Here is a 144,179-nt window from a genome sequence, read left to right on the forward strand (position 1 = left end):
TGCAGGTGTTAAGTAAAAAGTTCAACAAGCTTTACTGAGGTATTCTTGGCATGTAACACTTGTGAGGATAAGGTTAGTCTCTTCCAGTCTCTCTAGACAACTTCCCAGTCGACCACAAATTCACAATATGTACAAAAAATTCCTGCAGTGGGTGTAGATCCTCAAACAGGTAGATAATCCACTGTAGTAGTGTGGTGGGTGCTGGAGGCAGTTAACTCTTTCCACAAGCAGCAAAGTCCATAGCCATAAACGAGCATTACCTTTCCTATTACGCAAAGTCCCTTATGGTCCTCAACAGACTGTGAATATCTGTTCTTTCTCTCAGAAATTTGTCACTTGTCCTCAGCATGTAGGGATGGAGAATTCTTGTAGTAGGCCTCACATTGCACAAGCTACTCCTTCGCTACTCCTTCAGAGTGGGCAGGTCCAGCCTTCCTTCTGCTGAGTAGGGCACAATAACAAAGCAATTGTACCCATATTCAGCTCTTGGAATCACACTCAAAGCATGGAAAGTACATTAAAGAGGCTCTGTCACCAGGATCAACCGTATAAAAACAGACATATATCCTGGTAGGGTCATTCTAGCTGAGTAAAACGATACCTGTACTGTCTTTGTAGGTGCCGGCGATGTGAAGAAATTGTATTTGTATGCGAATCAGCAATTGGAGCACCAAGAGGCGGACTTATGTGGGTTGAGCACTGCTCCAGCGATGCCCCTGGTGCTCCAAACATGCCCACAGTGCTAGACTTCACATCTAGCACTGAGTTCTTGGTCCTGCGAACTTGTTTGCAAACACAGTGAAGATGATTAGTGTGCATGCCATTCACGTCATTCTATGGGGAAGTGGAGGTGACAGCAGATGTAGCCAATGGCGCATCCACTTCTGGGTGGAATGACATCAAAGGCGCATGCGCACTAATTATCTTTGCTGCTAGGCAAGAAGCAGAAGATTGGGTGCATAAGGAGCAAGAACTGAGCACTAGATGTGAAGTCTATCGCTGTCTAAGGGTAAGGGGGCGTGTTTGGAGCACCAGGGGCATCGCTGGAGCAGTGCTCAAATCACATAAGCCCGCCTCTTGGTGCTCGAACTGCTCGTTTGTATATGAATAAAAGACTTAATTTCTCCACAACGCCGACACCTAGAATGGCAGTACAGGTATCGTTTTACTCAGCTAGGGTTGATCTTGGAGACAGAGTGTCTTTAACGCATAATAGCAAATGTTAACCCTTTCCAGTGGTCCTCTGGGACACCGCAGTGCAGAAAACAGAGCCATGCTGGAGCACTGGAGCAGTGGCATGAGATCTGTTAGCTAAGTATTCGTCTATTTATTACGGGTTGATCACCTGAATTGTCCGGATTCCTCTTCAAACTGGACAACCCCTTTAAGCTTAATGTCGTGAGAGAAGCGCCTCCATTCAAGAGTCAAATGACTGACAATTATGAAATTGAAGACTGCAAATAACCAATTTATATACTAAACCTAATTTGCAATTAACATTAAAGGGGTTGTGCACATTTTGGGAGGTGGGGGGGGGCTGGCAGAGAGGTACAACTTCCCTCGTGGCCAGACCTGCAAAGGGAAGCATACTGACCTTCTTCCCGATGCTGGCTCCTGCACTCTCCGGCCTTCGCTGCTCTGCTTGGGTCCCTGGATGTAAACTTCTGGCTTGACGCTGCAGCAGCCAATCACTGGCCGCAGCAACCTGCACCCCTTGCATCATGTGACCATTTGTCATGATGTGAGCAGGTCACTATACAAGTGAAGGAGCTGAGAGTCACGGTCGGGAAGCAGGTAAGTATACTTCCCTTTGTAGGTCTGCCCAGGAGGGGGGTTTGCCAAATACACCTTTAAATTGCTTTATACTATATATTTGTATTGGCACTTCTTACGTCTTCTCGAAAAAAATTCTCTCTCTCTCTACTATATATATTGTATACATATATACTATAAAAAAATTCTACCTGATTGTCAACCACTCAGCAGACAACAATGACCTCTAGTGTACAAATCAATAATTAGTTAACAACCGACCAGATTTATGGCAGTAGGTAAATGTACCACAGGTCTGCTGTGATTATAAAATCATTTAAGCTTTGTTTTACTTATTGCATTTCTTAAATTATTGATTTAATTGCTGAAAATGTCAAATAAAACCAGATGCAAAAACAGCACAATAGCTCTTACCAGTGATGAGCGGCATAGGCAATATTAGTTTTTGCAATATATTATACAAATTTTCCGCATAATATTCGCAATAAATTAGCAAATTCTAGAATTCGTGATCTCCAGTCAATATTTTTGCGATTGCGCAAATCGGCACTAATGATGCGCATATTTTTTCCGCTATACATGCAACTTCACATTTTATCAGGTCTGAGTAGATATTACTGATTAGTGCACTAAGTATTGCTGTGACATCACAGCACTGTGTCTGTAGCATGTATGTATGGACAGCAGAGAAACAGTAATTCCTATCACACTACCTAACACCCTGCACTGGAACCTATCAGCTACACTATATCACTATCTAACCTACACTGACTATCTTCCATTAACTATCTGTATGATATATATATAAGATAACTATCTATCTAATGTAAATGGATACGGAATAGGATCCAGATGAAAGCACAGAGCACAGCAATGTCACTGCTCTCTCTCTCAGAACTGCAAAAATACAGCTGAAAATGGCTGCTGGGGAGGTTCTTATATAGTAAAGGGGTAGGCAACTTTCCTGTTGGTTGCTACTAGGGATTTCTCATGAACAACCCCTATTTAAGTGCATAACTATAAAGCTTTGTACTACTTTATTATTTTTATATTGTATAATTCATATTACTTTACATTATATATCTCTATTACTGATTCAAGCATCTAAAATCCAGTGATACTATTGCAGTATATTAGTTACATCAAATACACAGTATATATTGATATATACCCAGCAGTATCCATGGGTTGTGTCTATATTTTCCATACTGTATATCATTTAGATCTAGATCGACCAGATTGTTTTAGAAACCTCACTCTTGCAAAATCGGCATGTCCAACAACCCCTTTCCTTTTAATTTCCCTTGCTTTATTACTTTATATTCTCCATCCTTTATAATCTGGCTTTTGCCTCTGATAGAATACTTCCTCTTTCAATAACTTCATTAAAATATATAAAACATACAAAGATACAATTATGAAATTTGACCTGATTTACTTTCCTCAAGGTAAAGCCAGATAAATTATCTCATACCCTCCCTCACCTCAGTTTTACCCTAGTCTTACCCTACACCTGTAAGCATATACTAATAAGAATTACACCACAAATAAATGTATTAAAGGAAAATCTTTATTGTAGAAAAACTAGAAATTGTACAATCTTTTATTGTTAACAAACAATATTAATTCTTATTTATACATTTTCAAAATTTAAATCAAAATTTACAGTAAAAAAACATGCTGTTCTAGAATTATTCATTGATCTGTCTCCTAAATGTAAAAAGAGAGAATGAAAGCTCAAAAAAAGCTTCAAAAACCACATAGCTAGGTGAAGAGACAAAGATGTCCATCAAGTTGATGCTTTCTTAGAATTAGTTGACACCATTCACATCTTGTTAGTGTAATACCCCAGAGTGGTGTTACCACTCCTGCACCCTGCTACTGTCTTTATTGGGCTAACACCAATGCCATCTATGTATTTTTTCCAGGTCCTCTACAATGTGCATTCCTAATCTGTTTGCCACTGTTATGTTCATGTAATGTGCCTGGTTTACCAGCAGGTGGCAGCAAACACGGCAGAGCTGTACTTAGGTAGAATGGAGCTTTCCATTCCATTCTAACCCCACCCCCTCTGGAGCGAAGTGGACTAGTCCTACTTCCTGCAGGAAGGGTGGGGACCAGTTTCAGTTAGCTTTTAGGTCTTCCCTGGACAGGGAAGGGTGTGCAGAGGCACGTCTCTGCTGGACCTGCCCACACCAGCCAGAGCACCTTAAGCTCTGCTTGCTATGGAGGCCAAAGCTTGAAGCCTCAGGAGCCAGAAGGAAAGTTCCCTGGCATCACCTAGAGTCAGACTACAGGGAGAAAGTGCAGCATAAAGAGGAAGCCAAGTTACCTATTCAGCTTATCAGTACAGCAAAGAGAGAGAAAGCAAGCAGAGTCATTGAAGAAGCCTGACTGTTTAATGCTAAAGCCTGCTGGAACCAAGACAGAGCTTGAAGATTGTTTTGATGAATGCTTATTCAAAGTAAAGCTGCTGTTCAACAACATACAATGTCTGGACTCAATCTTTCTTTCAAATTCCTCAATTATTCCCCCTATTTATTACTTCAGAGTCAAAGCCTGGGGTCCAGCGGTATCCAGGTAGGAGCACCGTGACACACATAAAGAGACATTTTAGGCCGCACTATACCACTCAGGTCACGCGTTATATAGGCCCCTAGAGGGAGGCACCCCTTGCATTAGGAGACAGATATAATGCAAAGAAATGGATGTCACTATACACCAAACCGCAGGCCGAGATCAACACAGGTGAAGGCGCCTGAGAAAAAACATCTGATGCCGGCTTCTCTCTTTATTTTTCCCTCTTAGTCACTCAGGGGCCACTATATGGCCCATGGACACAAGGAGGCCCAGTGCTGACCATTTTCTGATAATAGCCGGTATCCCTTACCACTCCTCATTAGGGATCGACCGATTATCGGATTTACCGATATTATCGGCCGATATTCAGGATTTTGAACGCTATCGGTATCGGCATTTATTTTGCCGATATTCCGATAGCGTATGGGGAACACAGATCGCGCTGCTGACAGCTCTCTCCGTGTTCCCCTTAGCAGCACAGGGGAGAAGGAGCAGTGTCTCCTCCCCCTGTGCTGCTGCCGCCAATGAGAGGACAGGGGACAAGAGGAGGGGAGGAGCTATGGCCACTGCGCCACCAATGAAGCTTAAACTCTCATTTATTCATATACAGGAGGCGGGAGCTGCAGAATCACATAGCCGGCTCCCGACCTCTATGAGCTGTAGCTGCGATCCACGGCAGTTAACTCCTCAGGTGCCGCGGATCGCAGCTACTGCTCATAGAGGTCGGGAGCCGGCTATGTGATTCTGCAGCTCCCGCCTCCTGTATATGAATAAATTAGAGATTAAACGCAGTGCGCCCCCCCAGTATTAACTATTGGTGGCGCAGTGCGCCCCCCCTCCCCCCCAGTATTAAGCATTGGTGGCGCATAGGGCCCCCCCACCCCAGTCGCAGTGCGCCCCCCCTCCCCCCCAGTATTAAGCAGTGGTGGCGCATAGGGCCCCCCCACCCCAGTCGCAGTGCGCCCCCCCCAAAGGATCCCCTCTCCTCTGCTCCTCCGATCGGAGCCCCAGCAGTGTTATGCTGGGGCTCCGATCGGTTACCATGGCAGCCAGGACGCTATTGAAGCCCTGGCTGCCATGATAAGCTCCATGCTGCTGTGTGCACAGAGCACACAGCAGCAGGGACAGTGTGAGCTCCTATTCACCCTGATAGAGATCTATCAGGGTGAATAGGACAAGGGTTCTAGTCCCTAAGGGGGCTAAAAGATAGTTAAAAAAAAAAAGTTACAAAAATAAAAAACACCAAAATATTAAATATAAATGAAAAAGAAAGATTTACAAAAAAAAAATACACATTAACAATAAACATTAATTTTCAGCAGATTTGTGGGAATTTATTTATTTATTTTCAAAAATGAAAATTCCCAGAATATCGGTATAAATTATCGGCTATCGGCCTGAAAGTTCACAAATTATCGGTATCGGCCCTAAAAAACTCAATATCGGTCGATCCCTACTCCTCATTCCCTTTTGGTCTTCCCTTCCAGAAACTGTTGCTCACAGCATGCACAGAACTTACTAACATTGGCCGGCATTAAAGGGGTTCTCCAAGACTTTTCTACTGATGACTTATCCTCTGGCTAAGTCATCAGTATCTGATCGGTGGGGGTCTGACATCCGGGACCCCCACCAATCAGCTTCTCCTAGACCATGTGACATCACGTTCATCACATGGCCTTTGCGCAGCTCAGTCCCATAGAAGTGAATGAGGCTGAGCTGTGATACCAAGCACAGCTGCTATATAATGTAGGGTGCTGTGCGGGAGCACTGGAGCACCGGAGCCTTCTCAAGCAGCTGATTGGCCGGGATCCCAGGTGTCAGACCCCCACCAATCAGATACTGATGACCTATCCAAAAGAAAATCCTTTTAAACTCCCTGTGTGCAGTAGTATCCAAAATGTAAGAGGAAAAAGGAGTGAAGCGTGGTATGGTAAATGGAGGGGCATGGTCTGGGGTCTAAATTAATTTAGGGATCTGGGGACTAAAGTAATTTATTAGTTTGATCTGAATTTTGAGGTCTTGTATCTAAATTAGTTATGGGGTCTGGTCTGGGGTCTGAAATTATTTTGAGGTTTGGTCTTGGATCTGGATTAATTCTGAGGTCTTGCCTGCACAGTGTGTAGGGGAACATAGTCTATTTCTATGGTAGCACAGAATACCTTTCAGACACAGTAGTCTGATGATGACCCATTGTTGACTCTGATGTGGTTTGTTCTGCAGAATTTGTGACATTTATAATACTGATGTCTTCTTATGTGGCAAAGGGGCTCTTGGTTACCCCTGCAGCCAGGGCCTAGGTGAGACTGCACCCCTGATAGCTACTCTCCTACATCTGACTATTCCTGACATTGGGCATGCATTGTTTTTCCTTCTTGAAATAAATGAGAATTATGTAAAAAGTGCAGTCATGTTTAGGCCAGGACTTCATTTCTGGTCTATAACCTAAATGTTTTGCCTGATCAAGGCAGTCTTTCGTCAAAGTCAATAATGTTATTATGTACTGACAATTGCCATCCACGTTTCTATATTAGTTGCAATGGCAGCAATTATGTTATTGCCCAACGTCCTGATAAAAAAGACATGACTATAAAAGAACATAATAAAGTATGTGACAATCTGAAAAATAAAAAGGACAAGCCCCAGGAGAAACGCTTTGCAAATTTCTTCAATAAAGAGTCACTTAAAAGTATGAACCACTAGATGGCGACAGTGTATTACAAAAGCCACTGAGGTCCAGCTTCACCATGCCACTCCAAAAAAGTTATGACTCTGTAAAATGTAAATACAGTGCTGCCCATAATTATTCATACCCCTGGCAAATTTTGAATTAAAGTTACTTATATTCAACCAGCAAGTCATTTTCTGACGGGAAATGACATAGGTGTCTCCAAAAAGATAATAAAACGATGTACAAGAGGCATTATTGTGGAAAAAAACATTTCTCAGCTTTTATTTACATTTGAGCAAAAAGTGTCCAGTCCAAAATTATTCATGTCCTTCTCAATAATCAATAGAAAAGCCTTTATTGGCTATAACAGCAATCAAACGCTTCCTATAATTGCAGACCAGCTGTTTGCAGGTCTCCATAGGTATTTTTGCCCATTCATCTATAGCAATGAGCTCCAAATCTTTCAGGTTAGAGGGTCTTCTTGCCATCACCCTGATCTTTAGCTCCCTCCACAGATTCTCCATTAGATTTCAGTCTGGACTCTGGCTGGGCCACTCCAAAACGTTAATGTTGTTGTCTGCTAACCATTTCTTCACCACTTTTGCTGTGTGTTTTGGGTCATTGACATGCTGAAATGTCCACTGGTGACCAAGGCCAAGTTTCTCTGCAGACTGCCTGATGTTGTTGTTGAGAATCCTCATGTATTGCTCTTTTTTCATGGTGCCGTTTACTGTGATTAGGTTCCCTGGTCCATTGGCTGAAAAACACCCCCAAAGCAGTAGGTTCCCACCACCATGTTTGATAGTGGGGATGGTGTTCTTTGGGTTGAAGGCTTCTCCTTTTTTACGCCAAATGAAGGAAACATCATTGTGACCAAACAATTAAATTTTTGTTTCATCTGACCATAACACAGAAGACCAGAAGTCTTCTTCTTTATCCATATAAGCTTTTGCAAAGGCCAAGCGAGCTTTTGTGTGCCTGGTCTGCATCCGTGGAACCCAGCAGTGTGCAGTGTCCGTTGGATTGTTGAGACATTGCCACCAGCAGAGCCCAGATTCACCAGGATGGCCTTGGTGGTGATCCTTAGATTCTTTTTCACCTCTCTAACTATCCTCCTGGCCAGCACAGGTGTCACTTTTGGCTTCCGACCACGTCCTCTGAGATTTTCCACAGTGCGGAACATCTTGAATTTTTTGCTCAAATGTAAATAAAAGCTGAGAAATGTTTTTTTTTCCACAATAATGCCTATTGTACATCTTTTTATCTTTTGGGAGACACCTATGTCATTTCCCGTCAAAAAATGACTTGCTGGTTGAATAAAAGTAACTTTAAGTCAAAATTTGCCAGGGGTATGAATAATTATGGGCAGCACTGTACATGTAAAACTGAAGGCAAGGCTTTGCAAATCTCATAGACCAGGTTTTATTCACAAAAGATCATAGAACACATAGAAAATGAACTAATTTAGAACTTGATAGCAGCAAAGCATCTCAAAAAAAGTTGGGGCAGTGGCAACAAAAGGCTGAAAATGTAGGTGGTACTAATAAAAAACATCTGGACCAGCAATTTGCTACTAAGTCAAACGACTAGTATAAAAAGAGCATGTTATAGACTCAGGAACACTCCCAGAAATCATTGTCAGTTCGCAGTGAGATCCACAAATGTACGTTAAAGTTGTATCATGCAAAGAAGAAGTCATACGACAACACAATCCAGAAACGTAGTTGTCTCCTCTGGGCCAAAACTCTGATAAAATTGACTGAGGCAAAATTGAAAACTGTTCTGTAGTCAGATGAATCAAAATCGGAAATTCCTATTGGAAACCACGGACGCTGTATGCTGCGGACTTGAGAGGAGAGGGACCATCCAGCTTATTATCAGCGCACAGTTCTAAAGCCTGCATTAGTGCCTATGGCACTATCACTACCATGTCACTGGGTGACACATCTCCACCATGGAAGTCATTGGCTGCAGCTGTCAAAATGGATGTCGCTGCAGGGAGACCAGGTACCTGCAGAGCCAGCGGTGCACTGATGAGCCAGAACCCAGCAGTGGGGATCAGGTAAGTATGATTTCCAAATTGGGTCCGGCCATGCCGGGGAGTCTGTAGAAAAGGTTCCCAGGGGTGAACGACCCCTATAGGGGTTAACCAACTTTGATTACTTTTTTTAAAATTGCACCCACACCCCATCCGGATCTGTGAAGGGAAGTATACTTACCTGATGCCTGGAGGTGACAAGTCCCCAAGCGGCACATGACCCAGCAGTGACATACTGCTTGAGGATTGGGGATACATCACCGCTGAGGCAAGTCATTGGCTACAGTGGCACATGTGACCTTGTCCATGCAAGAAGTTTACATGCAGAGACAAGAAGTATACTTCTCTTAACAGGTTCAGCGGGTTGGGGTTGCAATTGAACAACAAAAGGCCAACACTGAACAACCCCTTTAAAGGTGTGGGTCCAAACAATGTGGTAGGAGCCAATACTGGAGAAACTCCTGTCGAGTCCTGACAGACTGAAGCATGCTGGGGGTTGTAGTCTTGTAACAACTGGAGAGTCACTGCAATACAAGTCATCAGGAAAGAGACGTACCAGTAATAGAGCCTCACAGCCACAGCAATAGATCAGCCACGAATCATTTGTATTCAGTCATGGTTCAAGTATAGATGAAATCGGCGGTAATCTATAGGACACGTGACTGCTGTATTTCTTTACTGGCTGTGAATAAACCATGGCAAAATTAGATTTAAAATTCAGCAGGTTAACAGCAGAGGCTCCTATGGGTGGATACAGGATATATGCTATAGGCAAATCCATTGTGCATTTATCAGAGAATGCATGGGAGAAATCCAAGGCTGAACCTCGCATTTCTCTTGAGGATATGCTTGAAGATTCACATGGAATTAGCTCCATTGTAATTTAGAGGGGTGATCCAAAGGGAGAACATTCTTCATAAAGTGCTAAAAAAATAAAAGTAGGGATTCTTCCGCTCCCAGTCTGACACTGACCTGGTCTCTGCTTCCTGGCGATACCTGTTCTTCCAGTCAGTAATTATGGCGCCGCCAAATATGTATAGGTTTTTCAATGTTTGATGACTTTTGCACAAGAAAATATATGAAAATTGTTTTTGTGTCTTGTAAGAAGGTACAAAGAATCATCGTGGATGATAGGTACATGTCACCGGGGTTCCTGGCCTTGGTGGAGTAATAGCCGTTTTTTATGCGTCAGCAGGAGTTGGTGTTTGACACCTTAATACTTAGTATGACTGTATAGCTGATCCGGGACGGTTCTTACTGTGAGTAGTCAAAGTGCCGGGTGGGTGACTACTCCCCATGTTCCAGGCCTAAAAGCCAGCCAGCACTGCCAGATGAGGGGGATTACCTCAGTCTGACAGTGGAGCTCAGGAGCTGTGTGTGCTGGGATCTGAAGCTTGTGCCGTGCTGGAAGGCTCAGACCCGTCTGTAAGGGAAACGGGCAGCCTAAAAGACTGCTGGAGGCAGAACTGCCAACAAGGTGATTTTTTGCTATGTGGACTTTCCATTGTGTGTGAACTAACACCAAGACTGCAAAGTGATGTTTTGTTTTTGCTTTATGTGTGAAAAAACACAGAAGTTTGATTTAAGAACTGGTAATTTGCCTCTGTACTGCGTCCGCACACCCCATCTACCAGAGGGAATCCCCACAGTCTTCATGACTTTTTATTTTGCTGTTAATGGAGCTGGGTGGTGGGGTGGGGTACGATTTTTTTGTGGGATAATATAATACTGCTTCTCCTATTGGTTATTGGATTGTGCCACTAAAATAAATATCACGCCCAACAAATATTACTTTCCCCAAATACCACCATTTATCAAAACTGCCTTATTCTAAAGATACTAGCCTGTCATTGTGCCCTGTGGCAAATCTGTATTGATATTCATTTGCTGTAGGTTACGTCCTGCATTGGAGCCTTGTAATGTAGGACGTAGGAAGCTTCATTGGTAAGAACAAGGGGCGCGGTTAGTGTCACATGATCTGCTGATTTCAGGACACATCTCACTGCCCTAAGGCATGATGGGACAGAAGTCACATGACAAACCAGGAAGTAGGATTCAAGCATAGGGGATAAGAGAAAACTGAAATAAGGTGAAAAAAAAAAATCCAACGAGGAATGAGAGCTAGAGTGATTAATGAAAATTCTTTGGTGTGAAAAGTTGTCTATGGCACAACCTACCGCACTATTGATGATTCTCACCTGGTCCCCACAGCTGGATTCTGTCTGTGTGGCTCCCGCACTGGCACTTCCGCTCCCCTTTGTGTCAAGATCAAGATCTGTCAACAGGGAGTCACAGGGATGCCACAGCCAATCACAGGCCACGGTGGTGTCATGGAGCATATAATATATCATCAATACATTTTTTTACACTTTTTGTATTGCTAATTGTACTGAGGATATGCATGTTGCATTGTTACATTATTTGATTACACCATCATTTGCATGTAAGAAATGCTACATACTTCCTCAAGGGTGGGTCTGGGTGATTGACTTTTAATCACAGTATATTTATGTGTTGTTTTTAACCTGCATATGTAATAATGATTTTCTACTTTTCAGTATTTTTTTTTAGCTTTTTTTGCATACTTTTTTGCTCTACAGGGGATGTTGCATGAGAACCCAGGGCTAACCATGGACATAACAAATAACCCTGGGGCCTCATAGCAAAACTTGGCATGGGTCTCCGCTATCATGACCTCTTTCATCAGCAACTTCAGAAATGTTCAGCATTGGTCTTACTAAAGCACAAAGATAAATGCACACAGTGATGTCACAGTACAGGAATAATGTACAAAATGATGTCACCATACAGGAATAAGGCACACAGTGATGTCACAGTATAGAGATATTCTACTCAGTGATGATACAGTGCTGGCATTATACACACAGTGATGTCACAGTACAGACACAGTACACACAGTAATGTAATAATGACAGGATAATGTGCACAGTAATGTGACAATAACAATACAGGAAGGGTGCACACAGTGATGTCACAGTACAGAGATATTCTACTCAGTGATGATACAGTGCAGGCATTATACAACCAGTGATGTCACAGTACACACATAAAGCACACCACACTGCATAGCACATGAATAACAGAAAACATGTCACCATGTAAATGTTTCCTCACAGCACGGTCAAAATACATATAATGATGTCACAACACAAGAAAGATGCAAAAAGTGATGTCGTAGACGGTAGAGAAGAGATAATGCAGGCAGCAGGGGGTAAGAATGGGGCTCTAGCCTAAACTTAAAGAGGACCTGTCACCCCTCCTGACACGCCTGTTTTAATAGCTTCCTGCATTCTCCGTGTAATAACAATTCTGGAGCATCTAGTCTTATGTCTCTATGTTGTGCCATTCCTTTATTATTTCAACTAGATGTTATGAATGAATTACTAGCAGTCTGCAGTAAGGGTACAGAGGAGTGGTAACCAGCTGGGGGGGGGGGGGGGGGTGTACCTGCACAGACTCACTCTATCCAATCAGGGCTGCCATTTTCAGACCGTGCAAGTACACCCCCCCCCCCCAGCTGGTTACCTCTCCAGGCTCCTCCCTCCTCCCATTGCAAGCATAGCTCATACTGGAGGTAACTGGGAGTTTGCTGTGAGTCGGACCTTACGCTCCTGTAATTCGCCCACTGGCTCCTGGTATTGCCCATACAGCACAGGTAGGTTAGCGTTAGGTCCCGAGCTACTTGAGATACCTTGGCGCGGTGTTCGGGCTCAGATATGTCCTTCATATAAGGATATATTGACTAAATTCTTAATTTTAACACCAGTTTGAGGGTTTAGTCAGATTTGGTGGTTTGCATCCACAGTAGTGCACCTTCCTTATTAATGTTTATGGCAGGCAAGATATCAGACAATAGCACTCTAGTTCTTCTCTTCCTCCTGATTTTCCTTTGTTAACAGCAATAAGCTGGCACTTGTGGCTATAGGTGTCCAGTTGTGAAATGCAGGTTTTTGAGTATGCCTGCCCTGAGCTGTGGTGAAGGGTGTCTTAACTTGCTATCCCCTAACCTGCAGATGAGTCTGTATTGCTGCAGTGCCGATCACCCTGCTGTCTTTATACGTTGTAGCTTGCAGATCTTCTAGTACCCTGGGACCCTGCAGTCTCCCTGGAGCAGTGGTCCTCACAGATAAGCTGTAACATTAGTCCCAAGGCCCATGGAGTGGGAGCAGATGAACTTGCTCCCTTACTCCAGGCTTGCCCAGCTAAATCTCCCTGGAACTCTCTAGAACTTCCCCTCCTGGCAGGAAGTAGGACCAGCCCACTTCCACCAAGAGGGAAAGAATAGAAAGTTCCATTCCTATGCCAACTGTACCTTATCATTCCTGAATCATGCAGCAGATACATAAAACATAATATGACATTACAATATATAATAAACAATTGCAGATAGCCTATCAGGGGTTTTGCAGAGGCACAGGACACAGCCAAGTATTGCTTCACTCAATAACTGCATAGCATCACTGCTTACATCTGCACTGCTGCAACCTGAAGGGGAGGCACAGGACAGAGAGGAAGGGAGTGGTGGTTTTGGTCATGAGAAGGAAAGTAGTACTCAAGTTCACTGTGATAGTCCTCCATCTGGTACTCCCTAGGGCTGTGCAATGACTGGAGGGTGTACTTTTTCTTCCCTCGGGGCACACCCTGGTATTGGGGCTCTTGCCTGGTGGTAGTTGGGATGCCCTTGATGGTGGATAATTGGCAGAGCACAAGGCAGGAGGTCAGATGCAGAGACCAGTGGACGGCGAAGACAATAATCAGGCCTGTTGGTTGCAATAAATGAAGTATTTCTTTACTAAATCGATGATGGGAGTAGTCGTACGTGGTACAGCAAAAGGAACAATTCCAAAGTATATCAAAGTGTAGTCTTCTCCCAATAGTTGTGTACGGGCAGCAAAAATGATGGTAGTTGTAGTATTCCCTGAGCTCTCTCTGAACCCTTTGCTATCTTTCCAAGATAACCATAGGCATGCCATTCTGTCCTAATTAACTCCTTGTGCCGTTCCTGAACTGAGGGGTGCAGATCTTTAGGTACAAATGGCCAATTTGTCTCAAAATGTGGTAGGTGCTGATGGCAGTACACCCTTTCCACAGCAGTGAAGTCTTTTGCCATAAACCAGCAAATACCTTGCTGACACTATCTTGCATGGCCTTATTGGTTCAATACTTTCTAAGATGTTTGGTGACTTTCTCTCAGGGTTTCTTTGAGGATAAAGTCATTTCTCTGTCTGCCTTAGCCTCAGAAATAAAGATTCTCTGGACGGCTGTAGAGCTAAGGAGCTTGCACATGTAGGTTCTTTCTGTAGCTCTACTAGACACACACTGCTAACTCACAAGGGGCAGACCAAGTTTATCACCTTGGTATCTAAGCTATATTACCAATACATTGCTATTAGGTGTCCAGTGAGCATAAAGAAATAAGAGCTTTGGGGGGGGGGGGGAGCCTAGACGCTGAAGAAGATGGCTGATTGATTCTTAGCTCTCCCACCCTGGGATGCTCCACAGCGGCTCACAGCGCACCACACCTGGCCTAAAGCACCTATGAGGCGACCTCCTGAGGTTGAGTACCACAGCCCTTCTTCCTGCAGTGGAGTTTACCTTCTCTGTGCGGGGATCCGGCACACCTGGCTATACCTTGCTCCCTAGAGTGCCGCCTCATCGCGCGCCATTCCTCCTGTGCACCGGCCTCCTGCACGCTGCCGCCCAGTATGCGGCTCTCTGAGGCGTCCTCGCTCCATCAGGACGGAAGGAAAAAACAGTAAGCCTGCAAAAGTGATGGGGCAGTGTGGGGGGAAAAATAAAAATAACCCCCCCCCCCCCGCTCACCAGCAGCCATCTTGGGCACATGTGCAGCTAGGGATACAGTCCCACAGATAAAACCGCTCAACCAGCGCTGAATACAGAGTGGAAAGCAACAATTCAGGGGGCCACACTATATTCCCCCCCCCCCCCAACGTTTTTTTCTCTAAAGAGATAATAATACCCCATACAGGGACTCATGATACATACCTGAACATAAAACCATCTCTCTCTTGCTTTACCTCACAAGAGGTGGTAGCTGCGACAATCAGTGACCTTATCATGATAAAAAAAAGAGGCAAAATGGCTGCCCCAAGGAGAGTAACAGACTATTTTGAAACGGCCACACCATCTGGGCTTACCAGGTCAGAATCCACTCCTCCATCCCCGCGCCCTTTAGGCCCCTCATCACAATCTAGGGGCTCATTGGATGAGATAGAACAACCTCCACCCACACATAGGGCCACTGATAGCACTTTTGAATATGCAGAATCAGGAAAAAGACGGGCAACTATCTTATCGTCTTTATCACCAAATAACAAAGGTCCAGTTCATAAAAAGAGTAATACGCTGGACAAGAATGGCGAAAATACTGCAGCACTACTTGAGTGTGATGTCTCTCAGTTCCCAGCATCATCAGAGCCTGTTACAGTAGACACTCTAAAGGGCATGCTTATTGTCCTACAAACTGGGATCAACAAAAACGTATCATCCTTAATCCACAAGCTCCAGTCCAATGTATCAGCTATTGAAGAAAGAACAGATCACCTGGAACGCAAAAAGACAGAGTTCTCAAGTGCACACAATGAATTGGTAGATGCACATAACACTCTGGAGGAGGATGTCAAGTGGCTCAAAGCAAAAGCCACGGACACCAAGGACAGATCTCGCAGAAACAATATTAAAGTACGAGGCATACCGGAAGAGGTGACTGCCTTTGAACTTATGGACTATCTCAAAAGACTCTTCCACACGCTAGTGCCTTCCTTAACAGCGATGGACCTCACTTTAGATCGCGCACATAGAATCCCTAAGCCTAAAGCAGCAGCGCCAAGCAAAGCACCAAGAGATGCACTAGTGAGGATACACTTTTATCACATCAAAGATCTCATAATGTATGAGGCCCGCAAGTTTGGCTCATTCCCACCGCCTTACACTGATATATCTTTATTCCCAGATCTCTCTGCGGCTGCGCTTCAAGCTAGAAGGGACTTCCTACCAATAACCAAGATGCTGAGAGACAAAGACATCAAATATTGTTGGGGATTCCCCGTTAAGCTCCTAAAATCCAGGAATGGATCACTCACAACCATCTCATCGGTGAGGGAGGGCATGGCCGTGCTGAAGAAGGGGAACATCACGCCCTTCGAATCCTCTTCTCCTCGTACCTCTCGCAGAGCTCCACCGACAGTTACCGCCGACTGGACAACAGTTACTACTTGAGTATAACATAGGTTGCCACTAATGGTATAACTTACAGGTGTGAATATTTCAATATTTGTTCACATGTTCTGAGCATCTGAAAGTTCTTCTAATGTCTTCCCCCTATGTACTACAGTAGACTACATTTTTATATCAAAGGAACACCAGTTTTGCAAACTCGTACTTAAGTGCAGTTCACGCTGTTTGCTTTCTTGTGTTTTTTCTGTTTATTCTTGTTACAGGCGACTTGGGCATCGAATACCTCATTAGCTTGTCAATCACGAAACATGTGGTCACTCCCCTGTGGAGCGAGGGCACGGCAGACAACAAAAAAATATCATGGTAATATCTATAGCATCTCTTAATGTCAAGAGCCTCAACAGCCCTAAACGTAGCATGGTCTAGAGAGAAGCCAAATTTCTCAGCTGCGATATTCTTTTTTTTACAAGAGACTAATTTTCACAAATTTAAGTCTCCTAAATTTACTATTAAATCATTCCCCCATATTTTTCTATCAGGGGGGTGGCCATAGCAATTAAGAACTCAGTTGCTTTCACTTTACATAATACCATCACAGATCCTCATGGACGCCACTTAGGGCTAATATTTGATGTTCACAATGTAACTTACACATTCATTAACGTGTAGTTCCCCAACAGACACCATATGCGGTTTTGGGCAACTCTCTTGCCCAAGATAAGGTCGGTGAGCAAGGGGGTTATGATACTGGGAGGAGACTTCAACACAATTCTGGATGCCCAGTTTGACACCACTGCCCCCGGAAGACGTATACCACCGCTAGCTTCCTCTCTGGCCGAGGAGGGGTTCTATGATGTATGGCATTGTCAACATGAAGGTGAGAGAGATTATACGTTTCTCTTCCCTCCGCGCCAATCATACTCGAGAATCGATTTTTTTTGTAGTCAACAAAACCTCGTTACTCCAGGCAAGTTTCACAAGCATTGAAACAATCACATGGTCGGATCACGCTCCGATCACACTCACAATGTCAGAACATTTTTCATCTCCTCTCCCTTCACAATGGCGCTTAAATGATTCCATAATACACCACCCTGATCACGCAATAAAACTGAAGACTGAACTGTCATCATATTTTGAATTAAATGATACCCAAAACATAGACCCGCAATTTTATAGAATGCACACAAGGCGGTTATGAGGGGCATCTTTATTCAATGTTGCGCCCAAGCAAAAAGGAAACGTAATAAAAGAGGTCACAGACCTAATCTCTTCTATTCAGCGTCTGGAATCCGTAAACAAATCCGCTGTCTCCCCCTCACACTCTGCAGCTCTGGGAGATCTCAGACGCAGCTTACAAACATTACTTGTGACTCAACACGTTTAAAAAAGAAATAAGAGCTTTAATAAATAAATAAAAAAGATCCTTGTGCGGTGCCTCGGAGGACTACTGCAAATGGTTAATTAATGATAAAAAGGTTAACTTAATGTTACTGAGTTAAATGCTGTGATTTACTCTTAACCACCTCAGCCCCCCTAGCTTAAACCCCCTTAATGACCAGACCACTTTTTACAATTCTGCACTACACTACTTTCAGGGTTTATTGCTCGTCATACAACTTACCACCCAAATGAATTTTACCTCCTTTTGTTCTCACTAGTAGAGCTTTCATTTGGTGGTATTTCATTGCTGCTGACAGTTTTACTTTTTTTATATTAATCGAAATTTACCGAAATTTTTGCAAAAAAAACGTCATTTTTCATTTTCGGTTGTACAATTTTTCAATTAAAACTACATTTCTATATAAATTTTTCTCAAAATTTATTGTTCTACATGTCTTTGATAAAAAAAAAAAAGCAATAAGTGTATATTTATTCGTTTGGGTAAAAGTTATAGCGTTTACAACTATGGTGCAAAAATGTGAATTCCCGCATTTTGAAGCAGCTCTGACTTTCTGAGCACCTGTCATGTTTCCTGGGGTTCTACAATGCCCAGACAGTAGAAACACCCCACAAATGACCCCATTTTGGAAAGTAGACACCCTAAGGTATTCGCTGATGGGCATAGTGAGTTCATAGAACTTTTTATTTTTTGTCACAAGTTAGCGGAAAATGATTATTATTATTATTATTTTTTTACAAAGTCTCATATTCCACTAACTTGTGACAAAAAATAAAATTTTACATGAACTAACCATACCCCTCACGGAATACCTTGGGGTGTCTTCTTTCCAAAATGGGGTCACATGTGGGGTATTTATACTGCCCTGGCATTTTAGGGGCCCTAAAGCGTGAGAAGTAGTTTGGAATCCAAATTCGTAAAAATGCCCTGTGAAATCCTGAAAGTACTCATTGGAAATTGGGCCCCTTTGCGCATCTTGGCTGCAAAAAAGTGTCACACATGTGTACTCAGAAGAAGTAGGGCAATGTGTTTTGGGGTGTCTTTTTACATATACCCATGCTGGGTGAGAGAAATATCTCTAAAAGACAACTTTTCTCTTTTTTTTTTTACAAAGTTGTCATTTGACAGAGATATTTCTCACACAAAGTTTGGGTATATGTAAAAATACACCCTAAAACACATTGCCCTACTTCTCCTGAGTACGGCGATACCACATGTGTGACACTTTTTTGCAGCCTAGGTGCGCAAAGGGGCCCAAATTCCAAAGAGTATCTTTTATGAGGGCATTTTTAGGCATTTGGATTCTCACACTTTAGGGCCCCTAAAATGCCAGGGCAGTATAAATACCCCACAAGTGACCCCATTTTGGAAAGAAGACACCCCATTGTATTCCGTAAGGGGAATGGCGAGTTCCTAGAATTTTTTTTTTTTTTTTTTTTAGCACAAGTTAGCGGAAAAAGTTTTGTTTTTTTTTCCTTACAAAGTCTCATATTCCACTAACTTGTGACCAAAAATAGATTTTTTCATGAACTCACCATACCCCTCACGGAATACCTTGGGGTGTCTTCTTTCCAAAATGGGGTCACATGTGGGGTATTTATACAGCCCTGGCATTTTAGGGGCCCTAAAGCGTGAGAAGAAGTCTGGAATATAAATGTCTAAAAAATTTTACGCATTTGGATTCCGTGAGGGGTATGGTGAGTTCATTTTATTTTTTGTCACAAGTTAGTGGAATATGAGATTTGTATGAAAAAACAAAAAAACCAAAAAAATAACAATTTCCGCTAACTTGTGCCCAAAAAAACAATTCTTCTATGAACTCGCCATGCCCCTCAAAAGTGATCTTTTTATAGTGCCGCAGAGATTTTCCGATGTTTTTGCAGTGATTAGAAAAAAAAAATTCTGTCACTGCGGTGGGGCGGACTGAACACAAGTGTGCGCACAAGATCAGGCCTGATCGGGCGAACACTGCGTTTTTTGTAGAGCCTATAGAACATGTCCTATTCTTGTTCGCAATTGCGGACAAGAAAAGGCATTTTCTATATAGTTCTGGCAATGTGCGGATTTGCAAAATGCGGAAAGCACATTGCCGGTGTCCGTGTTTTGCAGATCCGCAGTGTCCGTGTTTTGCGGATCCGCGGATCCGCAAAACACATACGGACGTCTGAATGGAGCCTTACAGGGGGGTGATCAATGACGGGGGGTGATCAGGGAGTCTATATGGGGTGATCACCCCCCTGTCATTGATCACCCCCCTGTAAGGCTCCATTCAGACGTCCGTATGTGTTTTGCGGATCCGTGGATCAGGGGTTAATAAGGGGTTAATGAGTGACGGCTGGGTGTAGTGTAGTAGTGTTTGGTGCTACTTTACAGAGCTGCCTGTGTCCTCTGGTGGTCGATCCAAGCAAAAGGGAACACCAGAGGACCAGGTAGCAGGTATATCAGACGCTGTTAACAAAACAGCGTCTGATATACCTTTCAAGGGTTAAAAAAAAATCGCATCTACAGCCTGCCAGCGAATGATGCACTCGTAGATGCTGTAGATGCACTCGTTTACCTGCCGTTCCTGTGAACGCGCGCGCCTGTGTGCGCGCGTTCACAGGAAATTTCGCCTCTCGCAGGATGACGCACTGGCGCGTGAAGAAGCCTACAGCGGCCGCCTTCGGACCGCAATCCTGCGTTAGGCGGTCCGGAGGCGGCTAAGCATTCACTTTGTTCAGTCTACCAGTAGCAAAGATAAACAAAAAAAAAATACCTGCACGTCTGGGCGGTAACTTAACAGAGGTTACCTAACCTAGCATTTCAGCATAAACAGGAGATCAGGCTTATCACACCAAGCATGTTTTGCAGCTTTCAGCGCTGACCCTAAATGAACCTTTCAGCCATCTTTATTCCCCCAGTAATGAATCCAGCAAAAGCACTTGGACTGCTCTGGGCTATGGGAATGTGGAGTACTGGTGTGGGGAGGGAATGGCAAGTCTCACTAGCAAACCTACCTACCATTCCATAAAAAATCCATCTCTTTTAAGCCAAATTTACAAACAGGCTCTAGCAAACTAAACTTAGCTGAGGCAACTTAGCTTTCCTGGAATCTTTTATCTCACCCATCTAAGCATGCCTGGGCGAGATATGCCCCCCAGTACCTTTCCACACAGTGTTGCCTGCTGGCTTTACAGTAGCATACGTCAGAGTTACTGCATATGTTAGAAGTATATGTCAGGCATTATCCGTGGAGTGAAAACAGCTTAAAATGCATCAGCCTTGAGTCCTCAGTGGATTGCCTAGACCAGGGGTACTCAGCTATTTTTTGTAAAGGTCCACTTGCCTGGGTCTGTGGTCAGTCAAAGGTCTAAACCGAACATCAACAGTGAAGATGTCATCTTGTTAATACTGTATATCACAAACTTTGTACAACTAGTTACATCAAAATATATTATTTGTTAGTGGAAAAATTCAGACCAATCCACATAATTATTTACAACCCTGGACCTCTGAACTCATTTAGACCCCAGACCAGACACCTGAACTTATTCAGATCTTGGATCAGACCCCAAATTGCAGTAATAGCCGCATCATTACTACCTGTATGAAAGCTGCAATACAATGTTAATGGGAGTCACTGGACTGTACATTAATCTGATAAAGAGATCACATTTACACTGTGTGACCACCACACAAAGCAGTCTATGAGATCAGCAGAAAACCGCTTTCCAAGGTCACACACTGACAGCACAAAGCAAATGCTAGCTCAGGAGGTGCCAACATAACAGATCCATAGTATTACTGAATGTTACATGAAAAGCAAACCCTACGTTCTATCCCAGCAGAGCATACAAGGGTATTGGTGAGAATGTAAAGCCGGATTTCAGAAAAATCTATGTATCTACAGAGGCTTTGTGTTTCTCCTCTCCATCAGGCTGGTGCTGGCGCCTAGAGATGGCCTTGCAGTTCGCCTGGCGGTTGTTTCGCGGCAAACTTTGCTCGTTCGCGATTCGCCGAACATGCGAACATATAGCAATATTCGCATGAGCCATATATTTTTTCATAGCGCCGAACTTTGACCCATGACACATCCATCAGGTGGGACAGGACAGCCAATTGAGACGTTTCAGCACATGGACACACCTCCACCCTATAACAGAACCCGATCTGGCAGCCATTTTACATCATGTGTTTTGCCAGTGTAGAGAGAGGGTGCATTTTGGAGCAGGGACATTTACGGACACCAAACGCTAGCTAATCGGGCCACAAAAGTCCTTTTAAAGACTGGTATAGGTGTGCTATCGATAGGTGTGATATAGAGGGGTGTGATATACCTACAATATACTTTTTAACATAGAAATTATATTATATTGCATTTGTATTGTGCAGCAGTTGTGTGCAACCACTGTGATACAGACTAGATAGAGGGACAAATGCTATTGGAACAACTAATTGCAATGGGTGTGATATACCTGTTGCCCCCAAAACAGCTTGAGTGCTGCGATATACCTTCTTCCACAAAATACTGATTGAGGGTTGCTATTGCTTTATACCTTCTTCCACCAAATACTGATTGAGGGCTGTGATACAGCTGCTTCCACAAAATAATGATTGAGGGGTGCCATATACCGGTTTCCGCCAAATACTGATAGAGAGGTGCTAAATACCAGTTTCTGCCAAATACTGATTGATGGCTGCGATACACCTGCTTCCACAAAATACTGATTGAGGGCTGCGATACACCTGCTTCCACAAAATACTGATTGAGGGGTGCGATATACCTGTTTCCGCCAAATACTGATTGAGGGGTGCGATATACCTGTTTCCGCCAAATACTGATTGAGGGGTGCAATATACCTGTTTCCGCCAAATACTGATAGAGGGATGCTATATACCTTCTTCCACAAAATACTGATTGAGGGTTGCTATTGCCATATACCTTCTTTCACCAAATACTGATTGAGGGCTGCGATATACCTGCTTCCACAAAATACTGAATGAGGGGTGCCATATCACAAGAACCTGTTACATACAAAAATTAACCAAGGTAACCAAAAAATCCCGGATAATCACTTTACAGGTAATAGTAATTTAATATGTATTTTCACAAATGCCAGAAGTCTAGCTAGCAAAATGGGGGAGAGGGAGGCTATGGTGCTAGAAGAACACATAGATGTAGTTGGTGTGGCTGAGACATGGTTGGACTCTTCACATGACTGGGCTGTAAATATTGAGGGTTTTACACTATTTAGGAAAGACCGGGTCAATAGAAAAGGTGGTGGTGTGTGCCTGTATGTGAGGAGTGATCTGAAGACAAGTGTGAAAGAGGCCATTGTGGGTGCGGATGGTGAGGATGTGGAAACCTTATGGGTGGAAGTTCAAAGGTATATAAACACTGAAAAAATAATACTTGGTGTAATCTATAGACCCCCTAACATCACAGAAGAGATAGAAACGCAACTGTATAACCAAATAGAGCGGGCGGCACAGGCTGGTACAGTGGTCATAATGGGAGATTTTAACTTCCCAGACATTGACTGGGGTCATGGTTCTGCCTTAGCTGCAAAGGGGAGAAAATTCCTCAACTTGCTGTAGGACCACTTTATGGGTCAGTTTGTAGAAGATCCCACTAGGGGCGATGCTCTGTTGGATCTGGTAATTTCTAATGATACAGAGCTTGTTGGTAATGTTACTGTTCGAGAAACACTAGGTAATAGTGACCACAATATCATTATATTCCCCCTACACTATAAGAAGCAAACTCTGTCAGGCAGAGCAAAGACACTGAATTTCAAAAAGGCTAATTTTACTGGGTTGAGGGCAGCATTTCAGGACATAGACTGGGGGCAGCTACTGTTACATAATAAGGCCTCATGCACACGACAGTATTTTTTCACGGTCCTCAAAACGGGGTTCCGTTGGTCCGTGATCAGTGACCGTTTTTTCGTCCGTGGGTCTTCCTTGATTTTTGAAGGATCCACGGACATGACGTTTTGGTGTCCGCCTGGCCGTGCGGAGCCAAACGGATCCGTCCTGAATTACAATGCAAGTCAATGGGGACGGATCCGTTTGACGTTGACACAATATGGTGCAATTGCAAACGGATCCGTCCCCATTGACTTTGAAAGTCAATGGGTCAGTGAAAAAAAACGGAAAACGGCACAACGGCCACGGATGCACACAACGGTCGTGTGCATGAGGCGTAATACTGAGGATAAATGGGAGAGCTTCAAATCCACATTGAGTAATTGCACTAAAAAATGTATCCCTTTAGGTAACAAGTATAAACGGCTAAAATTAAAACCCCCATGGCTTACAGCTACTGTAAAAAAACAATAAGAGACAAAAAGAGGGCATTTAAAAAAAAAAAATCTGAGGGGTCAGCTGTAGCGTTTGAAGATTACAAAGGGCTTTATAAAATCTGCAAAAAGGAGAAAAAAGTAGCAAAGGTACAAAGCGAACAGCAGGTAGCAAAAGAAAGCAAAACAAATCCCAAAAAGTGTTTTCTAAATATATAAATGCTAAAAAACCTAGGTCTGAGCAGGTAGGCCCCCTAAATAAAGGTAAAGGGGGGTTAGTCACTGAAGATAAGGAAAAGGCAGAGTTCCTAAATAGTTTTTTTTAGCTCTGTATATACAAAAGAAGAGAAAGGAGCTGTGGCACCGGGGTTGTTAGTACATCCAGTGATATACTCAAACTATAGATATGGTCCAAGAGAAGTTAAATAGGGTAAATGTGAACAAAACTCTGGGTCCAGATGGATTACACCCAAGAGCTCTGTTCAGTCATTGCTGTGCCCCTGTTTATAATTTTTAAGGATTCTCTAGGGACTGGTACAGTGCCAAGTGATTGGCGCAAGGCAAACGTGGTGCCCATATTCAAAAAAGGATCAAGGTCCTCCACAGGTTATTATAGACCAGTTAGTTTAACTTATGTTGTGGAAAAAATGTTTGAAGGAATCTTAAGGGACTATATACAGGAGTATGTGACAGTAAATAATATTATAAGTGATAACCAGCAAGGGTTTACCAAGGACAGAAGTTGTCAGACTAAGGGCTCTTTCACACTTGCGTTGTTCTTTTCCGCTATAGAGTTCCGTCGTCGGGGCTCTATGCCGGAAGAATCCTGATCAGGATTATCCCCATGCATTCTGAATGGAGAGAAATCCGTTCAGGATGCATCAGGATGTCTTCAGTTCAGGACTGGAAAGTTTTTTGGCCGGAGAAAAAAACGCAGCATGCTGCGCATTTTGCTCCAGCAAAAAATCCTGAACACTTGCCGCATTACCGGATCCGACGTTTAGCTTTTTCTGAATGGTTACCATGGCTGCCGGGACGCTAAAGTCCTGTTTGCCATGGTAAAGTGTAGTGGGGAGCGGGGGAGCAGTATACTTACCGTCCGTGCGGCTCCCGGGGCGCTTCAGAGTGACGTCAGGGTGCCCCAAGCGCATGAATGACGTGATCGCATGGATTACGTCATCCATGCGCATGGGGCGCTCTGACGTCATTCTGGAGCGCCGCGGGAGCCGCACGGGCGGTAAGTATACTGCTCCCCCGCTCCCCGCTACTACTATGGCAACCAGGACTTTAATAGCATCCTGGCTGCCATAGTAACACTGAACGCATTTTGAAGACGGATCAGTCTTCAAATGCTTTCAGTTCACTTGCGGTGTTACGGATCCGGCGGGCACTTCCGGCAAATGGAGTACATGACGGATCCGGACAACGCAAGTGTGAAAGAGGCCTAACCTGATTTGTTTTTATGAGGAGGTGAGTAGTTGCCTGGATAGAGGGGCGGCTGTGGACGTAGTGTTTCTGGATTTTGCAAAGGCTTTTGATACTGTCCCTCATAGACGCTTAATTGGTAAAGTAAGGTCTATTGGCTTGGAGAGTATAGTTTGTATTTGGATTGAAAACTGGCTGAAGGACGGTGTTCAGAGAGTTGTGGTCAATGATTCCTACTTAGAATGGTCTGAGGTTATAAGTGGTGTACCCCAAGGTTCAGGGCTGGGCCCTTTATTATTTAATTTATTTATTAATGATATTGAGGACGGGAATAATGGGACCATTTCTATTTTTGCAGATGACACTAAGCTATGTAGTACTGTGCAGTCTATGGAAGATGTCTATAAAATACAAGCCGACTTGAACACTCTGAGTGATTGGGCATCATCTTGGCAAATGAGGTTCAATGTGGACAAATGTAAAGTTATACATCTTGGTAGTAATAATGTCTGTGCTTCATATGTCCTAGAGGATGTAACACTGGGAGAGTCACTTATAGAGAAGGATTTGGGTGTCCTTGTGGATGGTAGATTAAATTACAGCATACAATGTCAATCAGCTGCTTCTAAGGCCACCAGGATATTGTTTTGCATTAAACGAGGCCTGGACTCGCGGGGCAGGGATATAATACTACTACTTTACAAAGTGCTGTTGCGGCCTCATCTGGAATATGCAATCCAGTTCTGGGCACCAGTACATAGAAAGGACGCACTGCAGCTGGAAAGAGTACAGAGGAGAGCGACTAAAATGATAAGAGGCATTGAGGGTCTTAGTTATGAAGAAAGATTAAAATAATTTAATTTATTTAGTCTTGAGAAGAGACGTCTAAGGGGGGACATGATTAACCTGTATAAGAATATAAATGGGCCATACAAATAATATGGCAAAAAGCAGTTCAATGTAAAATGTGCTTAAAAGAGGGGTGCTATATACCTTCTTCCACAAAATACTGATTGATGGCTGCTATTGCTATATACCTTTTTCCACCAAATACTGATTGAGTGCTGCGATATACCTTCTTCCACAAATACTGCTCTTCTCTACGGACTTAGGCAGAGGGTAATTTTGAAAATAACAGGCAGAGAAAGAGGCAGACCGTTCCGCAGGAATGGTAGGGGTCAAGCAGGTGCACCAGGCCGGAGCCTAAGTGGGAAGTTGGAGAAGGCGTGTGCAATAACTTCAAAAGGCGCACCAGAGTTGGTTGAGTGGCTCACTCAGCCTTCCGCTTCTACATCCTCCTCATCCTCTGTATCTGCACCCTCCTCACTCTCTGCACCCCCAAAGACACCACCACCACCATAGCCCCTTCACACCTCGCTGTTGCTGCCTACTCCGAGATCTCTAATGTCAGTGGTGGTGAAGGTGACGAATCCGATGGTGAAGGTGACGAATTCCGATGATGGACGTCACGTGGGTGAGAGGAGAGGAAGGGAGTTCAGAGGGAGAGACGGAGCAGCAGATAGGGAGGAGAAGCAGGCAGAACTTACAGTGCACAGGAGGCAAAAAGCAGACTGCAAATGTATCTGGAGTGAGCCATCCACCAGGCACGGTCACATCTTGTGCTCCCAGGACGCCGGCACATGGCTCCGCAGTGTGGGCTTTTTTTAACGTGTCCGCTGCTAATAATAGTGTTGCCATCTGCAGCCTGTGCTGTCAACGCTTAAGTCGCAGTAAGCCCAACACTCACCTAAGGATTGTCGGGTATATAAAGCAAATGCTTTATATAAATATTTAAAAAAATTATCGGGTCAAAAGAAAAATTATGCTAACTATATTGACCCGTGAGATGGACATAAACATCTCAAAAAGAGTTCAATCGAGAACCTGATTATTTTGTGCAATCAGTAAAACAGGGTACAAGCGTCTATGCAAAAATATAAATGGTTTATTATACAATAGTTTAAAATTCAATCAAAAATGAATCAACATAAATTTCAATAATATACAATGATATGCAGTACCCAGAATTCACCACTATATGATACCAACAAAACACTACTCAACCAACACAAAAATATTATGCAATACAGCTTTAAATTTGTGAGAGATATACAATCAATGGATTATGCGGAAAACTCAAACAAGAAGATGACAGATACGAGCCCTTGCTCCACCCAAAAATGATGACCAATCTTTCAGATAATGGTAGTATTGCAACAAAACTTATAAATTATTGGCTTGATATCAAACTAGGGAATAAAAAGATTCCCAACAAAGAGTTTCTCCAATATTATCCTCTTTTTTCAGTTATATGCATCGTAACTGAAATCAGAGAAAATACTGATGTAGCTACTAATGTTACACATCCGCAAATGAGCGGGTATCTGGCTAAGTATCAAGCCAATTAATTTAGATCAATACTATATAAAACAAAATATACATTACCCAAGGGTCAAGTGATGTGCAGAGTCTTGGGGCAGCCAGCTCTCAAGAGTTTTTCCCGATAATCCAAATGATTCTCCAGAGATCTATAATCCAAATTTTTTTTTTCTCTTTCTCTTTTTTTCTCCCTTTCCTTTTTTGTAACGGGTTTCTTAACCCAAAACTTATCAGATGAAATTGCCCTCCGAGTTTGGAACTTTCCAATCATTGTTGGATGGGTGTGTGCATTGATAAGGAGCATGACGTCATAATACTACCCAGAAGGCACTTTTGCTACTGATGTAGTATTAACTGCTCATATCTAGGTGGCACTGTTGTATAAGCAATAAGCATCATACCATTAAGGGTTAACTCATACATGCCTGATATTTTCAATACTTCACACCTCTGACATCTGGAGGCCTTGTCTCAGGGCCGAGGGACAAACTTTGATACATGAATATATACTTTGAGGAACATCTAGACAATTCTCATACTGTGGAATTCATGTTCAGATAGGAAAAACAATGAAGCCTCAGAATCTGCAGGTGCGGTGTATCTTCTAACTTTCTAAATGTATAATATAGTGTTACAATAACACTAGCTTTTGAACAGCAAGTAATCTTCTCATGGACTTACTTTGGACTACATGAAAATCCATACAAAACAGTGAATATAAATCAACATTGCTCTTAAAGGCAATGAATACCCATTTTCACTAGAATAAGTAGATATAACTGTTTAAACTTATGAAAAAGCACAACAGGATGACCGCCTTAAGAAGGCACCTGGCCTCCCATCACCGAGCCCAATGGGAGCAACGCTGTCAGAACCCAGAAAGCCACACTCCCGGCGCTCCACGTCCTGCCTCTTCTCCTTCTCCTCCCATTTGTCCTCCACTCCACCTTCCCCCGTGCTGTCGTCGCGTTCATCTGGCAAAAGGCAGGCTTCCGACACCCAAATGTTCGAGCGCTAAAAAAATATGATGACGCTGGAGAATCCTCTTGCCCAACAGCTGACCACTAGCTTGTCGGAACTGCTAGCCCGCCAACTACTGCCATATAAATTGGTGGACTTGGAGGCCTTTAGAAAATTTGTGGCCATTTGCACACCGGAATGGAAGGTCCCCGGAAGGAAATATTTCTCCCAGAAGGGCCTCCCTGAACTATATAGCCACGTTTAGCGGCAAGTGAATGTATCTCTGGCACACAGTGTCGGTGTCAAGATACATCTGACCACAGACACTTAGTCTAGCAAACACGGGCAGGGAAGGTACATAACTTTTACTGCCCACTGGGTGAACCTTCTGACGTCTGTCAAGCATGTAACCCATGGCTCCCGTGTGGATTTGGTGTTACCGCCACGGATTGCATGCAGGCCTGCCTCTCCTCCTCCTACTCCATCCTCCGTCTGCTCCTCGGCTGACTCCTCCTTTTCCACTGCTACCGCCTCTTCTGCTGCACCCCACAAGCTCCCCAGAACCTATTCGACATGCCAGGTGAGACGTTGCCATGCTGTGCTGTGGCTGTTGTGCCTGGAAGCCAAGAGCCACACCAGTCCTGCACTCCTTTCAGCTTTGCGGTCACAGGATGATCAGTGGCTAACCCCGCTCAATTTGACAGTTGGTAAAGTGGTGTGCGACAACGGTGCCAATCTGCTGAGCGTGCTGAAACAGGGCAAAATGACACACGTGCCGCGCATGGCACACATCCTGAATTTAGTCGTGCAGCGATTCGTTGCCAAATACCCCGGGGTCCAGGACGTCTTGCGGCAGGCCAGGAAGATCTCTGGCCATTATAGAAGATCTTACACGTCCATGGCTTGCCTTGCTGACGTTCAGCGGCGACACCACTTGCCCCTCAGACATCTGATTTGTGACTGCCTGACGCAATGGAACTCCACCATGTACAGGTCCTTCTAAAAAAATTTGCATATTGTGATAAAGTTAATTATTTTCTGTAATGTACTGATAAACATTAGACTTTCTATTTTCTATTTTAGATTCATTACACACAACTGAAGTAGTTCAAGCCTTTTATTGTTTTAATATTGATGATTTTGGCATACAGCTCATGCTGCCTGTATTTATAGTGGGGAGTGAGGGTCATGTGACGTGGCCAGCGTCACATGACAGACAGACCGACCAGTCGAGCACCGAGTGATCAGCTCGGCGCTCAAGGCAGACCTAGGAGCAGGGAGCCTCCCAGCTAGCAAAGGGAATGAGGTGAAACACAGATCCTCGCTCCCGAAGCTAAGCAGCAGGTCTCAGGCTGATGGGAGGCCGAGTGCGCCTTCGGCACCCTGTTACAGAAAGATGATGAATTCTGTTTTATCCATGCTAAGTTTTAGAAGAAGGATGATATAGAAGATAGACATTGTGGGATTCTTGATAGTAAGGTGGTGATGTCTGGACCAGAGAGGTAGATTTGTGTGTCGTCAGCATAAGAGTGATACTGAAAGCCATGGGACTCTATAAGTTGTCCCTAAAAATATAAGTCTAAAAATGTAGATAGAGAAGAGCAGGGGTCCTAGGACAGAGCCTTGCGGGACACCAACAGAGAGGGAATGAGACGAGGAGTGGGAGACACAAAATGTACGTTCTGTGAGGTATGATGTGATCCAGGAGAGGGCCAGGTCAGTGATGCCAAGAAATGAGAGAGTTTGCAACAGAAGGAAGTGGTCAACAGTGTCGAAGGCAGAGGACAGGTCAACGAGAAGGAGGACAGAGTATTGTTTCTTGGTTTTGGCTGTTAGTAGCTCATTGGTGACTTTGGTAAGGGCAGTCTCAGTCGAGTGGTGGGGTCGGAAGCCAGATTGTAGGCGGTCAAAGAGGGAGCAAGAGGAGAGGTTAGAGGACAGTTCTGAATGGACATGTTCAAGTAGCTTTGAGGCATACAGAAGAAGTGATATGGGGCGATAACTGGACAAAGCAGATGGGTCAAGTGAAGGCTTTTTGAGGATGGGTGTAATGGTAGCATGTTTAAAAGCAGAGGGGAAGACACCAGAGGTTAGTGATAGATTGAAGAGATGAGTTAGGGCTGGGATAAACACTGTGGTGAGGTTAGGGATGAGGTGGGATGGGATTGGGTCAAGTGCACAGGTGGTGAGATGTGATCTGGAGAGTAGAGTGGAGAGTTTTTCTTCTGTAATGGCGGAGAAGTGGGTTTTGGGAGAAGAAGACCGAGCAGTTGTGTAGAGGGTCCGTGGGGACTGTGTACTGAAGCTTTCTCTGATGTTGGCTATCTTTTGTTTGAAGTATTTGGCAAAGTCCTCAGCTGAGATGAGAGCAGAGGGTTGGGGCGCTGGGGGACAGAGAAGGGAGTTAAAAGTGTTAAAAAGTTGTTTAGGGCTGTGTGACAGGGTAGATATGAGAGATGAGAACTAGGCCTGTTTTGCATCAGCGAGTGAGGATTTGAATATGAGGAGGGATTGCTTGTATGCGGTGAAATGATCTTTAGAATGGGATTTCTTCCATCACCGCTCAGCAGCCCTGGAAGCTTGTCTGAGTTTTTTGGTCAGGTTGGTGTGCCAGGGTTGTCTGTAAATTTTTCGGGGTTTTTTGTGTGTGAGGGGGGCAACAGTGTCCAGAGCTGTACTTATTGTGGTGTTATATAGGGTGGTGGCAGCATCTGGGTCTTGGAGGGAACAAGTGGTATAGAGTGGGAGTCAGAAAGCAAGCCAAAGTCCAGATGTTTAAGGTTCCTGCGGGGGTGTGCTAGTGTGTGGACCTGGGGAGCAGCAGAAGAGACCAATGAAGAGAAGGTGAGTAGGTTGTGGTCGGATAGGGGGAGAGGCGAATTAGAAAGGTTAGATAGGGAGCAGAGGCAGGTAAAGATAAGATCCAGAGTGTGACCATCTCTGTGGGTGGGAGCTGAAGACCACTGTGATAGGCCAAAGGAGGAAGAGAGTGACAGGAGTTTAGAGGTGGCCCGAGTGGCAGATGTCAAGGGATGTTGACGTCACCCATTATGATAGTGGGGATGTCGGCAGAAAGAAAGAGTAGTAGCCAGGTGTTAAAGGTGTAGCCATAAACTGTTGAGGAACACCTAAAGGGTTGATAACGTTTGTAAAATCAGTTTTGAATACCTTGATGGGTGTAGTTTCTTAGATGGGGTCATTTTTATGGAGTTTCTACTCTAGGGGTGCATCAGGGGTTCTTCAAATGGGACATGGTGTCAAAAAAACGCAATCAAAATCCGCCTTCCAGAAACCATACAGCGTTCCTTTCCTTCTTCCCCCTGCCGTTTGGTCATACAGCAGTTTACGACCACATATGGGGTGTTTCTGTAAACTGCAGAATCAGGGTAATAAATATTGAGTTTTCTTTGGCTGTTAACCCTTGCTTTGTTAGTGGAAAAAACTGTTTAAAATGGAAGATTTGCCAAAAAATAGCTGTTTTGGCACTGTTTTTATTTTTTGACAGTGTTATCTGAAGGGTTAGGTCATGGGGTATTTTTATAGAGCAGATTCTTACGGACGCAGCGATACCTAATATGTCTACTTTTTTAACATTTATTTAGGTTTTACACTATATTATCCTTTTATAAACAAAAAAAACATTTTAGTATCTCCATAGTCTAAGAGTCAGATTTTTTTTAGTTTTTAGCCGATTATCTTAGGAAGGGGCTCATTTTTTGCGGGAGGAAAGGACGGTTTTATTGGCACTATTTAGGGGGGCATATGACTTTTTGATCGCTTGCTATTACACTTTTTGTGATGTAAGGTGACAAAAAAATACCTTTTTTGCACCGTTTTTTTTAACCGTGTTCATCTGAGGGGTTAGGTCATGGGGTATTTTTACAGAGCAGATCTTAATATGTATGTACACTGAATGGTGGTGTCCTTCCGTATCCCTCTCCTGTTACACACTCTGCACTTTTTTTGGGTCCGTCCCTTCTTTCCAGTATGGGGGACAACACCTGGAAAGTGTTGGCCAGGGTCGATCCGGGCGCCTCCAGTTCCTGGGGTACTCCGGCCTGCTCTTTCCCGGTCAGAAAAGATCAGGGCCTTGAGGACTGCCTCATAGAACTGGAGGAATGTCCCTGTGTTGCCAGCGCTCCGGGACAGCACAAAAGAGTTGTACAAGGCAACCTGCACCAAGTAGACCGCAACTTTTTTGTACCATGCCCGGGTTTTGCGCATGGCGTTATATGGCGTGAGGACTTGATCAGAGAGATCAACTCCTCCCATATACCGATTGTAGTCGATGATACAATGGGGCTTGAGGACTGTTGCCGTGGTACCTCGCACAGGGACAGGGGTGATGCCGTTACCATGAATTGTGGACAGTGCAAGGACATCCCTCTTGTCCTTATATCTGACCAGCAACAGGTTTTCACTGGTAAGGGCATGAGTCTCACCCCTGGGGATAGGTACCTGGAGGAGGTGGGTAGGGAGGCCGCGTTGATTTTTCTGCACGGTCCCACAAGCGGACATGGATCTGGCGGCGAGGGACTGGAACAAGGGGATACTAGTATAAAAGTTATCCACATAAAGGTGGTAACCCTTATCTAGCAGTGGGTGCATAAGGTCCCACACGAGTTTTCCGCTAACACCCAGAGTGGGGGGACATTCTGGGGGTTGAATACGGGAATCTCGCCCCTCGTACACACGAAACTTGTAAGTGTACCCTGAGGTACTCTCACAAAGTTTGTACAGCTTCACGCCATACCTCGCCCGCTTTGAGGGAACATACTGGCGGAAAATGAGTCTCCCCTTGAATGCAATGAGAGACTCATCAACCGCGACCTCCCTTCCAGGTACATAGGCCTGTACAAATTTGGCCCCAAAGTGATCGATAACCGGCCTGATTTTGTACAGGCGGTCATAGGCAGGATCACCTCGGGGGGTGGGAACATGCTGCATTATCTGAATAATGCAGACATTTCCGGATGGCCTCAAACCGGGTACGTGTCATGGCCATACTGTAAAGTGGGGTCTGGTAGAGGACGTCCCCACTCCAGTAATGCCTGACACTAGGTTTCTTGACTAGGCCCATATGCAGCACGAGGCCCCAAAATGTCCTCATCTCGGCTGCACTGACCTGTGTCCAGCCACCGGGCCTGGCCAAAAAGGAGCCCGGGTGTTGAGCAACGAACTGTTGGGCGTACAGGTTTGTTTGCTCCACCATTAGATTTACCAGTTGGTCACTGAAAAAATGACTAAAAAAGTCATATTCAGTGAAGCCCACTGTGGAAATCTGGATTCCTGGTTGGCCTACAAAATCAGGAATCACGGGCTCAAATCGTTCTGGGGTACACCAGACAAGTTCACCGGCAGGAGGCTCCGGTTTAACTGGTGAGCCGGAAAACTAGTACGAGCCCCAGAGCAGCTCGTACTAGTGTGTGCCACAGGGTCCCTGGCATAACGGTCCCTTTGCTCCGCCGCCTTGGGGGCTCATCATCATCGCTAGATGATAAGGATGCGGATGACAAGAGGAAAATGGGGTCATCCTCGTCCTCACTGGGGCTCTCGGATTCGGAGGCAAGCTGGGCGTATGCCTCCTCAGCCGAGAACGTCCGGCTGGCCATAGGGGAGTGTGTACATGCGTGGAAAACTTTATTCAGTGTGCGTGTGTGTGGGGGCACGGGTGTTCACGTACTTACCCTAAACCTAACAGACAAATTAATAAATAAAAAATAAAAGATTCAAAACACACTGATCAGCGGTACGAAGCTGATCAGTGATGGGGTGGGCGATGCGCTAACAGTGGCCGGACGCTAAGAGGGCCGGCCACAGTCAGCGCATGCAAAAAAAAAACAAAAAAAAACTTGCGCCCCCCAAAAATGTGTGTGTGGGGGTGGGGGGTTAAGGCAAGCTGCAGCACCCCTGGGGGGTCTAGGGTCACACAGTGCTGTGGAGCCCAGACACCCGATCCGGTGCTACAACACAACACAATCTCAGGACGGTGATTGGTGGTGTATTATCACACCACCGATCACTGTCCTATTCCGGGTTATCGGTGACCTGATAACCCGGAAACGCAGCAAACCGCAGGTCTGAATTGACCTGCGGTTTTCTGTGATCGCCTACAGGGGGGGGGGGGGGGGTTACAGGACCCCCCTGGGCATTGTACCAAGGTGCCTGCTCAATGATTTGAGCAGGCGCCTTGTTCCGATCACCGCCCGCCGCGCGGTGATGATCGTAAATACGCAGGGTTTACAGGTACGCCCTGTGTCCGTAAGAGCTTAAAGGGGGTTTCCAGTTACAAAAAAAAAAAAAAAACATGACACCTACATTGAACCTTGCTTTATTATACATATCAGATGATGACATTCTGGGTGCATTTTGACTCTTTCGGCATAATTGCTATCTGTGACCCGCACCCTGTGTTTACATCCCAGCGCAAGACTCACAGGGAGTGCCTGTTGCATCACTTTCCTCTCCTTCCCTTCCCAGCTTGAACATCACAGATCCAAGCAGCCTCATTAGTATTCACTTCAGTGGATATGGATTGAGGGAAGCGCCCTCTTCCAGCACAAAGACATATACTAAAGAAATTATGTAGCAGGTCTTGATCATGATTTGAACCCCAAACCTTCTGTATGGCAGGCTGAAGAGTTACCATTACACTAAAGCCCTGCTCTGTTGGAAGGGCTGAATTTTCTGTTCTTAAAAAGCTATTTTCTTCACAAGCAAAATAACTATAACAAAAAAGTAGTATATTACTGTAGTGAAAGAAACAAAATCGCACCATTTACCAATCACCATAAATATGTGTTAACGATATTGTACAGCGTATTATGATTACAGTGATACCAAATACTGGGGCACATTTATTAAGACCAGCGTTTTAGACTCCGGTCTTAATAAAGCCCCATAGCTGGCGGAGGATCCGTCGAAGTTATGAAGAGGCGCCGACCTCTCCATTTCTTCAGCACACCCAGGGCCAGTCTAAATGTAAGACAGCTTCCGAGCTGTCTTACATGTAGACCATTTTCTATGCCTAAAACAGGTGTAGAAAATGGTAAATCGGAGCTGGCATGAGCGGGGAACTGGCATGGCCATCTACGCCTGAAAAACGCCTAATTTAGGCATATTTCTGATTATTAAATTACCCCCACTGTTTTGTGATATTTAATACTACGCGCCCCCTCCTATCCCTTGGTAGAACTTGATGTACATGTCTTTTTTAACCGTATTAACTATATGTAACTATATACAAGTATATATTTTGAAAACTGTAATGGTTTTTGCTTCGTTATTTTTATAGTACCAATAACTTTGCAGAAATTTGTAACTTGTACCATAAAAAAAAGCCAGAAAGTAACAATTCTATTTTTTTCACCATAACGTAACCCGTCCACAAACCGGGTAACCCGTAAACAGCTGCCTTACCCACTCCTCTATAGAAAAGCTCTGCTGTAAAGATCAGATCATCATAATTATAATAACTAGGGATGAGCAAATAGATTTTGGATGAAACATCCGAAGTCGATTCGCATAAAACTTTGTTTCCATACTGTACGGAGCGAGCGCTCTCTGTACAGTATTAGAATGTATTGGCTCTGATGAGCCGAAGTTATTACTTTGCGATGTCTAGCAAGACTTTGCATAATAACTTCAGAAATTGATTTATACTGTAAAAAACATTTCCCGAACTCGAGTTCGGTTCCAAGGTACCACTTGAAACCAAACCCGGGTTCAGGAAATGTTTTTTTTTTAACAGTATAAATCAATTTCTGAAGTTATTATGCGAAGTCTCGCCGAACTGCGCGAAGTAATAACTACGGCTCATCAGAGCCAATACATTCTAATACTTCACGGAGCGCTCGTCCTGTACAGTATTGAAACAAAGTTTTATGCAATTCGCTCATCCCTAATAAAAACCCGTACAATAATAATAACCTGTCCAATGTAGTGAACATATTATTTATGGTGATTGGTAATCAGAGTAAATAATAATGTCGTGTGTGAGTGAGGGGGGGGCAGTTTGCCTTTATGGAGCCATGAAATTCCAGATGGCAGCCCTGGATCCAAACCTGTTTAAAGCCTTGCTGGAAAACCACTCGCCCTAAGACATCATTGCGGACATCACGTCTACAGATTAGGGTCCAGGAGAATGAGCAGGACACCGCCTTGAGAGGCAAAGTCATTGATGATGTTGTGTCAACATGGAAGAGTCTTACAAGTCTTGCCATGCCTCAGATGTCGATGTGATGTCACCAGGACAGAGAACCAGGGCAGCGGAAAATGTCACGTGACTGTGACGGAGTGCAGGAAAACGGGGCATTACAGTTAAAAAATGACTATTAGGGCTCATTCAGACGGCCGTATGCTATCCGCAAAAATGCGGATCCGTTTTTTTGCGGATTAGATGCTGACCTATTCACTTCTATGGGGCCCTTTTCTATTCCAAGATTCCGCAAAATAAATGAAACATCTCCTATACTTGTCCGTGAAAATCAGGACATGGCCCTATTGAAGTCTATGGGTCAGCAAAAATACTGAATGCTATCCGTTTTTTTGCGGATCCGCAAAAAAACGGATAGCATTCAGTATTTTTGCGGACAGCATACGGCCGTCTGAATGAGCCCTTAGTAAGTGTTGTTTCCTGTCAATTGCTGAATTGCAAAACTAGAATACCCCTTTAACAACTGTGGGGTTTCGCTCTGGTAGACAGGATTAGCGGACGCAGTATGGAGGCAACAACAAGTTCTTTGGATCCAACAGTTCAGTGTTTTATTCACACTTTAGGCAAGTGACAAAACAAGCAGTGATAATCAAACAAAAAGTCACCCTGCGGTGTTGGTGGTAATTCACACCATGCGGCAATTCTGCCTCAAAGAGTCCTTGCTGATAGCAGCACCAATCTGTTTTCACGCCACACAGGTAGCAAGCCTTCATCCAGACACCAGGCTCCCAGATCCCAACACAGAGACCTCTGAGCCCAGCTGCCTATTCAAGGACAGCCAGGTGCTGCCAAAACCCGGGCCGGCACTTAAAATCTGGTCCGGTATTTGACCTCACCTGGCTGTAAATCAGCTCAGCAGCACATGCTGGGAGGAAAATACCTGTTTTCCCAGACCAAACCTCTCACTATGTCACACAACATATATTTTTTAGGAATCAATAGAGAAAGTGACTTCTGGTCCACACAAAAAAGCTGTATGATTAAGGGTACTTTCACACTTGCGGCAGGACGGATCCGACAGGCTGTTCACCGTGTTGGATCCGTCCTGTGGCTATTTCGCCGTGCCCGCGGACCGCCGATCCGTCCCCATTGACTATAAATGGGAAAGGGGGCGGAGCTCCGGCGCAGCATGGCGGTGCACGTCAGGCTTTTTAGTCCGGCGGCTTTCTCCGTGCACCGCCATGCTGTGCCGGAGCTCCGCCCCCATCCCCATTACAGTCAATGGGGACGGAGCGGCGGTCCGTGGGCACGGCGAAATTGCCGCATGACGGATCCGACATGGTGAACAGCCTGTCGGATCCGTCCTGCCGCAAGTGTTAAAGTAGCCTAAGCGAGTCAGGGTGCCACGTGGTATAGCAACCAGAACGGTTACAAATAACTGAGAAATAAAGGCATCAGTAATAAAAGTAACTACATTCCTAAACTGCCAGGTAATAAGAGAATCTTAACCATTACAGCTTGTCTTAGCAGTATCTCCATTACCCTAAGTTCACACCTGAGCGTTTTACAGCGCGTTCAAACGCGCTGTAAAACGCTCAACACATGAAAACCAATGCTTCCCTATGGGAATGGTTCTCACCTGGGCGTTTTACAGCGCGTACGATCGCGATGTAAAACGCCCGACGCATAATCAAGTACTTGAGCTTCTTTGGGGCGTTTTGACGCGCGTTTGTGGCCATAGGACACTGCAGTCAATCACACAAACGCGCGTCAAACGCGCGTTTACTATTACAAAAAACGCGCATAAAAACGAGCGTAAAACGCGCGTTTGAGAAACGCTCAGGTGTGAAAGCAGGGTAAGACCTGTATATGAGGCTCTTCATAGGCGGCCTTCTCCTCTCAGCTCCAGCAGCACCAACAGCTTCACAGGCAGGTCCCCGTAGCTCCCCCCCCAGCATTGGCATGACCATGTCACTTCTTGATTCTGTCTCACTATTGAGGGGCTACAGATTCACAAACCATGCCTACCTGCCCATCTGCAGTACCCAAGAATAGGATACTTGCAAAGTTATTTTTATTATTTAATCCTCTGATGTATTGCAACCTGCATAGGTTTGTATGGATAGGTCAGGGTTAACAACCCTGACTCAGGCCTTAGGGGAGGCTAGGAGTTGGGCTTAGGTCCGCCCCTTGTTTAGTGTGAGTCTAGTGTTAGCTGAGGAAACGACAGGAGCTACACCTCTCAGAAGACTAGGCTTGAGTCCCACAGAATTCCTGTATCTGATATATGGGCATCAAGAAAAAGCCATCTCTACTTCACAGTACTCCATAGAGCAGTGTTTCCCAACCAGTGTGCCTCCAGCTGTTGCAAAACTACAACTCCCAGCATGCCCGGACAGCCTTTGGCTGTCCGGGCATGCTGGGAGTTGTAGTTTTGCAACAGCTGGAGGCACACTGGTTGGGAAACACAGCCATAGAGAATGAAAGAACTAGATGGTCCAGATTCTGTAAAGCACAGCACTGGAGTCAGTCAGTAAGGTATTCACTGTTTAAGGCCTCATGCACACGACCGTTGTTTTATTCTGTGTCCGTTGCGCCGTTTTTCGTGATTTTCTATGGACCCATTGATTTTCAATGGGTCTGTTGAAAACTCTGCTAATGCACCGTTTGCCATCCGCGTCGGTGATCCGTGGTTCAAGTCCGTCAAAAAAATATAACCTGTCCTATTATTTTCGCGGAAAACGGTTAGCGGACCAATTTAAGTCAATGGGACCGCTAAAAAACGTGGAGGCACACAAGATTGTCATCTGTGTCAGTTTTTTTCCTATCATTTGCATGGCAAACCTGTCTTAGACTTTTTTTTACATTTCTTTATGGCTACATGCACACGACCGTATGTGTTTTGTGGTCCGCAAATTGCGGATCCGCAAAAAAAAAAAGTATGGCATCCGTTTTTTTTTGCGGATCCGTTGTAATAATGCCTATCCTTGTCCGCAAACTAGAAAAAAATAGGACATGCACTATTTCTTTTGCGGAGCAACGGAACGGACATACTGATGCGGAAAGCACACGGTGTGCTGTCCGCGTTTTTTGCGGACCTATTGAAATGAATGGGTCTGCATCCTATCCGCAAAAAAAAAACGTATCGGGCACGGAAACAAAATACGGTTGTGTGCATGAGGCCTATGTCTGGTGGTCCTCCAAAAATAAGGGAAGACACATGGAAACCAAAACGGATCACGGAACCCCATTTTGCGGAACGGAACACAACAACGGTCGTGTGCATGAGGCCTTAGGCTGATAAAGACCACTTAAGGAACTTTCTAAATAGTCTTCCTTACAAATGTCCTATCGTTTTGCTGCTGCAGATGCACAGAACACCACACTTCTCTGGGCTGTATTATCTCTCTCCTCTCTCCTCTCTAAGGCTACTTTCACACTGGCGTTTTGGTTTCCGTTTGTGAGATCCATCACGGGCTCTCACAAGCGGTCCAAAACGGATCAGTTTTGCCCTTAATGCATTCTGAATGGAAAAGTATCCGCTCAGAATGCATCAGTTTGCCTCCGTTCCGTCTCTATTCCGCTTTGGTGTCCGTCTGACGAAACTGAGCCAAACGGTTCCATTCTGACACACAATGTAAGTCAATGGGGACGGATCCGTTTTCTATGACACAATAAAAAACTGATCTGTCATCCATTGACTTTCAATGGAGTTTAAGACGGATCCATCTTTGCTATGTTAAAGATAATACAAACTGATCCGTTCTGAAAGGATGCAGACGGTTGTATTGTCTGAATGGATCCGCACCAAACGTGAGTGTTAAAGTAGCCTAAGGAGAGAGGAAATCCCACTCTCCTTAGCAACACTATCCACAGGGCCGTCTTTAATATTGATTGGACCCTGGGCAAAAATTTACTTGGGCCCCCTGGATCCCGCCTTCCCACACCTTAGCAGCAATCACGCCCTCCACCACAACACACACACAAAAAATCCACACACCTGGTAGAGTACAGTGAATGACTGTAAATACTTCCAGTTCTAAAGACTCCAGCGGCTCAGGATCAGTGCTCTGGGCTGGAAGTGGGCACCGCTCTGCAGGAAGGAGACCAGGGCTCGGCTCACCCTAGTGTTACAGTGCACCCCAGCACCCCACAGTATGCAGTATAGCACCCTAACGTATACAGCACCACACAGTATGCAGTATAGCACCCCACACTATACAGTACCCCACAGTGTATAGTAGAGCAGTATAGCAGCCCACAGTATACAGCACCCCACAGTACACAACACCTCCCAATATAGCACCTCACCGTATACAGCACCCCAAACTATACACGATACAGCCCCCACACTATACAGTACAGCAGTATAGCACTCCACACTATACAGCACCCACAGTATACAGACCGCCACAGTATACAGTACAGCAGTATAGCACTCCACAATATACAGCCCCCCACACTTTACAGGCCCCGCACAGTATACAGGTCCCCCCACACTATATAGCCCCCCCCCCCACACTATACAGGTCCCCCACACTATACAGGCCCCCACACAGTATACAGCCCCCCACACAGTATACAGCCCCCCACACAGTATATACAGCCCCCCCCCCACCGTATACAGGCCACCACAGTATACAGGGCCCCACAGTATACAGGCCCCCACACAGTATACAGGCCCCACACTAAACAGCTGACAGCCTGACACCCGGGGCAGTGGCTAGCAGGGCTCAAGAGGCAGCTGCCTTGGGCCCCCCATGAGCAACTGGGCCCGGGGCAGCTGCCCCTTTTGCCCCTTGGTGAGACTCTTGAAGTCGCTTGAGACTTTGGTGAATAACTTTGGTAGTTGATTTTTTTAAAAGTGGAAAACCACTTCAAAACTTGGAATGGAACTCGGCTTTGGTTCCGAGGTAACAGATCCGAAGCCGGGGATTTGGGTACGACGCGGTTAATCGCATACCTCCCAACTTTTTGCACGGTCATAGAGGGGCACTTCTGGTTCACCGCGTGAAAGATCCTCTTTTCTTGCTTATTTATATGACTCGATAGTCTTCTTTTACACATTAGCACAACAATTAACAGAATAGAGAAATTTCTAAAATCCAAATGGCATCAAATAATGAAATAACATACAAGGCGGCTCTAATACACAGAGAGGAACCAGACAGGCACTTTCTGGAACAATATTGTACGTGTAATAAAGCAAAAATACAACTCAGATCAAAAAGAAGGACTTGGGTCAAATGACGGCCACTTCGGAGGGCTGTAAATCACTCATTTTCCGGTTTTGTCTGTGAGGTTTAATAAAGTTGTCAAGACTTTAGAATAAAAAAAATTACACGTCATTGCCGAGGCGCGTATGGTACGCATGCGTCTTGACGTCACGCTTCTAGGCGGTGCTGCGCTTGCTCCTTGGGAAGCTGGGTAAGGCGGGGCAGCGCATGCGCGTTCCTGCAGCCTAGACGGGAACGGTGGAGTGCGCGTCCCCGAGTGTCTGCGCAGCCGCTGCCGCCGCCGCTGTGCCGTCTGTGTCTGTGTGTGCAGGGGGGGAAGATGGGTGACGGGCCCACGCCCCATTAACGTTCACAGTGTTACCAGTAAACCCTCATAAGCCCGAGCGTGTGTGTACAGTCTTGTAGACTGGGGCCTTCCCCCGATCACCGTGCCCCGGTACCGCGCCCGCCGGTGGACGGGTTACTGTTGTCAGCGGCCCTCTCGCGTCCACACCCCACTCACACACGGCATTGATGGTAATGTATGCAAGGAAACAAGCGAGACTCAGTGATGGGTAATGAGCATTCCTCGTTCTTCCTCTTCCCCGTCTCCTCCTCTTCTCGCCGCCATTTTCCCTGCCCCCCCTCCTCCCAGTGACGGCGGCGGCGAGAGCTCCCCCCGCACCCGCTCCTCCGCACCCGCTAACCCGCTTCTCTCTTCTGTCTTTCAGCTGTCACGACCGAAGGGACTCCCAACCCTACCAGGTATATACGGAGCGCAGCGGCTACTCCAGGCAGGCTTCGGCCTGCGCATTAGGCCTTAGCTTCAGTTTGGGGGTTGCTCCCGCAGCCTGTGGCCCCTTACTGCAGGCGGTGGCCCCTGCTACATGAGCAGGGCCCTCCATTGGTGTATCTAGAGTGATTTTAATTTTTTTAAATTTTATATGGGGAAGGGGAGGCTGTGGTATTTGCGGGGGGCTGAGCGGTCACTTTTCTGGTGGCACTATAGAGCAGTACAATATTTGCTCCTCTGTAGACTTTAGTGGACGGTGCGGTATAGGACTCCATGCATCGTGCCGGGCAGCCCGTATGCCGGAGACACGTATTTTGGCCTTTCTCCCCCCCCCCCCCCCCCCCTCTATTGACATCAATGAACATACAGCCTGCCACGCTGTATAGAAAGTCTACCGGCGCCAGGGGGGGTCTCTAAAAGTGATTAGCCCCCCCCCCCCCCCTGGATTATTGGTGGTCTGTGACAGCTCCCACAGGCAGAACCTGTCGCTTCATGAAGAAGCAGGGATGATCAGGGGTCACCTGACCGCACTAGTCAGATGGGAGTAATTGTTCTCATCAGAGATGTTGGGGGAGTAGTACAGTTTCTGCATGTTATAATGCTGCAGAGGAAGTCTGGTGAAGCATGGGTGATCTGTACATGTAGGGGTCACCTGACCGCACTAGTCAGATGGGAGTAATTGTTCTCATCAGAGATGTTGGGGGAGTAGTACAGTTTCTGCATGTTATAATGCTGCAGGTATTACATGGCAAATGAATGATCGACCGTGGATGGACCGGAATCGCTTTCTACAAAATCTGTGTGAAGGAGGGGCAGTCTTCCCCCTGTAAAGGGAACCCGTCAGCATAGTAGTAGGGAGAAAGCTGTCAGCGAGGAGGACTGCTGCCTCGCAGCGCTGGGATGGCACCACTACAAATAACCTGTAAGTTCTAGAGGACCAGTATGTGTTCACCGCGCAGGAGTCGCAGAGGGCCGCATGAGTTGGATGTCTGGCGCATGTCTTAGTGGTGGTTGCGGAGGAGTCCCCTGAGTAGCTTGGATGGTAGGATATGCTGAGACTTGCAGCTAGACCAGGGATCAGCAACCTCCGGCACTCCAGCTGCTGTGAAACTACAACTCCCAACATGCACTTTTACTCTGCTGTTCTTGTAACCTCCATAGAATTGAAAGGAGGACTCTGGGAGCTGTCGTTTGTGAACAGCTGGAGGTTGCTGTTCCCTGAGCTAGACGGTGCTTGATTCCACCCAGTTTTTCCACTAGGCCAAAATTGCAGACTGAACCTGGTACTTTTTTGGGGTACCACATCCAAGGAGATTCCAAGTGAGTGAAGGTTGTACCACTGAATGGAACCTGTCACCACAACAAGCAGCAGGTTATCGAGCAGGAGGAGCTGAGCAGATTGATGGATTTTTTGGTGGGGAAAGTTTTAGGGAACTTTCAGGCCCCCTGCACACGATCAGGATTGCGTGCGGATTTTCCGCGCGGATTTGCGTGCGGAAAATCCGCACCGTAGGTCATGTACATTGTATTCTATGAGAATTTGAAATTCTCAATGCACACGATGCGGATTTTTTGCGCGCGGATTTTGACCTGCGGTGCGGATTTTAAAATCCGCGACATGTCAATTAATTTTTTTTTTCCTGACCGGATTTTCTTAATTCACTTAGTGAAATCCGCATGCAGAAAATCCGCACCAAATCCGCACGCAAATCCGCACCAATTAATGCGGATTGACCGCACGGATTTGCCTGTGAACACCTGCGGATTTCAGTGCGGATTCTCCGCACATGAATCCTGAACGTGTGCATGTAGCCTTACACTTGCGGCAGAGGATTCCGGCAGGCAGTTCCGTCGCTGGAACTGCCTGCCGGATCTGCCAATTCGGACGCAAACAAATATATTGCAATACTGGATCTGTCTTTCCGGTTGTCATCCGGAAAAACGGATCCAGTATTTTTTCTTCTAAACAGATTTAAAGGCCTGCGCATGGCGGACCGGAAGAACGGATCCGTCAATGTGGAAATTTTTTGTTCCGGCACTAATACATTTCAATGGAAATTAATGCCGGATACGGCATTCCGGCAAGCGTTCAGGATTTTGGGCTGTAGAGAAAACTGCAGCATTCTGCGGTATTTTCTCCGTCCAAAAAATTTAAGTGACTGAACGCATTGCTCTCCATTCAGAATGCATTAGGATAAAACTGATCAGTTCTTTTCCGATATAGAGCCCCTGTGATGGAACTCAGTGCCGGAAAAGAATAACGCTAGTGTGAAAGTACCCTTATGCATTCGCATCTCAGCGGTTTCTGAGCTCAAGATGGCACATTCAGCTGTTATCGGTCATTGGCTTTCTCTGTATGTGTATACAGATAGTTAGGACACCCCCGTGTACAACCAAGCATAGAAAGAGCAGAGATATAAATTATAAGTTTTACGGAGTCTCTTCCCACAAAACTAGATTAATCTGCTCCGCTCCTCCTGCTCTAACATGCTGCCTGTGAGTTATACCATTTATGGTGACAGGTTCCCTTTAAGGTCAGGTGACCACACTGCAGACTAGTGATTGGTCAGAGAGCAGTCACTGCACTGATACCAGCCACTTTGAGCGGGTGCATATCCACACTGTGAAAATAACTACCCGGTGAAAAACCAGAGTGGTGTGGAGCTGTATCATGCAGTGGAAAAGTGGCTTCTGGTTCACCCCATGTGAAGACCATACACATTAAGGCCTCATGCACACGACCGTTGTTGAGTTCCGTTCCGCAAAATGGGGTTCCGGGATCCGTTTCCGTTTTTGTTTCCGTGTGTCTTCCTTTATTTCTGGAGGACCACCAGACATAAAGGAAAGTAAAAAAAAAAATATTCTGTCAGGTTTGCCATGCAAATGATAAGAAAAAAACGGACGCGGTTGATAATCTTGTGTGCCTCCGCGTTTTTTTGCTGTCCCATTGACTTGAATGGGGCCGCAAACCGTGTTCCGCGAAAATAATAGGACAGGTTATATTTTCTGTGACGGACTGGAATCACGGACGCGGTTGGCAAACGGTGCATTAGCTGAGTTTTCCACGGACCCATTGAAAATCAATGAGTTCGCAGAAAATCACGAAAAGCGGAGCAACGGACACGGAATAAAACGGTCGTGTGCATGAGGCTTAAGATCTCTTGACAACCTCCATCCATTAGTAGGAGAGCAGATACACGTTGTGCTCTTCAGTAAAAGGTGAGTGCTCACTTACCTTTCATCCTCGTGTGTATTTGTTAAACATTATTCTGATTACAGTAGAAGATGTCTGAGCTATTTTATAGTGTAATAGGCTCATGTCCAAAGTTCGTTGTCTTGAGAATTTTCCTCTTAATGTGTATGGTCCCATGATGTAGCCGTTGAGCGATTTGTGACAGTACTGGCTGGTGGAGTTCTGGCGGCTCTGCTGTCACCGGGGGACCTCAGGCTCTCTAAAGCTGGAAATAGACATCCGAGTCAACCCTGCTAGAACTCCTTGGTAAGATGTTTTCAATCCAAAGTTCTGCTGGAGATAGGTCTTCCAGGTCTTGTAGTTTGGGCAGTGGTCAATTCAGTCCTGTAGCAGCAGACTAAAGACCTGTAAGGCTGCCTGTACACATTGCACGGAACGCATAGAAATCCGCATGAAACGCCAGACAGATTTTCTGTTTTTAAACCTGCACTCAAGTGCAAGTAGCCTTAAACAGACTGGATTACATCTTGGCGTCAAGCCGCAATTTCCTCCCCAAAACTTTTTCTTTGAATAATAATGGTTATTAATGTCAGATCAAGCCCCTAACATCTGCACTAGGGAGGAGCGAATCGACTTCAGATTAAACATCCGGAGTTGATTTGCTTAAAGCTTTGTTCCAATACTGTACGGAGCGAGCTCTCCGTACAGTATTAGAATGTATTGGCTCTAATGAGCCAAAGTTATTGCTTTGTAAAGTCTCGTGAGACTTTACGTTATAACTTTATAAAGTGTACTGTAAATTACCACTTCCCGAACTTGGGTTAGTTTCTGAGGTACCATTTCGGGAAATGGTTTCATTACAGTACACATTAATTTGAGGGTATTACGCAAAGTCTCACGAGACTTTGTAAAATAATAACTTTGGCTCATCAGAGCCAATACATTCTAATACTGTACTGAGCTCCTGCTCCGTACAGTATTAGATCGAAGTTTTATGCGAATAGACTTCGGATGTTTAATCCAAAGTTGATTTGCTCATCCCTAATCTGCACTGTCGTTCCTCAAGGTGCAACTATTAATGGGGTGTGCCGGTTATATCATAATATATCCACAGGCTAGGGCAGTGATGACGAACCTATGGCACGGGTGCCAGAGGCGGCACTTAGAGCTCTCTTTGTGGGCACCCACGCCCTGGAAAAAGTCTATGGTGTACCAATATACTCTGGACTTTACCAGCCATTCATCAGCGCTGGGCACACTATGAACAGCACATTGAATGTAGGCAGGTCATTATACTTAAATGATAAAGTACATGGAAAATATACTATACTGGACTGTAGTATTCAGGATAAATTGCCGTGTTGGCACTTTGCGATAAATAAGTGGGTTTTGGGCTGCAGTTTGGGCACCCGGTCTCTAACAGGTTCACCATCACTGGGCTAGGGGATAACTATCAGATCATTGGAGACCCCTGATGGAGTTGCTAGTTGGGAAAGCACGCCACCGCTCCATTTCGAGCCCCGGAGCGACCCAAGCTCTCTACTCTGCCATATCCAATGCTCCCATATAAATGAATGGAGCTGCAGAGTGCATTTCTGACCAGCTGCTCTGTCTGTTTCAGGGCGCTTCACAGGGCAAGAGGCCCCCTTTTCATGATCGTGGGGATCCCAGCAGTAGGACCCCCACCGGATCTGATAGTTATCCCCTAGCCTGTGGGTAGGGGGTGTATTGTTATAACCGGAATACCACTTGAAGCATTCTTGCAGTGGTCTCCAGCCTGTGGTTCTCTACCTGATATATCAGCATTCCCTACTTTAGTGCAAGGATCCCGTGGTGTCTTACATTTCGTCCGTTGTCGCATAATCCATATTTTTCTGGTTTTGGTTGCAAATCTGGAGGGATGCAAAATACGAACCATGTGAATTTAAAAAAAATCTGGAATAGGGATATCCAGCACTTCCTTTCCGATTAATGATTCGTGTAAAGGGATATTCACATGAAAATCTGTTTATCTGAATGTGGTTGTTTTGACCACATCAGATCTACCATTACCATCAGATCAGTGACCCTCCTATAATCAGCTAGCCATAGAAGCGCATAGAAAAACTGAGCACCCGTTCTTCACCATACCGCTGTGGCCTTCTATGTTTTAAGATGTTTATAATAATCCTGAAATATGCTTATTCTTTTATTTCAGACTCTTAAATATTCAAAGGGTCACCCAAGTAGCGGTGATCACCGTCATGACAAGATGCGAGATTCTACAGACCCGTCTCCCCCAAATAAAATGCGTAGATCAGATAGCCCTGAAAAATATGCTGACAGTGTTGGACACGGCAAAGCCAAAAGTGTGCACGTTCACAGGGTGCGGGAGAGGGATGGAGGTAAGTCACAGCCTGCAAGTTTCTCTTCCCTTTTGGATGTGGGGTCTCTGTCCGGATGATGTGATTGTTGAAAAATCTTCTTAGAGGTTGCAGATGTAATTGTGATCTGTACATTCGGTTGAGGCAGGTGAATTTAGCAATATCCGTGAGGCCACACATGCAGGTTTTTTATGCAGTTTTTGAAAACTTAGGCTACTTTCACACTTGCGCTTGATCGGATCCGTTCTGAACGGATCCGATCATATTAATGCAGACGGAGGCTCCGTTCAGTACGGATCCGTCTGCATTAATAACTTTAAAAAAATTCGCAAGTGCGCAAGTAGCCTGCGCGGATCCGTTCAGACTTTCAATGTAAAGTCAATGGGGGACGGATCCGCTTGAAGATTGAGCCATATGGTGACATCTTCAAGCGGATCCGTTCCCATTGACTTACATTGTAAGTCTGAACGGATCCGCACGGCCAGGCGGACACCCGAACGCTGCAAGCAGCGTTCAGCTGTCCGTGCGGAGGCGAGCGGAGCGGAGGCTGAACGCCGCCAGACTGATGCAGTCTGAGCGGATCCGCATCCATTCAGACTGCATCAGGGCTGGACGGAGGCGTTCGGGTCCGCTCGTGAGCTCCTTCAAACGGAGCTCACGAGCGGACCGACGAACGCTAGTGTGAAAGTAGCCTAAAAAAGGTGTGAGCAGATTTAACAGAGGTAGTATCTGTCCTTGATGCTTTCTCCCCTTATATGAGCCCCATTTGATTTTGACCGGTAACGTTCGGTTCACACTAGCGTTCTCAGATCCTGCAGCCTGGCGTTAATATTCCAGCATTAATGTCAGGTTTTGGGCGGAATTTGTCGAAAAGCAGCCGGATCCCGTTATATTCAATGGGGATGCAGCGGTGAATGGCAGTATTAAGCTATGCCAGATACGGTGAACTCTGCCAGAACAGCTTACTAGATTTTAACGCAGATGTGAGTGTACACTAAGACTGCAACAAAAAAATCCTAAACGTGTGGCCGCACCCTCAGAGGCCATTTGTGAGCTGGTGCTACTGCATGACGCTCACCTGAATGAATGTAGCTCCTCCTCCAGTGTGTATAGTGAGTGACTGTGTAAAGAGACTAGGGTTTGCAAAATGTACCTATGTGCCGGCATTAGCCAGTAAAAAATTATAGGGGATGTCCAGGGGGCAAAATTTGTTAGAAAGGGCTCGGAGTAGGATAAAACAAAAATAAAACCAACCAAGAGCAATGAACCACACATCTAGTATAAGGAATCTACTTTATTATGTTCGTCCAAAATGTATACAATATGACATAATAAAAGTGATGCAGACGAGTGTCATGAAAAATATCCCCCCTAAAATTCGAGCAGCATGTACCACCGATCTTTATACAGCTATCCGCCTACGGAAGGGTATGGTGGCAGTGCCTACGGAAGTGTATGGTGGCAGTGCCTACGGAAGGGTATGGTGGCAGTGCCTACGGAAGGGTATGGTGGCAGTTGTAGTTTTACAACAGCTGGAGGGCCGCAGGTTGAGCTTGCCTGGAGTAGGATATATAATGTGGTGATAAAAACCTGATTGCAGCATACAACAGAACATATCAACCACACATCAAGGTAAAGCCACAAAATACAGTAACACACTGACCCTAAAATCCAGGTTGATATTGAGTTGCTTATGCCCTCGAAATAGCATTTAGATATAATAATTGAACCGGATTATATACAAATAGAGATGTATACCTTAACCATGGTTTGCCATCTCCGGTATGCTGCAATCAGGTTATTACCACGTTATGTATCCTACGCAATATTGGGCAATAGGATATAATTCATGCTATATCACGGAGAATTGAATCATTATTTGCTGATAGCTGTATAAAGATCGGTGGTAGATGCTGCCCGAATCCTAGGGGGGATATTTTTCATGACACTCGTCTGCATCGCTTTTATGTCCTATTGTCATGTTGTATACATTTTGCACTGATCATAATAAAGTAGATTCCTTATATTACATGTGCGGTTCATTGCTCTTGGTTGGTTTTGTGATTCTGGTTCCACACATGATTTGTAGGTTTATTATATTTGCTGTTTTTTGGTTTTCTAAAAACAAAAATAAATAAAGGGGATACTCCCCTTCCCTGTTTCATTGACTCTCCATTTCCGACCCTACACCAGAAATGCCTGAGATGATGTGACTTTTGATGCACAGTAGTTTTTGTTGAAAAACGCTAAAATAAAATTCTAGATTCCAAGCTGAATGGTCTGAATAACCTGTGTAACAGGAATCTTGACTACACAGGGCAGCTCTGTTACACTCACATGGGCATTTCTACTTTGGTTATCCTTACTCAGGGCTGTTTGACAGAGGTTTTCCAAAACGTGTTCAAGGAGCAGCTGCGCGTAGGGCCTCATTCACACTGTATATTTGGTTTGCGTCCGATCAGCATGTTTTTCGGATAGCATGCGATCCCGTTCATTTCTATGGGACTGCAAAAAATGTGTCATCCGTGTGCTGTTCACATCCTTGCGGCCCTTCTACAAATGATAGAACGTGTCCTTGTCCTTTTGGCGGACAAGAATAGACATTTTGACAATGAGAAAAGTGCTGGATGCACCTGGCCGGTGACTGCGGTTTACAGACCGGAAAACAGATACTGATGTGCGAATGTAGGCTAATAAACAATAAAACTGGATCTGAGTGATGGGCAACTGCTAATGTTGGTTTACACCAGGGGTGCACAGCCTGGGGACCACATGCTGCCCTTGATACCATTTTGTGCAGCCCCCATCCATCGGGTAACAGGTATTTTGTCTTGTGGCTGCTCACATGTATTTTCCATTTATTCTACCAATGGATGGGAGTCCTGGGAGTGTAGCTAGACATGTCTGGTATATACTATATGTTCTGTGATAACTACAGTATTCCCTTCAAGTTTTTATTTTTGGCCCTTGGGATTGGCTCAGTCTGACAATTTGGTCCCCAAATAGTAAAGATTGTGCACCCCTGGTCTACATTATTCTGTTGTCTCATGCCTTTACACTGCTAGACTTATTGTGTAAGGCCTCATGCACACGACTGTTGTGGTCTGCATCCGAGCCGCATTTTTTGCGGCTCGGCTGGGGACCCATTCACTTCAATGGGGCCGCAAAACATCCGGACAGCACTCAGTGTGCTATCAGCATCCGTGGCCCCGCAAAAAAAAAATAGCATGTCCTATTCTTGTCAGTTTTGCGCACAAGAATAGGCATTTCTACAATGGGCTTTCCGTTGCGAAAGGCACACGGGCAGCTCTGTTTTTTGCAGATCTGCGGTTTGCGGACCGAAAAAAACGGAACGGTCGTGTGCATGAGGCCTAAGGAAGAGAAGTGTTGCATCTCAGTGATGGAAGCCTTATTGTATCCTAGATGTTAGGATCCTGCACCACACCGTACATTGTGATCTCTATTAGGGGTGGGCGATATGGCCTAAAATCTATATTGCGATATAATTTTAAGCATGTGCGATATGCGATATATATTGCGATATATTGTTTTCTATATTGGGGGGGGGGACTTTTTATTTATTAACTATTTGCCTCAAGGGCTAGAACCCTTGTCATATTCACCCTAATAGAGCTCTATTAGGGTGAATAGGACTTTACACTCTCCCTGCTGCCCTGTGCATAGTGCACACAACAGCAGGGAGCTGACCATGGCGCCAGCCTCTGATCTGCCCCCCCGCAGCCTCTGATCTGCCCCCCCCCAGCCTCTGATCTGCCCCCCCGCAGCCTCTGATCTGCCCCCCCGCAGCCTCTGATCTGCCCCCCCGCAGCCTCTGATCTGCCCCCCCGCAGCCTCTGATCTGCCCCCCCGCAGCCTCTGATCTGCCCCCCCGCAGCCTCTGATCTGCCCCTTCTGGTAACGCAAACCCCCCCCCTCCCTCCCCAGTATTAATCATTGGTGGCAGTGGCCACAGGGTCCCCCTCCTCCCCCCCATCATTGGTGGCAGTTTGCAGTTCCGATCGGAGCCCCAGCAGTGTAATGCTGGGGCTCCGATCGGTTACCATGGCAGCCAGGAGTCACGCTGCTGAAGTCCTGGCTGCCATGGTATGTTAGTGAGCAGAGAGCAGCGCATTATACTCACGTGCGCTGTGGCCGCCGGTCGCTCCTTCTTCTCATAGGTCTGTGCGGCGCATTGCTAATGCTGTAAGCATTAGCTATCCGCCGCACAGACCTATGAGAAGGAGCGACCGGCGGCCACAGCGCACGTGAGTATAATGCGCTGCTCTCTGCTCACTAACATACCATGGCAGCCAGGGCTTCAATAGCGTCCTGGCTGCCATGGTAACCGATCGGAGCCCCAGCATTACACTGCTGGGGCTCCGATCGGAACTGCAAACTGCCACCAATGATGGGGGGGAGGAGGGGGACCCTGTGGGATATGGCCGGCACATTCATTGGTAGCGCAGTGGCCACAGTCCCTCCCCTCCTCCTCCTCCTACTCTGTCCTCATTGGTGTTCAGCGGCAGCCGCGCACAGTGGGGAGGGAGGGACTCCCTCCTCCTCCCTCTGCTGTGCCGGCCGGCTCAGGAGAAAATGATCATATCGCGGTCCGGCGATATGGCGAAAATCCATATCGTGGCCCAAATTCATATCGCATATCGCCTATATCGCCCACCCCTAATCTCTATAATAGAATATTTCTGTACATTGAGAGTTACCTTTGTTTTAAATGCAGTAATGCTTGAAAGGGTTTGCCACGTTAAAGACTCCATGCTGTGCCACAGTCGCCTGACAAACGCCTCTCAGCTCACCTGAGCTACTTTTTGCAAGGTTCCCAGCTATGCAACCATCCTACCGCCTAAGCTGCTGTGTCCAAGGAAGCTCAAATGTCAGCAGTCATTTGGTGTAGGCTCCGTTCACCGTTGCATTCGCTATTCCGTTAGCCTGTTCAGTCATAAATGTCATCTAATAAAATAAACCCCCCCCCCCCCCCCCGCGCTGCATTCAAATTCCCAACGCAACTGTGAATGCAGCCTAAATTATCTGATGGTTTCCTTACCTATCCATGAGCATATCCTCTTCTGCCTCAGTGCTGGATCAGTCACATTGCCGTCTGGTGATTGCGCAGAAGAAAATACGGAAACGGTAAAAGACAGAGTTACCCGAAACAGCATAGCTCACATGCATTGCTATGGGAGTTATGGAAAACTGAAGAGCACTGCGGGCTCCGATATCCCCATCTCCGGCTGCCGCTTAGGCCTCTTGCACACGAACGTGTGCGCTCCGTGGCCGTATTACGGACCGCATTGGCAGATCCGCAATACACGGCACAGTTCTGTGTGAATTCTGCATCACGTATGCGGACCCAGTCACTTCAAATAAACATTATTAATCTTTAATCTCTAAGGGTGGGGTCACATCATGTGTTTAATGTATCCTTTTGGGGGGTGGAGAGATATAAAGGGCAACACACCACATATTTTTTTTTTTATCCTGTAAATGTTTTTTTTTAGAATGGAACTCTATGGGAAATGTCCCTTCTAGCAATTTTGCTGTTCACTCACTATTAGGCCTCACGGACAGGACTGTATTTTTGGTTGGAGTTTGATCCGCATTTTTTTTGGGTCCAAATCAACAAAAAAAGGACAGCACACGGATGTCATCTGTCTGCTGGCGACATCCGTGCCTCTGGCCTGCGAATTATAGAACCTGTCCTATTCTTGTGCATGTTGCGGACAAGAATAGTTGTGTGCGGTGTTTTTTTTTTTTTTTTTTACATTGGGTCCCTCTATACGTACAGAGTGCACACTGATTGCATATGCATTTTGTTTAACAGCAATTTGCACACCACAAAACTAATACGGTAGTGTGCCCTAGGCCTTACTAGGCGAATCCTGTCCTTTAGCAGCAGAGAGCTACATGGACTGAAGACAGCGGGTGTCTTCTCTGGCTGGCCCTGGAGCTCAGTCAGCTCCTGAGCTCTGTGCAGAGGCCTCTGCCCCATACAGACTTCAGAACGTGAACACTGCAGAATGCTCACTATCTCAGACTGCTGTTTTCTATGTATGACAGCCACATCTTCCCTCCAGTACATAGTAAGTGCATTACTTACTCAAGTCCTAATATAATTCACTTATGAACTGCTTGAGTGCTTCTGCATGTTTTGATTTTCTTCTGCTAGACTGACTCTGCATCAGTTTACATAGTCCTGTGCTGTAATCAGTAGTCTCTCTTGTGTTCTGGATCGTTCCCCTCTGTTCTGTGAGCATAAACTGTCTTCTGTGACCTGCAATGTTCCCCTCCCTGTGCAGTCATGATAATGTGTATTAAATCATAGATTATGCTCACAGCACACAGAAAGGAATAAACTGTCATATTACACACCATGTGTTCTGAGGATAGGGGCAAGGATTAGGATAGGGCTTGCTGGTAAATAGCCTAGAAGTAATGGAATAGAAGTCATGACCAGGATAGTACAGGCAGACAGGCCCCAAAGCTCGAGGAGACCTGCTGGATGCAGGAGCCGCACATCCTGATTCTAGTTTCAGACTTTTCTCACGTGTGTTTGTCCCTCTCAGTATTACATGCTGGATGTGAAGTCTGTGTGTCCAGGATGCTGCAGTCTTCACTAGCTCACAGGTATAAGCACAGTTTTATTCCTTGACTGATTTCCCTCTCCCTAGTTCATGAGGTCTCAATTTCCTTGTGCTGTTTGTGAAGGCAGTGGTGCTCACAGTAGCTCTATGGCCTTCTCACAGTTTCCCCCTAGGCCAGTGACATGATATTCATTGGTCACATGGCCTAGGTGCAGCTAAGCCCCATAGAGGGGCTGAGTGCAATCACAAGCACAGTTGCTATACAATGTATGGCGCTGTGCTTGGTGAGCTGAGAGAAGGCCGCGGTGCTCACAGGAGCACCGGTGCCTTGTCAAACAGCTGATCAGTGGGGGTCACAGGTTGTCAGACCCCCCACTGATCAGCTACGGATGACCTATTCTGAGGATAGGTCATCAGTATAGAAGTCTTGGAAAACCTTTTTAAACTGTGAGGGGAGGGATTTGATAACCCAATTCCCCTAGTTTTCTGGCATATAAAATTCATAAATATTTGTACTTTTCTTGTCACTAAAAGTATTAGGAAGTGCTGGGTGGGGGGATTATCAGACAGATTTATCAATGACTTGTGCCAGAAATGGGCATAAATTATGGCTAAATCTATGTAGGCTTTGCTTTTCTGTCGCACAAAAGATGAACCAAAGCTTGCACCATGTATATTAGGAGGAGCATGCCTGGTGCTTCTTGGATTATGACTGGAGTTTAAAAAATCTCCCCCCATTGTTTTCATGTTTATAGCTGTAGCCCTTATTGCTTGGTGGCTAGATAGAAATCCTCTTTGGGTTCACACAGCAAAGCGGACTGTTTTCTTCTTCCAAACACATGATCAAGCAGCCTGACTACAAATTGATATGTTTGATGATTAAAATGGAATTAAAATATTTATTTTCCACCTTTCTGTGGGTGGGCAGCAGCTCACATGAAACAATCCAAGTATCTGCATCTCCAGGAAGCATTGCTATTGGCTCTTAACTTCACTGCATAGAAAACCTCCCTCATGTATAGCCTCGGTAAAGCATATGTAATGCCTTCACAGTCTAGAGAGAGATATAGCTATATATTTCCATGAGTTTAGAGATCCTTGTGACGGCCCTGAGTGAAGGAAGGGAGCAGGGAAGATTTTTGCCATGTTGATCCACCACTGAATGCAAGAGAAGGTGGACAAATGAATAAGCAGCAGGGGGCGCTACCAGAGAGGAAATGTATAGTAATAGTTATCATGGATTAACCCCTTTAAAGGGGTTTTCCAAAATTTTAATACTGATGACCTATCCTCTGGTATCGGTTTGCATTGCCCCGGGGTCAATATGCTGTCTGCAAAAAAAATGTGAATAAGGGTTAATGCACATGACTGGATACCGGCCGTGTGCGTTCTGTATTTTACGGGACATCTGGCCCGTAATAGAACAGTCCTATCCTTGTCCGTAATGCAGACAAGAATAGGACATGTTCTGTATTTTTGCAGGTGGAACGGAATGGACAAACGTTATGCGGACAGCACACGGAGTGCTGTCCGCATTTTTACAGACTCGTTGAAGTGAATTTGTCCGAGCCGCAAAAAATGCGGATTGGATGCAGGCAAAAAATACACTTGTGTGCATGAGCCCAAACACACGGATGAAAAATGGTCGTGTGCCTGAGGCTTTGCATAGACTTCTTGAGCACTTTTAATTGATCTTAAGTATTGCCGAATATGTTGGTGCTATATAAAGATCATCATTATTATTAGGGATGAACAAATCCACTTCGGATGAAACATCCGAAGACGATTCGCATAAAACGTAATTTCAATACTGTATGGAGCAGGAGCTCCGTACAGTATTACAATGTATGAGTCGAAGTTATTGCTTCGCGAAGTCCCAAAGTTTGCTTCGGTTCCAACAGTATTATAACAAAGTATTATGCGAATCGACTGGATGTTTCATCCGAAGTCGATTCGCTCATCCCTAATTATTATAATCTTGGCAGCGCATTCTATTGCATCTAAGGCTTTAGACTACAGCTGTAGCTCAGTAGTTAAACTCAATTAAGTGATACAGAAAGACTACATGTAGCCACAGCCTTAGCTGTTCTGTGAGAGTTTATTTGTGCCTGGCTTTACACTTTCTTGAATTACAGGCCAGAGTAAGGCTGCTAAGGCTACTTTCACACTAGCGTTGTTTAAATCCGGCGTTCAATTCCAACACCGGTACTGGTCGCCGGATCCGGAAAAACGTGTGAAAACGGATTACATTTGAATCCTGATCACAATAAAAAATTACTTTGGAAAAAACGGATCCGCCATTTATGGACTTTAACTTTTTTTTTTTTTTTCTCACATTTTTCGGGTTTAACATGCAAAAGCCGGATCTGGTTTGATTGAACACACAGCACCAGATCTGGTGTTAATGCAAGTCAATGGGAAAAAAACCGGATCCGGCGTTCAGTCAGTGTTCCGAATTTTTGGCTGGAGGTAAAAATACAACATGCTACGGTTTTCTGAAAAGCCTGATCAGTCAAAAAGACTGAACTGAAGACATCCTGATGCATCCTGAACGAATTACTCTCCATTCAGAATGCATGGGGATAAAACTGATCAGTTCTTTTCTGGATTTGAGCCCCTAGGACGGAACTCGGCGCCGGAAAAGAAAAACGCTAGTGTGAAAGTGCCCCAAGATGGGTTTTAGTTGAGTGTAGGACACTGATGTGAAACCAAAGCTTGGAGGAAGCACACCACGCTGAGGTAATCTCAGTATTCCTGTTAGGAATTTGTAGAAATGTGGCATGCTTCATAATCTGGAATTTATTCTCTAGTAGGAGTTACCTGGAATCCTTCAATCTAATCCCACTTTATAAGAAGTGCACAGAGTAGCTTTTCACCCCAGTCTAGGCTAGCTTTTGCTCTGACAGATTTTTAACTCCCTTAAGGCTCTTTCACATGAGCATGTCACTTGCGGGAATCGCACTCTGACAGATGAATCATATGGTCTGGACTACAGAAAAGCAGGGCATTATCATGATTGATACTGCTGAGTGCCTCTGTGTGACCTTTCTGTAACAGAATCACACTGACAGCTTTATGTCAGTACATGCTCGTGTAAAAGAGCCCTTAGGGTTGATTCACATGGAAATTTTTTGAGGAGGTTTTAAGGCAGATTTGGCTGGATACACTTATGGCTTTGGCTGAAACAAAAAACCCCGTGAACCTGCCCTCTGGTTTAAGAGGGCCTTCAGCTAGAAGAGCATTTTTCACTGCTATTTTGGATGGTGATCTCGGAGGTTTCACGGCACAGTGCATACTGGTGTTATATATTTAAGCCCTGCTTCGTACAAAAGGAAATTTTTCAGGATTGTGCGAAATTTTGGGACGTTCTCTGCAAATTCGGGAGTGAAACTGAAAACTATGATGTTGGTCTTTCAGAATAAATAAGTGACTCGTATTTGGGTTATCATTTACTGTGATTTCAAATAGCTGCATGTACTGTACTTTATTAATGGGGTTTCCTTCGTTTTCAGGGACCAGTTTTTCTCCACAAGAAAATTCACATAACCACAGTGCTCTTCATAGCTCAAATTCACATTCTTCTACTCCAAGCAAGGCGAGTGATTCTGTAAGTTATAACGCACCAACACAGACCTCTTAAATAGCACCTTATTCTGTTTGTTTTAGGAATACAGTATACTTGATATTTTGTTTTAAATTAAGTTTTTATAACATTTTGAAAGAATTTTTGGTTATTTTTACTATCGCTATCTATACTTTCATTATAATTATGTTCTTACAAAAAAGAAACCAAAACTAAAATCCAGCAGTTTTTCCACTAGGCCTGATAGGCACCGCTTTTTGTCATTATCACATGCAGGATTACAATGAGCTGTAGTGGCTTAATACACCCAAACATAGTGTGTTGGGTCTAGATCTGTTACTCTGTCTTCCATCATGATGAATCTGGGATACAGACATGACGTGCCTTTATGAACACTTACGCTGCGTTCACACCGGAACGCGCTGTAAAACGCTCAACAGGCAAGAACCAATGATTACCTATGCGAATGGTTCTCACCTGAGCCTTTTACAGCGCGTACGATCGTGCTGTAAAACGCCCGACGCCCCAAGAAGTACAGGAGCTTGTTCCGGAGCCGCGATTGTAAACGCTCATACAATCGCGCATAAAGAGCCCTCCATCCCGAACGCTCAGGTCTGAGCCCAGCCTAAGTGTTATTCCGTGTAGAGATATTTGACCCATGACCTCAAAAAGCCTGATGTGGTTACCACATAAGACATGATTAATGCCACAAGGGACTTCAAGAATCTAGATTTTAGAAACTTAAATTGTGCTCCTGAGAAGGTTTTTCTTTTTTCTTTTTTTATTTGTTCTAACTTTTATTTTGGGGGGTGGTTTTTATAGTACAAGAATTGCCAGGGGAAAACAAAAAAAAAAGGTTCCGCATGGAATGAATTAGAGATGAGCGAATTGATTAGTCTCTAACCAGCCTGGTCAATCTACTGCCTGCACCACTGACAGCTCAAATTCAGTTTCAGGAGCAGCTGCTGCGCACGTGTCACAACTCAGAACTGTAGTGCCGCGTGTGCAGTAGCTGATCCTAAAGCCCAATTTGATCTTCGTGTTAGCGACGCAGGCATGAGATTGGCCGGGCAAGATGGCACATGTGTTGTGTCATCACTACAGCAGGTATTAGGGAACGGTAAGGGACTTTAAAATGTCTCAGAATGTCCATGTCCCATGCTGAGCTATTTTAAAGATTAATTCTGGATAAAGTTGTGTAATGAAAAAAAAATTGTCACTGAATTAGTATACAGTGTCAAACGTAGCATGTGAAAGGTGGCACTGGCAGCATGCCTTTCAGATTGCTGTGGTTGATAGGCAGGGTCTGTATGCCATGCCAAAGTGTTTTTAATAACTGTAGACCAGGCATGGCCAACATGGGGCTCTCCAGCTGTTTGTAAAACTACAACTCCCGCAATGCCCTGCTGATAGCTGTTGGCAGTCTGGGTATGATAGGCGTTGTAGTTTTGCAACAGCTGGAGAGCCTCAGGTTGGCCATCCCTGCTTTAGACCGTCGTCCATCTTGCTTTGTTATGAGAATGTGGTGGGAAGACAGAGCGTCTCACCTGTAGCTGGCATTGACTCTCTTTGTGCTTTGTAGACATATGATCCTGCAGATGACTGGTCTGAACATATCAGCTCTTCTGGTAAGAAGTACTATTACAATTGCCGAACAGAAGTGTCTCAGTGGGAGAAGCCAAAAGAGTGGCTGGAGAGGTAAATGTGCGAGCGGTCTCCATTTCTGAATGTTGCTTTGTCTTCTGCGGTTCAGCTGTTCAGCTGCAGATGTCTTAAATGCCACTTAGCAAAAAAGGCGATTTATAAGGTGAGCGAGCGTTCCTAGCAAAAGGGATTTCTCCCCATGTCTGCATTTTTATTTTTTTTTTATTTTTTTTTTCGGTTTATGTGAAGGGGTTGCTTTAAATTTTACAGCAAGTGGTGCAAATTATCCAGAGAAAACTGATCACTGTGCTACGCTGTCTCCATAAATCGCGTATCTCGCTTTGCTGTGGGCAATCGATTCACTGCTATGGCACAACGTAGTGCAGTCCGCTTGGCTGTTTCTGGATCTCTGCCCAAGCCTGGCCTTTGCTTAGGAGGGTTTACAACAATGGACATCATTTGCCCACAGGATAAGTCGGCGATGGCTAACCTTAGGCACTCCAGCTGTGGTGAAACTACAACTCCCAGCATGCTTCATTTATTTCTATGGGGTTCTGGGAACAGCCAAGCAAGTGTACATCTTAGGAGTCGTAGTCTTACCACAGCTGGAGTGCCGAAGGTTAGCCGTCACAGGAATAAGTGATAGTCGTTGGGAGCTACACTGGTGGTACCCTCAGATTTCTCAGAGTGAAGATCACCTATTCCTGTGAAGGCTAACCTCCGCCACTCCAGCTGTGGTAAGACTACGACTCCCAAGATGTACACTAGCTTGGCGGTTCTCAGAACTCCTTAAAAATTATTAAAGCATGCTGGGAGTTGTAGTTTCACCACAGATGGAGTGCCGAAGATTAGCCATCACTACAGGTCCCCAGTGAAGAGAGGTTTGGATGGAGAGCAACACTTTATGGGACTGACCGATAGCCCCCAAACTGCATCTAACTGTCATGTCCTGTGAAGGAATGTAAGGTCCTCCTGTTCTAACTGAGGGGGCCCCTGTCTTGTGGATGTGATAAATGTCGATTCTGGGAAACCCCCTTCTAATGTGACAGTTTGTTAGACGCGTATAGCTTTCTATCCTATAATGCAGTATATGACCTGTATTTCAAACATCTTGTCTATTGCTTATTTTTTGGCTGCCTTCAGTTGCCACGTCTCACTAGTCATTACCGATGAGGCCCGGATAGAAGCAGTAATAGAAAAATACACTTTGATTCTTGCTATTTATTTATGCAGCATTTTCCTTGTGGTCTTTAGAGCAATCATTATAAAATCATGTGAAAGTATACAGCCCTGTGACTGCTTTTCTTCCAGTAACTTAGGCTAATTTCACACTAGCGTTAAAATCTTCCTGCATGTTGTTTTTTTTTTTGTTTTGGGAGGGGATGTCAGTACTTGACTAGTTCCTCTGCTGGAACAGCTTGCCAGAAGATTTTAATGCTGGGGTGAAACTAACTTCACACCGCAGCTTTACTGATGTTTATTAGAAGTTAGGTCTGTTGATGAATATTCATTAGGGTCCTGCCCTTGTCCAGCCCCTTTTTTGCATAAAGGAATCAGCAGCTGATTGACCATCGGAGTCAGTGTAAAGTGTTTGAAATCACCTGATCAGAACCCTCTCTGCAGCTCATTCACAACTAAGTAAAATTAATTTAAAAATGGCACAGATGCAGTATAAAAAAACAAATGTCACTTAACCAAACTTCCACAAGTGATGAACGAACACTGAATAAACCTATACAATAGATGAATGATTTATATTCTGCTCTTCAAGTTCCCTGGAGGCGGAGCTTCACTGTGAAGTGCTCTCTATTGAGTTGCTTCTCAGCCCCGCCCCTCTGCTCTGAGTGACAGCTGCTGAATCCAACCAGAAGTCAACTGCAGCTGTCAGATAAAGGAAAGGCTGGGAAGTAGCAGAGAGGACTTCACTGTGAAGCAGTGCACATGTAGGATCAGACCCTGGCAGAATAAAAGCCCATGTTCACACTACTCCTGATAGTTAACGCTCTGTAGAAGAAATGTTTGTCCTGCTCTCCCCAGCCCCAACTTAGCACTGTGAACAGTTCAGCGTGGTCAAAACTGCTGAATAATGTGCCCCAGAGTGGCCCTCAGTAGTAATAATGACCCCATGAGTAATAATATCCCCATGAAGACTAGAGTCATTCTACACAGCAAAGCTGGAAAGTGTGCAGAAGTGGTCAATTAGTGTAATCCAATCTGTGCATGTGTCTGCTGTGAATATTGGAAATCCTCAGGATTATTTTTTTGATGGTTATTTTTTAAATGAAAGTTGTTTTCTGCTGATCATATTTTGAGTAGTGCCTGCAGCCTGCCTCCTGAAAAAGATTCATATTTCCCTGCTCCGCGCTGCCTCTGGCCTCTCCATCTTCCGGGGCCAGCACTGTTTACATCCGGCCTGATCACATGTGTCCACAAGCAGCATGTCGCCTCTGAAGACAGTTATTGGCTGCAGCAGTGTATGTGACCATGCCCATAGCCCACTGGATGCCTAAGTTACTGGAAAATGGAGAGATCGGGGGCAGCGATCAGGGCCAGAGTGGCCGGGAGCAGATAAGTAGGAGTCTTCTTTTTTTCAGTAGGCAGGCTCGGGGCGTTACGTAAAATATAGAATTAGAATTGGAAACATTTGTTTAGAAAATTGGTTATTATTGTTTTCAAGGTGATAGAAAATGTTTTCAGTGCTATGCTCACCTCGCAGATCTCCTGCCGCAGACTGGTACCCCTCTACTTCCTGGTCCAGAGTAATTGGCTGCAGTGGTGACATGACCCTGTGTAGGGCTTCATCCCTGGACCATGAAGCAGAGAGCGGTGAACTGCACTCTTTAAAAGTGGTTTTCAAAAAAATTATTCTTAAGCCAGAAACTGCTTTAAGAAGTTATCTTCTGGTGAAACAGCCCCTTTTAATTATCTGTTTATTTTTGTCCTATTCTGTCGCATAGAGAGCAGCGCCAAAAGGATTCAACCAAAGTGGCAATTAATAGTTTCCCCAAAGACAGAGACTATAGAAGAGAAGCCATGCAAGCCACAGCTACAGGTGAGTTTTATCTGCCACGAAGCAGGATCCTTTGTAGTATATGGTTTTGATAACATTTTTGAGATATATATATATATATATATATATATATATATATATATATATATATAATTTTTTTTTTTTTTTTTTTTTTTCTTTAATTTCCTGTTGAGTAGAGAAACTTATACATGAATGTATTTTCTGATATAGGGATTTTCCTATAAAGGGGTTATTGTAAAGAATATACATTAACACATTGAGCAGATGGCAGTTTCTTAATCTTGTGCAGGGCTTTGGGGAATTTTCAGATCCCCGATGGTTGCCTTGCGGCCACGTTTAACCCTTCAGTGTGCTGCAGACTACCGTAAACAGTCAAAAAGTATCTCCTGATAGATCTGCAAGGCAGTTTTGGCAATAGGAGGCTAGTCAAGTGATGTTTTGCGGTATGTGCTCCCAGCAGTATTGTGTAGTAATACAGAACGGACAGTCCAGCTCTCCTGCTCAGTAATGCACGGAGGTGTGGAGGAATAACACGAGAACAAAGTGCAGCAGAGACAGAAACCAGTATTCATAGACATGGAAACCTTTGTCACATCTGAAACAGGAGCAGGACAAAGTGTCTGGAATATCAGGAAGGCTGTCTGAGGAACGTTCTCCTATGACACTAGTAGCCCCTCAGTCCCTTGTACCACCAGTGAGGAATTGAGGGTTAATGAACCCTATGGGGCAATGATTGTAGGAGAAAGCTCCTCAGTAGGTAGAGTTTCTAGATATTCCAGTGAAAAACCTGCATCCCTTAGGCCCCTTTCACACAAGCTAGTTTTCTGTACGGGTGCAATGCGTGAATTGAACGTATTGCACCCACACTGAATCCTGACCCATTCATTTCTATGGGTCTGTGTACATGAGTGTTGATTTTCACACATCACTATGTTACATGAAAATTGCAGCATGTTCTATATTCTGCATTTTTCACGCATCTCTGGTCCCATTGGGCTTCCGTGAAAAACGCGTTGCTTCTGGAAGCAGTCCGGATGCAAAGCGTTTTTCACTGATGTTGTGTAGGAGATTGTTTGTTTGTTTGTTTGTTTGTTTTTTATTCTTCTGTTTTTTTATTTTCCCACACGTGGAAAAAATGCATCTAAAAGTGATTGCACCCACATGGAAGAAACTGGACGCAATCGCAGACAAACTTGACTGCACTTGCGTGCATAATCTTCAGTTTTTTTTCCCTGAACAGATCCAGACACAATCTGTATTGTTCGTGTGAAAGGGGCCTAATGGTTATGAAGAAAAAAACCTGATTTAATGTTAAGGTGGTGTTTTCATACTGATTCTTTGTGACGTTATATATTATCGCTCTAAGGATTCTCTTTTCTTTTGTTCGCATAATCTGGTGTTATTTTCTAGTTCTATTCTACACCTGTGATTGGCTTTATTGGCCTTCTACAGCTGTGTGTTCATATCTTGTACATGGCATTGTCTTCAGTAAGGATCAGTTTGTATAGATCCGAAACGCATAGACGCAGTGTTTGCCCAATTCCTGTTTTTTGAGACTCGACAATAAAGGTCTTCGTTTGGATGCTGGATTTTTTTTCTCTGCTGCACCCATCAGTAATGTACAGAAGTTTTAGCCTAGTCTACACTGCAACTTTTTGAAGCCTCTCGGATTAATTTTCAAGGGTTTTTTCTGGGAGTTCAAGATTTATGGCCTATCCTCAGAATTTGTCATTAAAGGAGTCGTGTCATTTAAGCAAATGACGTTTGTCATGTAGAGAAAGGGCACTTACTAATGTATTGTGATCGTCCATATTGCCTCAGTTGCTGGCTGGATTCATTTTTCCATCACATTATACACTGCTCGTTTCCATGGTTACCACCAGCAGAAGTGAAGTGATGCTTGCACACTATAGGAAAAAGTGCTGGACTATGCGCATTCTCATGGTCCCGGCCCCCAGAGAGGTTGCTGCTTTTTCCTATAGTGTGCAAGCATGACCACCACTGATGGCTTGCAGGTCATAACCATGGAGAAGAGCAGTGTGTAAAGCGTTGAAAAAAAAATGAAGCAAGGCTTGGCCTGTGCACCGAAGCGACGTTGCCTCTTCAAACAGCTGATTGGCGAGGTTGCCGGGAGTTGGACTTCCCACCGTTCAGAGATTGACCTATTCTGAGGATCACGAAAAATGTCTTTCACTTTTGAGTGACAACTGCAGTCCCAAGATTGAATACAACCTGGTGGATTCCTTTGGACTGCAGATGGGGCTTGATCGGCAGCACTGTAAAAAGTCGCAGCTGAGCCGTAGCCTTATTGTGCAATAGAATTTGTCTGCATTTCAGGTCAGTACTAAATGCAGCCTTCAGGTTCACTTTCACAGGCAGTTTTAAAGGGAACCTGTCATCAACTTTATGCTGATCTCACTGAGGGCAGCATAAAGTAGTGACAGAAATGCTGATGTCAGCGGTGTGTCACTCATCAGCTAAAAGTAAGTGGTTGCCGAGAACCAGCATCATAATCATTGCAGCCCAGGCCTTGAAAAGAGTCAAATCTACCTGAGAAGAGTCATGGTTATCCATAATCTCCTGCTCTCCTGTCCATCTAGAGGGAAGGGGAGAAAACTAGGTAGAAGCCGGTCAGTCATCAGCAGGAAGATATGAAGAACCAGGACTCTTCTCAGGTGGCCGGGACTCTTTTCCAGGCCCAGTCTGCAATGATTGTGATGTTGGTTCTCGGCAACCACTTATCAACTCACCTGCCTCTACTTTATTCTGCCGTTAGTATGGGCAGCACAAAGTTGATGACTGGTTCCCTTTTTAATTATTAGGGTTGGTTCACACGTGCCATTTTGTATAGTTTCATTTATTCTTTAACCATAAGCTATTTTGATTGTATTTTACAAGAAAGTGTGAAATAATCCTGGTGCGTAAACTCCAGCCTTATTTATAGCAGTGCTGTGACGTAAAGGCATGCCACTATCCCTTTGATTTGTTAGGGGAGCTGCCTCTGATTATGCAGAAGTTTCAGAAGCGATTCACTGGTTCTCCCTGCGCAGTGGTGCGCCCGGGAAGTGAAATCACCTCTGTGGCATCTGGATTCTAAGGATTAGTGAGGGTCACAGAAGCTGGGCCTCCACCCAATATCTTGGCATGGGATAAGAATGAAGGCACAGTACTTTTTTTTTTCTCTGATTCAGTGTTGCACCCGTCCACCTACTGCACATGAAAATGCAGCAGAGCCGATTTAGCGCTGCATTGTATTCCCCTGCACAGAGGGCGGCTGCTGTGCAGAGTAACTGAAATGGGTTCTGCCCCTTCGTTCATGGTAACGAGAGGGGTGTCCGTGAACTCCCACCTTTCATGAAGTGTGGATAGTTCCCCACAATATGGCATCACTTGTTAATGGGTTGTGTGAAAAAGAAAATGGTGAAAGACATGGCAAAATATTAAAATAATCAAAACTTGTACTCTCCGTTTTTCCACACCGGGCTTTGTTTTTTGACTACGATGGTGACATGCTAATACTGCATGTGACCTCTGCACCCGATCACTGGCTTCAGTGGTATACAATGCAAGACCAGATGTGTGATCCTAGTTGCCTCTGTAGCCATGCTGTCATGTTTTTGGGTGCAGAGGCGCGGTGCTGGAGCCGAGGGGGCTCTGAATGGTGAGTGTTGTTTATTTTTCTATCTTACCATGCCTTTTACAAGTTAAGCAATCGCTTTAAGATGGCAATACCCCATTAAAGGGGAATGTATCTTTTCTGATATTAGCAAAAGAACCTTCACTCCCTTGTCTACTGGGGCAAAACCTTACCACTGGTTGGATGCTTGGATAATTGTTAGACACAGGTAGCGGTTGATTGTGCGGCTGACGTAGGAATTACTGTGAAACCAGATGTTAATGATAACTGGCTGTTTTCTGTGTCGTGATCGCTTTCATTTGGGATTACTGATGTTACTGCTTGGCAAATATTACTGAGAAGGCTCAGCCATTCTGTAATACTCCTAATATCTAACTTTGCTCCTTTTCAGAGCAGGATCACATTGTCTAAGTTGTGAGAGCAAAGGTGCATTATGGAATTGCTGAATATCCTCTTCCCTAGTCTATAAGCCTGGATTGTCTGACGCTTACCTCTGACTATTGGGCGGTGTTCAGTTTCTGTACTGTTTGCTTATGTAATTGGCGGTTTCAGTAACTCCTGCTGAATCGTTCTGTAAGTTGTCATAGCCTGGGCACCATTGTAATGGTTACAACAACCATGTGTTGTCCTTGTTTTCAGACATTTAGGTGGCCGGCTATCAGTAAGTTGTAGCGCTCCTCCCATTTGTCTGTTTTAGTTGAATGGCAGGCTGCGCCTCAGGGCTCACACAGGGCTAGCCGTAACCGTTTTTGTGGTCCGCAAATTGTGGCTCCACAAAAGACGTATACCAACCATGTGCGTTCCCCATTTTGCAGAACAGAATTTCCTTTTTTTCCATAGAAGTCCTATCCTTGTCCGTAAAACGGACAAGACTAGGACATGGTCTGTTGTGTTGCAGGGCCGTGGAATTGACATTCCTGTGTGCTGTCTGCATCTTTTGTGGCCCGGTTGAATTGAATGGGTCCACATCCGACCCACAAAAGGGCAGATCGAATGCGGACAGGAAACACTGTTGTGTGCATGAGCCCTGACAAAGTGTTTGTTAGCTGGAGGGGACCATTGCATTCTTCACATGTACTTGTGCTAGAAATAATTTTATTTGGTCATTAAAGGGAACCTGTCACATCCAAAACACATTTTAAACCGACATTGCCTTACAGTAGCCCCCAGTGTGTTCCTAATCATGTTTTTCATTCCTCCACTGGTTGTTGTTTACTTAAAAAATACACAGTTTTAATCTGTGTTTTCGCTATCCTCAGTCGGCTTGAAGTCAAGGCGGCAGCTGCCTCTTTGCTTCAAGTCAAGCTAAGCCCGTCCCTTACCCGTCCTCCCTTCACTGTGATTGACATCCTGCTGTGAGGCTGGGATTGTGCAAGTCTTGCGCATGCGCGGTGCGCTCCTTGTCACTGAGCGATCCCGGCTCCTGCACTCAGCCGGTCGCTTTCCTCTCTAGCCAGCTGAGTACGGGAGATGGGATCACACAGTGACAAGGAGCGCGAGACTTTTATGATCCCAGCCTCGCAGCAGGATGTCAATCACAGTGAAGGGAGGACGGGTAAGGGGCGGGCTTAGCTCGACTTGAAGCAAAGAGGCCGCTGCCCCCTTGACTTCAAGCTGGGGGGGGGGGGCTTGGGTGGGGCGGTGCACTGCGCCACCTATGTTTTTAATACTGGGGTGGGGGCGCACTGCGCCACCAATTATTAATACTGGGGAGCTTGGGGGGGGCGCACTGCGCCACCAATGAAGAGAAATCTCTCAATCATATACAGGAGGCGGGAGCTGGCTGCAGAATCACATAGCCGGCTCCCGACCTCTATGAGCTGGAGCTGCGATCTGCAGCACCTGAGGGGTTAACTACCGCAGATCGCAGCTACAGCTCAAAGAGGTCGGGAGCCGGCTATGTGATTCTGCAGCTCCCCCCTCCTGTATATGAATGAATGAGAGATTTCTCTTCATTGGTGGCGCAGTGGCCACAGCCCCTCCCCTTCTCTTGTCCTCCTTCCCCTCATTGGCGGCAGCACAGGGGAGAGAGACGCTGCTTCCTTCTCCCCTGTGCTGCTGAGGGAACACGGAGAGCGCTGTCAGCAGCGCGATCTGTGTCCCCAATACGTTATCGGAATATCGGCAAAATAGATGCCGATAACGGTCAAAATACTGATAATCTGTCGATCCCTAATCTACAGACTGTTGCTCTACAGCTCTGATGGCTTGATCTGTAACCCTTCTCTGCACTTTCCTAACAGCTTATAAGCACTCATGGATAATTTACTGTCGCTTTGATAAGAATTCATCTGTAATGAGTGTTTATAAACAGTCAGGAAATGATGGCTATAGATCCAGTTGTCAGAGCTGCCCCGAGGGATTCATTTAGAAGGTGGGACCAGCAGTTTGTGCACATACACTTGTAAGTGAAAGCGGTACAGGAAAAACTAAAATGTTTTTTAATGAAGACCAACTGGAGAAATGATTTTTAGCTCAAAATGAATAAAATGCAATAATAAAAAATTGCCCTCAAAGGTGTCCATAGACTTCAGATAGCTCTTATACTTAATCTAGTGTTTGCAATGAAAAAGATTATATATACACACACATTTATTTTTTTCTGCATGTGTTACTTTAATATATATATATATATATATATATATATATATATATATATATATATATATATATTCAGTAGATGACTGTCATGCAGAGTAACTTGACAACTTGGTGTTACTTTTACCCTTATCGATAGTTGGTGCCCGAATTTGGTGACAGTGTTGGTGTGTAGGGAAATACCGCAAGGTATAACAAGGAGAATGCTAACAATGTTTTTAGTTTACAGTATTCTACAGGTAGAGTAAGGCTACTTTCACATCTGCAGTTTTCCTTTTCGGTATTGAGATCCGGCAGAGGATCTCAATGCTGAACAAAAATGCTTCTGTTTTGCCCCCATTCATTGTCGATGGGCACAAAACTGAACAGAGCACACCAGAATGCATTCCGCTCTTTGGTTTCGTCCCATGTCCGACAGAAAACGTTTTTCTGTCCAGCATGGGATGCAGAGCAAGACGGATCTGGCATGAAACGCAACTTACGCCAATGGTGCCGGATCCGTTTTCTCAGACACAAAAGAAAACCGATTCAGCGCCTGTTGATTAACAATGGTGTTCGTGACTGATCCGTCCTTGCTATGGTAAACATAATACAGCCGGATCCGTTCATAACGGATGCAGTCGGTTGTATTATCAGAAATGGAAGCATTTTTGCTGATCCATGACGGATCCAGCAAAAACGCTAGTGTGAAAGTATCCTAACACTGGAACGGTAATATGCAGAGGTCTAAGAAAAGATGTTCCACAATTGGTGTTTTATGGGGTACACACATATTTAGTCATGTCAGGAACGGCTACAAGTCCTCTTTACTCTGGCCCTAGACTTGTATCTTGAATTATTTAGTATCATTTGTTTGGTCCTTTGTACTGAAATTGATAGGCAGGTTGAGATCTGTTTTTGACAAACATGTTGCTGATCTCTCTAATCACATTTAGGGCTCATTCAGACGGCCGTATGCTGTCCGCAAAAATACTGAATGCTATCCGTTTTTTTTGCGGATCCGCAAAAAAACGGATAGCATTCAGTATTTTTGCTGACCCATAGACTTCAATAGGGCCATGTCCTGATTTTCACGGACAAGTATAGGACATGTTTCATTTATTTTGCGGAACCTTGGAATAGATAAGGGCCCCATAGAAGTGAATAGGTCAGCATCTAATCCGCAAAAAAACGGATCCGCATTTTTGCGGATAGCATACGGCCGTCTGAATGAGCCCTTACTTTGTTATTGTCCTGTGCTATTTCTCTGCAGTAATTTTTTAGAAGCATTTTGAGCTTTGTTTAATTTGGGGGCAAAAGTCTTTGCATCTGTTGCCTGCTTAATGGGGTATTCCCAACTTGTAAAATGGCAACCTATTAGTAGGAGAGGTTATGCTTTTGATTGGCTTAGTGCTACTTCCCACTCCAAGTTCTTTCTGGATTGTTGTGCTGCCAGCCAGCCATAGCAATGGCCGAGGTTCTGTATCCCACCAATCATAGTGATTGCCTGTTTTATAGAGCGGTGCCATTGTTTTACTGGATGGGAATACCCCTTTAAATCTTCTATAACCCCAGAGCAATAAGTTATGTGAACTGTAATTACTGCAGCACAGGAGGAAGTTGTTTGCCAGTGAATATTTTACATCTGTTATTCACCCTTTAACCATTGAGGACATACCGGTTACTTCCGGTCAGTGGAGGCCTAAATGCATTAAAAAATTGAATTTTCAATATTTTTTTTCTGATCACAAACTCTGAAATGACAATTCGTTGTCTGCCAGAGCACCCAATTGATGTTTTCAAGTTCGGATCGTAAGACCTCTGAAATCTATCCCCTGCCCCTGTTGCCCCTAGGCAATGTTCATCGTGCATAGAAGGAGTTAAATCGTATGCAAATAATAAACTTTAAAATAGAATTATAATTAAGAAACTGTGTATCTTTTGCCTAAAAATGTATATTCTCTTCACCTAACCCCCTCCCCCTAATTCAAAACTACTAAATGACGGGAGCGCACGGGGCGTACAGGACATGTGAGAGCTTTCTGTCTTGTCTTTGTATTTGAATACGGTTTCCACTATAACTTAAAGCTGAGCAGTTTGGCGCTTTGTACAATGTACATCATTTAACATAAATGGTCATGTCGCTGTATTGAGCTTTTTTTTAATTTTTATTTTTATTTTTTATTTTTTTTCTTTCTATAAAAATTCCCAATCAGTTGACGAGAAACATTCCAATGACGCAAGCAGCATGCTTCCACAGAATATCTTGTCGCAGACAAGCCGGCACAATGATAGAGACTACAGACTCCCCAGAACAGAGACTCACAGTAGTGCAGCCCCGGTGCAGCACACAATTAAACCGGTGGTTCACCCTTCCGCTGCCCCAAGCACTGTTCCTTCTAGTACTTTTACAGTACAGCCTGACCACCCTCCTCCAAAAAAGTCATTTGACGCAAATGGAGCAGCAGCTTTATCGAAACTGCCTATCCCTACAGCTTCCATCCCAGCACAAAAATCGGACAGAAAAGGTAATGTGTGACACTGGGAATAATTTTTGGGGAGGGAGGGAAGGTGCTCGGCTGCATATCTGCATCCCGGTGGCACCAGGGAAATTTTCTGCTTTGTGATCTTTGAACAGATTTCCAATGGCTGCCATGATGCGGCGGTCTTATTATAAGGAGGTACTGGTGTATAGGCCAGGTTACATGGTTTGTTTTGGCAGAAGGACCTGCTGTTCAGCATATCTGCTGCCATCTGCACTAGTAAGAGTATTTCATTAGACTTTGTTTAAGCAAGGTCCTAAATTTTTGCTTCACATACCTGTACAGCTATTAGTGATAAAACATTGCTGTTCAATGTGGGCTCGGGTATGGGGGATGTCGACAAGTGAAAGTCTGCAAAATGAGAGTTTTCAGCCCTTGGTTCTGTCAGGGCCAACTCTTTTCTGTATGCCCTCTAAGGGCCTGCCTCTATCAGTCTTAAAGGGCTTGTCCGTTTTAATGACCTATCTTTTAGTATCAGCTCGTACAAGCGGCGACTCTTCAAACGGCTGATTGGTGGGGGTGCTGGGAATCGAACCCCCGCCGATCAGCTGTTTGAAGAGGAGTCGCCACTTGTACGAGAGCTGCCTTCTCCACCGTTGACCTTGCAGTGGTGAGCAGTGTAATTACAACTAAGCTGTCCCGTTCTTTCAATGGAACGGCTCCTTACTGTTACAAGTGGAGTTGTAATTACACTGCTCACCACTGCAATCTCAACGATGAAATCACTGCGTTCTCTTTAACCAGCTGACGTTCGAGGGAGCCAGGAGTCGGACCTCCGCTAATCTGACGTTGACCTATCCTGAGAATAGGTAATCAGTGTGAATAAGCAGACAACCCTATTAATGCTACTAAATTTTGTGGCAGCTGCCACAGCAGTGGTAGGCTGCAGTTGCCTTCCCTGGTGGTGTCGACTGCCACCTGAGTTTACCTGCTGCACCAGTTGACATTTGGATGCCTACCTCTCCTGACGTGCCTGTTTTAGTAAATATTTGCTTTCGCCATGAAATAATTCTGGATCGTCTTTTCTTAGCACTCTATGTTGTGCTGTTATTCCTCTAGAAATGCATGAATTTATTGACAGGTGTTGGATATTTGTCCTTGCATGCTCTTAGGCCAGTTTCAGACTGGCATTAAGCTTTTACAGCAGGCTGCTCCTGTAGGGGAACAGCCTGCCGGATCCCTATTGCCGTTTTTATTTACACTTGTGCCGCCGGAAGTCCTCCCAGCCCCATTCACTATAATGGGAACCGGCCAGAGATCCGGCCGCAGCATGGCACTGTTCCCGAGAGGCGGCTGGACAAAAACTGCAGCGTGGAGCGATATTTGTCCGGCCGGCTCTCGGCATATTTGCTATGCTGTGGCCGGATCTCCGGACAGTCCTCGCTATAGTGAATGGGGCTGGGCGGACTTCTGGCAGCACACGTGTGTAAATGGTAGTACGGATCCAGCAGCTGTTCCCCTGCCAGGACAGCCTGTTGGAAAAGCTTAACGCCAGTGTGCTCTGCCGGATCTTAAAACCTGAATTAAAAACGCAAATGTGAAAGTAGCATAACCCATAATTTGTATGATCAGACTGCAGACTGTTTTTTTTGTAGTCTGTAACCACATGGGCTGCTTGGGTGAACAAGGGGTTATGTCCGAATTCAGAGCTGAACCCGGACAACCCCTTTAAAGAGATGCTGTCTACTCTCCTGACATTTCTATTTTAGTAACTGCTTGCATTCCCCATCTGTTGCTGTGGGTTTATGTTGTGCCATTCCTTTATTATTCCTTCTAGAAATTATGAATGAATTGCCAGCAGTCCGCAGTGAAGGACTGTGCAGGGGCACAGCCTCACCTGGTAACACCCCGCTGGACCTCTAATGCAGACTGCTGGCAATTCATTCATAAATTCAAGCATGAATAAAAAAGGAATGGCACAACATAGTCTTAAGATTAGATGTTCCAGCATTTTGTGGGGAATGCAAGTAATTAGAAAACAGACAGGCCAGGTGACAAGTCAGCGTTAAGCCTCTTTATATAGCAACCTTGTAGAAGATGAACCCATTCTATAACTGGTGGAAACTCCATTGTTTACGTGTGACACTACAAACCCTGAGAGCCCCTTAGAGTCATGAAACAATGGAAATGTAATAGATATCGATCTGCCTGGTGCCTTACAGGTGGCAGCACTTCTAATAACTATGCCCTCTGTTGGCCTGGGTTCCCCCAAGTTGGCCATGATGCGGCCGGCACAACCCTGCCATGCCACATCAGTCAATTGTCTGGATAACTGAGGTATTTCTGCTACCTCTTGAGAACCCAGTCTTTCCATCTGCATGTGACTGTCTGTGCATGTGCACATGGCTCACAGTTCTTGCTAGTCTGTGTAACTCCTCTCACACACAGCTTCCCATGCTTAGAATGTCATCTGTTTAGCAGCCCTAAGGCCTCTTTCACACGGGCGTCATGGATTTGGGCTGGATAAGATGCGCGTGCGTTGTGTGAAAATGCGCAATTTTTCAGCGCGAGTGCAAAATATTTTAATGCGCTTTGCGCGCACGCGCGTGAGAGAATTTGGCATGTTTGGTAGCTGAACTTCACAGAAGTTTAGGTTAGGTGTTGTGTAGATTGTATTATTTTCCCTTATAACCATGTTATAAGGGAAAATAATATTCTTAATACAGAATGCTAAGTAAATTAGGACTGAAAAGGTTAATAAAAAAATAATTTAACTCCCCTCATCCACTTGTTCGCGCAGCCCGGCTTCTCTTCCGTCGTCTTATTTGCTGTCCAGGAGGAAAAGACCTGTGGTGACGTCACTGTGCTCATCACATGGTCCATCACCATGGTGATGGATCATGTGACGGACCATGTGATGAGCGCAGTGATGTCACCAGAGGTCCTTTTCCTCCTGGACAGCAAATAAGACGGAGGAGAAGCCGGGCTGCACGAACAAGTGGATGAGGTGAGTTAAATTATTTTTATTAACCCCTTCAGCCCTATTTTACTAAGCATTCTCTATTAATGCTATTTTATATTATAACCATGTTATTATGGAAAATAATAGCAATGATGAGGTCCCCATCCCAATCATCTCCTAGCAACCATGCGTGAAAATCGCGCCGCATCTGCACTTGCTTGCGGATGCTTGCAATTTTCACGCAGCCCCATTCACTTCTATGGGGCCTACGTTGAGTGAAAAACACAAGTGATGTGTGAAAATCACCGCTCATGTGCACAGCCCCATAGAAATGAATGGGTCCGGATTCAGTGTGGGGGCAATGCGTTCTCCTCACACATTGCACCCGTGCGGAAATCTCGCTCGTGTGAAAGAGGCCTAAGTGTTTCAGTTGCAAAAGCTTGGAGGGACTTTTAGATGCCAAGTGGAACTTGTGATCATGATGGCAAGTGTCATACACCTGCAGATCCCTCCTTCAGCCTAAAGGATATCTACACCTTTGGGGGCATTTTTTTAATTATTGCATTGTACTCATTTTGAGCTAAAAAAAAAATTAATTGGTTTTTAATGCAAAAATTTTATCCACTGTCTCTGTGCAGCCTTGAGTTTCTGTAGTAGCAGGAACTGAACTCTTCCATCAGGCAGCACAGCTGATGGCGCCTTATCTCTTTCCTTATAAACACTCATTAAAGCTCAGTTCTGATCTTACTAGATTAAATGTTTGACCTCTTAGTAATTTAGATATAAGTGTTATTAGATGACCGGCACAAAGGGACAGTAAAGAAATTATTTTTAGCCCAAAGTTAGTAAAATGCAATCATAAAAACATTGCCCCCAAAGTTGTACATAGCCTTTACTGAATGGGTAATCTGATTTCACGTAGAAACTACTGTGCCTATAAAATGCTTTTGGATTTTCATTTTAGTTGAAGCGTTCACACTTTTCTGCTACCGAGGAGTCCTTTTCTCAACTCATGAGGGCCCTTGATCACCAGGGAAGGGATTCCTTTGCATTGATTGCTTTGTGCGAAGATCCCGCTGAGAGTATTCCCCCATAGTCTCATGAATGTTAATAATCTTGGAGAAAGTGTTCTTGTTGCTTGTAACGACCATAGTTGAGATTTAATTTTCCAAATCGTATCAGAAAGTCCAACACGCGTCTTCAGGATGCTAGTTACCGGTAATGAATTAAATGGAATCTGTCAGCAGTTTTGACCATGCTAAACAATTCTCAGCACTAGGTAGGTAGGGGCTGGGAGGGCAGCACAAACATGCCTTTTGTGAAGCTTTTATCATCATGAGTATTGTAAATATTCTCTCCAACCAGGAGACTGCTACAGCTGTCACTCAGATCAGAGAGGAGGGGTTGTAAAGCAGAGAGCACTTTACAGTGAAGCTCCGCCTCCTGTGCACTTAAAGGCATTTTTCGTTATTTTAATATTGATGATCTATCCTTAGGATAGGTCATATCAGATTTGCGGGGATCTGACACCTGGCACCCCCGCTGATCAGTACTTTGAAGAGAAAGTTGCACTCCGTGCCAGCGCAGCCTTCCCTTTGTTTACCAGCTCGCCGTCGACATTGCGGCGGTGAGCAGGTGTAATTACAAGTGAGCGGTTCAATTGGACGGCTCCTTCCTATTCAAGAGTATAAAAACGAGCCATTCCATAGAAGTGAATGAGACCGCTTAGGTGTAACTACTGCAGTGTCTATGCCGAGCAGGTTAACAAAAGGTATGTTTGTGCTGCTCTCCGCAACCCCTACCTAGTGCTGTAAATTGTTTAGCATAGTCAAAACTGCTCAACCTGCGGCACTCCAGCTGTTGTAAAACTACAACTCCCACAATGCTTTGCTGTAGGCTGATAGCTGTATGCTGTTCGGGCATGCTGGGAGTTGTAGTTTTTCAACAACCGGAGGGCCGCAGGTTGAGCATGCCTGGCTTAACCCTTTCACGACATGTGACGTACTATTTAAAGATGGCACCCGCTACTGAGCTCTGTGAATCCTACTTTCACTTTGTACCAGTCATCCAATAACTCATCTCTAAATTATTTAAAGGGGTTGTCCGGGTTCAGAGTTCAACCCGGACATACCTTCACTTTCACCCCGGCATCCCCCTGACATGAGCATCGGAGCAGTTCATGCTCCGATGCTCTTCTTTGCCCTGCGCTAAATCGTGCAGGGCAAAGGCATTTTTTTTGGAGATCTGGTGACGTACTGGGGCTGCCAGGAAGCCCGGTGATGTCACTGGCACTGATGGGTGGGGTTTAGCGCTAAAGCCCGCCCATCAGAGCCGGTGATGTCACCGAACACACTGCCGGGTGGAAGTTTCTGCCCGGCAGTGTTATTGTAAACAAAAGAGCCAGTGTCCTGCGCGATTTAGCGCAGGGTGACGGAGCGCATCGGAGCATGAGATGCTCTGATGCCAGCCTCAGGGATGCTGCCAGGGTGAAAACAAGGGTATGTCCGGGTTCAGCTCTGAACCCAGACAACCCCTTTAAAGTCCATTTACATGGGACGATATTACAGCAGATTGTCAAGAAGGAAGCGTTCCTTCCTGACAATCTGTTGACCACTGGCAGTGGAGTCTTCTGCATTTACATGCAGCGATCTCCTCCAGAGTATGGGGTGCGATCTCCAATACCATTCCACTTCCCCATAAGGACTCGTTTGCCGGCAGGAGATCGTGTTTACGTTGCGCGATCTGCTGCCGGTAAACAATCACTTTTGTGTGCGCAAGATCGGATTATCCGATATACAGTACAGACCAAAAGTTTGGACACCCCTTCTCATTCAAAGAGTTTTCTTTATTTTCATGACTATGAAAATTGTAGATTCACACTGAAGGCATCAAAACTATGAATTAACACATGTGGAATTATATACATAACAAAAAAGTGTGAAACAACTGAAAATGTCATATTCTAGGTTCTTCAAAGTAGCCACCTTTTGCTTTGATTACTGCTTTGCACACTCTTGGCATTCTATTGATGAGCTTCAAGAGGTAGTCACCTGAAATGGTTTTCACTTCACAGGTGTGCCCTGTCAGGTTTAATAAGTGAGATTTCTTGCCTTATAAATGGGGTTGGGACCATCAGTTGGGTTGTGGAGAAGTCAGGTGGATACACAGCTGATAGTCCTACTGAATAGACTGTTAGAATTTGTATTATGGCAAGAAAAAAGCAGCTAAGTAAAGAAAAACGAGTGGCCATCATTACTTTTAGAAATGAAGGTCAGTCAGTCCGAAAAATTGGGAAAACGTTGAAAGTGTCCCCAAGTGCAGTCACAAAAACCATCAAGCGCTACAAAGAAACTGGCTCACATGCGGACCGCCTAGGAAAGGAAGACCAAGAGTCACCTCTGCTGCGGAGGATAAGTTCATCCGAGTCACCAGCCTCAGAAATCGCAGGTTAACAGCAGCTCAGATTAGAGACCAGGTCAATGCCACACAGAGTTCTAGCAGCAGACACATCTCTAGAACAACTGTTAAGAGGAGACTGTGTGAATCAGGTCTTCATGGTAGAATATCTGCTAGGAAATCACTGCTAAGGACAGGCAACAAGCACAAGAGACTTGTTTGGGCTAAAGAACACAAGGAATGGACATTAGACCAGTGGAAATCTGTGCTTTGGTCTGATGAGTCCAAATTTGAGATCTTTGGTTCCAACCACCGTGTCTTTGTGCGACGCAGAAAAGGTGAACGGATGGACTCTACATGCCTGGTTCCCACCGTGAAACATGGAGGAGGAGGTGTGATGGTGTGCTTTGCTGGTGACACTGTTGGGGATTTATTCAAAATTGAAGGCATACTGAACCAGCATGGCTACCACAGCATCTTGCAGCGGCATGCTATTCCATCCGGTTTGCGTTTAGTTGGACCATCGTTTATTTTTCAACAGGACAATGACCCTAAACACACCTCCAGGCTGAGTAAGGGCTATTTGACCATGAAGGAGAGTGATGGTGTGCTGCGCCAGATGACCTGGCCTCCAGTCACCGGACCTGAACCCAATAGAGATGGTTTGGGGTGAGCTGGACCGCAGAGTGAAGGCAAAAGGGCCAACAAGTGCTAAGCATCTCTGGGAACTCCTTCAAGACTGTTGGAAGACCATTTCAGGTGACTACCTCTTGAAGCTCATCAAGAGAATGCCAAGAGTGCAAAGCAGTAATCAAAGCAAAAGGTGGCTACTTTGAAGAACCTAGAATGACATATTTTCAGTTTCACACTTTTTTGTTATGTATATAATTCCACATGTGTTAATTCATAGTTTTGATGCCTTTAGTGTGAATCTACAATTTTCATAGTCATGAAAATAAAGAACTCTTTGAATGAGAAGGTGTGTCCAAACTTTTGGTCTGTACTGTACGAGCGTTTCGCTGGTTCATCGGGTGATCGCGGTACATTTACACCGCCCGATCATTGCTAACGAGTGTTACTATGAATGCTCATTAGGGATGAGCGAATCCCATAAAACTGTTAGAATACTGTACGGAGCGAGTGCTCCATACAGTATTAGAATGTATTTGCTCCGATGAGCCGAAGTTATGACTTCGGGTAATAACTTAATAAATCAATTTCTACTGTAAAAAAACTTTTACCGAACTCGGGTTCGTTTCCAAGTGGTACCTGTTTCATCCAAAGACGATTTGCTCATCCCTATTAGCGATAATCTGTGCGATTCTTGGCCTGTTTTAAAGGCCCCTTAAGATATCATAAATACTTATTTAAGCCACATTCTTATCAGTAAGCTAAGGATTGAGCTTCCCTGTCTGACAGAAGACAGAGAAAATTTTGATTCTTCTACTAGATCATCTCGGCTCTGTACAGAAAAAAGGGCTCCATATTTTTCAATAAAGACCAATGGAAAATGATTTTTAGCTCAAAATGAGTACAATGCAATAATAAACAAATTATGAAGTGCAATCTGCCGGCAGCATGTTATAGAGCAGATTATTATATAGTTTTGAAGGAAAAGATTTAAAGGCTAAGTACACCTTTTGGGGGCCAATTTTATTTATTTTATTAATTTCTTTTTGCGTTGCTGCAAATTTTGATCCCCTTTCTCTGTATAAGGCTACTTTCACACTAGCGTTTATGCTAGATCCAGCAGGGATCAGCAAAAACGCTTCCATTACTGATGATACAACCGTCTGCATCCGTTATGAACGGATCTGGTTGGATTATCTTTTTTCATTGCCAAGACGGATCCGTCATTGAAAGTCAATGGGGGAAGGATACATTTTCTATTGTGGCAGATTGTCAGAGAAAACTGATTTGTCTCCATTGACTTGCCTTGGGGGTCATGCCGGATCAGTCTTGCTCCGCATCCCAGTACGGAAAGCAAACTACAACATGTTGCGGTTTGCTCACCGGTATGGGAACGCAACTAAATGGTACGGAATGCATTTTGGTGCACTCTGTTTTGTTCAGTTCAGTTTTGTCCCTATTTGTCCGATATTGAGCCCCTATGACTGATCTAAATACTGGAAAACTAAATCGCTAATGTGAATGTAGCCTTACTTAAAGATTCTCTAGTAGCAGGCTCTGTATTTTTCCTGTTTTCCATCAGGCAGCTCAGCTGACGGCTCCTGATTTATGACCACCTAAACACTCATTATAGCTCAATGCATGCAGGACTTTTTTGTATGCTAAAAAAAGATATAATACTCCTGAACGTTAACAGATTTTTCCCCAATATAGTCAGTCACTGGGATCTGTTGGTCCCAGTTTATGTCCTTTATGTGCCCCATATTTTCCTTCTGCTCCCATAAATGAGCAGAACAGGAATAATAGCGCTGAATGTGAACTTGCCCCTACACGGTCTTTACACACCGCTATATATCAGACTGCTCTGCTCTTCCAACATCATTTTTTATTTTTAGGTCAGTGGCATTTTTTACCCCAAAATGCAGCAAAATAAAGTTTGTTTATTTTATCATGTGATTTACCATAGGCTTCTAAAAAAAAATACAAAAAAAATGTGTTGGGCCACCTAAAATAAAAGCCCATGAAAAATGCATGAAATTCATGCCACTGAAAAGTGTATGCCTGAGACGGGAGCATGCTTTTAGAGAAATTTTTGTAGGAAAAGAAAAAATTTGACTCTTTCCATCTACTTTTATCCGTCTTACTGATCACCTTTATGTAAAGTAGGCCAGGCTGGGGTCACACAAGCAACATGCGGCTGGTGCCCCGCACAGGATTCTCAGCCGCTGCTGTGAGATAATGTGATTGTGCACTGGGGATTGTCAGAAGTGTATTGCTGGCTTGGTCATTCAGTTCCTTCTGCAAGCGTCAGCCTGAAATGCTTTCTTGGTCACTGGTGATGAGTATGTGGGGGATACTATATCTCCTTATGCAGAGCGCCTTAAATGGTGTGAGGAGTCTTATAGGCCAGGTAACGCTTCTTTAGAACTGAAGGAAGAAGGGTATGCAAATGAGCTCTTAACAGACTTGTTAAGAGCTCATTTGCATACCTTCTTCCTACAATTCTGAAGGCGCGTTACCTGGCCTATAAGACTCCTCACACCATTTAAGGCCCTCTGCATAAGGAGATATAGTATCCCCCACATCCTGACCTAGGCCTCTCACCCAATTACGTTAGTACACACTGCTCTGCACTGATGAGGGGCAATCACCCGAAACAGCTTTCTGCAGATGAGATGCTGTCTTAATTATCAGTCATGTCTCAAGGCTTTGATTTGATAGGTTAGCTACTTTACATCTGGTGGCTCATTTGCATACCTTCTTTCCGGTCAGGTGTAATAAGTCTTCGTGCAGCTTTGCGGTAATGGCATCCTGTGGTAACAAATGGACAGTAGGGCCACCTGCACATATTGCAGACTTTGCAAGTTTTTTCTATGCGGATTCTCGTGTGGAAAAACTGCAGCATAATACAGGACCCGCAAAATGATTGAGATCTGACAAATCTCATGTAGACTTTACTTGCGACCTTTTGAGTTTCTCTGCACTTTTTTGAAGTGCTGAGAAGTGGCAGGACTTAACGGGAGGGCAGAAAGTGGTGGAAGTTATAGCTGAAGTCTTCAGATTTCAGTTTCTTGGACAGAGATGTGCCTGATTTTAGAGGCTTCTGCCTCTTAATAAATTAGGAGCTTCTCATGCCAGTGCAGGGAGATCAAGACTGGTATATGGATGCGCCAGTCTCGATAAATGTCCCTCTTCATCTTTACTCTTCATCAGACACGCAAAAATGGAGCATTTCACACTAGAACATACTGTAGCAGTGGAGGAAATATATCAACGATATCCAAGACATGGAATAATATAAGCACCTAATTACAGGAATAATCTCCGATACGTACAGAGGAAAGAAGGTGCATTTTAATGAACTAGAAGTACATTCCAGGCAGAAATTACATCCAACGAATGTAATCATCTAGAAATACCGCACCACATCAGAAGGCTCTAAAGTGTAGTGAAAAAGCTCTTTTGCGGCCCCATGGAAGTGAGTGGGTCTGCATCCGATCCATAAAAAATGCGGATCGGATGCGAACAAAATAGACGATCATGTGCGTAAGGCCCAATTGTGCTGCTGATCAGGCAATAAACAAGCTCATTTGCTCCTTTCATCAGGATGTTAGATGCTCTGTTATCGGCAGCAAGTCTCCCTGTGTGATCAGATATTCTGATAATACTGAATGAGGAACGTTTGTGGTAGTAATGGCTCCTCCCACACTCCGTTTTGCATTGGTCAGTGTAATTTGGTGATGTAAACAAGCGCCAGTGAACGTTTATTGTCCATCAGAGCTCATCCTGCCTAAACATCAGGTTAATAGGGACCATAGGGTACATCCCCGCGGGCTGACCTTTTTAATGGTTGTTTTTAGAACCACGTCAGTGTGTGGTTCTATTCACACGGTTGTTGTTTTTTATGTACTGTGAATAACGGCCATCAAAAAATAGAACATTTCCTATTTTGTCCGTTTTCATGGACAGACTGCCCCATTCAATTAATGACCGTTTTTCAGAAAGGCATCTGTGGAGAAAATAAAAACACCAAAAAAAGTGGACCACTTTGCTGTCGTCTGCATATACTCTTATTGTAGTGTACGGTATATAACGGTGGTATTGACATCCCCTGTAACAGGTTTTTATTTCTTTATTTTTTTTTTGCCTATCTGGCAGGATAACAAGCTGAACTGGATAGACAGATGTATTTTTTCAGCCTTATAAACCATGTTACTTTCTTGAATTGTCGTCTAGTACTGTACTGCAGTGGGTGCCCTCTGATTTAGTCATTTGCGCCTAATATGGCCCTGTGATATACAGTGTGGTTGTGTATTCCATATATATTATATGTGCTGATTTGAGATCACAGGCCCTAATCCTTTTCCTTGGCTTGAGGTCCACTTGTCAGCGAGAGTGTGTCGGCAATATTAGGATAACAGCCTGTATATATATGTGTGTGTGTGTGTGTATATGTGTATATATATGTGTATATATATATATATATATATATATATATAGATATATATATAGATATATAGATATATATATATATAGATATAGATATATAGATATATAGATATATATATATATATAGATATATATATATATAGATATATATATATAGATAGATAGATGTGCGTGCACCTACATGTGGGTGGATGTTGTCATTTTAAAGGGGTTCTCCAGGAATTAAGAAAATGAAAATACTTAAATATAACTTTATTTTAAATATATTCCCAAATAACTATTTATAATGGCTCATTTTGTCTGGGTAGCAATCAGGGGAAACAAAATGGTGGCTGTCCCATTAGTTTACACAAAACCTGTCCTGATCACACATGAGGACTTTACAACACTGAGGTAAAGAGCTGCCTCGTCCTCCTCTTTACTTGTCAGGGATTATGATCCTGAATTCAGATGGTAAGAACTTTAGATGAATCTCTGGAGAATTTAGTTCATGAGGAGACATGAGATACAGAGAGGAAGGACAGGACAGACTGTGGTAATGGAGACTGTAAACAAGCGCTGCTGCTCATTAGCCACACCACACCCTCCTCTCATGTCTCCTCATCATCTCTATTCCCACAAAGATTCACCTGTATTCAGGATAATGATTCCTGACAAGTAGAGCAGAGAGGAGGATGAGGCAGCTCTTTACCTCGTTACCTACTGTTGTGAAGTAACTTGTCCTCCTGTGTGATTAGGACAGGTTCGATGTGTACTACTAGGAAGGCGTCCATTTTATTTCTCCTAATGATTGCTCCCCAGGCAAATCAAGCCATTCGAAGTGATGAAAGGTATTTGGGAATATATTTATTATAAAATAATACTTAAGTATTTTCATTTTTTTTTTATTCCTGCAGAACCCCTTTAAAGGGAACCTGTCACCGGGATTTTGTGTACAGAGCTGAGGACATGGGTTGCTAGATGGCCGCTAGCACATCCGCAATACCCAGTCCCCATAGCTCTGTGTGCTTTTATTGTGTAAAAAAAACGATTTGATACATATGCAAATGAACCTGAGATGAGTCCTGTATGTGAGATGAGTCAGGGACAGGACTCCTCTCAGGGTAATTTGCATATGTATCAAATCGTTTTTTTTTACACAATAAAAGCACACAGAGCTATGGGGACTGGATATTGCGGATGTGCTAGCGGCCATCTAGCAACCCATGTCCTCAGCTCTATACACAAAATCCCGGGGACAGGTTCCCTTTAAGTAGAAACGGGTGCAGAGTGCAACAGAGGGGACATATCGGCTCTGATCTGTTTAACTAAATCCTTGTATTCCCCTTGGAATTACATTTTTAAAACACATTTTCGTAGCGGCTTGCATTGCGCCCTTATTCTTCCTCGATGAATAAATGGCTGTGACAAAGAAGGGACTTGTCCCGCCGACAGCCAGTGTCAATTTATTCATAAATTCCAAAAGTATTAACAGAGGAACGGTAGAGCGTAATGTTCTAGTAAAAGACTCTTCAGAATTGTTATTTTATGGGGAATGCAAGTAAATCGGACATGTCAGGAGAGCCGTCACATTCTCTGCTACTGCATGTAATAGGAATGATGTGATGGTTGTATTATAACCCATGATGGCCGGCAACCCTACATACATCTATCAGGATTGTCTGAAACGCTGTGTGTATGGCTTTATCCGTGATCACCTCCAACCTTAGACATTGGAACTGACCAGATAAGCGAGTGGTCTACCACGGGGCGGTTGCTTTTATTTTAATGTGTATGTAGCTTTACCCTCTTATGACAAAATGTTTTAATTTTTAAATTTGTTTCTGATTTGGAATAATGTAGTAGTGATACAAATGCTGTGTTCACATCTGTATCTTGGCCTCTGCTCCAAGCCGCCATTGCAGATTTTTATTTTATTTTTTTAAAGAAGAAAATAATGCTATATTCAGCACTGTTTTTCAATGGTAACTCAATGGAGACCGCGTTGGGACCCTAAAAGACCCCATTAGAAGTATGTAGGGCCCATCTTTTGGCATTTTGTGTCCAGTTGTGAACAGAGCCTAAGGGTAGGTTCACATTTTACCGACAGCCTGGAGTTTACCTGATTCAGTCTTGACCAGGGATCTCAAACTGCGGCCCTCCAGCTTTTGCAAAACTACAACTCTCAGCATGCCCGAAGAGCCTACAGGTATCAGCCTACAGCAGGGCATTGTGGGAGTTGTAGTTTTGCAACAGCTGGAGGGCTGCAGTTTGAGATGCCTGGTCTAGACAGAGGCTGCTTTTCACTGCTGGCCCCCATTGACTATAATGGGATACGGCCACTTTCTGACGTAAATGCTGCTTTTTAGCTGGTAAAACGTTGCATGCCAGCAAAGTGGCCGGATCCCATTAGTCACTGAGGTTCTGCAGTGAACAGTAGCCTCCTGCTAGGGCGCATATGTTGGACTTTGGCAGGCTGTTCTCTGCCGGGTCGAGTTTTAAAGGGATCTTGGTCCATTAAGAATGCAGTTCCTTTCGCAACCGCATGGTATAGAGCAGGAGGAGCTGAGCAGATTGTTATATGGTTTTGTGAGAAAAGATTCAGTAAAACGTATTGATTGATCTAAACCCCTCCTTATTCTACTTATGAGTCCAGTGGGTGGTCTTATCAGTGATTGGCATTCTTCCCTGCATTTGTTTTATATAGAGATGACTGCCTGCCCCCCAAGATAGCAGTGCCAGGGCCCACCGATCACCTTGCTCACTGCAGTACTCATAGTATGCAATGGGAGCAGCGCTTGCACTGTTAAGCCCTTAGATTCTGCGGTCAGTACATCCAGAGGCAAGGTCTAATGGGCAAGGGGCCATGCACACAACTGGTTTTGGTCCACATCCGATCCTCATTTACTTGTGGCAGTGGGGCCGCAAAAGATGCGGACAGCACACCGTTTGCCATCTGTATGTCCGTTCCGCAAATATATATATTTTTTTTAATGTTCTATTGTCTGTTTGCGGACAAGAATAGTAGAGTTCTACACAGGGCTGGACGTTTCGTTCCACAAAAAGCGGCCGTTATCTGTGTTTTCCAGATCCACAATTTGCAGACCGCAAAAACGGCTACGACATGAGCCCTAAGGCCCCTTTCACACGAGTGAGTGCAACCTGTGACGTGAACACATAGCACCCTAATTGAATCCGGACCCATTCATTTCAATGGGTCTGTATACATTAGTGTTTTTTTTTTCACTCATCAGTTGTGTGAAAAACTCAGCATGTTACTCTGCATGTAACTGAATGCAATCGCAGACAAAACTGACTGACTGAACTTGCTTGCAAAATGGTGCGAGTTTCACTGAACACACCCTGAACGCATCCGGACCTAATCGGTCAAGCTCGTGTGAAAAGGGCCTAATACTGACACAAAATAAACTGCAAACAGTGATTGGGTTGTGTGCTGAAGACCCCTAGTGCGATTCTACAGACCTCCACCCATAAAACAGAATAAAAAGCAATCAAATAGTTGTGTGTAGCCCAAAATGGAACTAATGAAAAAGCATCTCATCCTACAAAACACAAGCCCTCACACAGCTCCATCGGTAGAAAGTTAATATAGTTATTTCTCCCTGAATGAGGCAACTGTTCTTATAGTGCAGTGGTATAACATAACCTTTACATAATTGGTATTGCCGTAATCCAAGGATGGCTAACCTGAGGCTCGCCAGCTGCTGCAAAACTACAACTCTCAGAATGCCTAGCCTGCCTACAGCAGGGCATGGTGGGAGTTATACAACAGCTGGAGAGCCGAAGGTTGGCCATCCCTGCTATAATCGTTCTAACCCACAGGATAAGGGCTCATGCACACGAACATGTTTTCTTTCCGTGTCCTTTTCAGTTTTTTTTGCAGACCGTATGTGGAACCATTCATTTCAATGGTTCCGGCCCAAAAAAAAACGGGAGTTACTCAGTGTGCATTTCCGTATGTCTTTCCGTTCCGCAAAAAAATAGAACATGTCGTACTATTGTCCGCATCATGGACAGGGATAGGACTGTTCTATGAAGGGCCAGCTGTTCCATTCTGCAAAATGCGGAATGCACATGGATGTCATCCATATTTTTTGCAGACCGAAAACTACATACGGTTGTGTACATGAGCCCTAAAAGTAACTTATTTACGGCACACGGTTGAAGATTTAGAATGCAAAGAGAAAAAAAATTGAAGAATTGCTGTTTTTTTTTGTTTGTTTTTTATCTCCCTCCCCTCCCTGAAAAAATTATGTAAAATGTAATCGGTTTTTTAAGTACCTCATTGTTGTGAAATTTGACAATGAAAAATGGTGGGAAAAAAGCTTGACATTAGACCTAAAATAGCCTAGTCATTAAGGGGTTTGTATGGAGCCAATACAAAAAATGTCTGTGAAGTTGATCATATCCTTCAGTGCAGTTTAACATGCTGAGCGCTGTAATCGGCTCCCCTTTTTGTTGTCGAGACCCCCAGCATTCACGGAAATGCTTGGCTGGACGCTGTGGCTCTTTGCAGGCTTTACTAACTTGTATAGTTAAGACAGACTTTTATTTTAAAGCGTACCTGAGTTTTTTTAAAAAAAACTTTGCATTACGGCTGTGCTTCTTTGTACAGTCATAAATGTGAGGGGAGCAGCTATGTTTGGGCTTCTGTAAAATCTTTCAGCCATATTCCCTGGTTCAGCTGCACAGCTAGATGCATTTCTTTCACAAGCGGGGGCATCTCCCTTTTGTGGAATCTGTGAGCACTGTACTGCTGTGTAGTCCTTTTCCTTACTTCCCACTGTTTGCTTTGAGCTCCAGAGCTCTCGGAACACATTAACCCCTTAAGGACACTGGGCGTACAGGTATGCCCTTGTGCCCTGGTACTTAAGGACACAGGGCGTACATGTACGCCCTGTGCATTTTCGATCACTGCCGTGCGGCTGGCAGTGATCGGAACCCGGTGCCTGCTCAAATCATTGAGCAGGCACCTAGGCTAAATGCGCGGGGGGGGGGGTCCCGTGACCCCCCCCCCATGTCGGCGATCGCGGCAAACCGCAGGTCAATTCAGACCTGCGGTTTGCTGCGATTTCAGCAGTTTCTGATCCCCGCAGTCCCTGACCGCGGGGATCAGAAACTTTTGCATTCGTAAAATATAAATGTATCCCTCCCCCCTGCACCCCTGAGTTATTCGAGCACGGTGGGAGGTGCAGGGGGAGAGTTGCAGGAGGCGGGCGGTGCGGGAGGCGGGCGGTGCGGTAGGCGGGATCGCGATCCCCCGCCCGCCTCCCATTGCGTAATCGTTGGCGTCTAGTGGGTATACCAGGGTGCCAGCACATTGCTGGCACCCTGGTATAAACGGCTGACATCGGTGATGCGATGTCAGCCGTTTAACCCTTTCCATACAGCGGTCCGTACGGACCGCTGTATGGAAAAGGTTAACAGTAAGAGGGAGCTCCCTCCCTCTCCGATCGGGGGGCTGCTGTGCCTTTGCAGTCCCCCGAATGGAGAGGGAGAGAGCTTCCAGGCAGCCCCCCAAGCCCCGTCCTTACCCTTCCCCGTCTGCGCAGTTCTGGCCACTACTGAGCAGACGGGGAAGGTTCCCATGGCAACAGGACGCCTTCTCAGGCGTCCTGCTGTCCATGGTGCTGAACAGATCTGTGCTGAAAGCATAGATCTGTTCAGACAAAGTGTAAGTAAAATACAGTACAGTACAATATATATACTGTACTGTATTATGCAGACATCAGACCCACTGGATCTTCAAGAACCAAGTGGGTCTGGGTCCAAAAAAAAGTGAAAAATAAAGTAAAAATCAAAAAACACATTTATCACTGATTAAAAATGAAAAAAATAAAATTCCCTACACATGTTTGGTATCGCCGCGTCCGTAACGACCTGATCTATAAAACGGTAATGTTACTTTACCCGAACGGTGAACGCCATAAAAATAAAAAATTAAAAACTATGATGAAATTGGAATTTTGCCCACCTTACTTCCCAAAAAAGGTAATAAAAGTGATCAAAAAAGTCGCATCTACGCCAAAATTGTAACAATCAAACCGTTATCTCATCCCGCAAAAATCATACCCTACCCAAGATAATCGCCCAAAAACTGAAAAAGTTATGGCTCTTAGACTATGGAAACACTAAAACATGATTTCTTTTGTTTCAAAAATGAAATCATTGTGTAAAACTTACATAAATAAAATAAAAAGTATACATATTAGGTATCGCCGCGTCCGTATTGACCGGCTCTATAAAAATATCACATGAACTAACCCCTCAGATGACCACCGTAAAAAAATTAAAATAAAAACGTGCCAATCAAACCGTCATCTCATCCCACAAAAAATGAGACCCTACTTAAGATAATCGCCCAAAAATTTAAAAAACTATGGCTCTTAGACTATGGAGACACTAAAACATTTTTTTTGTTTTAAAAATGAAATTATTGTGTAAAACGTACATAAATAAAAAAAATTGTATACATATTGGGTATCACCGCGTCCGTGACAACCTGCTCTTTAAAATTACGTCATGATCTAACATGTCAGATGAATGGTGTAAATAACAAAAAAAAAACGGTGCCAAAAAAGCAATTTCTTGTTACCTTGCCGCACAAAAAGTGTAATATAGAGCAACCAAAAATCATATGTACCCTAAACTTGTACCAACAAAACTGCCACCCTATCCCGTAGTTTCTAAAATGGGGTCACTTTTTTGGAGTTTCTACTCTAGGGGTGCATCAGGGGGGCTTCAAATGGGACATGGTGTAAATAAACCAGTCCATAAAAATCAGCCTTCCAAAAACCGTATGGCATTCCTTTCCTTCTGCGCCCTGCCGTGTGACCGTACAGCGGTTTACGACCACATATGGGGTGTTTCTGTAAACGACAGAATCAGTGCCATAAATAACGAGTTTTGTTTGGCTGTTAACCCTTGCTTTGTAACTGGAAAAAAAATATTAAAATGGAAAATCTGCCAAAAAAGTGAAATTTTGAAATTGCATCTCTATTTTCCATTAAATCTTGTGCAACACCTAAAGGGTTAACAAAGTTTGTAAAATCAGTTTTGTATACCTTGAGGGGTGTAGTTTCTTAGATGGGGTCACTTTTATGGAGTTTCTACTCTAGGGGTGCATCAGGGGGCTTCAAATGGGACATGGTGTCAAAAAACCAGTCCAGCAAAACCTGCCTTCCAAAAACCAAACGGCGCACCTTTCACTCTACGCCCCGCTGTGTGGCCGTACAGTAGTTTACGGCCACATATGGCGTGTTTCTGTAAACGGCAGAGTCAGGGCAATAAAGATAGTCTTGTTTGGCTGTTAACCCTTGCTTTGTTAGTGGAAAAAATTGGTTAAAATGGAAAATTAGGCAATAAAATGAAATTCTCAAATTTCATCCCCATTTGCCAATAACTCTTGTGCAACACCTAAAGGGTTAACAAAGTTTGTAAAATCAGTTTTGAATACCTTGAGGGGTGTAGTTTATAGAATGGGGTTATTTTTGGGTGGTTTCTATTATGTAAGCCTCGCAAAGTGACTTCAGAGCTGTAGTGGTCCCTAAAAATTGGGTTTTTGTAAATTTCTGAAAAATTTCAAGATTTGCTTCTAAACTTCTAAGCCTTGTAACATCCCCAAAAAATAAAATATCATTCCCAAAATAATTCAAACATGAAGTAGACATATGGGGAATGTAAAGTCATCACAATTTTTAAGGGTATTACTATGTATTACAGAAGTAGAGAAACTGAAACTTTGAAATTTGCTAATTTTTCCCAATTTTTGGTAAATTTGACTTTTTTTTATGCAAAAAAAAAATATTTTTTTTAACTTTATTTTACCAGTGTCATGAAGTACAATATGTGACGAAAAAACAATCTCAGAATGGCCTGGATAAGTCAAAGCGTTTTAAAGTTATCATCACTTAAAGTGACACTGGTCAGATTTTCAAAAAATGGCCTGGTCCTAAGGTGTAAAAAGGCTGTGTCCCTAAGGGGTTAAGGAGGGGGTATCACACATGAGGCTCCTGTGACATTCAGAAGCCGTGTAGAAGCAGTTCTATCAGGCTCAGGAGGTCAGCTAGTTCTGACATGCCTCCACTTCCTTTCGGCCATTTTCTGTGCCTGTTACTAGGGATAAACAGGTAGTGGGACTGCAACTTAGGTGAAAGTGAGACCCCTAGAGGCCATGACTTTACAGCTATTTTTCAGGTGGATGCAGGTAGTTTTTTAAATGAAGTGATTTAGAAATGGGCTTTTTACACCATTGTCTATTAAATGAAATACCATTGTGTGAAAGGACTCTTTAAAGATGTGTCTAACAAGTCTCCTCTTTCTACCCCCACAGACTCATCATCTGCTGAGAAACCATCCTGTACTACTCCCTCTACATCATCTGCCCCTGGACTAAATCCCTCTTCTGCGCCTCCCGCCACCGCCTCCTCCTCCTCCTCTTCTACAGTCCCCGTGTCACCGGTGCCACAATCACCAATTTCTTCACTATTGCAGGACCCCAATCTCCTGCGACAGCTGCTTCCTGCCTTGCAAGCCACTCTACAGATTAACAATTCTAATGTGGATATCTCCAAAATTAATGAAGGTACATAAAGCCAGCCTCCTTCCTTTAAACTGGTTTTCTGGTCATTTGAAGTTATTCTCTATTCACAGGATAGGGGATAACTATTTAGATCAGTGGTGGTCCTACTGCTGGAACAGATCACGTGGAAGGGGTCCCGATGACGCAATGGCAGGTTAGAAGTTGTGCAGTTCCGCTCCATTCATCCCTATGGGACAGCGGCAGACAGTCGAGTGCAGTCCTCTGCTGTCTCTGGCAGGCTTATAGTGTGTGAATGGAGTGGCAGTATGAATCCTGAACTGCGACTCCATTCATATGGGGGTCCCAGTGGTCTGGACCCACAGATCAGGCGAGGGTCATAATCTGTGATGTGTCAAATAGAGGATATGTGCTCCATGACTGCCAAAATGTGAGGGGGAAACAGGGTTAGAAGATGAACAGTTCTTGTAGCCAACAAGTATTTTTTATTTATTTTTTTACATTTTAGGGCTATGTCCACATGGGAGGGACACGCTGAGGATTTGTTGCCACCGATTTGTGGGAGGCAAATCTGCAGTGTTACAGGACCAGCACTGTGGATGCAGAGGAAATTGATCTTTGGTCTTAAATCCAAAATATTTCAATTTATGCTCCATTTTTCTACGCCTAGATTTCATTCTTGTATCTGGTAAAATCTAAAGCAAAATCAGTGCCAAGACTGCAGGGGAATTTTCACTGTGGAATAGCGACCAAATCTGCCCTGTTAAAGGAGACCATAAGAAATGAAACTGGATGCAAAGTAGAAAACCCCTTAGGGATCGTTCACTCTGTGTCTTTTGCTTCTGAACTTTGGCTTGAAACATGGACCGAGATTTTCCCTGAGGTTTGGGAGGTTTCTGTCTTCCATTTATTTCAATGGGAGACAGCACCGAGATCGATAAGCTGCCGCTCCACGATTCTCAGTGCTGCCCACTATTAAAATAAATGAATGGGAGGCAGAAACCAGGGTTGGGGAGGAAGGGGTTCAACATAACAATTTTTATTTTTATTTTTTTTATAAATTGTGGCATGCTCTGGCTTTAGTTTTTTCCCCTATACGCTAATATGCTCTATAGGGGGAACACCAGTAAAAAAATAACATAAAAAATGCGATGTGTGAACAAAAAAAGAAGCATGCAACATGAAAATCAGGCATTTTAAAGGCCTTTTTTTTTTTTTTTTTTTTTTTTTTTACCACATTTTGCTTGTGAAGGACGCATGACATGTAAACTAATAAAATAAATCTTTTTTAAAAACATTTTTCCCAGCAGACAACCCTTTATTGGATAAAACTCTCCTCTGATCCATAAAATCATCTTGCTGGAGAGGGAAGTTGAGGGCAGTTTTAGTTCACCTACTACCCGTTTTACTGGCAAAATTGTCAGCAAAATGATTCTGATATTCTGTCAGATGCCTGTTTATTTATGGGGTAAGAAGTGTTGGGTTTAAGTATAGTTTAGCTAGAATATTCCTTATAGTTTTATTTCATTTTTGCTGAATTTTTTAGATTTGAACGCTCTGTAGAAGATACGCTCTGTATCTGGAGTCCTTTATCTGGAAAAACGTAGCTTTGCTGCCCCCCAGTGGCATGATATATTTTAACTGCAGTGTCAATATGTAATCGGAAGCGGATATCTTTCATTTTCACTTTGCAGGGTGCAACTTTTCTTTGGCTTGTGTCGGCATGCATCGCTGCAAATATTATAACCCAAATGTGTGTTTCAGTCCTTACAGCTGCTGTGACACAAGCTTCTTTACAGTCTATACTTCACAAGATTATCACTGCTGGGCCCTCCGCTTTCAACATCACATCGCTAATTTCCCAAGTTGCACAGCTGTCTGCACAAGGTGAGCAATGTCCTATGTGTGTCCCTAGGCTTGAGTGGATTGAGCTTCCGATCATAGATGCGATTCGTTCAAAAACTTTGTGGTTAATGTTGTTTCCGTAAAGCGTTAACATGTATTGGCTCCATGGAGCCAAACTTTATCTCTCCCGAAGTCGTGCGACACTTCAGTGCATTACTACTGTATTCCTGTCTGTGTATTTAAAAACATTTTAAAATAGGAATCTGAATTTGGCTTTGGTTTCAAGGTGCCAGCCAGTACCAAAGCCCCCTCCGGGTTCCAATTTTAAAATGTGTTTGCATGCATCAATATGAATACAATAGTAATTCACTGAAGTCTTGTGCGACTTTGGGCGAGATCAGGCTTGGCTCTCTGGAGCCAATACATTTTAATGCTGTACGGAAACATCATTAACCACAAAGTTTTTGAATGAATCTACTTCGGATCTATGATCAAAAGCTCGATTTGCTCAAGCCTAGTCAGTGTCCTAGATTCTCCCTGTCATCAGTCCCCAGGTTTGTGTGTAGATTAGTGCTGTACGTTGTCGTCTTAATTGACTCGGTAGAATTCCAGAGTCTTATAAAATCAAATCTGTAATTTTTATTTTTATTTTTTAGCCACACAGTCTAATCAGTCTCCTATGTCTCTGACATCTGATGCCTCTTCACCGAGATCATACGTATCTCCCCGCATCAGCACACCGCAGACTAACACCGTTCCTCACAAACCCCTGATAAATACAACGTCTGGATCTTCACAGCCAAAGGTAACACTCATCGGCCGATTGTCCCTTGTCTGCTGAGCTGTTGCATGAGACAATTAATAGTAAAACCTCATTTCTGTATTTCATTCAGTGAAATCTGATCAGCAAAAAAATGGATAGACAACATACGGATAACTTCAATGTGCATTACATATTTTTTTTCACTCCCATCATTGAAAGGGCTGTTGTCATCCTCAAGTACAGACGAGAGTCGGACAAAATTACCAATGTGTGGATGGCCTCATAGAAATGAATGGGTCAGGGTGCACATGAAGCCTTAGGGCTCATTCAGACGGCCATATGCTGTCCGCAAAAATGCGGATCAGTTTTTGCGGATTAGATGCTGTCTCATTCACTTCTATGGGGCACTTTTCTTCCATTGCAAGGCTCAGCAAAAAAAGGAACATCTCCTATACTGGTCAGTGAAAATCAGGACATGGCCCTATTGAAGTCTATGGATCAGCAAAAAAAATATGGAATGCAATCCATTTTTTTTGCGGACATGCTGAACTGTCCGTAAAAAAACTGATCCGCATTTTTGCGGACAGCATACGGCCGTCTGAATGAGCCCTTACTATAAGACCTGGTTCACATTTCCCTTTCTCACTGAGGTGTGCTGTCCTCTTTGTTGGCAGACAGCACACATACACATTGATTTTAATAATTCTGTTAACATCATTTGTTTTTTTTTGTTTTGTACTGACAGTAGGTCAGTGAAAAACAATAATGGACACATGCTCTACTTTGGCCCGTGATGTGGACCAGACACGGTCATTCAAGTCTATGGTTCCACGAAAAATTACTGACGCAACACGGATGGCATCTGTTTGGTCTGTTTTTCACGGACCACTAATAGGAGATGCTCTGGAAATGAATTTTCAGCAGAGCAGCGTCCGTGTAATATGGAGGGCAAAAAAATAACACGGACCAAACACTGATTCTTAACAAAAAACAAAAGTCTGTTTGTAATTCGTCATGGACGTCAAACATATGGAAATGTGAACTAGGAATTGACAATTGGGTTGTTATACAAGCTTAGTTTTATTGGAATTACCAGTGACAAAAAATTGGTCACAGGTGCCATCTTTCTTACCAGTTCCATAAAGCATGGTTGATCTTCCAGCTGCTGTATCGCCTCTATGTTGTATTTTTTGCAGAATGCTGCTTTTTCAGGTTTTGGTTTTTCTTACCAGTAAAATGGTCTGTGTCTTTATAGGCCAATACCACGGTTGGTGCAAAGCAAGGACCATCTACACAGACTGTACCTCAGCAGACTGTGACTGCTGACAAGCCCCAAGGACATGAACCCTCCTCCCCCCGAAACCTTCAGCGACAAAGGTTAGTAATAGAGATGAGCGACTTTCATATTTTGAAATTCGTTCATGCTTCGTTTGGTGGTAAAAGCAGAATTGCGTTATGGATTCCTCTCCTGCATAACAGAGAACCCGACCGGTCCATTATGCAGCCCATAGACTTCTATTATAACGGAATGCCTCTAAAGGCATTCAGTTATACATTCTGTCATGGAATTGCGTTATAGTCCGTGGTAACGGAATCCATAACGCAATTCTGCTTTTACCACCAAACGATGCGTGAACGAGTTTCACAACATGACTAAGTTTGGTCAAGGTTAGGCTGGGTGCAGACTGTGTTTGGTCTGTACGTTCTCCACCATATACTTCCAGTGTATCCCACTGTAAACTCGTACAGGATAGGTTGGGTGCAGAATGTGCGGTGTTTCTCTATAGGAAAGTGCACCCTCCTGTACAGTAAAAAGAGAAAAAAAATTATGCCTACGCAATTCAGCCCAACAGAGGCATAAATGGCGCTCTTAGGGTGAACAAGGACCTATGGATATAATTCACATATTTGCTGGTAGCTTGGTTAAAGGGGCATCATGGAGTTGCTTTGTGCTGGTCATTGCAGGACACTTTGGGGACGGTGTTAAAATGACAAGTGTAAACTAATTTTACTTATTAACTGGACAGATGTTCTCGCTGGGGTTTGTAGTATTACTCGTTGCCTTTCCAGATCAATATGTGATTGTTCTACATATGGTGGCGGGAGCCTTTCTATCTAGTGGCGCTCTGCCCTGGCTCATTGAGGGTGGTCCTCAGGGGAACCTATGACTTTTCCTATCTGACATCTGAATAAAATAGCTTCCAGTTTTTGGATACCTAAGGGCTGTTGTAACGAGCCTGTGGAAACATGGCCTCATGGGTCTGGAAGCCCCTTTTATTTCTGCCTGCGTACAGCACTTCTTTATTAATAGACCTGTTATTAATCTGCTTTATCACTCTTCCTGTAGTAGTCAGAGAAGCCCGTCTCCCAGTCCAAACCATACCTCCAGCACTTGTGCATCCAGCACATCATCTGTCACACAGAGCACGTCTGCACGATCGTCCTCGTGTTCACTGACGCCAACGCTAGCTGCCTACTTCAATGAAAACCTTTTAAAGCATGTCCAAGGCTGGCCTGCAGATCATGCAGAGAAGCAGGTAACACAGAATCTTTATTTCCTGTACTCGTCTGCAGATGTCATCCGTGCGCACTTAAACCAGGGTACATAGTTTTCTTGAGCTGAAAAAAAAAATCATCAGAACAAGGAGCTGTATGAGCAAGGCATGCTAGGATTTTAGCTCAGAAGCCACAGGGGGAGAGATGAGAGCAAACTTGGGTAGCGGTGATGTGCAGTGGGATTGTCTCTGTAGTTCCCTTTAGCACCATAAGCAACGGGAACGTCTGTGTGAACAGATTTAGCAAATTTAAATATGGCAGCACAGCGGCTCTTTGGTTAGCATGTATCTTGCCGCCCTGGGGTCCTCTGTTTCCAATCCCACCAAATACAGCATCTGCATACAGTACAGTTTGTAGGTTTTCATATTTGCGTGTGTTTCCTTTAGGTATTCTCTCATCTCCCACAACTTACTGATGCAGGAATTATTAGACGCCAATAAGCAAAGGGAAACTAATCTGCAACCTTTTCCCCCCCGTCCCTAGGCTGCGCGGTTGCGTGAAGAAGCTCACAACATGGGGAGCATTCACATGTCAGAAATTTGTACAGAGTTGAAAAATTTAAGGTCTTTAGTTCGAGTATGTGAAATTCAAGCAACTTTGCGCGAGCAGAGGTTAGTATGGCTCTACGTACTACCAATTTTCCGATCAGACGAGCGTTAAGGCTGTGTTCGCACCAGCATCATTCCATTTTTATAAGAGCTTTGACAACGTTGACATTTCTATTTTGAAACCTTTCTAAATGGACCCAAAGTTTCCCACTGATCTTGACAAGAATAGCCTTGTAGGCGACACTATTCTTGTAAATGATATGATCGTGTATGTTATGGTTTTCTTTCCATTTGCTTGTACGCTTCCAGTCTAAGAGCTCCTTCACACTTTCATAGGAAAATAGGCATGTTCAGTGTTTTTTTTTATTTTTTTATTCACTTTAATTTTTGATCCATATTCTGAGTTTTGTTTTATTTCATTTCTTAAAAAAATTGCTGTTTTTCTAACATTACAGAAATATAGATGATAAAAAAACAGAACAGATACTCACACTTTGCAGACACAGCTTGACTTTTTTTTAAAGGAGTTGTGCAGGCAGCATATATTGGTGAACTATCCTCAGAATAAGTCATCAATATCTGATCTTCGGGGGTCTCACACTCGCCATGTCTTAGACCCCCACTGATCAGATAATGATGAATGGTCATCAGTATATACTGCCTACACAAACCCCTTTTAATGCTCCACCCTTCCTGGTGGACCGGTGCATTCGAGCATGGTAAACTGCCCCAATTGCTCTGTCCCTGCTCCTTTTGACCACTGTTGCCGATCTCTGGTCCCCAAATGTAAACTCCTGTCACGGACGGTGGTCACGTGTGCTGCTGCAGCCAATAACTGTCCGCAGCCCTGATGTGTTTCACCAAGCGGAAGTTTACATGCAGGGAGCGGTGGATCAAAGTTGCTAAAACCAAGCAACGTTGAGCAGGTAAGTATGTTCGAATCCACAGATCTGGTAGGGAGGATTTAAAAACGTACAAAAAGATGGATAATTTGAACTGCAGCCCATTGCATTCGAAATGGAACCATTGGAAGATGACGCGTGTTGAAAAAGAAGCCATGCGCCTATAAAGATGCATGTATAGTGAATGGGAATACGGTCAGCTAAATGTATTGCCAATGTCTTTCGGTGACTGAAGGCAGACTTTGTATGCATCTGTAATACACAAGTCTGAATGAGTTCTTAATTTCCAGGCATTTCTCAATGTGTCATTAGTCTGCCCTTGTGACGCTTGTTCTTTTCTCTCCCCCTCCTTAGGATACTGTTTTTGAGACAGCAAATTAAAGAACTTGAAAAACTTAAAAATCAGAATTCCTTCATGATGTGAAGAGTTGTCTTGCACGTGGACTTGGGACTGTAAAGCGGAGCGAGCCCGGTCTCAACACTTTTGAGCTGCAGACGAGTAGACTTTGGACCGTTGAGCCGGGCAGTGGACACTTCAGGGGGAGCGGGACTGGAGGGAGTGTCAATTCAGGGGGCAAATACAAGTGTGATTTGTATAAAAGAAAAACAAACAAAAAAAAGAAAAACCCCTTGAAATGTAGATTTCTTGTAGATGTATCCTTCACGTTGTAAATATGTTTTGTAGATTGAAGCCATGGGATGCCCATGTGTATCAGAGCTTTGACATCCAAAACTAATCAATGCAGAGGTGGTAAACAACCCTAGCCTTTTTCATGTAAGCTTGTCTGCAAAATTAGCCGTTACTATATATATATATATTTTTATTTTTTTTCTCTCGTTAATTTATCATTCAGAAATCTTGCTCCCCCCCAGAAGTTAGATAACCATCACGATTCACCAAGCAAAAACGTATCTGTGTCTGAAGTATTCTCCAACAGTTTGGGCAGTGTACAAAACATTTGTGCTAGATGTCATACTCTCACCCCGGCCTTGTTTGAGAACAGTGCTTCATTACTTTGTATATATATTTTTTTTATTTTTATTTTTTTTCTGCAAGGAAATATATTCCTGGAAGTGTTCCTCCTCCCAATTTCTATATGAATTTTTCATCTGTTTTCTCCTTAACGGCACTGTAGCTTTGGCACTTTTTTTTTTTTCTATGTATTTTTTTTTTCCATTCCTGTGTACAGTAAGCGTAATATTGCAGTGATTGATCGACAAACCCACCCGCTTGTATAAATTATTGAACTTCTCTCCACATGCAGCCTACGATTACTGCCGAGCCAGACCCGTGTCCTGTGCTTTACATGTACAGTGCGCGCTCAGTCATACAATATACAAAGATTTTTATTTTAATTTTTTTTATTTCAATTATTTTATTTTTTTGCCCCTTTGGAAATAAATAAATAAATAAAACTTCAAATGTTTGTGTGGGGGAACAGAGGAAAACAAGCTAGTCAGATGTGAACTGTATCTGTTGTAATAAACCTGTTTAAAGAGATGACCGGTTTGCTTTTATTTCACGACGGTAAGGTTTTAAGATTGTGTAATGTAAAAACTTACTAGGGGGGGGTAGATTATGAATTATTTTTGAATGTTAAAGACACGCTCTTAATTTTCTTCCTGCTCCAAACTCTGACAGGAATAAGCCGGTTGTAGAGACAGTCGGAGCGGGGAGTGCGCCAGTGGCAGACTGGGCATGCGCTGCTCTTATTAGGAAAAGCAGCGCATGTGCAGTTAGAATAAAGCGTGCAGCCATGGACGAGCTGGGCTCATTATAAAAACATTACTATTCAGATTTTTTTTTTAATAAAGTATATTAGGAAACTCTTTTTACCCTACCTCCCACTATATAGTGGAAAGTACTTATATAGTGGCCAACCCCAAGTGATCGCCACTTTCTGGAAAGGCTTCCCGATCCCGGTGTTAGGGACAGCTTTTCAAGGACTTGCCGTTCTCCATCGTGGGGGATGTTGTTGCAGTTCGGCTCCCAGCCCCAACCGTAGCACATTAGGCTGCTTTGTTACATATACGTTGACCCGATTGCTATGCTGTGGGAGTTCTGTCTGGCCATTTTAATTTTAAAGGAACCCATCCCATCTCCTTGGTTCCTCCCATGTTGCGTCGGCCAGCCGTTGTCTTGTGTTCCCGTCTTGACGTCCTGCTTCTCAGTTTAATGGATGCTTGTGATGTATTATGGTGGTCCAGTTTGGTGCTGACTGCTGCTCTCACCACCGCAGACTTCTCACAATATCTGTGATCAATGCCAACCACTGTTGCCTTTCACTCATGGAGAATATCGGCTGTAAATTGTTTCCTAAACTGTTACCAATAAACAGAAGAAAATCAATTGCTACTATCTTGCCAATCTGTTCATTTCCCTGAAAGTTTCATGTACCCACCCTCCTTTTTGGTTTTAATTGAAGGGCCTCTGTCAGCAGACTTGTCCCTATGACACTGGCTGACCTGTTACATGTGTGTTTGGCAGCTGAAAACATCTGTGTTGGTCCCATGTTCATATGTGCCCGCATTGCAGAGAAAAATTATGTTTTAGTAGTTTTTGCAGATGAGGCTCTAGGAGCAACGGGGGCGTTACTGTTACTCCTACAGTCTCTGCTCTCTCTGTAACTGCTGCTCCCTCTGCACTTTGACAGGACCAAGAAGAGTAAACATCATCACACCTGGCCTTGTTCAAAGTGCAGAGGGCGCGACAGTTGCAGAGAGAGCAGAGCCTCTAGGTGTACTGGCAACACCCCCGTTGCTCCTTGAGGCTCATTTGCATATATTAAAAGATTTTCCTCAGCAATGCGGGCACATATGAACATGGGGCCAACACAGAGGCCTTCAGCTGCCAAGTGCACATGTAACAGGTTCCTTTTTAAAGGGCATCTGTCAGCAGATTTGTACCTGTCCCCTCTTCTGTGTTTTTTTGTTTTTTAGTAAATACTTGCATTCCCCATGAAATAACAATTCTGAAGCATCTTTTTTTTTCCCCCTCATAACTCTGTATTGTAATGTCCCTCCGTTATTCATCTTGGAAATGTGTGACTAAATTGGAAACTGGTTATTAACCATGTCTTTTGTCAAATAGGTGTCCCTATACAGTCTGGCACTGATTGGATCAAGTCAGTATGTAGGGAGACCCTTGTGTGAATTTATTTATACATTTCTAAGTGGAATAAGAGGGTCCACACACCACTAAGAAAAGAGGCTTAAGAATTGTTATACAATGGGAAATACAAGGAATTTACTAAAACAGACATGTAACTGCACCCAGCTATCTCTGGTGCTTCCAGAATGAATGGGGAGGCAGAGCACAGATGCCAAACCTGTCGCTCCATCTGATTTTGGGGGGAAAGGGACAGATGTGGAGTCCCAGTGGTTGGAACCCCAACAATCTGTTATCCTATGGATAGCGGATAACTTCAAAACTCCTTTAGGGCTCATGTACACATCCGTATGTTTTTTTGCGATCCGCAAAACACGGATCTGCAAAAAAATCGGATGACATCCGTATTGCATCAGTGTTTTTTTTTATTTATTTTTTTTATTTATCCATTGTAACAATGCCTGTCCTTGTCCGTAAAACGGACAAGAATAGGACATGTTCTATTTTTTGTGTGGAATAGACATGTGAACATAATGAAACGGAATGCACACGGGATCATTTCTGTGTTTTTGCAGACCCATTAAAGTGAGTCCTTCCACTTATGGACCTGTAAAAAAAAAGTTAGTGTACATGAGCCCGTGTATTCTACACTGTGCTAAGGACAGATGTAGCAGAGCTGAATTTTGCCCTACATCTTTTAGACTGCATTATTTGTTTATTATTTCTCCCTGATCCAGAACAGACAGTTGGGGTCCTCGTTCTCTACAAATGTGGGGGTCCCAGGGATAGATTTTATGATTTGACCTGGCTTCTGCCTCCTCTTGCTGAGCCTTGCCGTAATTTGCACAATGCTGTCACCTTCCAGCTGCACCATGTCTGACCTGTAGAACGGTGAAGCGAGATACTGAAGCCTTCTGGCCTGTTCTGGTGCCCCGTGATTTTACGGGAATCTGTCAGCCGCAAACAGCCCCCCAAACTAGCATAAGCAGTGTATAGTGTAAATGACGCTGAATCCTATTATGTAATTCTTTTCTTCATACTCGCTTGGATTACGACGACGTGCTCTGACAAACCAGCAGTAAGTTGCATTGAGAGGGCTCCTGAGCTCATGCACATCAGGGTGCATTCACACGACCATATAAACTGATCCGCATCCATTCCGCAAATTTGCGGAATGGGTGCGGACCCATTAATTTCAATGGGGCCGCAAAAGATGCGGACAGCACACCGTTGTTCTGTTCCGCGGCCCTGCAAAAAAGATGGACAAGCTTAGGCATTCTCTATATAGCGCTGGCCATGTGCGGTCTGCAAATTGCGGAACGCGCACGGCCGGTAACTGTTTTGCGGATTGCAAAACACCTGCAGTCGTGTGCATGCACTCTAATGGAGAGGACTCGGAGGAGTATGAAGATGAATTTTACATAATAGGATTCAGTCTCATGTACACTAGTCACTGGAGCTGACGGATTCCCGTATTGTATAATCTAATTTCAAACCCTTCGAAAAGCTTTTGTTTCGTGTCTGTGAATGAGTGTGTCAATTGCTTACACTGAATCTGAAAACCAGCCCTGGTAATGTGATGGGGACACTGGTGCGCAGGTCTTCAAGTGTGTTAGAGATTTCCAGGTGCACCACCATAAATCAGAATATCATTGAAAAGTTAATTTATGTTAGTAATTCACAAAGTGGAATGAAAACCCACAAGTTAGTATCTCAGAAAATTTTAATATTATTGAAGACCAATAAAAAAAAAAGTTTTAATTGCAAAATGTTGGCAGCTGAAAATTAGGTCTAGTACATGCAGTCAATACTTGGTTCAGGGCTTCTTTTGCATGAATTGCTGCATCAATGCGGCGTGGCATGGAGGCGAGCAGCCTGTGGCACTGCTCAGGTGTTCTGGAAGCTCAGGTTGCTTTGATAGCGGCCTTCAGCTCGTCTGCATTGTTGCGTCTGGTGTCTTTCTCTTGACAATACCCCGTAGCTTCTCTGAAGTTTAGGTCAGATGACTGCTGGCCAATAAAGCACAGTGATACTGTGGTTATAAAACCAGGTACTGGTACTTTTGGCAGTGTGGGCAGGTGCCAAGTCCTGCTGGAAAATGAAATTGCATCTACATAAAGCTTGTCAATAGAGGAAAGCATGAAGTGCTGTACAAGTTACTGGTAGATGGCGGCGCTGACTTTGGACTTGATATCAACACAGTGGACCAAGACCAGCAGATGGCAAGGCTCCCCAAACCATCACTGACTGTGGAAACATCACACTGGACCTCGAGGCTAGTTTCACATTACTGGTTTCACTCCCGGCAGGGAGCAGTCTGCTGGAGCTTGCTGGATCTGGCATTGCTGGAAGCTGCCTGAATGCCTCCTGGTGTTCTGTTAGATTTCCCTACCCTAGTCACTTCCGACCGCACCGGACATGACGTGAGGAGGTGTGCTGCGCATGCGCACAACGACGGGGTAGGGAAATTTCACAGCAGAGTTAGCTGGACACCGGCTGACACTGCACATGCGCCGGGAGCCTCACCAGCGTTTAGGGTATGGAAAAATTATGGGCCAGTGCGCAAGCGCAGTCATCGGATGGATGTTCTCAGCTGAACATCGGCCGACAATGCGCATGCGCTGGGAGCCTCACCAGCGGTTAGGGTAGGGAAAAAGCACTGGCCTGTAATTTTTCCCTAACCGCTGGTGAGGCTTCCAGCGCATGCGCAGTGTCAGCCGGTGTCCAGCCAAGAACATCCATCCCATCACCGCACCTGCGCACTGGCCTGTAATTTTTCCCTACCTTAACAGCTGGTGAGGCTCCCGGTGCATGCACAGTGTCGGCCGGTGTCCAGCTGACTGCTGTTAAATTTCCCTACCGTGTCGTGCGCCCTCGCGGCACGGCACACCTCCTTACGTCATGTCCAGTGCGGCCTGAAGTGACGAGGGTAGGGAAATCTAACGGAACACCGTGCAGATCCGTGTGACCGTTCTCGTGAATTATAGTCTGTATTGTGAATGAGAATAGTTATTTCTATTGATGGGAGTGAGAACAATGTGGAGAGCAAGTGGAAGATATCCGTACTTTTCGGACCGAAATACAGACGTGTGCATGAGTGAGGGCACATAAGGACTATAAACCCATTGCGTGAAAATGGTTTCAGAGGAAATGTACTTTGTATTTTTAAAGTACAGCATAGAAAAAAATAAAGTTATTCTCTGGCTGCATCGAGGCTGCTTGTTTTAAGACCCAATGTATGAGAACCTCTGTTTTAACAATCCAAGACGGTTATCCTGGGCTTTAGACTTGTCGTGTACTGTGCTGCCCCCTTGTGTACAAAGTGGTAAATGTGAAAACATGTTCATTACTGCTAAAAATTGCCATGAAATATGCATGGACACAAATTATATCACCTGCTCAATAATAAGGAAATCCTGAAAACATGACTGGTAGGTGGGTCCCGAGGATCGGAGTTTAGAAACCCTGCTCTTAGAGCATGTGCAAAACGCAAGCCTTTCGGGCTGAATATGGCCCACTATGGTATTTGTGGCTGAATGTGGCCCACGTGCGGTTGTGGAAAGACTGGAAACCGCTGCCAGGAGAAGCAATTCGCTATACCAGACAGCGGTCCCTTTAAACCTCAGGGCTGCTCTGGGGCCGGCGGCGTGCGACATCACATCAGGGAGAAACGTTGTGTGTTGCCTGAGGGAGAAGACGGGACATGCTTGCCTGGCTATTTCTGGTGGCGTGGTCTAGATAAGTACAGGTACACGAGTCTGGCCGTCTGACGCCAAGTAATATGAACGGTTGTGGCTTCATAGGACAAGCTAACATCAACATAAAATGTACTCCGAATTATAACTGTTTTAGGGCTCATTCACATGACCGTGTGTACCCCGTGCACGTGCTACGGTCCGCAATGCATGGGCACCGGCTGTGTGAATCTCATGTTGACTTGAATGGGTCTGCAATCCACAATATATGCCAAAAGAAAGGATATGTCCTATCTTTTGTGGTGTGGAGGCGCTCCGTAGTGCTTCTGTGGGATCCCGATCCGTGCTGCACCGCGCGGTGCACCCGTTCAACTCAATGGGTCCTTATCCGTGATACGGATTCACACAACTGGTGCCCGTATATTGCGAGTTATCAGTGTGTTATCTGTGGTGTTACATAGGACTGCAGGTGACATCTACTACATTATCTCTACTCAGTTATCACTGTAATCTGTGATGTTACATAGGACTGCAGATGATATATACTACAGGTTAAACTCAAAAAATTAGAATATCGTGCAAAAGTCCATTTATTTCAGTAATGCAAATTAAAAGGAATTTCATTAATGCAGCTTAAAATTTGAATTTGGTAAAAGGGTTCAATATTCTAGGCTCAAAGTGTCAGACTCTAGTCAGCTAATGAATGCATACCCCCTGAGCAAAGGGAACCTGAGATTGTGACTTTGGGGTTTCATAAGCTGTAAGCCATAATCATCCAAATTATAACAAATACCGTATTTTTCGCCCTATAAGACGCATCGGCCCATAAGACGCACCTAGGTTTTTGGGGAGGAAAATAAGAAAAAAATATTTTGAACCAAAAGGTGTGCTTTTGGTGGGTTTGGAACTAATGGTGGTCTGTAGATGGCACTATTACTGGGGATCTGTGGATGGCACTATTATGGGGGATCTGTGAAGGACACTGTTATGGGGGATCTGTGGATGACGCACTGTTATGGGGGGATCTGTGGATGATGCACTCTTATGGGGGCATCTGTGCATGATGCACTGTTATGGGGGGCTCTGTGGATGACGCACTGTTATAGGGGGATCTGTGGATGACGCACTGTTATGGGGGGGATCTGTGGATGACGCACTGTTTTGGGGGGGATCTGTGGATGACGCACTGTTATGGGGGGGGGGGGTTTGTGGCTGACTGTTACAGGGGGATCTGTGGCTGACACAGGGGGATCTGTGGATGGCACTGTTATGGGGGATCTGTGGATGGCACTGTTATGGGGGATCTGTGGATGGCACTGTTATGGGGGATCTGTGGGTGGCACTGTTATGGGGGATCTGTGGGTGGCACTGTTATGGGGGATCTGTGGATGGCACGTTTATGGGGGATCTGTGGGTGGCACTGTTATGGGGGATCTGTGGATGGCACTGTTATGGGGGATCTGTGGATGGCACTGTTATGGGGATCTGTGGGTGGCACTGTTATGGGGGATCTGTGGGTGGCACTGTTATGGGGGATCTGTGGATGGCACTGTTATGGGGGATCTGTGGGTGGCACTGTTATATATGTGCCATCCACAGACCCCCCCCCCCCACCCCTTAACAGTGCCTTCCACAGATGTTCCCCATAAAACTTTCATCCACAGATCCCCCCCCACCGCTCCAGTTTACAAATATAAAATGTCTCATTCAATTAAAAGTGATTAAACATGCCCCCTCACTCCTAATATCACCGTACATCCTAACAGCTTCTGTACAACCCTGACGTCGCGTGCCTGCGCCGCCTGCTTCATTCATAAAGTAGGCGGCGCAGGCACGTGACATCAGGGAGTTACGCTGCTGCCTGCATTCTACAGAAGCTGTTAGGGTGTACGGTAATATTAGGAGTGAGGGGGCATGTTTAATCACTTTTAATTGAATGAGACATTTTATATTTGTGTAGTGCAGCACTGGAGCGGCGGGGCTGGAGTACAGTGACTGCACCGGCCCCGCCGCAATTGCCGGCCCCCAGCAGCCTGCGATGTAAAAATGTCAGCATTTGCCCCATAAGACGCAGGGGCATTTCCCCCCCATTTTGGGGGGTGGGGGGGGCGTCTTATGGGGCGAAAAATACGGTAAAGGCTTGAAATATCTCGCTTTGCATGTAATGAGTCTCATATGTTAGTTTCACCTTTTAAGTTGCATTACTGAAATAAATGAACTTTGCACAATATTCAAATGTTTTGAGTTTCACCTGTACATTACCTGTACTCACTGAGTCATCCCTGTGTTATCTGGTGTTACATAGGACTGCAGGTGACATCCACTACATTACCTGTACTCACTGAGTCATCCCTGTGTTATCTGGTGTTACATAGGACTGCAGGTGACATCCACTACATTACCTGTACTCACTGAGTCATCCCTGTGTTATCTGGTGTTACATAGGACTGCAGGTGACATCCACTACATTACCTGTACTCACTGAGTCATCCCTGTGTTATCTGGTGTTACATAGGACTGCAGGTGACATCCACTACATTACCTGTACTCACTGAGTCATCCCTGTGTTATCTGGTGTTACATAGGACTGCAGGTGACATCCACTACATTACCTGTACTCACTGAGTCATCCCTGTGTTATCTGGTGTTACATAGGACTGCAGGTGACATCCACTACATTACCAGTACTCACTGAGTCATCACTGCAGACACTGGAGTCTCAGAAGCTGGCTCTTTGAAGATAATCATAATGCTGATGTGGCCCTTGATGATAATGAGTTTGACACCCCTGCTCTAGAGGGCGGCTTCTCAATGATAAGGGTTAAAGCGGTTATCAAATTCTAAAAATGCCCCCCAATGCCCGGGCCCCTCCTATAAATCATAGTTACCCTGTTCCCCAGCACCCGCCTCGCTTTGGATTCCTACATGGGATTTTTTATGTGCAGAAGTTGACCTGCCACGTGGATTGCACAATAAATAGCATGTCATTTATGTTTGCGGTTTTAGCTGCACCAAAAACCGGTTAGAAATTGTGGATTTTGGTGCGGATATGCTGCAGAAACGCACATAAATCTGCATGGAAATTCATGCAGATCTTATGCGCGTTCAGCCGCATTTATCTGCAGGTGGCCTAAGGGCCAATTCACACAGACTTATTTTTGGCGCTGATTTTGCTACATTTCTGCCCCAAAATCTGCTTTAAAAAATGCTTCAAAACAGTCTCCTATTTATTTTCAATAAGAAGCAGCACTAACGCTGGGTTCACACCTGAGGTTACTTGTATGCGCAATTTTATCGGGCGTTTACATTCGCGGCTCCGGATACAAGCAAACGCCCATTGTCGCCTGTTCCCGGAAGTCTATGTGCGGGAACGCGCGACAATACGCCCCAAAGAAGCTCCTGTACTTCTTGGGGCATTGAACGTTTTACAGCGCGATCGTACGCGCTGTAAAACGCTCAGGTGAGAACTATGCCGATAGGGAAGCATTGGTTTTTGCTTGTTGAGCGTTTTACAGCGCGTAGGAACGCGCTGTAAAACGCTCAGGTGTGAACCCAGCCTTAGGCTATTTTCACACTTGCGGCAGTGTGATCCGGCGGGCAGTTCCGTCGTCGGAACTGTCCGCCGGACCCGCCGATCTGGATGTGACTGAAAGCATTTGTGAGACGCATCCGGATGAGATCCGTCTCACAAACGCATTGTAAGAACGGATCCGTCTCTCCGCTTGTCATGCCGGTATTTTGAATGCCAGATCTGGCACTAATACATTCCTATGGGGAAAAATGCCGAATCCGGCATTCAGGCAAGTCTTCAGGTTTTTTTTGCTGGAGATAAAACCGTAGCATGCTACGGTTTTATCTTTTGCCTGATCAGTCAAAACGACTGAACTGAAGTCATCCTGATGCATCCTGAACGGATTACTCTCCATTCAGAATGCATGGGGATAATCCTGATCAGTTTTTTTCCAGTATAGAGCCCCTAGGACGGAACTCTATGCCGGAAAAGAAAACCGCAAGTGTGAAAGTACCCTTAGGGCTCTTTCACACCTGCGTTCTTTTCTTTCGGCATAGAGTTCCGTCGTCGGGGCTCTATACTGGAAAAAAACTGATCAGGATTATCCCCATGCATTCTGAATGGAGTGAAATCGATTCAGGATGCATCAGGATGTCTTCAGTTCCGGACCGGAACGTTTTTTGGCCGGAGAAAATACCGCAGCATGCTGCGCTTTTTGCTCCGGCCAAAAATCCTGAACACTTGCCCCAAGGCCGGATCCGGAATTAATGCCCATTGAAAGGCATCCGGATCCGGCCTTAAGCTAAACGTCGTTTCGGCGCATTGCCGGATCCGACGTTTAGCTTTTTCTGAATGGTTACCATGGCTGCCAAGACGCTAAAGTCCTGGCAGCCATGGTAAAGTGTAGTGGGGAGCGGGGGAGCAGTATACTTACCGTCCGTGTGGCTCCCGGGCGCTCCAGAGTGACGTCAGGGCGCCCTACGCGCATGGATGACGTGATCGCATGGCACGTCATCCATGCGCATGGGGCGCTCTGACGTCACTCTGGAGCGCCCCGGGAGCCGCACGGACTGTAAGTATACCGCTCCCCCGCTCCCTGCTCCTACTATGGCAACCAGGACTTTAATAGCGTCCTGGCTGCCATAGTAACACTGAACGCATTTTGAAGACGGATCCGTCTTCAAATGCTTTCAGTACACTTGCGTTTTTCCGCATCCGGCGTGTAATTCCGGCAAGTGGAGTACACGCCGGATCCGGACAACGCAAGTGTGAAAGAGGCCTTACTTATATATAGAATCAGCGCTGAATCTCCCATAAAAATGAATGGGAAGCATTAAAAAAAAAATCCATGTAAATTTGCGTTTTTGAGCGTTTTCCACAAGTTTTTTGGTGCATATCAGCGTCAAAAACCTCAAGCTGAAAATAGAGCTTTGTATTGAAGTGAAAAAATATGCATTAAAAAAGTGTTGAAAAAAAACTAGTCGTGTGAACTGACCTTAAAGGGGTATTCACATCTCAGGCAATGTGGGCTTATCGCTAGGATATGCCCCCATTGTCTGATAGGTGCAGGTCCCACCTCTGGGACCCACACCTACATTGAGAACGGATTCCTAAAGATTGTGGAGGGCGCACTGCGCATGCACAGCCGCCCTCCATTCATTTCAATCGGGCTGACGAAAATAGCATTGGCTCGGCTATTTCCGTCGGTCCCATAGAAATGAATGGGAGCGGTGGCCGTGCAAGTGCGGTGCGCTCCCATCCACTTCTATGGGGAAAGTACTTGGCGATGGCCGGAACCCGGGAAACCCGGTGTCCTCCAGCCACTACCTTCCCCGCTCCGTTCTCGGTGTAGATGTGGGTCCCAGCGGTGGCACCCGCACCTATCAGACAATGGGGGCATATCCTAGCGATATGACCCCATTGTCTGAGATGGGAATACCTCTTTAAGGCTACCTCCAGTGTAGTAAGTACCGGAGAAGTGTGTGAGATTATACAAATCTCATGTACAATTTGGTTTTTCCTCCTGTGTGGAAACTGACCTGCCGTGTGGATTTTAATATTCGCAGCGTGTCCATTCTTTCCGTGGTTCTTTTATGCGGATTTCACCCTTTTCAATGCAAGGGTGAGTTCTGCGGCAAAACCGTACAAAAAACTGCCGGTAACACATGCGGCTTTTAGTGTGGATTTGATGCAGAATCGTTAAATTACGCCTCACACTGCACAATCGACCGCATTGTTCGGTGCAAATCCTGCCGTTTAAAACCAAATTCCTGGTGCGGTTGCTCTTTTAGGCCTCATGCAAACTAACGTATTTTCTTTCCGTGTCCATTCAGGTTTTTTTTTGTGGACCGTATGCGGAACCATTCATTTCAATGGGTCCGCAAAAAAACACGGAAGGTACTCCGTGTGCATTCCGTTTCCGTATTTGCGTTCCACATAAAAAATAGAACATGTCCTGTTTTTGTCCATATTACGGACAAGGATAGGACTGTTCTATTAGGGGCCGGCTGTTCAGTTCCACAAAATACGTAATGCACACGGACATCAGCCCTATTTGTTGCGGACCGCAAAATGCATATGGTCGTGTGCATGAGGCCTTAGGCAAAGTTCCGCAGATTGAGATCAGTGAAATGTTCCAGGGCTGCACAGACTTGCAGAGCTCCGAGATAAGAGGAGCAGATTTCAGACGCGCTCCCTGTATAAACTTCCCGCTCTATAGTCCACAGCTCTTGCCGGCTGAATGTGCACAATCTTGATGATATGAAATTGCAAAAAAAACTATAATACATCAGTTTAGTCTTGAACAGACGGTTAATTAAACCACGGGCGCCAAGCTAGTCTTTGGTTCTCGCGGAGCTGCGCTCTAATCTCCCTGTTTAGCATTGCTTTCGCCATCCGGCTGCATTATCTGTAGAACAGCTTACATTTTTCCCTCTCTAGCATCGAGATATAGCTGAACTTGAAAGCAATGTTCACAACCTGACCTGTAATTGTTGGAATAAACATATGGGCTGGTATGTTGCACGTAAAATCAGTTTATTTTTTTAATTTTTATTTATTTATTTTTTACATAGTTTTATAATTAGGATGGCCCTTCAGCTACCAGCTGGGGAAAAGGGGTGATCTAGCAGGATAGTAGAACTTTATTGTCAGCACAGAAATATACATTCACTTGTGCATTTCTTATCTGCATTGCATCATCTAAACCATTTAATTTAAAGGCATTTTTTAAAGGGTCAGGAGCCTCCAACATTCTAGCTGTTGGGAAACTACAACTTCAAACGTGCTCTATCTACTTCTATGGAAGGGCCTCTAATAACACGAGCTAGTGGGCATCTTAGGAGTTGTAGCCTCACAAAAGCTGGTGTGCCATAGGTTGCTGAGCGCTGATTGTGCAACGTGCCGCCCCCCAGGCCCAATAGTATCCTAGGTTTATAGGAATGCCGAGTGGAGTGGTGCGGGCTTTGACTTATCCAGGCCGTTCTGAGATTGTTTTTTCGTCACATATTGTACTTCATGACAGTGGTAAAATGAAGTTAAAAAAAATCTTTTTTATTTATAAAAAAATACAAATTTTACCAAAAATGTGAAAAAAATTGCTAATTTCCAAGTTTAAATTTCTCTACTTCTATAATACATAGTAATACCTCCAAACATAGTTATTACTTTACATTCCCCATATGTCTACTTCATGTTTGCATCATTTTGGGAATGATATTTTATATTTTGGGGATGTTACAAGGCTTAGAAGTTTGGAAGCAAAAACCCAATTTTTAGGGACCAGTTCAGGTCTGAAGTCACTTTGTGAGGCTTATATAATAGAAGCAACCCCAAAATGACCCCATTCTAGAAACTACACCCCTCAAGGTATTCAAAACTGATTTTACAAACTTTGTTAACCCTTTAGGTGTTCCACAGGAATTAATGGAAAATAGAGATATAATTTCAAAATTTCACTTTTTGGGCAGATTTTTCATTTTAATTAAAAAAATTCTGTTACAAAGCAAGGGTTAACAGTCAAACCAGACTCAATATTTATGGCCCTGATTCTGTAGTTTACAAAAACACCCCATATGTGGTGGTAAACCGCTGTACTGGCACACGGCAGGGCGCAGAAGGAAAGGAATGCCATACGGTTTTTGGAAGGCAGATTTTGCTGGACAGTTTTTTTTTACACCATGTCCCATTTGAAGCCCCCCTGATGCACCCCTAGAGTAGAAACTCCATAAAAGTGACCCCATCTAAGAAACTACACCCATGAAGGTATTCAAAACTGATTTTACAAACGTTGTTAACCCTTTAGGTGTTCCACAAGAATTAATGGAAAATAGAGATACAATTTTAAAATTTCACTTTTTTGGCAGATTTTCCATTTTAATATTTTTTTTACTTTTACAAACCGGCAGGGCGCAGAAGGAAAAGAAAGCCATACGGTTTTTGGAAGGCAGATTTTGCTGGACTGTTTTTTTGTTTTTTTCACCATGTCCCATTTGAAGCCCCCCTGATGCACCCCTAGAGTAGAAACCCCCAAAAAGTGACCCCATTTTAGAAACTACGGGATAGGGTGGAAGTTTTTTGGTACTAGTTTAGGGTACAATGATTTTTGGTTGCTCTATATTACACTTTTTGTGAGGCAAGATAACAAGAAACAGCTGTTTTGGCACGTTTTTATTTTTTGTTATTTACAACATTCATCTGACAGGTTAGATCATGTGGTATTTTATAGACCAGGTTGTCACGGACGCGATACCTAATATGTATACTTTTTTTTTAATTTAAGTTTTACACAATGATTTCTTTTTTGAAGCAAAAGAAATCATGTTTTAGGGTTTCCACAGTCTGAAAGCCATAATTTTTTCAGTTTTTGGGCGATTACCTTGGGTAGGGTATGATTTTTGCGGGATGAGATGACGGTTTTATTGGCACTATTTTGGTGTGTGTGTGACTTTTTGATCGCTTGCTATTACACTTTTTGTGATGTAAGGTGACAAAAAATGGTTTATTTAGCAGTTTTTATTTTACATTTTTTACGGTGTTCATCTGAGGGGTTAGGTCATGTGATATATTTATAGAGCTAGTCGATACGGACGCGGTGATACCCAATATGTCTATATTTTTTTTTATTTATGTAAGTTTTACACAATGATTTCTTTTTTGAAGCAAAAAAAATCATGTTTTAGTGTTTCCATAGTCTGAGAGCCATAATTTTTTCAGTTTTTGGGCGATTACCTTGGGTAGGGTATGATTTTTGCGGGATGAGATGACGGTTTTATTGGCACTATTTTGGGGTTCGTGTGACTTTTTGATCGCTTGCTATTACACTTTTTGTGATGTAAGGTGACAAAAAATGGTTTATTTAGCACAGTTTTTATTTTAAAATTTTTACGGTGTTCATCTGAGGGGTTAGGTCATGTGATATATTTATAGAGCCGGTCGATATGGACACGGCGATACCTAATATGTATACTTTTTTTTATTTATGTAAGTTTTACACAATAATATCATTTTTGAAACCAAAAAAATTATGTTTTAGTGTCTGCATATTCTGAGCCATAGTTTTTGTATTTTTTGGGCGATTGTCTCAGGTAGGGGCTAATTTTTTGCGGGATGAAGTGACGGTTAGATTGGCACTATTTTAGTGGGCAAACTCCTTTTTGATCGCTTGCTGTTGTACTTTTTGTGATGTAAGGTGACAAAAAAATGATTTCTTTAGCAGTTTTTATTTTTTACGGTGTTAATTTGAGGGGTTAGGTCATGTGATATGTTTATAGAGCCGGTCGATACGAACGCGGCGATACCTAATATGTAAACTCCCCCCCCCTCTATTTTTTACCAATTTTTTTTAACTTTATTTGGGGAAAATGAAATTTTTGTTTATTTTTACTTGAAACTTTTAATTTTTTGGGGGGGAAAACTTTATTTTTTTAACTTTTTTTAACTGTATTTTTTGTCCCACTTTGGGACTTGAACTTTTGGGGGTCTAATCCTTTGCAATGCATTTCAATACTTCTGTATTGGAATGCATTGGCTGTATGAGTAATACTGTGTATTACTCATACAGATTCCGGGGCCTGTGAGATCCAGGGGGCTGGATCTCACAGGCTCGTCACCGGAAGGCAGCGCGATGCCTTCCTTAGACATCGCGCTGCCTTCCCTGCCATCGGGTCCCCCCCATAGCCGCATGGGGACCCGATGGCACCGCCACATGCCACCACCGCAACATTGAATTGCCGCAAACCGCAGGTCTGAATTGACCTGCGGTTTGCGGCGATCGCCGACATGGGGCGGTGATCGGAAATACACAGGGCGTACAGGTCCGCCCTGTGTCCTTAAGTACCAGGACATAAGGGCGTACCTGTACGCCCTATGTCCTGAAGAGGTTAATAGTCTCTGTGTGTGTCACGGTGCTCCTACCTGGAGACCGTCGATCCCCAGAGCTTGGCTCCGAAGCAATAAAAGGGCTGAGTAATGGAGGTGGAGAATAAGTCGAGTACAGACCTTTATAAAATGTATTAAATTACAGCTTTACTTGAGTAAACTTGCATCCAAACAATATTCAGGCTCTTGGTTCCAGCAGGTTTTGTCATAAACTGGCAGGCAAACCTGAGTACTCTGCTTTCTCTCTCTGCTGTGCTAAACTCGGCTCTATTCTGGCAGCTGGACTTTCAGTCTGTTCTCTATCTGTGGAGTGGGGTGCCTTTGGCAGTTGACCCCCTCGTGAGTCAGGGTGCTCTATGAGCTGCTTCCATCTGGAGATACTCCTGCTGCAGCAGGGGGCCTCCCGTAGCTGCTACATCACTCTGATGCTGCTCTGGCTTAGACTGACTAGACTCTTTCTGCAGCACTTCCCTTGGTAGGCAGTGCGACTAGCCCACTTCTGCCCAAAAGGGGGAGAATGGAATGGTAAGTTCCATTCTATCTAAAGATTTCTCTGCCATATATCCGCTGCCACCTGCTGGTGGACCAGGCACATTACATGAACATAACAGTTACATAGAAAGATTATGAATGCACAGTGTAAGAGGACCTGAATTAAATACACTGATGACATTATGGTTAGCCTACTAGAGAGAGTAGCAGGGTGTAGGAATAGTAATACCACTCTGGGGTATTACAATTGGCCATTTACACAATTATGATGGCTTAAATTCACCAGATTTTTTAAAGTCAATATACAGTTTTAGGGCTCATGCACATGACCGTAGCCTGTTTTGCGGTCCTCAAGTTGCGGAGCCACAAAACACGGATACCGGCCATGTGCTTTGTGCATTTTGAGGAACGTCCGACCCATAATAGAGCAGTCCTATCCTTCTCCATAATGTAGACGGAGAATAGAACATGTTCTACTTTTATCTGGGGCAACAGAACGGAAATCTGGATGTGCATCTTTTGCAGCCTCGTTGAAGTGAATAGGTCTGCATCCGACCTGGAAAAAATGCGGATCGGATGCGGACAAAAAATACATTTGTGTGCATGAATCCTTATCATCATGTCTTTTTTTTGGGGGGGGGGGTCTAACTTTCTGTGCTGATTTTCAATCGGTATTGCTGTCAGAACTTAGTTTTTATGAGACAAAGCTCCAGATCCCTATATACATGATCAATTTCTGTCCTCCTGCAGAAACCACTAGAGGGAGCCCAGGAGCTTAATGAATACTGCTGTACTATTGAGTTCAATGTTTAAAGAGGTATTCTGGGTGTGGCTAATTAATATAACTATTAGATCAGGGGAGGTCCTTCAGCTGGGACCCACACAATTACGCGAATAGGGACCCTGTACCCTTTGGGGACCCCAAAATGATTGAGGTGGTAGGTCAGGCATGCACACTGCTGCTCCATTCATCTCTACAGGGTAAGTCGTCCCCATATCGTGATTGGTGAGGTACCCAGCAGTAGGACCCACAATGATCTAATAGTTATCTCAACTATATTTGTCACTACCTGAATAGGTTATACTTGCTGGTGGTTAGCAGCCAATAGCAGGCTACGACGTGGACGAGCCTCCCTAGCATGGCGGGTAGTGCTAGGGAGGCTTGTCCACGTTGTTGCCTGCTATTGGCTGCCTCCAACGCGGAATGTTTTGATCCTCGCAACGAGAGATGCAGCGACAGCCATGCCAGGATCAAAAGCAATGCAGGTTCCGGGGAGCGGGGTAAGTATAACCTATATGAGGGGCCCGGGCATTGGGGGGGGGGGGTCATTATAAGGTTTGGATAAGACCTTTAAACAGAGGTCAATTTACAGTGCATATGGAAAGTCTTTACTTTTTCACAATTTGTGGACTTGTGCTAAAATAAACAAAAAAATAACGTTCTTCATTCTGCAGTCAATGAAAACAGAATTAGAAATCTTTGCTAATTTAGTGAAAAGGAAAAACTCAAATCTTGTATTCAGATTTCAGACCCTTTACTCAGGACAGTTGAAGCACCTTTGGCAGCGATTACAGCCTCCAGTCTTCTTGGATATGATTCCACAAGGTTTGCACAACTGGATTTGGGGATTTTTCCATTGTTCTCTGCAGATCCTCTCAAGCTCTGTCAGGTTGGATGGGGACCATTGGTGAACAGCCATTTTCAGGTGTCTCCAAAGGTGTTCGATTGGATTCAAGTCAGGGCTCTGGCTGGGCCACTCAAGGGTCCCTCCTGTGTTATCTTGGCTGTGTGCTTAGGGTTATGTCTTGTTGGAAGGTGAACCTTCAGCCTGGTCTGAGGTCCAGCGCACTCTGGATCAGGTCTTCATTAAGAATATCTCCGTACTTTGCTCCATTCAGCTTTCCCTCAACCCTGACCAGTCTTCCTGTCCCAGCCTATGAAAAAAAAACCCTCAGCATGATGCTACCACCATCATGCTTCACTGTAGATATGGTATTGGTTTCCTCCAAATATGAGAAAATTGAGGCTAAATAGTTAAATGTTTGACCAGATAATCTTTGTTGTCACAGTCTGAGAGTCCTTTAGGTGTAGAGTGTCCAGAGGTACGGTTTTAGACCAGACAGTTTGGCTTTCTGACCCCCTGTCCTCAATCCGACACAGGGTGTGGACAGACGCGGGGATGTCTTTTCTAACCGATCACGCTATGAAAGCAGCACTGTGCGTGAGCTGCAGACTGCACATATATCTCCATGTTCATGAAAGAGGTGGGGTTTACACAGAGAGTCTGGAGAGAACAGAAGGAGAGAGCAGCCATCTTAGAGGGAGGTGAAAAAGGAACTGTGTGAGCAGAGAATTGGACGGCATCCAGGTGTGGGAGCATACCTCAGTGACCAGAGCTGCAGCTGATGAGAGCTGAGGAGCAAAGCAACATACACTGCGGTACCGCATGCTTGTTGGAGAGGCATTTGTTCTGTTCAGAGTCACCTGCGGATGCAAAGCAGACCCGGGTCAGTAAGATCGTGCACGGACCTCATTACAGTGTTGGCGCCTAGAGACTGAGACCAGGCCTGTAGTTAGTTAGGCCCCTTTCACACGGGCAAGATTTCTGCGCGGGTGCAATGCGTGAGGTGAACGCATTGCACCCGCACTGAATCCGGACCTATTCAATTCTATGGGGCTGTGCACATGAGCGTTAGTTTTCACGCATCACTTGTGCGTTGCATGAAAATCGAAGCATGTTCTATATTCAGCGTTTTTCACGCAACGCAGGCCCTATAGAAGTGAATGGGGCTGTGTGAAAATCGCAAGCATCCGCAAGCAAGTGCGGATGCGGTGCGATTTTTACGCACGTTGCTAGGAGATGATCAGAATGGAGACCCGATCATTATTATTTTCCCTTATAACATGGTTATAAGGGAAATCAATAGCATTCTTAATACAGAATGCATAGTACAATAGGGCTGGAGCGGTTAAAAATAAATAAAAAATAATTTAACCTCACCCTAATCCACTTGCTCGCGCAGCCCGGCTTCTCTTCTATCTTCATCTTTGCTGTGCACAGGAAAAGGACCTTTGATGACGTATCTGCGCTCATCACATGGTGATGGATCATGTGATGGACCATGTGATGAGCGCAGTGAAGTCATCAAAGGTCCTATTCCTCAAAGAAGAAGACAGAAGAGAACCTGGGCTGCGCGAGCAAGTGGATTAAGGTGAGTTAAATTATTTTTTATTTATTTTTAACCCCTCCAGCGCTATTGTACTATGCATTCTGTATTAAGAATGCTATTATTTTCCCTTATAACCATGTTATAAGGGAAAATAATACAGTCTACACAACACCGAACCCAAACCCGAACTTCCGTGAAGAAGTTCGGGTTTGGGTACCAAACATGCCGATTTTTCTCACGCGCGTGCAAAACGCATTACAATGTTTTGCACTTGCGCGGAAAAATCGCGCATGTTCCCGCAACGCACCTGCATCTTTTTCCGCAACGCCCGTGTGAAACCAGCCTTCGGGTTTCTGTTTGTGTCAGGCCACAAGTGTTACTACTGTTCATTTCAAGGACTTTATAACTTAAAGTGACATTTCACATTGGAGAGCTGATAAACTTCTCACAAACTCAAGCCAGGCTGGTGTTTTGCTCAGGAGGAATACTCAGGCACATGCTACAGGACAAGTTATGGAAGGGGGATACTGTAGAACTTGGTAAGATTGTAAGCTGTTGTGCTGGACCACAGGATATCTCGTAACACACACCTATACAGTGGTTCTTGTTTTTAGGGTAATAACAGGTAAGGTGTGGCAGTTTAGTTGTGCCCGCCGGTAGGTAAATTACGGCACTTTCCCCCTTCATCCATCGGAGGGCGCCGTGCTGTGCAGCACAAGGGTCCCAGCCTTTGGGCTGGGTGTATGTAAATTTATTGTATGTTCCCAGCATTTGTGGTTGTGTTTATTGCCACATTTAAGTAAGATTCTGTTTTGGTAAAAGCTGGTGTTGGGGTTGCTTTTCTCATTTGTGACTTCCCTGTATCCTGGGGAGCCCACCATGGTACACGGCTTACAATGGGGCAGCCGGTTCTAGGAAGAGTCCTGTTTGTTCCAAACTTCTTCCATTTAAGAATTATGGAGGCCACTGTGCTCTTGCGAACAATGTTTTTGTACCCTTCTCCAGATCTTTGCCTCCACACAATCCTGTCTCAGAGCTCTACAGGCAGTTCTTTTCTTGTCATGTCATGTTTTTTGCTCTGATATGAGCTGTCAGCTGTGAAACCTTATATAGACAGGGCTGTGGCTTTCCAAATCATGTCCAGTCAATGGAATTTACTACAGGTGGCCTCCAATCACAGTTTAGAATCATCTCAAAGATCTCAAGAGAAATGAGAGACCCCCAGAGGTAAATTTCAAGTGTCATAGCAAAGGGTCTGAATATTTAAGTCCATGAGAAATTTTACTTTTTGCCAAATTTGCCAACATTTCTAAAATTAGGTTTTCACTTTGTCATTTTGGGGTATTGAGTGCGAATTGATGGGGGAAAACGTGATTTTTTTTAGCACAAAGCCGCATCATAGCAAAAAGTTAAAAACGGGTCTGAAAAAAGGGTCTGAAAATGTTCTGTATTGCATTGTAGACGTTTCTGTTGAGGCAATACATTAATGCCTTTAACTTTACAAGGGACGGAATGATGTCCCATAGGACAATAATTATTCCTACAGTAAAATATATTTGTAGGTATGGTATTAGTAGGCACTCCAACTACAAATAAACTTTATTTCAATAATTTTAATGGGCAAACAAATGTTTTTGAAAAACGAAAAAGTCTGTAATATGGGACATTGACCACTAGATGGCAGAGGTGCTACATAGCCATTTGCAGATTTACTATGTGCTAAAATCTACAGTACATTATAACATGTGTGTCGTGTGCTGCATCATATGCATTCAGTACGGTGGGTACCGGCATAGACTGTAGTGATGAGGACATTTTATTACTTTTATGATAAATACATAGATCAGGTCAGAAGATGTGTTTTATTTTTCATAGCAAAAATGTTCCTGTCGTGGAAAACACTACCCAGATTTCCTATGGGTTAGACAGGGTAGACATCTAGACAGAATAAGAATTATCATAGTGGCTCTGGTTGTATGATAGATCTGGCGCATATATAGACTGTCTGTCTAAAAGGTGAAGCTGAATTTTAGTTGTTTTACTTTAGTTCCGATTTTTCTGAGTTTGATGCGAAAAGGTCTCATTTAAAGGGGTTGTCAAGGTTCGGGGCTGACCCTGGACATAAGCTCCCTTCACTCCTTTAGCATGTAGGATAGGAGCATCGGAGCATTTCTAGGGCAAGGCCTGTTTGTTGTGAGCCGGTGACATCACATCAGTATGCTAGGCCTTGACTTCAGCCTAGCAGGGAGCCCAGTGACATCACCAGCTCAACGTATAGCACTGTTCTGGGCAGTTTTAGAGGTGGGCATTACCCAGAACAGTGCTATACACCTCCCTCTTGAGCCGGTGACATCACCAGGCTCCCTGCCAGGCGGAAGTCACGGCCTAGCATAAGTCACCGGCTCACAACAAACAGGACTTGCCCTGCGCGATGCAAGGGAAGCATTTTAGTGAGGAATGCTCCGATGCTTCTATCCTATATGCTAAAGGGGTGAAGGGGAGCTTATGTCCAGGTTTAGGCTTGAACCCAGACAACCCCTTTAAGGCCACACTAAGGCCCCTTTCACACGGGCGAGTATTCTGCGCGGGTGCAATACGCGAGGTGAACGCATTGCACCCGCACTGAATCCTGGCCCATTCATTTCTATGGGGCTGTGCACATGAGCTATGATTTTCACGCATCACTTGTGCGTTGCGTGAAAATCGTAGCAAGCTCTATATTCATAGTTTTTCGCGCAACGCAGGCCCCATAGAAGTGAATGGGGCCACGTGAAAATCGCAAGCAAGTGCGGATGCGGTGCGATTTTTACGCATGGTTGCTAGGTGACGATCGGGCTGTGGACCCGATCTGTATTATTTTCCCTTATAACATGGTTATAAGGGAAAATAATAGCATTCTGAATACAGAATGCAAAGTAAAATAGTGATGGAGGGGTTAAAAATAAAAATTAACTCACCGAGTCCACTTGATCGCGTAGTTGCGGATCTCTGTCTTCTTCTGTAATGTTGAGCTGCCGGCTAAGGACCTGTGGTGACGTCACATCACATGATCCAATCACATGGTCGCTCACTATGGTGATGAACCATGTGATTGGACCATGTGATGAGCACAGTGACATCCTCAAAGGTCCTATTCCTGGTCATCCAAAGGTCCTATTTTTTTAACCCCAACCCCTCCAGCCCTATTGTACTATGCATTCTGTATTAAGAATGCTATTATTTTCCCTTATAACCATGTTATAAGGGAAAATAATACAATCTACACAACACCTAACCCAAACCCGAACTTCTGTGAAGAAGTCCGGGTTCGGGTTTGGGTACCAAACATGCCGATTTTTCTCACGCGCGTGCAAAACGCATTACAATGTTTTGCACTCACGCAGAAAAATCGCGCATGTTCCTGCAACGCACCCGCACCTTTTCCCGCAACACCCGTGTGAAACCAGCCTAAGGCCTCCTGCACACGGCCTTTGTTTTGGTCCGCATCCGAGCCACCATTTTGGCAGCTCGGATGCGGACCCATTCACTTCAATGGGCCGCAAAAGATGCGGACAGCACTCCGTGTGCTATCCGCATCCATTGCTCTGTTCCGTGGCCTAGCAAAAAAAATATAACATGTCCTATTCTTGTCCGCGCTTTGCAGACAAGAATAGGCAGTTAAATGAAAGGTTGTCCGTGCCGTTTCGCAAATTGCGGAACGCGCAAGGACGCCATCCGTGTTTTGCGGATCCGCGATTTGCGGACCACAAAACACACCACGGTCGTGTGCATGCAGCCTAACTCATGGCCCTTTGTTAATCTTTGGGAAAAGAAAAACAAGATAAAAAAAAATTACGCCAAAATCGAGGCACAGAGTCAGTAGCGAACCTGGACCATTGTCCTTGGGCCCTGCTGTCAGATTGATCAATGTCAGCACCGATTGGACAATTTCAGACATTGTAGGGACACCCCCCCAACTGGTAAACACCCAGTTGTCAATTTATTCATACATTTCCAGGCGGAATAACAGAAGCACAGTGTAAAGTTTTGAGAAAAGATGCTCCAGAATTATTTCATGGTGAGTATGTACTAAATCGTTTTTTTTTTGTCTCTGTAACTTAAGTGGAAAAGCCGGCTAGTCATGGATAGTGTTGAGTGCGAAGATTTATTGCGAGAATTCTCAAATATTTCGAATATGCTATATATTTGTTTTTCCAATATATTTGTTTTATTACTCAAAAAATCGGCAAGGTAATGATCGCGTAACATGTGAATATTACGCGATCAATACAGGCGTGGGTCAAAAACTAATATATATTGGGTAAAAAAAAAAAAAGTTTAATATAACGAATATTCAAATTTTCGAATATTCAACGAATATTCTACAAAATATTATCGAAATATCGCAAATTCGAATATGACCCCTGCCTCTCATCACTAGTCATGGAGACTGTTATTAACTGGTTGACCAGTCTGTGACCAGTAAATCTCAATTGACTACATGGTGACCCTTATTTTAAAGTGGCCCTCCAGTAAAAAAAAAATGCTGCTTTTTCTAAAAGGATAGTGGCCCACCTTGAAAATTTTAGTTTTTTCTTTTCAATACATTTGCAAAAAAAAAACAAATTATTCTGTTTTCACTTTCTCATTATGGGGTATTGAGTGCAGAATGATGGGAGGAAAACTTTTATTTTTATTTTATTTTAGTGATTTACCTAGTCACTGCCTTTCCAAATATCCATGGGGGTCTTCACACTGGCTGCAGTGGTTGTCATAAGCTGCCTAGGAACCTGTAAAAGTGCAGACTAAATAAGTAGAGCTTTTTCCCCTCGGTGGAAAAGTTGGATTTTAAATTTCTTAAGAGTCATTTTAAAGGGGTGGTCCACGATTTTGATATTGATGACCTAACCCCAGGATAGGTCATCATTAACATCAGATCGGTGGGGGTCCAACACCCGGCACCCCCCGGCCAATCAGCTGTGCTTCGTCCTCTTCATCGGTCACCTGGCTTATGTGCAGCTCAGTCCCATACAAGTGAACAGGCCTGAGCTGCAATACCAAACACAACCACTATTCAATGGATGGCGCTGTGCTTGTGAAGCTGTGGAGAGGCTGCAGCGCTCACTAGAGCACCACGGCCTCTTCAAACAACCGGGCTGTTAGACAACCCCTTTCACAATGTCTGTATTAGAACTTACAAATATGTGAGACTGGTGGAGATAACATCAAACAGCAAACCATAGAGGAACCTGGTCTCCGGTGTTCAGTTCTCTAGCGCCACCACTGGAGAAATGAAGCATTACACAGTGACCATTGAAATCAATGTGCTATAAATGTTATGCACAGATACTTCATTGTACCGTGGCTTTAAGTTTTTCCTTCAGTCCTGTAAATCTCGTCTCCATCCTAACGTGAAATTGCCATCACTGATGGAAATATTCCTGAAATCCTGTGTGATAACAGAGAGCGGCACCGTGCATTCCCCCTGAGAGTCCGTCTGTCCTGCCAGCCCCTTCACCCGATGCCCCTTAAAATCCTTCTTGAGTGCTGCTCCGTCCTGCAGAAGGCATCTTAGGACATGAAGTCTCGGCTACGTGGACAGAGGCTCTTCTGAATGTTGACACGCGGCCATGTCTATAAAATGATGGTGACACTGTGTCTCACACACTTTCCAGTGGAGCACGAGTTCTGAGAAAACGACTTTTGTCCTGAGCGTGGCGTCCGGCCAGCAGTATGAATGGTGAATGCAGCACAATGCTGCTTCCTGTCTGAGGTGTGAAGTTGCCGGAATCCTGTGAAATGTTCAAGAAAATGTCATAATATATCACCAATAGAAAGGACATATCCCCTTCTTTCCACTTTGGAGTTTTACCTTCTGATATAAGGGCATTGTGGGGCTCAGCTGCAGTACCAGACGTCACCTGTGGACAAAAGGGGAGCCGCCGCTTCTACTCATCGTATAATGAAATGTTATGCTACTTTCGAATACACTTCGTTTTAGCAATTTCTTACAGTTTTTCAGATCTCTGATTGCTGTCAGCGAATTGGAACAATTTTGTCAGATTGCTCTGTTACTGCTCACAGGGGCAGATTTGGCTACCACGCAGACCACATAATTGTGTAAGACCCCTGGCAGCCGGGTTCCCCCTGCAGCAGCTTCCTGGTGAAGGAGGGAGACAGGCGATGTGGTGCTGGTGGGTGTGATGAAGTGACGTCATCGTGCCTACTACATTTAGCCACCCGGCCCCAGTGAGATCCTCTCTGTTAGTATTGGGAACACAGTGACAGGCAAGTGCATACTCATTTTGGAGAGACTAAAGTGGCACTGTATTGTGTTGAGGCATATAAAGGGGTGCAGTGGCACCATATTGAGTTGGGGTCTATATGGGGTACCCTACTGTGTTGGGAGCCCATACAGGGCACCATATTGTGTTAGGAGCACATTCAGGGCACTATATTGTGTTGGGGGAAAACACAGGGCACTATATTGTGTTGGGGGCACATAAAGGGCACCATATTGTGTTGGGATACATAGGGGTACCATATCATGTTGGTGCAAATAAGGGGTACCACATTGTGTTGGGGGACATAAAGGACACCATATTGTCTCAGGGCACATAAGGGACACTATATTGTGTGGGGCACATACAGGGCTCTATATTGTGTTGGGGGCACATACAGGGCTCTATATTGTGTTGGGGGCACATACAGGGCTCTATATTGTGTTGGGGGCACATAGGAGTTAATATATTGTGTTGGGGCACATAAGGGGTACCACATTGTGTTGGGGCACATAAAGGAAACAATATTTTGCAGGGGGCACATAAGGGACACCATAATGTATTGGGGGCCACATAAAGGGTCCCATATTGTGTTTGGACACATAGGGGGTACCATATCATGTTGGGGCATATAAGGGGTACCACATTGTGTTGGGGCACATAAAGCACACCCTATTGTGTTGGGGCACATTAAGCATACCATACTGTGTTGGGGCACATAAAGGGGTACCATACTGTGTTGGGGCCCATAAAGCATCACCATATTAGCAGTGTGATGAGGCAGAGCTTAGCAGCACTACTGGGCAGAGCATAATGGTGCAACAGGGGCCCTCAGACATAGCTTTCATTGGGGCCCCAGAAATGCCAAATGCCTGAGTGTTCACACTTTGTTTGCAGTGTATGGTGGAAAATACTCCCAACGTGTACTTCTGACATGCCAGTGTATACAAAAAGGATATGTTGATGTATACCAACCCATGAGAGGCCAAAAAGACACCTTTTTGCCACCCGTTGGGTTTTTAGGGCCCTATAAATATGTTTGACATATGTGGCGCATACACTGTGTGAACGGAGCCTTACAGTGTATGACTTCTAGAGGTTCTATATGAATCTACCCCAGTCTCTATGAAGTCGGCTGCATACAGCAAGCCCCGTAAACTGCTATAGCTGCCATATTGTGAAATATATCCCGGAGCATGAGCCGGTAACGCCATTCCTCCAGGGACAGGACAGCAATGCAGACAAGTGAACTTTATACTTGATTTATACTGATAAGACTTTGCCAATTGTTGACTGTGATGTTGCTCTGTAATCTGGAAAAGTCACTTAGGCCAAATGCAAATATTTGGAAGTGACTCGCAGTTTGCACAGACGACTCCAAAAATCCTAGGCCTCACTTATCGCTATAGTCAGCTTTGATTAATTAAATTTAACAGGAAATCTTCATTTACCACGAGGAGACTTGGGGACCCTGTCAGGGCTCCTGCTCTGGTCTGCCAACTACTACTATCAGTGTGTCAGCGGACCACCCAAAACTCAATGCCGTTTTGACTGATTTGCTAAAAAGTTGACATATAAGGCACAATAAACAGTCGTGCATATAGGGTTAAATCTATAAATAAAAGAATACAGTGCCTAGAAAAGTATTTACCCCCTTGAGCTAATCGTGTTTTGGTGTACAGTAAAGGAGTTGTCCCCTTAGGACAACCCATGTCCATGTGCCTCGTTAGGGCTTATGGATGAGATCGAGGGGACTGCCCTGCTCAAGACCATGGTCAGCACAAAATACCTCAGCAGAAGCTATTCTTCTGTAGTGGACAGCAAAAGCTGCCACGTTGTGTCCTCCTCCAGTTTTCTGTAATGATGGAGGAGGGGGCTGAGGAGGTGACAAGTAGGCCCCACAGCACTGTTCCATCCTTCAGCTTCCACCAGCTGCAGCAGACAGGACGCGCCCTCTGAGAAAGGACATGCCCCCTAAGCTGCCAGCTTCAAATAAATCTAACAGAACAAATGGAGCAATGAATGGGGAAATCTCTGGATCCATCTGAGGTACAGAGATGAGTCTAGCTTTTTTAGAAAGAGGTTATCATGTACTATATGATGTCTGATTTTAATTTTTTATATCAATCATGGGATAATCCCTTTAGGCACTTTCTTCTGGTTCTAGTTTTCTGCAAAGATGTGCCATAGCTTGTTTGTCTGCTCCATGTACTGACTTCTGGACTTGACCCTTCGCTGCCTGACCTGACCTCTGCCTGATTTCCATACTGACCTTCCGTTGCCCGCCCTGATCTCGGACTGTTTATCAGATCACATGAACTCTGCCGGCCCTGACCTTGGTCTGTCCCTGTTTATGGTTTTGCCTGATCCATACTTCGGTGCTTGTTAAATATTATGTAATACAATATTAATTTTAATGGTATGTAATATAAAGATTCACTCCACACTTTACTGACTTTACCTTTTTAATGTTTGGTCTGATGGGGTCTGATCTGAGGCTCGGGGGGTCTGATCTGAGGCTGATGGATGTTCGGGGGAGGGGGTCTGATCAGTGGAGTACATAGAGAAGTCCCATAGCAAGGATCAAACCAGGCCCCCCACACAGGACAGAAGGGTTTCAACCTAAACCCCTTTCAATTACTCTTGGGCTATTTTTTCCACTGCCTTATTTGCTAAAAGTTTTTCCTTTAGAGGGGAGAGTCCTGACCAGGTTTTTCACCCCCATTAGAAGAGGGGATGATCCTAACTGGCCCCCTCATGCCCTGGGCCCCATATCAGTCGCATGGTCTGCCACTATGGTAGTTACGCCCCTGGGTCGGATCTAAGGGTGATGAAGCTTGGGGGTCTGATCAGAGGTCTGATGGAGTTTGGGGGTCTGATTTTCGGGTCTGATGATAAATAGGGGTCTGATTTGGGGGTATAATGAGGATTAGGGGTCTGATTTGGGGGTACGGTGAAGATTAGGGGTCTGATCTGAGTTCTGATGAGGATTGATGGTCTGATATGAGGTCTGATGAAAAATATTTTTTTTCTTATTTTCCTCTGAATCCTAGGTATGTCCAGTGCATCTTAAAAGTCAGAAAAATACGGCACTGATGAACTTTTCTATGTTATTCCTGTAATCAGTCAACTTTTATGGAGACTGAAAATAAATCTCATTATTTTTTTTTTTAAATAAAAGTCCTTGTGTCACGGCGGACGAGCACTCAGACACACAGATAAACCGACAACCAGGCTCTAGGCGAGAAGCAGGGGAAGGGTCACCTCCTAGCTAATCCCTGACTTCTCTTCCTGCACTGCTCAGCCCACATTCAGACCTTGGTGGTAGGAATGATGTGTCCCCGTGCCTGGGCTAAAACACCCTAGATTCCCTGAGATGGTGAGAAGGGGAAATAGGAGCAGCCTGCTCGCACAGAACCTGGATGGGATCGATGACACAAACACAACCTAGACAGCAAACAACAAAAACTGAAACCACACTTATCTTATCTGAGCTGGAACAGACAACCTTCCTTCCTTGCTTGCTTCCAAGGCCAGACTGATTTCTATAACCCGCTCAGAGCACTGGAATTGAGAGCCATTTAAACTAATGACCCCACCCAGTGCAGCTGATGGGAGGCGGATCCAGCACGACTCCAAAACACAACACTAAACACATGCTGCTATTCTGGCCGCCCTCCGCACATAGTCAGAGCAGGGCATGACACCTTGTGAGTGAGTCCTGGTAAATTCTTTGCTTCAAAATAACGCATAAATTACATTTGAAGACGTTATCCGAATGTATATTTTTCCACACATATTTTATAGTGTTCTGCATCAGCGTCTCTTGACCCCTGTGGGTCAGCGATCACTTCAACAGAGACTACTTCAAGATTCCTGTACAGGGGTTAAAGGTTAAAGACTTGGTGAAGGCGTAGCCCCAAGCCAGATCTGTTCAAGTGACCCAGGGAATCCACATCCACTTAATTTTAACTTCAATGATTATAATGGGGTCATTTTGCTAAAAAATATAGTGCAGCATACAGTTAATGGAATCTGCGATGTAGGATCCAGGCTGAGCCTCCAATGCATATGTAAAGAAAGCCTTAGCCTCTTGTAAATGATTATGTTCCATTGTCTAAACCTTCATGTTATATATACTATGTATGCAGCACATGAGCGACCTGGGAACCTAAAGTAACCCTGGAAAAAAAACTAAAAGTGACCCCATCTTGTAGGCAGGTCCAAATTAACAGAAGGTGGGGCAACAGAAGTAGGCAGGAGCAGCAATGCTATAATGCAGAACAAAATACCGCCCCAGCAGACCCAAATACCAAAGTACAGCTCAAAATACTGCCTACATTATATAATGCTGAGAGCATCAGATTTGTATGTACCTGGCTGTCGGCCAAGAGGAGGACTTGGGTAGCCCCCTGAGCATCAGCCCACTGGCAAATATCCCTGTAGGGTCTATGGCCAGTACACCCATGATGCAGCGATACAATGAAAGAGCTTAAGTCATATGCTGTACAGTTTTTATTTTAAACTTGTGGCTCAATATGCACCAATATCTGCAAACAGTGGAACCTAAATATAAATATCTGGTCTATGGGCTTTAATACTATGGAGGCTGCTATGAGACCCATGACAGTAATGGGTCCAAATAAGGTTTCTTCTCCATTGGTAGTGTGAAGCAGCCTAAGGCTCCATCTCTACAAAGATTTCTATGTTAACAAAAGAAGGGAAAGGAAAAGCAACTGCTACATGAGCCTGTTCAAGACTGTAACCACTAAGCTGTGTGCCTGCTAGACAACTGTAACCACTAAGCTGTGTGCCCGCTAGACAACTGTAACCACTAAGCTGTGTGCCTGCTAGACAACTGTAACCACCAAGCTGTGTGCCTGCTAGACAACTGTAACCACTAAGCTGTGTGCCCGCTAGACAACTGTAACCACTAAGCTGTGTGCCTGCTAGACAACTGTAACCACTAAGCTGTGTGCCTGCTAGACAACTGTAACAACCAAGCTGTGTGCCTGCTAGACAACTGTAACCACTAAGCTGTGTGCCTGCTAGACAACTGTAACCACTAAGCGGTGTGCCTGCTAGACAACTGTAACCACCAAGCTGTGTGCCTGCTAGACAACTGTAACCACCAAGCTGTGTGCCTGCTAGACAACTGTAACCACTAAGCTGTGTGCCTATTAAAGAACTGTAACCATTAAGACACCATTCTACTGTAACCGCCAAGCTCTCTACCTACTGTATTTGTGACTATAATCGCCAATCCAAGTGCCTGTGTGTGTAACCATCAAGCGTTGTGCAATATGCTACAGATTCATTGAGCTTAACTGTACTGTGTCCACCTCTTTGTCATGCCATCCTTGAGTGGGGTCCCATGTCAGAGTCAACGGTCACACATGGCACTGGCACAACTAATATGATGAACAGAATTACTTATTAGGATTAGACATGGCCAACATTAGTATAGATGCAGTGCATTACTCACAAAGCAACTAGTAGACCTACTCCACCACCACCAGCCTGGCTATTTCATGGTGGAGCAGGTAAGTACCATTCGTATCGTAATCATTTTTATATTACCTATGGCCTGTGAGATGACGACTGGACTTCTGAGCTGCTGCCATCATCTTATTTTCAATTCTAATTATTACACCATGTGATAATACCATTTTGTTTTTCTAACTTGTGAAATAGTTGTTGAATTTCTATATTTTAGAAGGGAGGATTTATTTTCCCACCGATATCTTAGAGTCGAATCGAAAGTAAGCAATCCCGATGAAAATAAGCGAAAAATGTGTTAGAAAAGTTTATTTAACAAAGAAGTTGAGACAGAATAAATATTCCAGTAGTACCAGAGCTACTGACGGCGTGTAGATTTTAAGCTGATCTTCAGCTATTTAGTCCTTACTGTGTGGGGGGTAGAAGGTCAATAAATGACTTCAATTTTTCATTAACCCGGATTATGTAGACCTGATGACTAAATGTTGAAGCTATCAGAAGCAACAATATAAGGTTACCTTTATTATTTTTTATTAATCTAAGTATATTAAATCTTAAAGAAACAGCGCCACTTCTCTCCATGGGCCGTGTCTGGTATTGCAGTCAGTAATCATTCTAAGGTGCGTGGCATGCAGCTCACTAACTCCCTTTGATGATCAGATACAACAATCATGAAACACTCTGCCCAGTCATAGAGAGAACTCTGATACAGCTCCATGGTTCCCGCATTACTTTCCCTCCCTGCAGTGATAATAGAGATGAGGACAGGAAGGGGATAGAAAGTAGCTATCACTTTTTGGGCCTGGGGAGTTGAGTATCCACTGGACCCCAGGTATTCAGCATTAACTGTTCCATTGTTCTCCCATGTAGAATCTTGAATTTAACCATTTAACTTCCATAAACTACCAGAAATGTTTACATTAATCCATGCACTGTCCCACACCACCAGGAATACTGTAACCACCCTCACTGACCTAGACCACCAGGAATACTGTAACCCCTTCACTGACCTAGACCACCAGGAATACTGTAACCCCTTCACTGACCTAGACCACCAGGAATACTGTAACCCCTTCACTGACCTAGACCACCAGGAATACTGTAACCCCTTCACTGACCTAGACCACCAGGAATACTGTAACCCTTTCACTGACCTATACCACCAGGAATACTGTAACCCCTTCACTGACCTAGACCACCAGGAATACTGTAACCCCTTCACTGACCTAGACCACCAGGAATACTGTAACCCCTTCACTGACCTAGACCACCAGGAATACTGTAACCCCTTCACTGACCTAGACCACCAGGAATACTGTAACCCCTTCACTGACCTAGACCACCAGGTATACTGTAGTTAACCCCCTTAATGCTATAGGGCACATTGTATACACACGTTAACCCCTTCATAGATAAAGACAACCGGAATATTAGATTTAACCCCCTGAGTGTCCTAGATAGATATATTGATATTGACATCCCTTACTGCCCTAGACCACCAGGAATATTGATATTTATCCATTCACTGCCCTGGACACAGCTAGCACCATACTCTATTAGCTAGGATCAGAGATAACTCTGATGACCATCTATGTGGTTAAAGAGAGGAAGGGGGCTCCCTCTCTCATGCCATCACCTCCATGATGTAGTTACAAAGTGCCAAGGGGGTGCCAGGACAACCAATGGCCTGTCATGTATGGATGCCTAAAAGGCAGCCTGTCAGAGTTCCTTTAATTGACATAATATACTGCAATACAGAAGAATTGCTGGGCATTAAAGGGGTGCTCAGAAGATCACAGGTTCAAGTCCCATACTAGTAGTTAAAAAAAAATCCAAAAAAGTAAAAATTAGATCATTTATTTTATTTGTTTACAAAAGCCTTCATTTTTCTTAAAACTAAAAATGTAAATACTATACAGAATTAGTATCACCACATCCATGATCGCCTATGCAATAAAATTATCTTATTATTTATCTTGAATGTTGAAAAAAAAAACGTTAAAAAAAAAATGTAAACGTCCGAATTTTTTTTTTGTTGTTGTTGTGCCTTAATATGGCACTAGTGAGAGCTACAACTAGTCCTGGAAAAACAAGGCCTAACACATCTCCTTGGATCAAAGGGTAAACATGGAGCAAATGGATCAGGTAAGTATGATTTGTTTTTTGTTTCTTTTAAAATTTTACACAGTGTTAGGGGTTCAATGACGGGGGCGGCGAACAAAGATATTCGCTTTGTGACAAAGTAATTCGTCATTAAGCAAATTTTTTTTGTCAAATTCGTCGAAGCAGCCAAATCGAATTTTCCAATACTTCGCTCCTCTCTAGAAGCAATCATATTTATACAATAGGAAGAGTATGTTATTCTCCTGTTCTCCAAAATCTTGATTTAGCTAATTTTTTGCTTCAAAAACAATATACTCCATCCATAGAAACCACTCCCATTCTCCGCGATGTTGGATATTTCTGTTCTCACTTTTATCCATTATAGTCGTACATTTGCACTAGCTTTGCTTTAGCTGTGGACCTCATTTTTCATCGCCCCTTAAAAAAAAAAAGGCTAAAAACCTTTCTGTGTTTAATCATACTGACTAAACCAACATCAATAGCAGTAGTTATATTATAACACGACTCCTGGAAAGTGGCTTTCTCCAGTTATCCATCAATCATGACCTACAATACATACAACAGTGCTTGGATCCCCTTGTTGGCCCCCATACGTATGTTACTGCTGCACACTGGAAGGACCACCAGTACCGGGTAAGATGATAGCTCGCAATTCATAGCTTTTCACTTCAATGGGGTCTCTGCTGAGCTGCCATATGTTACCGTGGTCTTGTGATGTAAACATATGTCCACAATGTAATGGACTCAGATGACAAGTCGTACTTGTACGTAAGTTTCTGGGACTCTTAGAAGCTGCCACAAGATTCACTGAGACTTCACAAAACTACCATATTACCATTAAAATACTGAAAGTGGTAAATAGTTGTAGTCCTAGTAGTAGACCAGCAGATCCATCCTGGTAATTGAGACAAGAAGCAGGTTTTTCGACATCATAACAGCAAATAGGTTGGGCACCTACAAGAGAAGACAAATGCCAGATAGATAAGGAGACCACATGAGAGTGCTTAAAGTGAGTAGTTCTCAAATTTGACTTTGATTTTGTAAGACTAAAAAAGTATCTCCAGCATGACCTCAAGGTGATCTCATTTCAGACCTATGAAGATTTGTGTTGCTGATAATCTTACTAATGGGCCTGGCACATTAGGAGAACACTGCTGATCAGATTATTTTCTGGTATGAATTACTATTGGTTTCTAGTATAGCCATGTTCTGTATGTAATAAGGGTTTGAGCTAAATTATTGGTAAAAAAAACTTTTATATTAAGATCATTGTATTAATCAATGGAAATTTTTGCAAGACACTGGATACAATGGACGCCCTGAACCAATAAGTACAAGCTTTAAGTTGTACCGAATCATATTATGGCCCCTATAAAAATCTATGGGGCCATACTTATCTTAGGTTGGTTCCTTGTACAGTTCCTTCTATATGCTCCCCATCTATGGCTTATCATACAGTATTCTCATAAGGTGTTAAAATACCAATGTCCATGAGGTGAGGGGTAAGCAAAGTAGATGGCCATATAGAGTACCATTGAAGGGGGGCACAATTTTTGGATTAAAGAAATAATGCTCTGCCATTACATTTCTTTCTACCATCAAATGGATGTTGATTCCAAGCTGCTGATAATTCTGTAGGAGCCAGGAAACAAGGAGCACATCTATATAGAGGTGAGGAACGGAGGTGGACCTATGATTACAGATACATGGTATGGTGGCCATCCTCCACTGAGCATTGGAAAACTTAGGGGGTGAGAATGGAAGGAAATATGGAAAATGTATTCTAAATAAGATTGGTGCACTAGTGGGGAAGGGGGCAATGGGACAGTTCAATGCAGTGGCGTAACAACAATTGACTGGGCCCCACAGCAAATTTTTGAACGGGCCCCACCTGCCCCAGCAAGTTCTTCGCAACCTCCAACTCACATGCAACCCCCACTCCTGTGGCTAGTCAAGATGGTTATCTTAGAAAAGGCCCGGTAGCTGCTCCGTCCGTTTCCTACAGTGTCACTGTATATAATGTCATTGTATAATACTGTTGAGGGGCTCTGACAATAAAAATCTTTTAGTCTTCCTTCTGAGGGGGCCCCTTGTGGGACTGGGCCACAAAGCAGCCACTTCCCTTGCAACTACACTCCTGGCTAAATGAAAGATAGTCCGTCAGGTCAGTAAACCAAGAAATGTAGCTGCATTGGTTATGGTATGACATGTTGGATTGGGGGTTGAAGCTCTGGGTTCCCAAACCATCAGGGTCAGTGGTGCTCACTTCAGTAGTGACAGATGAGTAACCCTGTAAGACTGCACAAGTCGCACAACCCTAGGGCATGGCCTGACTATAATTCTGATTTCATACAAGGCATGCTCCATGAAATGCCATAGTATGGAGGTATAAGCTTGTAAGCATTGCTTCTCGGGGAGAATACCTCCATAATATGGCGTGCCAGTGCCAGTGGACAGACTCTAAGTGCACCACCCCATTTACATGAGGCTTAATTACGGCTGCCGATTTGCAGATCACTGTCTCTTTCTTGGTTTGTTATTCAGTCAGGGTCGGACAGACCATAGACTCCACAGGCAAAGTTCTTGGTGGGCCAATAGCCGGAGGGCCGTCTGGGCCCTACTCACCACTGCAGGTGCCCTCCTGACTCCTGAATTCAACTGTATCACAATCCTCAGACAACTGGAGGAGGAAGAGGAAGGAACGTTTCAGCTGGTGCTAGCCAACACAGAGGGGCAGCTTCGGGGCAGGTGTTTTGTGCTGCTGGAGCATTATTTTGTGCCGCACTGTGATATTTGGTTCTGCCGGGGCAGTGTTTTGTGCCACAGTATGGTTTTTCTGGCCCCATCTAACTAAGGATCTGCCTACAACAAGGGGCCACTTTTAGTTTTTTCTAGGGCCACTTTAAGTTCCCATTCTGCCCCTGTCTACTCTTGCAAGAGAAGACTCTCTGTGGTTTTCTTTAAGCTAAGACAAGCAAAGGATCATCTTCTCTGTATATTTGTTCTACCGCGCTGCTCCTCCTTGCATATAGATACTGAAACCCCATATTACAGTCAAGCAGTGTCTACTTTGGCAGACAACTTGTGCTGAAAATAAAAGGATTTTTTTTTTTAAATCATGAAATAAGAAAGTCAGACCCAGTAATCATACACTGCAGCGATTGTTCTGCTGCGTGGGAAAAGCCTCCATTCTGATAATACCCTGCAGCTTCCAAAGCGCCATCTCTCTGTTGGAACTGCCATTATCAAAGTATTTATAAAATTCCAGGTCCTAGATCTAGAATCCAGAGTAAATAGAACAGCACAGGATTAACCTTCCGAAACTGATACAAATTTGTACAGAGAGACCACAAAAGTGCGGAGGCTGTCACCATGAAATTCACTGTTAAACTTGGCACAATCCTTCGTAGGACTAGAACAGCTGAATGTAACGATACCTTTCACTTAGCGAGCCATTGCTTCATTCTGGAGAAAAAGTACTTTTTGATCCATATGCAAATGAGCAGTTAAGTGCACTAAGGGCGGGCCCATGCCACTCTTGCTCCTGCTTCCTCTACCAGTCGACCGCTTGATTGACAGGGCCAGGTTCCTGCATAGTCATCTCACTGGCGTGAGGAGATGCAGGTGAGTCTGCAGACAGACTCCAGGGCTTGTGATTCTTTACCTGGTGCCCTGGATCCTCAGGAAAGCAACACGGTTATCCCTTTATGCATTCTTAAGTCATTCCTACAGTATGGAAGACGCTAGGCAGCCATCCTTACTGTGTAGACAGGCCTAAGGAGGGGGGACACTTAGGGGCACTATTACTGTGTGCTGCACAAAGGAGGACACTGCAACTGTACGGGGGAAATTACAGTGTAGGAGAACTAATACCGTACAAAGGAAAGCAGTATTACTGCATAGGGCTACTATTACAGTGTAGGGCATTATTTGTTTGCCACTATTATTTTTGGAGGCACCATTTGGGTGTCACTAGTTTTTGAATAGTATAATGCAGTAGGTGCTGGAAAAATGAAGCCAAAGACATCAGGGTAGCAAACTCTGTAGAGACAAGATGTTGCCAGGAGAAGTCGTCATGGTGGTGCGGGTTGGGTAGAAAAGGCAATGTGATCATTTTGCAACAAAGATGGTGTCACCTGTGAGTCATTGGACTGTGTGATGATTCCCTGCAGGGCACTGCATTTATGAGGGCAGATGCATTTACAGATACAGGTTCCAGGCCCCGCAGTGCAGCAATTTCTATCAGGTGTTCGAGGAGTTGTCACTTAGCTATAGTCTTACCCTTTCATGTTCCAAGCAGTGATACTACTCTCAGGTAGAAGAATGATCTAGGCCAGGGATGGCCAACCTGAGGCTCTCCAGCTGTTGCAAAACTACAACTCCCATCATGCTCAGACTGCATACAGCTATCAGCCTACAGCAGGGCATAGTGGGAGTTGTAGTTTTACAACAGTTGGAGAGCCGCAGATTGGCCATGGCTGAGCTAGGCCAACCTAGGAAACATAAGTGCAAGACTTCCAGTGGTCAGAGGTGGATACTAGGAGAGGGAAGTTTCCCTATTTGGTCCTCCGCCCACGGTCTATCTTCCCATATGTACATAGCACCCTGGGAAAGAATTGCGCTACTTTTATGACCAGTCCCATTGGCCCTGTGCCATTTGCAGTGTTTTCACCTTCAACCAGTGATTAATGTACATTGGCAGGGTTTATTGGAATTAGCAGATCAGGGACAACTACAGTGGCGGTGTTATTACGCGTGTCGTTTCTCCATTGTCAGTTTTCTGTTCCGCCTAGTAGGGAGTTGTAAAAAAAAAATGTTATTTAAGAAAGCAACGCACTTGTGAGCTGTGACCCTGCATCCAATAATCCCGCCATTGCACGTTCATGACTCTAGGGTGCTGCCGTTCCTCACCCGGCACCCTCTTAAATGAAAAGAAAACACTGGCTTAGCCTTTTTTTTTTTTTTTTAAAGAAGAGAGTAAATAAAATAATGGCCGTGAAAGCTGCCGAAGTTTATTTACCGATTAAAGGTCCAAGGCTAATGAAGTTACGTGAGAGAATAGTTCATGTGGACCAACTGGGTTTTCGAATGCAATTCCCTAGATGGATTTAGGAAAACTGATATTGTATCGGGCAAAAGTGGCCAGATGGTTTGCAAACGTAACAACTGTTTTACCTGTCAGTTAGCTGTCCATTAAATGAGAGCAGTCTTGTGTTAACGTAATTTAATTACCTGCTGAGCAAAGGGGAGGAAAGGGGAGAGGTCAAGAGCAAAATATCCCTGGAGGCCTCTGTAAAGAGCTTTGTGAACTGCCGAGTAAAAGCAAAGGAAAATAACTACCCGTAATTATTTGTGTCAGAGGAGTAGAAACTCAGAGAGCCCATTACAGCCGTATAACCTGGAGTGGAGACCACGTGAACAAAGGCCTATTAACCGATTTAATGGCGCAATCCTTCCAAAAAAAAATTAAATAAGGGGTCTGCGTTCCTGATGGAAAATAACATTTGGCAACCACAGCCCTAGAGTGATATAAAGTCGTAAAAATAACACTATTATGCTCTTAAATATGATCTTAGCGTGCATGTGCCGAGCTGGGGGGGGTTATTAAATAATGCTGAAAACGGCAAAAATATGCTATATGCCATGCCTTCCACTTACTTTCAGGATTCTGATTGGCACCTTGTAGATCAAAGCGAATAACACTGTGGTTATGTTGGTTACGAAAGATGTTATGGCCGCTCTTGAATTAGTCTTAAAAGCTTGTAGATGACGTTTCGTGAAAGTTAATACTGGCAACGTAGAAGACATCCAGGTTGGTTGTTGTCCTCTAAATGGCTTCAATGAAAGTGTAGATATTGGGAAACATTTGCCGCCTCTTAGAAAAATAGTCAACCAACAGTTTTAAGAGGATATGATGAAGTCACTGGCTTGTCGTATTACTCGGGAGTCTTGGGTGGTCAATATGGGCTTGGGTTAAGGTTGTAAACTTTTATCTATGGAAATGTTTGCCCCACAGTGGTGACATGCTGTTACACGGCCACTGCTCTGCTCACCTTTCCAAGTGGCCTGGCGGCCTGCTTGCCAACAAGGCCCTTCTCCTCTGCTCATAGAGAGCAAGTGTGCGCTGTCTACAGCTCTTAAAAAGCCAGAGCCTATGCACCCGAATCTTCACCAGCCAAGGGCTGGCAACCCTAGGGTACTTAATGCACCTTCCCTTGTGAGAAGGTGCCTGAGCATTAGGTTGTCTAGCATGCTAGTTCCTTGCAAAGGTGCCACAGAGTCGTTTGTCTGCCCATGTACTGACCACGGCCATGTTTTCTGGATTTGACCCTTCCCTGTGCTGGGTTCAAAGAGTGAAACCCAGGGGACCAACAGGATAATGCAGTTAAGAGTAGCCCAAAGCCAAATCTTTTGGTTGACACAGTGGATCCACACCCAGTGCCATAACACTGGCTTATCTTAAAGAGAATATCTACATTGAAACACACATTGTGGGTTGATTTTTTTCTGAATTAATCTTTATACATTTTTCTAATATAGAGCACCAAATCCCCTGCATCGGCATATACTTACATAGATTATACGGTTGAAAGAATCACAGGTTCATAAAGTTCAACCTATAATTGTAGCATGTTACTCCAGAGAAAGGCAGATAACCATATAAGACACATGCCTTTTTTGTTAAACCTTTTTTTTTTTTCACTTTTTTGTTATTTTTGTTTTAATTTTCCTAATCTATCTATATTAAAAAATGCATAAACCCACTCCTATGGGCCTAAAATATGTTGAGACTTCCTGTTCAATACAAATAACTTTTCAATAGCCATCTTATTATCATCACAGGCAGGAGTTTAATGACAGATAACACCTCTATATAGATAACACGGAAGCCTCCATTCACAATAGGTGATATCACAGCTTGTCTACTCCCTCAGGTCACAGAGCATGCCTACAACACTCTCCCACAGAAGTCAAGGAGGTCCCCTCCTGACCATTGTGTCTATGGCCCATGTGGCTGTTTTCACAGAACAAAGTCTTGACCTAGCTTATTACTTATGGCCAGTGTAAAAAGGTTGGAAAAGGTTTTTAAAAATCCCCCAAAATTTCAAAAAATATGTTTCACCGATTTGAAGGATAGGCCATTTTCTAATGACACGTTCCCTTTAAAAATCTCTCATTATTGGGTTCTTGTTCTATAACAAAACAAGAAGTCAGAAATAATCGATGCCGTAAATACACGTGTGCTAAAAATGTAAAAGAAACTTACAGATTGAGTAAAAGCTGAAATGTAATTTGCAAAATCCACAAAAAAAAAGTAAAAGGGAATGATAAAAATGTGGTCAGTCTATACTGTGTACAGTAACTAGTCCTTGTGTATGTATATTACGCTGTCGGCATTTTTACCTTGTATACATCTACGTTTAGCGTCTTTCTTTGAACCATAAATGAGAGGTTTGAATAATGATTTATAAAGCACAGAAGCAAAACAAACCAAGCAGCGTTTGCTCACGTCTTAGGAGATGTTAACCCGCATATATTTACACAAGGGTTTCCCTATACGAGGCGGTGGCGACAGAGACGAATGTCGGTATTTACCATAATAAATAGCTGCCTTATATAAATGTATGTGGAGGAGGGGGGCGTCCACATGGAGGGGGGGCTGCTTCTGCTACGTGAAGAGTAAAGACAGTAAATATTTAAGGACTGGGGTTGGGAGTTCACTCGCCTCCTAAATAGATGTCATATTCCTATAGATCCGGCCGTAGAAATGTTTTCTTGTGGTTAATTGTATGCTGATAGGTTTTCTTAGAGCTGGAGATGTTCATATTAGTAGTCGCACACACTTTATCCCAAATTAAGGAAAACTAAAATCTCTGCTCTGTTCTATCTAAAAACACCCCCAAACCAACCAGAAAAGCCTGCCTGTGTGCACGGTTCACAGGACGGTCCTACAAAAACCAGGACTTGTATGTTAATTTTGCTTGAACAGCAGCTGTCCCCTCACCGGACATGTCTGTTTTAGTAGCGACTTGCCTTACCCATGTAATGACAATTCGGGACCACTCTATGGTGTCTCATTCCTCTATTATTCCTACTAGAGGCTCATGAATGAATCTGCAATAAAGGTCCATCTGGGTGTTACCAGTTGGGGATGTGTCCCTGCACACGTCAATGCATCCAGTATCAGACTGTGCAGGGACCCCCCCAACTGGTAACACCCAGATGGACCTTTATGGCAGATTCTTTCACTAGCTTCCAGCAGGAATAATAGAGGAATGAGACAACATAGAGTTATATAAAAAATGATGGTCCAGAATTGTAATTTTGTGGTGAATGCAAGTAGTTACTACTTCAGACATGTCAGGAATAGTGATGAGCGGCAGGGGCAATATTCGAATTCGCAATATTTCGCGAATATTCATCATATATTTGCAAATTCGAGAATTTGCGATTATTTTCTTGATTGCGAAAATCGGCAATTTAATATGCGCGTATTGCACATGCAATACAAGTGTGGGTCACTGTTGCTAAAATTTTTAAAGCTGTTAGAAGTTTCCTGAGACCGGAGAAAATGGTAGGCACGGCAGAACATTACGATAGCTTTATATGCAGATAGAGTGCTTCAATATATTTGCGATTGCACAAATTGGCAATTAATGATGCACATATTTTGGCTCAATACGTGCAACTTCACATTTTATCAGGTCTGACTACATATTACTGATTGGTGCACTAAGTATTGTTGCGACATCACAGCACTATGTCTGTAGCATGTATGTACACTAATCCCTATCACAGCACAGTAATTCCTATCACACTACCTAACACCCTGCACTGGAACCTATCAGCTACACTATATCACTATATAACCTACACTGACTATCTTCCACTAACTATCAGTATTATATACATGCATAGGCGTGCGCAGCCTATTGCATTAGGGTGTGCACGCTAAAGCACAAACACGCCGCGCGTGTGTGTATATATATATATATATATATATATATCTGTGGATGACGCACTGTTATGAGCATCTGTGGATGACACTATTATGGGGGCATCTATGGATGACGCACTGTTTTGGGGGCATCGGTAGATGATGCACTGTTATGGGCATCTGTGGATGACATTCCACTGTTATGGGCATCAGTGGATGACACACGGTTATGGGCATCTGTGGATGACGCACGGTTATGGGGGCATCTGTGGATGATGCACTGTTAAGGGGATATCTGTGGATGGCACTGCTATGGGGGCATCTGTGGATGATGCACTGTTATTAACAGTGCGTCATCCACAGATCCCCCCCCCATAACAGTGTCATCCACAGATCCCCCCCCATAACAGTGTCATCCACAGATATCCCCTTAATAGACTGTTAAGGGGATATCTGTGGATGGCACTGTTATGGGGGCATCTGTGTGGAATCTGACACAGATGCAGGGGGGATCTGTGGATGACACTGTTATGGGGGGCAGCATCTTGTGCTATATATGTGTCATCATCCACAGATATCTCTCCCCCCCATAACAGTGTCGCTGACAGTGACTGACCCCCAACAGGGGGTGGAGGCCGGCAACTATTGTAAGACCGGTCCCCGCCATTCCTTATCTAAGTGAGCTTGTAAATAAAATTGTGCCAAGTTGTACTACTATGTAATAATCTATTACTAACTTACTAGGACAGTCAGAACTCCAGATAGTATTTACATCGCAGCGGGCGGGCATTCAAACTAGGCTGCCGGCAGCAGTGTAACGTCACGCCGCACGCGCATGCTCCTACCACTTTATTAATGAAGCAGGCGGAGCAGGCGCGTGACGTTGGAGAGAGTGAGGTTACGCGGCCGGCGGCCAGGAGACGGAGTCACAGAGCACAGGAGCAGTGAATATAGACTCGTATATTACTTGTCGTCAGTCGATGTATGTCATACATTGAAGCTGTGCTGTCGGACACTAGTGCGGGGCTGGCAGGAGGCGGAGCACAGGGGTGTGATTAGGGTGTGCCCAGGCACACCCGGCACACCCCGTGCGCACGCCTATGTATACATGAGCTACTAACTATCTAATGTAAATGGATAAGGAATAGGATCCAGATGAAAGCACAGAGCACAGCAATCTCACTGCTCTCTCTCCCAGAACTGCAAAAAAACTGCAGAAAATGGCTGCTGGGGAGGTTCTTATATAGTAAGGGGTAGGTAACTTTCCTATTGGTTGCTAGGGATGTTGCTAAGCTCAGACAAAGACATTGCAGCCTTCTCATTGGCCCACAAGCAAGAAGCAGGGAGGTTACTGATGAAATTTTTTTTTTTATATTCGCGAATACGAATATATAGCTCTATATTCTACATCTTCGTGAATTCTCGAAGTGGTGATATTCGCGATTAAAATTTGCAATACGAATATTCGCGCCCAACACTAGTCAGGAGAGGTGATAGGTAGGGATGAGCGAATTTGCTGTTTGCAAGTTCGGATTCGGCGTTCGGGTTCCGGGTGAATTCCATGATGGATTCTGTTATCTCGGAATATAACAGAATTCTATGATGGAATGCACCACGGAAGCCTATAAGAGGCTTTCTATTTTCCATTCCGTCATAATAGAAGTCTATGGGCAGCATAAAGGAAACCGGCTGGGTCCGTTATGCTGCCCATTGGCTTCTATTATGACAGAATGCAAAACTGAATGCTTCTCTAAGAAATATAACGGAATTCACCCAGAACCCAAATGCCGAACAGCAAGTTCGCTCATCCCTAGTGATAGGCCCTTTTTAATAGGGCTTAGTTCTGGGATTGCATGCGCCATTTGTATTCACCCGAGAGGTGACTTATATTTGTTTTTTGTAGGGTGGTGAATTTTTTCTATATCTATGTTACACTTGATATGTGCTGGGTATGGAGTCTTGACCCTATGTACTTATTATACACTTTATGCGGTAACCTCACAGTGATTTAGCTCCACCTGGTTTATATACTTACCTGCTTTGATAGGTGTTTCCCGATCTGGCAGTATAGCACTGACGGTGGCAGCTGTCCATTAGTCTTTTCACCATCATTTGGATTTTATTTTCATTGTGTTTCTTCTTGGTTGATTCTCTTTCTTGTCTATTATGTGCAACATCTTTTTAACAATTTTGTTTCCTCCCCAGATACGTGTCACAACCAGACAGCTGAGAAGCTCTGACAGAGGCCTTTCAGAACCTCCTCCTTGAGTTTCTGTGTTGTGGTATTCAGCTCCTCCTCTCGGTAGCCTCTCTCAGCTGTCATGGGTTGGACTAATTGCTTCCCTTTAAATTCTTCCCCAGAAGGCTTTTCTGGGCGGCTTATATTTCTTCCTGGAGTGTGTGTGCATGCCCATCTG

General features: G+C 44.3%; 1 protein-coding gene across 2 annotated transcripts; it reads left to right on the plus strand.

Annotated features, from left to right (window-relative positions):
• Positions 1-42,312: 42,312 nt before the first annotated feature.
• Positions 42,313-99,154, plus strand: LOC122938018 (WW domain-containing adapter protein with coiled-coil). Of its 2 annotated transcripts, XM_044293274.1 has the most exons (14): positions 42,313-42,670; positions 42,827-42,860; positions 48,279-48,465; positions 58,553-58,647; positions 60,206-60,321; positions 63,225-63,319; positions 71,729-72,040; positions 91,765-92,016; positions 93,736-93,858; positions 94,473-94,621; positions 95,835-95,956; positions 96,927-97,116; positions 97,619-97,746; positions 98,940-99,154. In XM_044293274.1, the coding sequence occupies exons 1-14, from the start codon at positions 42,630-42,632 to the stop codon at positions 99,007-99,009; spliced, it is 1,914 nt and encodes a 637-aa protein (XP_044149209.1). In that variant the 5' UTR covers positions 42,313-42,629; the 3' UTR covers positions 99,010-99,154. The 2 variants fall into 2 exon arrangements, with proteins under 2 accessions (XP_044149209.1, XP_044149210.1); XM_044293275.1 differs by lacking the exon at positions 71,729-72,040 and having other exon boundaries at positions 42,315-42,670.
• The last annotated feature ends 45,025 nt before the right edge of the window (positions 99,155-144,179 follow it).

The sequence above is a fragment of the Bufo gargarizans genome, chromosome 5, assembly GCF_014858855.1.
Source record: "Bufo gargarizans isolate SCDJY-AF-19 chromosome 5, ASM1485885v1, whole genome shotgun sequence".
Lineage (NCBI taxonomy): Eukaryota > Metazoa > Chordata > Amphibia > Anura > Bufonidae > Bufo > Bufo gargarizans.

Coding starts and splice junctions, on each gene's coding strand:
- LOC122938018 (XM_044293274.1), top strand. CDS start 42,630: ATGGTAATGTATGCAAGGAAACAAGCGAGACTCAGTGATGG. Junction 93,859..94,472: donor TGCACAGCTGTCTGCACAAG/GTGAGCAATGTC, acceptor TTTATTTTTTAG/CCACACAGTCTAATCAGTCT. Junction 94,622..95,834: donor CTGGATCTTCACAGCCAAAG/GTAACACTCATC, acceptor GTGTCTTTATAG/GCCAATACCACGGTTGGTGC.